General features: G+C 45.6%; 5 protein-coding genes and 1 pseudogene across 7 annotated transcripts in view; 1 reads left to right on the plus strand and 5 right to left on the minus strand.

Moving 5' to 3' along the window:
- Positions 1–2,427: 2,427 nt before the first annotated feature.
- Positions 2,428–8,636, plus strand: LOC129816635 (frizzled-5-like). Its single transcript, XM_055871363.1, has one exon. The coding sequence runs from the start codon at positions 4,928–4,930 to the stop codon at positions 6,677–6,679; it is 1,752 nt and encodes a 583-aa protein (XP_055727338.1). The 5' UTR covers positions 2,428–4,927; the 3' UTR covers positions 6,680–8,636.
- Positions 8,637–8,734: 98 nt separating this feature from the next.
- Positions 8,735–21,926, minus strand: LOC129816636 (cyclin-Y-like protein 1). The gene is made up of 10 exons (XM_055871364.1): positions 20,628–21,926; positions 17,195–17,275; positions 16,854–16,897; positions 14,971–15,071; positions 14,845–14,880; positions 14,638–14,689; positions 14,046–14,165; positions 11,469–11,635; positions 9,555–9,717; positions 8,735–9,389 (listed from the first exon to the last, which is right to left on the minus strand). The coding sequence occupies exons 1-10, from the start codon at positions 20,782–20,784 to the stop codon at positions 9,273–9,275; spliced, it is 1,038 nt and encodes a 345-aa protein (XP_055727339.1). The 5' UTR covers positions 20,785–21,926; the 3' UTR covers positions 8,735–9,272.
- A 5,821-nt stretch (positions 21,927–27,747) lies between these two features.
- LOC129816637 (cyclic AMP-responsive element-binding protein 1-like) lies at positions 27,748–52,025 on the minus strand. 3 transcript variants are annotated; one of them, XM_055871367.1, is made up of 8 exons: positions 51,896–52,025; positions 37,410–37,504; positions 33,939–34,085; positions 32,772–32,872; positions 32,535–32,683; positions 32,106–32,288; positions 31,728–31,884; positions 27,748–31,497 (listed from the first exon to the last, which is right to left on the minus strand). In XM_055871367.1, exons 2-8 carry the CDS (start codon positions 37,494–37,496, stop codon positions 31,353–31,355), a joined length of 969 nt encoding a protein of 322 aa, XP_055727342.1. In that variant the 5' UTR covers positions 37,497–37,504; positions 51,896–52,025; the 3' UTR covers positions 27,748–31,352. The 3 variants fall into 3 exon arrangements, with proteins under 3 accessions (XP_055727342.1, XP_055727341.1, XP_055727340.1); XM_055871366.1 differs by having other exon boundaries at positions 33,939–34,106; XM_055871365.1 differs by having other exon boundaries at positions 33,939–34,109.
- A 48,639-nt stretch (positions 52,026–100,664) lies between these two features.
- On the minus strand, positions 100,665–108,058 carry LOC129816174 (mucin-2-like; the record flags this gene model as incomplete). The annotated part of the gene is made up of 5 exons (XM_055870414.1): positions 108,031–108,058; positions 107,795–107,816; positions 106,631–106,993; positions 102,862–103,713; positions 100,665–102,357 (listed from the first exon to the last, which is right to left on the minus strand). Coding segments are annotated over exons 1-5 (2,958 nt in total), but the record flags the coding sequence as incomplete, so codon positions are not given.
- Positions 108,059–109,042: 984 nt separating this feature from the next.
- LOC129817028 (mucin-2-like) lies at positions 109,043–114,400 on the minus strand (annotated as a pseudogene).
- Positions 114,401–135,323: 20,923 nt separating this feature from the next.
- The window catches only part of LOC129816175 (Krueppel-like factor 7), a 32,335-nt gene continuing 23,479 nt past the window's right edge, over positions 135,324–144,179 (minus strand). The window contains exon 4 of the mRNA XM_055870415.1: positions 135,324–136,960. Within this exon, the coding sequence (XP_055726390.1) occupies positions 136,909–136,960 (52 nt within the window). The 3' untranslated portion in view covers positions 135,324–136,908. The remainder of the gene's footprint in view (positions 136,961–144,179) is intronic.

Genomic DNA, 144,179 nt, shown 5'->3' on the forward strand with positions numbered 1-144,179 from the left:
GCTTGACTTGACAGTAATGAAAGACACACAGTCAGTCAGACAGACAGACACCCTGAAAGACCTTTGGACTTCAGAAAGCCTCAACGCTCTTGGGGGGGGGGGGGGGGGGGGGGGGGCTTGGGGAGAGAGAGAGACTCCTTCACAAAGAATTCCAGAACATTCCTCAAGTCTACTTGTGTTTGTTTGACTGCACATAGTAAAGAAACCATAACTATTATCCTGAGCAATGTAATGTTGTAGGTGGGATATACTCTAGTACCCACACATCAACCACACTACACACCCATGCTATCTATCTACACCTATGGTATGTGGTGTACTTTGTATTTCAAAGCAATTAGGTAAATATTGTACAGTCAGTTTATATCAGAGTAGCAAACCATGGTTATAGTTGGAGTCTGTTTGAGTGATAGGACAAGGAGAGCAAATCTAGTTGTGGGTGAAAATATCAACCTTATCCTGTATGAATGTTGCCTGACCTTAAAGAGACAGGTCAAGAGAAACAGGCTAAGAGTGAAACCGTGGCTTCGTACCAAATGGCCCCCAACTTCCCTATATAGTGCACTACTTTTGACCACAACCCATAGAGCTCTGGTCAAAAGTAGTGTACTGAATAGGGTGCCATTTGGGACACAACCATGCTTTGTGGAAGAGCCCCTCCATGTGAACACAGGGCAGTGTTCTTGCGTGTTAGACCCATTGTCATGCATGTTTAGACTCAGTCCTGCTAGGTCAACACACAAAGCATGCCTGTTGTTTACCTTACCTATAGGCCTACAAACCTCCCTCCCTACCTACCAACCTCTCTCCCTACCTACCAACCTCTCTCACTACCAACCAACCTCCCACCCAACCTACCTACCTACCTACTTCCTTTCTTCCTTCTCTCCCTCCCTCCCTAACAACCTATTGCCCTCCCTACCTACCAATCACTCTCTCTCCCTTCCTACCAACCTCTCTCCCTACCTACCTTCCTCCCTACTTATCTACCGACCAACCTCCCTCCCTACCTACTTACCTACCTACCTCATTCCTTCCTTCTTTCTCTCCCTCCCTTCCTCCCTACCAACCTATCGCCCTACCTACCTACCTACCAACCTCCCTACCTACCTACCCACCTACCAACCTCCCTATCGACCTACCTACCGACCAACCTCTCTCCCTACCTTCCTCTCTCCCTACCTGCTTACCAACCTACCTACCTATCAACCTCTCTCTCTCCCTACCTACCAAGCTCCGTACCTACCAACCTCCTTCTCTCCCTACCTACCTACCTCCTTATCTACCTACCTACCGACCAACCTCTTTCCCTCCCTCCCTACCTACCTATTTCCCCACCTACCTCCCTACCTACCTACCCACCGACCACCTCTCTCCCTCCCTCCCTACCTACCTATTTCCCCACCTACCTACCTACCTACTTCCCTCCCCCCTACCTACCTACCTACCTACCTACCTACCTACCTACTTCCCTCCCCCTACCTATCTATCTATCTACCTACCTATCTCTCTACCTACCTGCCAACCAATCTCTCTACCTACCTGCCAACCAATCTCTCTACCTCCCAACCTCTCTCCCTCCCTCCCAACCTCTCTCCCTCCCTACCAACCTCTCTCCCTCCCTACCAACCTCTCTCCCTCCCTACCAACCTCTCTCCCTCCCTCCCAACCTCTCTCCCTCCCTCCCAACCTCTCTCCCTCCCTCCCAACCTCTCTCCCTCCCTCCCTACCAAACTCTCTCCTTCCCTACCAACCTCTCTCCCTCCCTCCCAACCTCTCTCCCTACCTCCCAACCTCTCTCCCTCCCTCCCAACCTCTCACTCCCAACCTCTCTCCCTCCCTCCCAACCTCTCACTCCCAACCTCTCTCCCTCCCTCCCAACCTCTCTCCCTCCCTACCAACCTCTCTCCCTCCCTACCAACCTCTCTCCCTCCCTACCAACCTCTCTCCCTCCCTACCAACCTCTCTCCCTCCATCCCAACCTCTCTCCCTACCTCCCAACCTCTCTCCCTCCCTACCAACCTCTCTCCCAATCTACCTGCCTACCTATGTTTTTCTGCAGGTGTGTGTTGATGATTCAGGCTGCAGGAATGGGTCCTTTGCACAGGAAGCTGCTGAGGGAAGAACAGCTCATAATAACGCCCGGAAACCATTTGTTTTGATGTATTTGATACCATAATCCATATTTGATGTAAGGGATTACAAAAAATGGTAACTGTAATCTGTTATGTTATCAGCAAAAATATTGTAATTGGATTACAGATACTTTTGAAAGACTAGATGATTACTTCGAGGATTAGTTTTAAATTCAGAAAGGATGTTTGTGATTTTTTTTTTTTACATTTCTGTTTTCTCAGTGACATTCAAATCAGCATTGAAAAAAGGCTTGGCTCAGTGTTCTGTCACTCATGGGGAAACTACGTCATTGTGAAGTGTACGGGGAGACCTCGAAAATTCTAACCCTTTGGCTGCTGTCATATGTTATGTAGTAAGCTGTTAGTAGCCCATGTGCCTAATGCTAATAATTTGGTCCCTTTTCCCCTCTTAATTAGCCCATAGCCTGTTTTAGAGAAATGTAGTCATTGAATATTGTAAGAGCTTTCATTGTCTGCATATATGCCCCCGTTATTTATCCTACGGGTCTGACTTGGTGTACAGGGAGAATACTGTAAGAACTGCCCATGTTCTGAATTCTGTCGCTGTACATTTCAAAAGTGCTGAACAAATAGTTATATTGACAACGTCCGTCCTAGCTCGCTCATTAATGTCTTAATCGGATTGCATCTTATCTGCTCATCGTTCTCTTATGCCATAGTTTGTACATCTCAATTGTCAGTAGAAACCACATTTGTTTAAACAAATCAGCCGTATCAGCTATGTTTTTTAAAAAGGCAGTAAATGAGGCTGAATCGCTGCCAGACAAGGTTCCTCTGATAGCCAGGTGTAGCAGTGGTAAGGTGTTGGGACTCTGCTGTTGGGAAAGCTTTATGTAGGCCATAAGTTTGTGGGCACCGTTTGTCACCGTTATAGTGCAATTAATGTATTGTTTTGTGTTGTATAGTGGCATTGCTGGCGTGCATCATTATTTTTGTTTGCCCCACCAAGATCTGCATGCTAAAATCACCACTGGGTCATGCTCAGGTAAAACAATTTGGCTAATTCTGATAGACTTTGTTTTTTAAAGGAAAGATATAATTTAATTGTATTATTATATGTAGTAGAAAGTGATGGGTTAGAAGAAGCCTACATAACCAACCCATAAAGTAAAATTTAACATCCATATATGGCCAGATATGTAAAACTTTAATATTGATTTATCCTGCAATAGATGTCTTTCAATTGGTAACATACATTTTGGTCTTCTTCTAATGCCTCTTAAGGGGAAAGTAGTCTAAAAGTAAACGAATATAATCAGATTACGTTACTGAGTTTGGCTAATCCAAAAGTTACATTACTGATTACAATTTAGGACAGTTAACTAGTAACTTTTTAACGGATTACATTTCGAAAGTAACACACCCAACCCTGGTAAACACATATGCAGTACAGGAACCCGTGAAAACACTTTCCAATATGATCCCCACCTTTCATTTGTCCCTACATTGACTCTATTTATTTATTTATTTTAGCCACGGTGCATTAACAGTATACAGTTTGAGGTGCAGGTGCGTTAATGTCTCCAAATGCCACCTGTCCCTCCACATCCGGTACATTTTGGTCATCCATATATTAACTGATTTGGTCAACGCTGTAACTCAAACTCAGGTCCTGATTAGTCCAAAAGGTACAAGGAGCACGGCGGAGTGCGGATAGGCGTGGTGAAGCTATCCAAACAGTCCTTGGTCAATAGAACTGAGTGCTCGAGGGCTGGCGCTGTGGATGAGGTGGGCGTTCTGCAGCAGGAGGGGTCTCTTCCTCTTGGGCAGCGGAGCGAGTTATTTTGGCAAGCACTTTGAGATGTGTAGCGAGACAGAGCGATACCTGCTTACAATCATTGGAGATAAGTTTGGAAAACAAGTGCTGAAGTTTTGAATGAGACGACTCTGGGGTTGTCCAAGTGATACATTTGGCTGGACAAAGGAAAGCGTAACGAGTTTCCCAAACTTTGGAAAGAGAGGAGCGTAAGTGGACGTTTATCCGAAACCTGTTTTCTACCCCGAGGTTCAGACCCCGAGAGCGGCTGCATGAAGAGTGGATTCTGTTTTAATTGGATTCAAATGTGGATTTTAAATGAAACGCACGGGACGTGTTAGGCACCATAGCGGAGAGAAACATTGAGATTATTTTTCTATCCGTTTTGCTTCCAAGTGCTTTTACTGTTCAGAGAGACGAGATGAGAGGGGTTCATCTTTTCAAGGCACGGGCGACTTCACCTGTCATGCGGAATACAAACTAGAGGAATATAACATTGTTTCTTGTTTACGCCTGTGGTTACAGCTACTACATTGATTGGCGCGTGGCCGAAATGCAAGGAAAGGGTGAATTAATTGTCAACTCAAGTAATTGCAAAGCTTGGTGAATGATTTACAGTTGAATGCAACCTATTTAGAGCCTCGGTCGGCTTGGTGTTCATAGTCCATCTTCCCGAAATCCTCACAAGATTTATTGGATAAAACAGTGGCACTTTATTTCGTGTTTTTTCGGATCTTGGCTGCTGTGTTTATAATCACCATGGTTCATTCGAAAGGTGCTCATGCTGTTGGAAGAGAATGCGCGTCCTGCAGTCTGGAATGAAACTTGTCTGTGATTTATAGAACAGAGGACTGTGGACATGCTGCTGGAGCAATACGCTCTCCTGAGATTTCATATGTCGGAGATGCAGTCATAAATGAAAGGAAAGCCTGAGCTTAGAAAATACTGAAGTCCAAAACGCAATTCCTGTCATTTTTCTACCTATATTTTTTTCACGGAAATATCCCACTTCCCCATGGCGACCACAGTCAAACCCCGGCTGTGTGGTGTCGTCCGCTGGCTGCTCGCGCTGCTCCTCTCCCAGCTGCCCCTGCTCGCGCACGCTGCCTCCAGGGACATAGTGTGCGAGCCCATCACGGTTCCCATGTGTAAGGGCATTGGGTACAACCTCACCTACATGCCCAACCAGTTCAACCACGACACCCAGGAGGAGGTGGGGCTGGAGGTCCATCAGTTCTGGCCCTTGGTCCGCATCCGCTGCTCCCCAGACCTGCTCTTCTTTCTGTGTTCCATGTACACCCCTATCTGTCTGCAGGACTACAAGAAGCCCCTGCCCCCCTGCCGCTCTGTGTGTGAGCGGGCCAAGCGAGGCTGCTCCCCCCTCATGATCCAGTATGGTTTTGAATGGCCAGAGAGGATGAGCTGTGAGCAGCTGCCTCAGCTGGGAGACGAGACTCTGTGTATGGACCAGAACAGTAGCGAAACCACCACCCTCTCCCCTCCCTTCCCCAAACCCACCCCCAAGGGCACCCGCCGCAGGCAGCCCGTCCCCAAGCCCCCTGCCCCCCAGGAGTGTGACCGGGACTGCCGCTGTCGGGACCCTCTGGTGCCCATCAAGAAAGACGCCCACCCCTTATACAACCGGGTCCACACTGGCCCTGTGGATAACTGTGCCCAGCCCTGCCACCACCCTTACTTCTCCCAGGACGAACGCACCTTCACCACCTTCTGGATCGGCCTGTGGTCCATCCTGTGCTTCGTCTCCACCCTGACCACTGTGGCCACCTTCCTCATCGACATGGAGCGCTTCCAGTACCCTGAGAGACCCATCATCTTCCTGGCTGCCTGCTATCTCTTTGTCTCCCTGGGCTACATTATACGACTAGTGGCGGGTCACGAGAGGGTGGCGTGCGCTGGGAGCGGAGACCAGCAGCACATCCTGTATGACACCACCGGCCCTGCCCTGTGTACCCTGGTCTTCCTGCTCATCTACTTCTTCAGCATGGCCAGCTCCATCTGGTGGGTGGTGCTCTCCCTCACCTGGTTCCTGGCTGCAGGCATGAAGTGGGGCAATGAGGCAATCGCTGGCTACTCCCAGTACTTCCACTTGGCTGCCTGGCTGATTCCCAGTGTCAAGTCCATCGCGGTCCTCGCTCTGAGCTCTGTGGACGGAGACCCGGTAGTGGGGATCTGCTACGTGGGGAACCAGAGTCTGGAGAGCCTGCGGGGGTTTGTGTTAGCTCCCCTGGTGGTCTACCTCTTCACCGGCTCCCTGTTCCTCCTAGCGGGCTTTGTGTCTCTGTTCCGCATTCGTAGCATCATCAAACAGGGAGGGACCAAGACTGATAAACTGGAGAAGCTAATGATCCGGATTGGGTTGTTTACGGTGCTTTACACCGTTCCTGCTACTATAGTAGTAGCCTGCCTGGTGTACGAACAGCACTACAGGCCTGGCTGGGACCGGGCTCTATCCTGCTCCTGTCAGGCTGAGAGACAGAGGCTGGGCCTGGGGCCTGACTACGCCGTCTTCATGTTGAAGTACTTCATGTGTCTGGTGGTGGGCATCACATCAGGGGTGTGGATCTGGTCTGGGAAGACCCTGGAGTCCTGGAGGAGGTTCACTGCTCGCTGCTGCCCCTGTTGGGTCTCCAAGCCCACCGTGCCCCCCTCCATGTACATCGAGGCCAGCACGGTCCTCATGGGACACCCCGGGGCAGCTCTGCCACCAGGGTCCTACCACAAACCTGCCCCGCCCTCACACGTGTGAATGGGATCCTAGAGGGTAGAGGAGCCCCTAATGCCATGTGTTCAGTGATAGCCCCGTCATATGTGAGAACGGGACTCACCTTGACGTTGGACAAGATGGTGAATGTGATAAAGCAGTTCTCTGGAAGCAAAAGGGTCAGAGGACAACCAGGAGATAACCAAGTCATTCCACAGGTTGTAAATACAACATCAACAAACCTGCCTCACTGACTCTTTTCATGGAACATAGAACAGGAACACATGTTTTTAACAGAAAAGAGGGATATTGTAGAAATCACAATGTGAATTTCTTTGAATGAAATGGGATGTTTGTATCATATGAGCTCTTTGGTACAACTGGTACTCATTGCTGCTTTGGCAAAGTACCACTACTTCAACAGACCCACAGGGGTATTCAACTTGAATACGTGAAGCCTGCTGGTTTTCTGTTCTATCTGATAATTAATTGCACCCACCTGGTGTACCAGGTCTAAATCAGTTCCTGATTAGAGGGGAACATTGAAAAAAATGCAGTGACACTGGCTTCGCGGACCAGAGATGAGTTTGAGGGCACTAGAACATTCTCTGGGGGGAAAAAGGGAGTTGTGTTTTCGTCAGACTGTGGATGGAAGTATAACCTGCACATCTGTACTCCTGTCCATCTGGACCATTAGATGACTCACTATTTATTACTGTATATATGATGCTCTATAAAAGACTATGGATTTTGCTTACCCAGAATGCCCCCGTTATCCAGGGTATTATTCAGTGTGGGCACTGGGTCCTTAATGGGTGAGAACAAAATTAAGAAAATATTTCATGTGTTTTGTTGCAATCCCAGTGATTTGAATCACTATTCAGTATGAATCTAGTGGATGTGTTTGTATGCTGCTCGAGTTCAATTAATCCAGTATATACCAATACACACAATCTTGCCCTATTCTGCGCGGTAAAATCCAGCTTGGTTGACTGACTGGTCTGTGAACACCCTAGCCGGTCTTTATAGTAGTGGGATGAAGATCTCTAGCCCAACTGTTGACCAGATTCTGGACTGGACCTTTGGTGAGGTCATCTGAAAATGGATGTGTAGCCCACTATTATATCAGTAAACAAGGGCCTCTTTTTCTCAACCAGTATTTTCTGTTAGAAATCATTGTCAAAAGTAGCCTCTATAAAACACAAATAGCAGTTGTAGGGAGTTTAATGCTTTGGAATAGTTTTGATATGGACCATGTTGTAAAGCGGTTTGGAGGGACTAGTCTGTTTGTCAAATCAGTCTCACAGGCCAGAAGGGATGGCCAAAGTGCACCTGGTCTCCCTCTGAGTACTATACCTGTCTGTGCATTACACCCCCTAGTGGTACACACTGGAACTGTTCGCACCAACCCAATGGTAAATGTACAGGTTTCGATCACCTGTAAACTACACTGAACCCTCGGACACGTCACCTACGGCTCTGTATACATTTTCAATGACCGCGTCAGTACTCACATTGAGTCAGACGTTTACAAAATGGTCAAAATATTTCAGTTCAATGGTATCCAGCAGGCATAGGCCTACACATCAAACTGTCTTCTCACAAGGGATATACTGGCTGTAGGAACTGGTGGACAGCTAGACTAGAACATGGTTAACTTTGGATGAACTAAAACCTTGTCCAGTTGCTGTTTTCTGCCTTTCTACTTTGTTGTGCTTCAGAGTTTTTCTAACTAGACTAGTGTGTAAATGTTCCAGTGTCTCTAATTTATTAGCCTTTTTCCTGACGTTCAGTGTGAGAGTGTTCTACCCCATCATTTGTAAGTCTGCTTTGGCGTCCTTCAGTAGTCTGGACTGCAGCTTTGTGTGTACTACATTCAATGTGGCAAATTCACTGCTGACATTTTACAAGAAAGATATTTTCTAGATATTTCTGAAGATGCAGCTCTCCCCTACTTTCAATTAGCTCTCACTGCTAGAGAATTAAACTGTGGACCAATCTGTTTCTGAGTATGCGTCATTTGATGTCTAAAGTAATATGTTTACAATGCACTCCCACACTTGTATGTTCTCATCTCCCCTCCAATGAAAGCCACAATGATTTGTTACATGATTAGTGTTTATTTAAAATACTCATCTCCAAATTATTTTCAATTTAAAAACAAGTACATTTCACAGCTAGTAGCCTACATAGTAAGCAAAAAAAAAAAAAAAAAAAACTATTTTTTTCTTCCCCCTTTCTATGTAGTGAAGAAGTTATTTTGCGCTTAGGGTCTTGGACGGGACAGACGGTGGCCTATGGTGCTGCCACGGCCAGTCTCAGAGGGGCTGGGTTTGAAAGAGGGTTTGAGGCAGGTATCCTGGGGTGTTTGTTGGGCTGTAGAGGTCAGATATTGTTGAGTTAATTTTGCATGGCTCAGTGCTCCAGGCGGGTGGACTTTTCACTTAAGGACCAATGGAAGTCTAAAATGAGCAAACTTCACCCACCCGGGGCACAGGGCCATGCGAAATTAACTCCACCATTGTGTCTGTCCAGTGAGAGCACAATGTTGGAGTGTGGCTGTCCTATGAGAGAGCAGTGTTGGGAGTGACAAATTTGTCGCTGACTAATGAGAGCACAACGCTGAAGTGTGGCTGGCCTATGAGAGCACAGCGTTGGAGCGGCGGATGCCCACCAGATTGTCAGCGCTGAAGGACCTCCTCATGGCCGCTCGGCTCAGGTCCTTGTACTTGTCTTCACACAGTCTGGAGATGGCCTGGACAACACAACACACAGGCTCATTGGCTTCATACCTAACACACTGGCTAACAACACTTCCCTTTTGACCATGTCTCACGCTCCGTCTCAGCTGCCATCTTTTCTGCTACTACACACATTCTCCCACTTCTACTGATACCTGTAAGCTCCTTCACTACCTTACCTCCAGTTTCTGTGCCCTCTCGTTGCTGAGTGGCTCGAGGGGAAAGAGGAGGTTGTTGTCCTCGGCCAGAGAGCGCAGGTCGAAGTAGTACTTAGCGTAAACACTGGCCGGGACGTTGATGTTGAACTGCAGCAGCTCCAGGAAGTGACGCTCCATCTCGTTCCTGACGGAAGGAGAGCGGATTAAACAGGGTTAATAGAGAGACTCCTAATTTAAAAAAAGTTGCTCTCAGGCACAGATCTAGGATCAACCTGACAATGAGTGGAGGAGAAATGCCAAATAGACCTTAGATCAACGATAGGGGTAACGTCAACCACGGGCCAGCCCTCATAGGGCAAGAGTCTAACCAATAGCAAAAACTTCACTTGTCTTTCCCTTACAGCAGCAAGGAGAAGGTTGCATGTCTGCAGGAGTGCTATTCAACTCATCTTATTAAAATGTTTATTATAAAAAATTAAATCTATTTTTTCAAGTAATTACCCAAAAGGACAAACAGGAATTAGATTCAACAAACTAGAGCAAGTGAGGGCTGGCCTATTCATTCTAATTACAATGAAGACCCATACGGCTCGCTTCATGTCTCTCCTTATCACCACGGAGACAGCATCCAGGATGCTTTGTGGGAGAGGAGACATGAGGGCCAGGGTGGCTGGAGGTTGTGTGTTGGAAGGCTGGTCTCCCAGGGCAACTAATGGAGTGTGTGAGGGCTACTGCCATTATGTAGGAGAGATGAGAGCCACTCCAAACTCCCCAGCTCACAAAGACATGACAGTAGACTGCAAATGGAAAGAAGAGCGGGAGGGACATGGGCTCACACACACAGGGTGGCAGGTAGCCCAGAGCATTGGGCCAGTAACCATAGTTAGAATTCCAGAGCTGACTAGATATAGATATATATTTTTTTATGTCGATCTGCCCTTGAGCAAGGCACTTAACCCCAATTTCTCCTAGGTTGCCGTTGATAATGGGTGACCCTGGCGTGACCCCACTGAGGGTGTCTGAGGAGGAGTTGGGATGTGCAAAAAAACATTTATATTTCATTACACTCATGTGTGAAACAGGACAAATATAAGCACCCCTTATTTGACACATGTACACACTCAAACAACTAACTTAACAGACAGTCAAACGCAGCCCACTCTAAAAGCAACTAGAATTTAAGCCAGTAGTTTAGTAAGGAGCAGCCTCCTGATGGCTTGGAGCAGCCTCCTGATGGCTTGGAGCAGCCTCCTGATGGCTTGGAGCAGCCTCCTGATGGCTTGGAGCAGCCTCCTGATGGCTTGGAGCAGCCTCCTGATGGCCTCCTGTATACAACCAGTACTCTGCCTCCCTCAATGTCCCTCTCTGGGCCTAGTCTTCACTTCTTTGGTGCCCAAAGCAGGGTCCTCATCTCACACAGCCCTGATGAGAGCTAGAGGACAGCTGTACCAGTTTATAGACTACAGCCCAATGAATGATTATCAGACCAGGGGGGAAGAAGGCTCCAGTCTACATCTGTTCACCTGAAACATGACCATGATTATTCACTACCCAATCAGCCTCCGCCTTCAAATCACTACCCAATCAGCCTCCGCCTTCAAATCACTACCCAATCAGCCTCCGCCTTCAAATCACTACCCAATCAGCCTCCGCCTTCAAATCACTACCCAATCAGCCTCCGCCTTCAAATCACTACCCAATCAGCCTCCGCCTTCAAATCACTACCCAATCAGCCTCCGCCTTCAAATCACTACCCAATCAGCCTCCGCCTTCAAATCACTACCCAATCAGCCTCCGCCTTCAAATCACTACCCAATCAGCCTCCGCCCTCAAAGTGAAAATAACATATCTAAAGCTGAACATTAAAGTACGGTTTAGGTTGGCACAATAGTGAGAAAGGTGTATCTTGAGTGTGTGTGCGTCCTGTCCACTCACATGTCCTCCACAGTGATGTCTTTGAGGATCTGGCAGTAGTCTACGTTCCACACGGCCTGGTCGTCCCACACCTTAGACGCCAGCAGGATGGCTCCCAGTACGATACGCTTCCAGTTGCACGGACAGATGTCTATCTCAGCGTAGGTCAGCAGACGCTCCAGATACACCTGGTGAAGGTTAGAGGTCTTAAACTGATCGTGTGCTGATAAACCGGAGGTGGTTATTTCCATTCAGAAATGTGCTCAACATAGAAAACCAGTAGGGAAAAGGGCATGTTATTGATATATAGACACACAAGTGAGAAATAGTACTTTGTTATGATTGGAGTACAGGAAATAAGAAATGCTTGATATATTAGGACCAATCATATTGTATTAATCAAATGCAGGTCTACTGTCTGTTTAAATTGAAACTAGGCTCTGTTCACTTGGGCTCTTGAGTAGCGAAGCGGTTTAAGGCACTGCATCTCAGTGCTAGAGGCATCACTACAAACCCTGGTTCGATTCCAGGCCGTATCACAATTGGCTGTGATTGGGAGTCCCATAGGGCGGCGCATAATTGTCCCAGCGTCGTCCGGGTTAGGGTAGGGTATGCCGTCATTGTAAATAAGAATTTGTTCTTAACCGACTTACCCAGTTAAATAAAAAAACATTTTTTAAATGTACTTGCTGTGCTTCGTCAATGGTTTCTGTTACTCTGCTGCCCCCCGGTGGTGCATTAGTGCAGATGTATTCTAGCGTATCATGTAGGTTAATACAACCCCACAATACCTAGTGAATAATACAGTTCATTATAATTTAGCAGACGCTTTCATCCAAAGTGACTTAGAAACGCGTGCGTACATTTTACGTATGGGTGGTCCCAGGAATCAAACCCATTACCCTGGCATTACAAGCACCACGCTCTACCAACTGAGCTACAATACATGTACAGTTGAAGTCGGAAGTTTACATGCACTTAGGTTGGAGTCGTTAAAACTATTTTTTTCAACCACTCCACAAATTTCTTGTTAAACTATAGGTTTTGGCAAATCTACTTTGTGCATAACACAAGCAATTTTTCCAACAATTGTTTACAGACAGATTCTTCCACATAATTCACTGTATCACAATTCCAGTGGGGTCAGAAGTTTACATTCTCTAAGTTGACTGTGCCTTTAAACAGCTTGAAAAATTATGTCATGGCTTTAGAAGCTTCTGATAGGCTAATTGACATCCTTTGAGTCAATTGGAGGTGTACCTGTGGATGTATTTCAAGGCCTACCTTCACACTCAGTGCCTCTTTGCTTGATATCTTGGGAAAATAAAAAGAAATCAGCCAAGACCTCAGAAAAAGAAGTGTAGACCTCCACAAGTCTGGTTCTTCCTTGGGAGCAATTTCCAAATGCCTGAACGTACCACGTTCATCTGTACAAACAATAGTATGCAAGTATAAACACCATGGGACCACGCAGCAGTCATGCCGCTCAGGAAGGAGACACGTTCTGTCTCCTAGAGATGAACGTACTTTGGTGCGAAAAGTGCAAATCAAGTGCAAATCAATCCCAGAACAGCAGCAAAAGATCTTGTGAAGATGCTGGAGGAAATAGGTACAAAAGTATCTATATCCACAGTAAAACAAGTCCTAAATCGACATAATCTGAAAGGCCGCTCAGCAAGGAAGAAGCCACTGCTCCAAAACCGCCATAAAAAAGCCAGACTATGGTTTGCAACTGTACATGGGGACAAAGATCGTACTTTTTGGAGAAATGTCCTCTGGTCTGATAAAACAAAAATATAACTGTTTGGCCATAATGACCATCGTTATGTTTGGAGGAAAAAGAGGGCCGAAGAACACCATCCCAACAGTGAAACATGGGGGTGGCATCATCATGTTGTGGGGTGCTTTGCTGCAGGAGTGACTGGTGCACTTCACAAAATAGATGGCATCATGAGGCAGGAAAATTATGTGGATATATTGAAGCAACATCTCAAGACATCAGTCAGGAAGTTAAAGCTTGGTCTCAAATGGGTCTTCCAAATGGACAACAACCCCAAGCATACTTCCAAAGTTGTGGCAAAATGGCTTAAGGACAACAAAGTCAAGGTATTGAAGTGGCCATCACAAAGCCCTGACCTCAATCCTATAGAAGATGTGTGGGCAAAACTGAAAAAGCGTGTGTGAGCAAGGAGGTCTACAAACCTGACTCAGTTACACCAGCTCTGTCAGTAGGAATGGGCCAAAATGCACCCAATTTATTGTGGGAAGCTTGTGGAAACCTACCTGAAACATTTGACCCAAGTTAAACAATTTAAAGACAAAGCTACCAAATACTAATTGAGTGTGTGTAAACTTCTGACCCACTGGGAATGTGATGAAAGAAATAAAAGGTAAAATAAATCCTTCTCTACTATTATTCTGACATTTCACATTCTTAAAATAAAGTGGTGATCCTAACTGACCTAAGACATGGAATTTTTACTAGGATTAAATGTCAGGAATTGTGAAAAACTGAGTTGAAATGCATTTGGCTAAGGTGTATGTAAACTTCCGACTTCAACTGTATGTGTTTTGATGGTTGCTGACTGCACTCCTCACCAAGGTGACGATGGCACACTCTGCAGTGAGCTGTGCAGCGCTGAACAGAGTTCTGACAAAGCGGTAGATGAGTTTGTGCTCAGGGTCCATGACAGAGTAGTTGTCAGGGACCTGCTCTCTCTGCAGGGAGAAGACAGTGTTAGACAACACATACCAGTCCAGAGACAACACAAAACACACATTCATGTCTTGAATAGCACATAAGACTATCCTCAACAAGATAAGTTAAATGTTAAGTAATTTCTCAATTTCCTAATGGTTTTATGTCAACTTTCCTACCAGAGCTGAACTAACTTCTTCATTCCCCCTGCAGTGGTGTGTGCTATGCTGAAGTTGGAGCTAAGAGCAGTGGTATGTGCTATGCTGGGCTATGGGGCATATCAAGTTGCAGCGTAAGGTCTAGAAGGGAGTGAAGAGGCTGGCTGATGCCAGATATTGATGTAGACAAGGGCTGAGAAAACAATACTGTCACATCTTCTGCAGACCTCTGTTTTGATGTAAACCTGTATTAGCAGGTCTTTGGAATACGTAACAGCTATTCACTTCCTGTAAACCCTGAGTGGATTATGGTCAAATTGAACCGACCACTCACCGATAAGGGGTGCATCTTCTCATCAAAAATGTCCAGTGACCTGTCTGAGTCCCTGAGAGACAGAGGAACAGAGAGAACGCCTCCACTATGAGCCAAATACTATCCAATACAGCCATTCTGCCAGGCCTCGAAGGCACCTTCTGATCCCCCATTAAAAGTAATACCTGTGCATACTCAAACTGAACAAGTCAAAACACTGCCACTCACCTGTTTTTAATGTGGTAGTATATTGCTAATGTAACACTGGAAAACAAGACAGACAGAAATCATTAGGCCAGAGTTCAACTAGAAAAGGTTTCCTGTGTGTGCATTATGAAGGTAGTGGGTACCCACCATTTAATTGTGCTTTTCAAGTTAGGCTGGCTGACCGTGCTGTCATCTATAAAGATGGTGGAACAGGAGCTGTACTTCTTAGAAAGAGGGCCAGGAGAGGTCTGCAAAATGAAATATGTGACATGGAAGTCAGACGCTGCTAATGTGGGCCCTGTTGAACCCAATCCTTCTGAGGTAATTGATGCTAACGTTAGCCTGTGGTGGCCTTAGCCAAATAATGACATCACCAATAAGTCACTCCCGGGTCAGGAACTATTTCCAAGGTAAAAGGTTTGGTTTGAAATGTGGCTAAACTGGGCAGTTGCTCTATAATACAGAGAGAATGAGATGAGGTGGAGTTGAGGGTGGACACTCGCTAAACATTCATACCAGGTCTCCTCTTTATCTGTGTCTGTCTTCTAGCTGACAGGACACCACAGCGGTTACAGTCTGTTCTATTGTGGTCAACTCAAGCACAGGCTACATGAACACACACAGAGTAGCAGGCAAGGGGAACACAGCCTGCCTTTTATTTGACCAGGTCAAACGGTCTTGGCACTTAGCTAGTTTCCACAGTGGGGCTATATTATTAGAGGTTGGTGTAAAAGCAGTCAGCCATAACCCCAGCTTAACTACTTACACTGGTGGGAATTGACCTATATGGAAAGGGCTAAATTGAAATGTTCTTACAGAAGAATTGTTGAAAGCATATGGGCTCCCGAGTGGCGCAGCTGTCTAAGGGTGCAAGAGGCGTCACTACAGTCCTTGGTTCGAATCCAGGCTGTATGACATCCAACCGTGATTGGGAGTCCCATAGGGCGGCGCACAATTGGCCCAGCGTCGTCCGGGTTTGGCCGGTGTAGGCCGTCATTGTAAATAAGAATTTGTTCTTAACAAACTTGCCTTGTTAAATAAAGGTTAATTAAAAAAAGAATAACTATGGCAGCAATTAAAAGGGAACAGTTTGGGGATTATGGGAAATTATTAGAGGAAAGGTGAGGACATTTCACCTGACAAGACTGGATCCAAAACATTACACCGTTGATTTGGTGTGCATTTTACATTTACTGTACTTTCCGGCACATTTGTTGATAACGAAATATAAAAATACTCTGGATACAATCAGCAACATAAGAGAAATTATTGCACATATTCTTCACAATACAACAAACATTGTCTCTTTCTGTTCAGGACAACCCAGGGTATAACGCCATGGCATCTTGTAACTATACATCAAACATAGTGATTGTGAACAGTCACACTGTATATCACATGGGTTTTATGATATGGAAATGTGAGGTGCACATTTGGACTCAAAGCAGTATTGATTATAATCTTCAACGTCTCATCTTTCAAAATACATCGAGTCCTCGTAATTTACAGCATTTCCGTCACTCAACAGCCAAAAATGTGCAAAAGTTGCCCAATTAGAGGGAAGGATTGGGGGCAACTTCCTGTCGTGTGATATTCTATTTCAGAACGGCTGTCAGAGAGCAGTGAAGCGGAGACTGAGCTCTGACGTCATGTATAGCATGTTACTGTACAGCCACTGAGGGACACTAAATTGGAACAATCTGTCCTTTTCAACCAGTATAAGGTCTACATCCTATAAGAGCTGACCGATGAGGTGTGATGGTCAGAGAGTGGCATTTGCATATGCATGAGCTTGGTGTTGTCCTCTAGAGCAGAGGTCCTTAAACCTTTTTCAGCTCCAAACCCAAATGACAAATTGACCATCCTCCCGTGACCCAAATTGTCCTCCAGTGACCCAAGTTACGAGGAACGTATGAGATTACAGATGTATCCTCACAACCCAACTCTCACATGCACGCCCACACAGTAGTCACACACAATTAATTAATGTTGGTTAACACAAAATTAAAACTTCGTATTGAAATACTTACATGACTAACATGGTTTATGTGATTGCTTTTCCTCTTGTCTCGCGCTGGAAGGAAAAAGAAAATAGGCCATTACAGACCCAGACAAAACAGTCATGTTGAAAATAATGAGGAACGGTACTGAGTCGCATTGTGCTTATGAGAAAGCCATATCAGAGTCACTTACAGTAGCCTAAGTACCATCTCTCTACATAGCTTGCTAGAGCAGAGACAGGGTGAGTTACCACCGTACCAAGTAGCTAAAGTGTGTATAACGAGAGTTTGAGACATGTGCCGTATTGGCTGACATGGCATCATGATAATTTCTCCTGTGTGATGTGTTGTGACCAGGGTACAGTACTTACATTCGCTGTCTGTCTGGGACTTGCAGAGGAAGATGGTGCTGGCTCGGGCATGGTCTGATGGGTTGGACTCCTGGGCCAGTTCTGGAACACAAAGACACTGCTGACCATTAGAAACAAAGTAGGCAACAAGGGTAATGACACAGACTAAGAAACAGAAGAACCTGACTTGGAAGGTTAGTGATCCAGAAAACCGCCTGTTTAGGGGGTAAACTACCTTAGTTCACCTGAGGTGAGTATGTTGACTTGAAGCCGGTGAGTGGAAAATGAGACCTGACACACAGAACAGTGACCTGTAGCTTACTGAACCTAAGCAATAACGCCTGAGAACCAGGGAATTATCGTGACAACTCCCGACAAGGGCTGTTCTGAGGCCCGAGGCGAAGTTATCACATGATAAGACCAGGGTTTGAAGGCAATAGGTTGACAACATATTTATGAAAATATGAATTAAAAACATTAACGAGTAAATTTGTTTTTACATTCTAAGGTTTGCTACCCAGGCTGGTCTTCTTAGTTATTTTCTCTTGTTGACCCAGTTGTTCGTTCTAATCTTTCTATTCATTCGACGTTGCTATGCTAAACATTCGACGTTGCTATGCTAAACAAGTCATTGACATGTAGCTAGCTGGCAGAGACTCAATGATGTTGAGACAAGAACTTCAACAATGAATGATTTAATAAATATCAATAGGCCTACATAAGCAACAACTATTATGGTTGGTGAGTCTGAGCTAACAAAGCTAGTTGGTGATGTTAACAGTGACGCTTCCGTTGATAGCGCCGTAGTGGGAAAACTAGCTACTGTCCTGGTGCTGCTTGGTGACAGCCAGTGCTTGCCTCTTTGCTGGCACGGGAGAGATCCCATTTGTAAAATGGTACATTGTTGCCCAGGTCAGAGGCAGACAGCTAGGTTTATAACCCACAACTGTTGCAAACCAAATAGTAGCATGGAAAAATGTGTAGACTCTCCCCACGAGGGAGATGAAGTTTATGAATTTCCTGCCTGGGCTACAGACAGTAGAATTATGACATTAACAAGAAATGGTACTTTGTCCCACAACTCCCGCATATCAACCAATCAGCACAACATGTTCTATGTCACTCAACCATTTGAACTATCCCTGTGCTGCAGTACCTGGAAGGACTGCATGCTATTACAGTACCTAGTGATGGGGAAATGGATACAGTGACAGTGCATTCGGAAACTATTCAGAGCCCTTGACTTTTTCCACATTGTTACATATCGGCAGCTAAGGATGGTGATAATATTGTATCGTGATATCCCTGGCAATTCCCAGCCCTACTTTTACCCACTTAGATGGATGAATGAGTGAGTGAGTGAATGAAACACGTGTGTACAGCAGCCAGGCTATGTAACAAAACACACTTGGACAGCAAGAGCGTTGCAGTCTAATGATGCAGATGAATCTGATGACCTCCTTTGTAACCACACCACATTACAGGCTCAACGGTCAGGTTTAGCTATTAGACATCCCCATCCTACCCTGATGTATTAACAGCTACCTCTGTCTGGGATTGGGTGCTCCTGGTCTGGAGCAGACGTGGCAGGCAGGGCCAGGGGGATGCGAGGCCAGACGGGTTGGCTTGGCAGCGTGTGCCCCCTGCCCACTCAGGCTCTGGGGATGGTGGTATGGGACTGGCAGGGCAGGGGCAACAAGGAGACCTTTGTCTGGGGTCTCTGTGGAAAACACAGTCCTCACTCTACACCCCTCCCACACTGGCCAGCACGCTGAGAAACAGGAAGTGGGAGCAGTCATGCCAACCCATCTGCAGACAGGCTACCGAACCAAACAGTGTTCCATACAGAGCATAGAGCAGCGACTAGCAGGTAGACTAGCCAACCTGTAGTCTTTTACAACACAAACCATGGTGCAACACAAAGTTCTTCAGCCTATCAGATCCACTAAGATGAGTCTGTCAGACACCATCATGTGATTACTCCAGCCTAGATAAGATGGAGCCTCAGCTCCCCTTCCCAGCCACACTCTCCTCCCTCCACCAACCTACATCAATCACTCCCTGGCCTTCCCTGGACTGGAGTCTTCCTGCCGGGGAAATACCTTGCGGCACTAAGGGTGGGCGAGGCCTGGTTGGCATGTTAAGGCGTCAGCATGCTTCAGTTCAGCTGGAGCTTAGCCCAACTCGCTTAGCCCAACTCGCTTAGCCCAACTGAACGAATGTGCTTGCATACTCCATTGAAAGACCTTTGCTTGAAAAACAAGAAGAAAAAAAATATTTAAAAAATAAAGAGGCAATAGTAATGTTTGTCCATTTTGAGACGCCGTAGCCAGTATACACTTCCTCAAAAGTCAGAATTAATCTGAAATAACTCAATAAATCCATCATTAATTGACATTTTTGCAGAGGAGCTCTTAGTCGTGCAATTTTACAAACAAACACATCACAAAATATACCCGACCAATCAAATTTGATTTGAAGAGGGCATGACAACACCTCTTCTCCCATCAGGAGGCTGAAAAAATGTCTCATGGTCCACAAATCCTTAAAAGGTTCTATAACTGCACCATTAAGAGCATCTTGACTGGCTTGGTATGGCAACTAATGATTGCCTAGTCACTTTTACACCTACCTATATGTACATATTACCTTCTACCCCTGCACATTGACTCGGTACTGGTACTCCTTGTATATAGTCTTGTTATTTTACTGTGTTACCATTTCCTTTTTTGATCATTTTGTCTTACTTTTTAACTCTGCTTTGCTGGGGAAGGGCTCGTAAGTAAGCATATCACGGTAAAGTCTACACCTGTTGTATTCGGCACGTGACATACAATTTGATTTGGCTGAGCTAGTTGGGCTGGTACTGTGGAATGCCCTTATCACTGAGATCAATGATGGTGGCAACACCAGTCTGAGCTCCGCTGCTCTCAGTCAATAGGGGTCTGAATGGATGAGTGCATAATGCCTGGTGTTGCAGCAGCAGGAAGTGTGTGTGGTTTTACCCCAGGGGTACAACACCATGCAGGGCCTAAAATCAACAGTAGTACAAAGATGTAAACAACCAGCAACATCATACCCTGCTGAGAGGGAGGGGCAGGACACCAGGGGAGGGGCAGGACACCAGGGGAGGGGCAGGACACCACTATAGATCAAATACCCCTCCTTCCCAATTGACAGCCTCATCTCACTTTACTTTTTTTGCATGTAATACAGTTGGCTACAGGCCTCAGAGGGAGATGTATGCGAAATAGTGTTAAAAAGACTAAATGGATGTTGTATATTTTACTACTGCATCTCTACTGCTGCAACTACCACAGCCAATGATAATGTAGATTTGGAGGAAACCAACCAAACACAGGACAGACACCTACCGGTTCTGTCTTTCTAGTAGCCAGTCACATCCTGTAAATATTTCCAATCCTAGCTATGCTGTAGGGCGTGTGACACCTACCGTCAGGGACCTCTCTGTCGCTGATGTGCTGCAGGTACGGGCCGGTGTCGTCACTCACGTCCGTAATTATTTGGTAGTCTTCGTGGCGGTCCACCGGTTGCCTTGGTAGCTTTGGGCTCCCCTCGGGCGACACGCAGCATGAAACCGTATTCCCCATTCCAAACCAGGGATAACCTCAACACTATTTAAGTAGTGCAAAGTTCCTTCAAATCAAGGATGGCAGATATGTAGCTTTACTGCTACATACAAATACATTACATAAGCCTATGATTCAGCTACAAGTCCTAGGATTTAAAAAAAACACGTCTTTAATTAAAACAAAGATGAGAGAAACACGTAAATGGTCAACCAAATTGCTGACCAGTAATGTCAATAAATTGCACCCCTGGCCATCTGAGTGTGTGTTCCGTCCGCACCATGAATCAGATTGCTGGCTGCACAGCAAAATAAAATCGATGTTTGTTCGAGTGGTCTATGCTCTATTATTTACAAGGTTGCTAACTAACGAAACTAATTATTTGTAACACCGAGGTCATCAAGCAGCTGTTTAAATCCTAGCATTACAAGCTGTTGCCCATTCATCCATTCGGCATTCCTTTGCTAGCAAAATCAGCTAGCTAGCAGCAATGGGACATTGTCTGTAAGGGCGATTAACTAGTTAGCTCGTCCCTTTAATAACTTTGCCAATATGCATCAACGCCTCCGGAGCTGCCGTTTAAACAATCATTTAAAAAATAAAAAAAACTACTCCACTCATATGCTACTAGCTAGTTCTTCCAAGCATGGATCCCCAATAGTTTCCGAACAGGGATTCCCAATTTTCCGAGATGGGACTGGCGTGAGAGATCTTTCTTGGATTCCCAATCCCAGGATCAGACGACAACTTTATCCGAGGCTTGAGGCCTACACTAACGTAGCTACCCGCTTGATAAAGAAACAAAGCCGGAGAGTTTCAAATCATTTAGTGATTGTAATCTGGTCAAGCCTTGTCGAAGTTAATTTTCGATCTCACAACTTGTGGACTAAAGACCCTACGTTATCCCCTCCTCTCCACCGGCCAGTTCTGCGGTCCGCTACCCGCCACCACCGCCATCAGCTCTGAACACACCGCTGACTGGGTTGCGTTCAGTACGTTTTTATGTTGTGGAACGTTCAATTGAACGGACCTGTGGTTATAGCAAAACAATTAATAAATAAATACAATTGCTTTTAAATCTTAATTTATGATTAGGTATAAGGTTAGCCGTGGGGTTAAGGTTAGAGTTCAGTTTAAAATCACATTATAAGAAGATAAATTGTCGAAATAGGAGGGGTTTCTGACTTTCTGGGAGTGGTAACTAGTGACGATCGTACTGCGCGACCAGTTGACGGGGAGGGTTGGGTTGGGGAACGCTGTCAGCATGGCCACTGCCCTTTTAATTCTCAAATTCGTCACTCATTGCTTCAAGCCACACCTCGCCACACCCACCAAACGTGAGCAAACGATCCTCAAAGTCTGTTCAAGAACGTACACGAACGTTTTGGGGAAACTATTCGTTAAGTACAAACCGTTCCGTAACGTAGCAAACGTTCAAGCGAACTGAACGCACATCTGGCACGCAGAGTTGACCCACCCACTTACAGAACCCTAAATTACTCAAAACAAAGGGGAATGTTTCGATGGCAATTGGTTGAAACACGTGTCAGTCTAAATTATTTCTGACTAATAACTACATTCAGTACATACATCTTCACCCCTATTGGTCTTTAAAAATCAAGAGTGTCCTTCTCTCATTGCTCTATGTACATGTCAATCATCCACTCATAGAAAGACAACCTCTTGGTTAATCGTACATTTTATTGTCCAAAAACCACGGACAGGACTGTACCTAAATTATACTTAAACCCAAAAAACAGAACAGCCAGAGGAATTCCACAAATAAAAAAGGAAGAGAAAGAAAAATAATAATAATACAAATCCACATTATATCAATTAAAATACAGACACGTAGGGAATAGATGTTTTAGACATTTTGTTCTGTATACGTTTCAATGACTCTAAATAGTTTTCTCAGATTAAAAAATTAAGAAAGGGGCCTTTTTCTTCATACATTTTGATTTGTGTATGAAACGTTTTATCAATAACATAAAGAGATTTATGACATACGCACATTCATTTGTGGAATCAGTGTAGTAAAATAATATGTCAAAGTTAGATATTTCAATGCTCGTATGCAGTTTGTTGCCAAGATATAGTTTTGCATCAGCCCGGAACACTTCATTATGTAAACAATGACAGAATAGTTTAATAGATTCAGTTTCTAGTTCACAAAAACTGCATTCAAGTATATATTTAGAAATAAATATATTACACAAATATAATCTATGGATAATCTGAAAGGAGATCTCCTTTACTTCATTGGTCACCATAAATGTGTGTGGAGTGAGCCATGCACGACGGTAGTTTACATCAAACGATGAAGCCCAACAAAATATCGCAGAGGGAATAGACTTCCTGTAGAAAATATTACTTAATAAACGTTTGTTGAATTTCTTATCTAGTAAACCTATGCCATTCACCTGGATATCGCTTACAATAGGAGATATTCCAAAGTACGCATTACTCTGAAGTAAAGATTTTATCCCACTAGGTATAGCTTTTATAACAGTGTCTTATATTCCTTGCTTGAAACCTCAAAGTTGTATCTTTCCATAAATTCTCTCCGCGTAAATAGATTCCCACTAATACTAACTAATTGGCTGACAAGCCCAATGTTTTTCGAGTACCAGTTACGGTAAAATAACATCTTGTTCCATGTAATATCAACCCATTAGTCCATATAAAACATTTATGAGGTGAAAAGTTGTGTTTATATAGCAAAGCCCAGGACATTAAAGCCTACTTGTGAAAAGCCAACAATTTCACAGGACGTTTACCCTCAATATAGGGACATTGTAGTAAAAAATGTAAGCCCTCCGAGCTTCTGAAAAACAAAATGAGGTATAATATTCCAGAAACTATGAAGATTTTTTAAGTACCCTTTAACCCAGTTGACCTTGGATATCTGATTGAAGAGAGCGAAGTCTAAGACATTTAGACCGCCATCACAAACCCTGTTGGTGATAACATCTCTTTTTATCTTATGTGGCTTGTTTTTCCATGTGAAGTTGTACAATAGCCTATATAAGGTACAGCAAGTGGATTTGGAAATGTCAATAGATGAAAAAAGATAAGATGCAGGAGATAGCCCCTCAGCTTTGGATAAAAGCACCCTTCCTTGAAGACTTAAATCCCTCCCTAAGGATGAGGATACATTTTTTTGTTGTTGACAGATTCAGTTACAGGGTTCAAATTAAGATCATTCACAACCTTGAGATTTTTGGTGATCTTTACACCGAGGTAGGTTACAGTATCTTTTTCAGAGATGTTACAATCTGATGGATTGACAGCTCCTTTCAGAACAAACATCTCATATTTGGACTGTGATTGTTTTCAATTCAAATTGATTTTTTTTTTTAAATTAAGCTTCTTAGCTTTTGCTAGGACTGTCTGGAAGTGGTCTGAGTGAGGAAAGGAAAACAGAACATTTGCTGTTATTGGCAGAGAGGTTTGGAACTCTCTTTTTTATTGGCGTGTTAACTCATTTGGTGGTGTCACCATGCAAGGCCAAAACTCAACTGAACATTCATTACAGGCTGAAATTACAGCCAGACTTGCTGGAGGTCATTTTGCAGGGCTCTGGCAGTGCTACTCCTTGCGCAAAGGCGGAGGTAGCGGTCCTGCTGCTGGGTTGTTGCCCTCCTACGGCCTCCTCCACGTCTCCTGATGTACTGGCCTGTCTCCTGGTAGCGCCTCCATGCTCTGGACACTACGCTGACAGACACAGCAAACCTTCTTGCCACAGCTCGCATTGATGTGCCATCCTGGATGAGCTGCACTACCTGAGCCACTTGTGTGGGTTGTAGACTCCGTCTCATGCAACCACTAGAGTGAGAGCACCGCCAGCATTCAAAAGTGACCAAAACATCAGCCAGGAAGCATAGGAACTGAGAAGTGGTCTGTGGTCACCACCTGCAGAATCACTCCTTTATTGAGGGTGTCTTGCTAATTGCCTATAATTTCCAATGCGAATAGTCTGGATAGCCATTTGACTAGATGTTCAGGAGTCTTGTGGCTTAGGGGTAGAAGCTGTTTAGAAGCCTCTTGGACCTAGACTTGGCGCTCTGGTACCGATTGCCGTGTGGTAGCAGGGAGAACAGTCTATTACTAGGGTAGCTGGAGTCTTTGACAATTTTTAGGGCCTTCCTCTGACACCGCCTAGTATAGAGGTCCTGGATGGCATGAAGCTTGGCCCCAGTGATGCACTGGGATGTTCGCACTACCATCTAATGCCCACTACCCTACTACCAACCCCCTTATCAAACAGCTCTTACTCTAAAAGGGCATTATCATAATTTTCACAATTTCACAATATTATTCCAACCTCATAGTGTGGACATTCTATATACAATACCACTCAAAAGTTTGGACACACCTACTCATTCAAGGGTTTTTTCTTTATTTTTACTAATTACGACATTGTATAATAATAGTGAAGACATAAAAACTATGAAATAACACATACGGAATCATGTAGTAACCAAAAAGTGTTAAACAAATAAATACATATTTTAGATTCTTCAAAGTAGCCAACCTTTGCCTTGATGACAGGTTTGCACACTCTTTGCATTCTCTTAACCAGCTTCACTTGGAATGGTTTTCCAACAGTCTTGAAGGAGTTCCAACATATGATGAGCAGTTGTTGGCTGCTTTTCCTTCACTCTGCAGTTTAACTCATCCCAAACCATCTCAATTGGGTTGAGGTTGGGTGATTGTGGAGGCCAGGTCATCTGATACAGCACTCCATCACTCCATCAGCCTGCAGGTGTGTTGGGTCATTGTCCTGTTGAAAAACAAATGACATTCCCGCTGCTCCCGAGTGGCACAGTGATCAAAGACACTGCATCTCAGTGCTTGAGGCGTCACTACAGACACCCTGGGTCGAGTCCAGGCTGTATCACCACTGGCTGTGATTGGGAGTCCCCTAGGGCGGTGCACAATTGGCCAAGCGTTGTCCGGGTTTGGCTGGTGTAGGCCGTCATTGTAAATAAGAATGTATTCTTAGCTATCTTGCCTAGTTAAATAAAGGTTCAATTAAAAAAAAATAAAAGTGCAAATGTATCACAGCAAAATGCTGTGGTAGCCATGCTGGTTAAGTGTGCCTTGAATTGTAAATAAATCACAGACTAGCAAAGCACCATCACACCTCCTCCTCCCTGCTTCACGGTAGGAACCACACATGCGGTTCCGTTCATCCGTTCATCCGATCATCCGTTCACCTCCTCTGCATCCCACAAAGACACGGCGGTTGGAACCAAAAATCAAAAATTTGGACTCATCAGACCAAAGGACAGATTTCCACCGGTCTAATGTCCATTGCTCGTGTTTCTTGGCCCAAGCAAGTCTCCTTTTCTTATTGGTGTCCTTTAGTAGTGGTTTCTTTGCAGCAATTCAACCATGATGGCCTGATTCACGCAGTCTCCTCTGAACAGTTGATGTTGAGATGCGTCTGTTACTTGAACTCTGTGAAGCGTTTATTTGGGCTGCAATTTCTGAGGCTGGTAACTCTAATGAATTATCCTCTGCAGCAGAGGTAACTCTGGGTCTTCCTTTCCTGTGGTGGTCCTCATGAGAGACAGTTTCATCATAGTGCTTGATGTTTTTTGTGACTGCACTTGAAGAAACTTTCAAAGTTCTTGATATTTTCCTCATTGACTGACCTTCATGTCTTAAAGTAATGATGGACTGTTGTTTCTCTTTGCTTATTTGAGCTGTTCTTGCCATGATATGGACTTGTTATTTTACCAAATAGGGCTATCTTCTGTACACCACCCCTACCTTGTCACAACAGAACTGATTGGCTCAAACGCATTAAGAAGGAAAGAAATTCCACAAATTAACTTTTAACAAGGCACACCTGTTAATTGAAATGCATTCCAGGTGACTACCTCATGAAGCTGGTTGAGAGAATGCCAAGAGTGTGCAAAGCTGTCATCAAGGCAAACGGTGGCTACCTTGAAGAATCTCAAATATAAAATCTGTTTTTATTTTCTTAACACTTTTTTGGTTACTATATGATTTCATATGTGTTATTTCATAGTTTTGATGTCTTCACTGTTATTCTACAATGTAGAAAATAGTCAAAATATAGAAAAACCCTTGAATGAGTAGGTGTGTCCAAACTTTTGACTAGTACTGTATATATAAAACACAAGAAAATCTAGTTTTTGACTGCACTGCGCCTTTAAACAAAGAGTGCCTGAAAATGTATTCCTTCTAGAAAGCACAGATCAAAAACACTGTAGAACTGGGTTGAAACAATTTTGGTTTAAAAATGTGCACATAGCTTTCAGCTGCAATGGTTTTCAAATACCACTGTACAAGAGGACAATACATTATGTAGCTATCATGAGAAACTCATGCAGAGTGAAAACCAGGCCTGTATGAGTTGGATTGAAGCTCCTAATTGTATTCTGTCGTGTTGGTTGAAGTCACCGGTGTGTAATATCATCTGGGATCATCAACCATATTGATCCTCTATACCATTGTCAACAGTCCTAAGAGCTTCCTCAGCAAGTCTGTATCTAGTCTATGATACATGTGATTAATGACTACAGGCCCTATAGCAAGTGCTCCACAACATCATGGCATTGTTCTGTCTGTCTGTCCAAAGAGCTCTCTCAGCTCCCTTTTAAACTTAGTGTTTCAATCAATGTTATCACTTCAACTGGCTGTTGGTGGATTGGATATCTATAGGACCTCCGAGGCCTCACTTGTACCATTGATTATGAGCTATGGTTTGGCATGAATTATAAGATAGCTTCATTTTAGACAAAAGAAAGAGCAGAACTCTTGTCAAAAATGTTCTCTTCAACCCAATCTTGATAAAGGTACTTTATGTTCTTAGTATAAAAAGGTATTGTCACACATCCAGGACAGCAGGAAGGTTTCTCATTGGGTGAAAACAGAAGTGCTCCTAGAAGGCTCTGTAGCTTATATGTTTTAAGGTTTGATCACTTTATAAAATGATGACAAATAAGACACTTTGAATGCAATTTATTGTGGCATAAATGTTTCCAAAAGAGCAGTACAATAAGTGTTACATAGCACTTTCAAATCTGTCTTGAGTGTGGCATGTTTAGCAAGGTAATGCTGTTCACAGTATATACAACTGACTGATACACAACTGCAACACAATAAAACCTCCCCTAACAGGATTACATTATGTACAATAAACAGTATTTAAAGATTACAACTTGTAAAATTAGCAATATACAAACAGGGCACAAAAGTTTAGAAATAGGTTATTGTTCAAAGTTTGGCTATGACAGGCTGTTCATGCAGGAAGTAAAGTCAGGTTTCTATGAACCTCAAAATGCTCCAGAAACCAAACCACTATAAGCTATAGATATTCTTCCACTAATTCAGCTACTTAAACTGAATTTAATACAAATAAACAAGCCTATAGGCAAATTGACCAATTGGCATCTTCACTGGTATTTTGTCAAGATGACAATTCATGTTCTTTTCAAGCAAATCTCACATGCTGTGTTGTTAGAGGCATTGACCTGGGCCCGGTTTACCAAAATGCACTAGGTTTCATTTAGCTGTAAGTGGCTAAGACATCAATTTGATGCCGCCTGTCACACCGCTCATCTGTACAGAGGGCCGAGAGCCCCAAATGGTTGGTTGTAAAAGCCTCGAGCGAATGTTGTAACAGGTTTACTACAATGTATTTTATCACAGAGGCCTGTGAAATTGATAATTTTTCAAAAGATGCTTTTGGTAAACTGGGTCCTACTCTTGTCAGATCTGCTCTTCTGTCATAAAATAGCTGAGGCTCAAAAAGCTGAGGCTCAAGGTGTGCTGTGTCAAATTGCATCTCCTCAGCATGAATGCATAATCTACCCTGAAACAGTTCTGCTAAGAGATCACCTATGCAATTTATCAGGTCAAATTGTCTGTGTGAAACAGAGTAGGACCAGGAAAGAGGGATTATCCATAAAAATCAATGGATGGAACAAAATTACAGTGCTGAAGAACAAAATTACAGTGCTGCCATTGTACAATCACAAGCACATTTCTTTCTGTGACCATTTCACCCCAACCCACTTTCCTATTTACAACATTCAGATAACATGATGAATACAGTACTTTTGAAACAGTCCTTTAATGTATAAAAAAAGAGCAACACTGTATTGACTTAATCTCAACATACAAACACAGTAAAAATACAAACCATTAAACTTCATCAGTCATATTTAAGGCTACCCCTTTATCCCCCAACAGCAAACTGGAAACTCAAGAAGCAATGCTTTGTTATGTTAGATGTGTGTGAGATGAATCTGCGTATTCACATTGAAGATAGTTTTTGAAATTCCAATGTGTTGATTTGTTTTTCATGGTTCACCCAATATTTAGATTCCTGATGCGTCCTCCTGAATACAAAAAGACTAACAAACTAGGATTTTGGTACTGATTATTTACACAAATCAAGTTTTGTATTGAGATATTACAGGTTCGGATTTGGCTGAACCATACTGTGTTCTGGTGTCTAAAATTAATTCTTATTCATAAAGCACAATGAATAAAAACTAAAACAAATCCATTTACTGTACTGTGACATTACACATGACATAAAACCTAACAAAAAGGAAAACAGCTTTCGGTGCATCGTGTTGCTGCCTTTTCTACGAGGACAAATATAACAAGTACAAAAAAGATACATTTCACAGGCCTCTGTGATAAAATAGATTTGTAGTAAACCTGTTACAACGTTCGCTCGAGGATTTTACAACCACTTGGGGCTCTCAGTCCTCTGTACAGATGAGTGGTGTGGCAGGAAGCATTAAATTGATTTCTTAGCCATTTACAGCCAAATGAAACCTAGAGCAATAATTGAAGTGATATATCTTGTGGGTCCCTAATAGGTTCAAACATGCTGTCCACTTGCCTGTCTAGAAAAGGCACTCTGTGCGGGGTCGGACTCTACCGGATGTATCCGGGTTTCAGGGGAAATGGAAAGAGAGCCTGTGATGACACTTCCGTTATTGGACGTTAACAAGCCGACACTCCATCTTAGCTCCTCCTCCACATTTACAGGATTGGTTCAACAGTGCAGAAGAGAACCTCTCCTGACAGTTTATTTTTCTCGCCAGGACCAGAAAGAGAGAAACGCCTGCTACGTTCGGTTAACAAAACCTAAAGATGAGCAGAGGAGTTAAAAAAGGCCTTTTAGCTGCCGACATTGTGATAAGCCTGGTAAGCTAAAGGAATATAGATGTACTGTATATGGTTTACATTTTATGTACTGCAGTGTATGATACAAATACGTAAATCTATATTGGTTTCATATTATGCATAAGATTTTTTTTCTCCCAAATCAATAGAAATATCATAGCAAAATCTACACATGCTGTAGGCTCCATGTACAGTAATAATATCAAAAGAAAAATAACTCATATGTAATACAATATGGTACTACTTTATCCAATCATAAACAGAATACAAAGTATCTCTGTCTGTGACGTTGGAAGATGGATCCCAAGTCCTATGTAAACCTAGTAACGTATTGTTAATGTAATCATATGTATGCATGTACAGTCATTCACTCACTGTAAATATGTGTATGTATCTATGCCGGAGATAACAAAATGATCTATTCCAGCAAGATTTACTTGGGTGAATTTCAGGCTGTGGAGTGTACTGACAATTGGTTCCTATCTGCAGATATTCATGTGTTTCCTTTAGTAGTTATATGGGATCCAAATTTCACCGTCACTCAGCAACAACCGACATCTTTAGAGTGTAACAAAAGTTTATAAAATCTCAGATATCAACAAGTAACAAAAGGAAGAAAACAGCCAAGACAGTTGAAATGGAAGATGAATCCAAGTTGATGGGTTATCTTGATCATGGAGGTTTAACTCAAAACAACATGATCTGATCTCATCTGATCTACTGTGCAAAGCAATCTCATATACATGTCCTAACTGACTCCAATACCAGGGTTCTAGAGGCTGTCTTGACTTCCTTGTTTTGACCTCCTCTTGAGCTTATTGGACAGTCAGACACAAACCCTCTTGTTTGATTGGCTAACCATTGTTAGTGATTACATAAGAGGCTTCGGGTTAATAAAAAAATGACTAACAATGTGGGAAGTCTGTGACTTGACTTCCCAGTAAACAAACCCCAAACAAGAAGCTTGAATAGTGTAAGAGTTAGTGTTTTGTCTCATCGCGTTATCTCTGGATCCACAACTGACACATGAATCCTCATCCTTTGTGTTCCACGATGTGATAATATTGAGACAAGTTGGGAGAGGAGAAGATAAAAGAAAAGGTGGATAACAAGTGAGCGGGAGAAGAAGGAGTGGAAGCAAGAGGATGTGAGAGAGAAGACATGGTGAAAATAGATTGGTGGATGGGAGATTGGGGGACGTATTGGCCGGGGTGGTTGTGTTTACCTACAAAACTACAATTCCCACAAAGCACTGTCCGTCACTGATCTCCCATCCATTAATCCATTTTCATTCTGTCTTCTCTCTCACATCCTCTTGCTTCAGATGTCAGGGGTCATGCCTGGGGGAAAACGCTTGGCAGAGTCTCTGTACAGGTCGGTGGGCAGTCTGATGGGGTAGTTTGGGGCTACTCAGATTTATGGCAGTACAGGTCTTTAAGCGCTTTCAGTTCCTCTATCAGGGTTTTGTTCTGGTTCTCGAGCACGGCCACGCGGTTCTCCAGACACTTGACATACTCCTTCTTCTTCCTGCGACACTCGCGGGCCGCCTCTCTGTGTGGCACAACAAGGACCAAGACACAGTCAGGGAAACCTCCGGCTATTGGCTCAGCTAGTATGGGATGGTACACAGCATCTCTCTAGGATCTTGGTTACACTTTACTTAATGCAGACATGTGTAACGCTTTACTTGTAGCATGTATGAGCACTTATAATGTTTGGCTAAATGGAGTTCACAGTGGACCATAACCAAAGAGAACCTCACTCTGACTGTATGTCCTCACCTGTTCTTCATGAGTCTGACCTCTCTCTTGCGGGTAACTTCTACCTCTGGGCCCCCCTGGCCAGACAGGGCAGGGGAGGAGGCCATGACCACCCCAGAGGCGATGGTGCTGTTGGGGACCGTGCGGATCTGGTAGGCCTGCACATCTCCAGACGCAGCTGGGGAACAATGGAATGATCCAGGAGGTCAAATATGGAACCATGTGTTTGAAATCTACTACATTGCAGTTGCAATGGATTACTGATATACAGATGACCTGGCACGCAGGATAACTACTCATTATCTAATTTAGATGAGCTCAAACTGATTCCATTCAAACACACCGATTGTCTGTTTGTGAGTTCAAAGAGGTAAGGCCAGTGTCTGCACTACCACTCACCTTGCACTACCACCTGGTTGCTGGGCACCAGGATCTGCTGGCCGTCCGAGGTCTGGGCGTACTGCAGGATGGTGGTGCCCTGCTGGGTGGCCGCAGCATTGGACATGGACAGGGTCTGCAGTCCCTGGACCGCGTCTGTTCCGTTATTGGCCAACTGGATCGCACCGCCTTGGGTGATGGCGACTGAGAGAGGAGAGGGAGGGAGAGATAGAAAGAAAGGGAGGAGGCGAGAGAGAATGAGAGAGGCAGAGGCAGAAAGGAAGATAGGCAGAGAGAGAGGGCGACAGAGAGAGATGAGAGATGAGAGTTTGTAAATAAGGTTGCAACATAAACAACTAAAGATCTTGCTTAAACTACCCTCTTACTGTAAATAACATCGTTGTCAGTGACATTGTAGAGTAAAAGAACGAAGGGTCAAAGGTGACATACTGTACTGGCCACTGCTGGTCTGGTAGATAGGGCATGACGTGGGCATGGTAACCGTTGTGATGGCGGGGGCTAGGTCCTCCTCCGACTTCTCTTCCTCAATCCTGGGAACCCCTGGGGTGTCACCTGATGACAAGTCATTCAGGATCTTCCTGTTAGGGTCAGAGGTCAGGACATTAGATAAAACACACACTAAAAGTCGTAACAGTACAGCATTATCACACAAACATCAAAGTGTACCTGTATGAGGGGCGTCGTGAGAGGATCTCTCTGCGTTTAAAAGAGTCAGTCACACTGTCCACTGACTCCTGGGAGTCTTCACTCTCTGCTATGTTGGAGATCTGAAACAGTTCGATCAGGTGTGTTAGTGCTGGGCTGTGTCGTGGCAGAATCAGATTTAGCTAAGTAACAGATAGATAAGATGTTATTGTCATCATATGCTTGTGAGATACATGTCATTAGAATCTTCTGAGCTAGGGATTGGTAACTTGGGGCCAGAGAGGGGAGAGATCAGGCTTGTCTTCATATGTCAATATATCTGTTAAACCATGTGGTGCTATGTAGAATATCAGAAGGGGAGGAGGACAGAGTGGAATGTTGGTTTCTTATGGGAACGTTGTTTGTAACTATTCCTAAACCATGGGATGGAGTTATTAATTGGGAAACCAGTTAGTTATCTCATACAATGTCTATACGCCAGTCACTCCCTACTTTTCTCATAGGGGGAAGGAGTTTGGCCGTGTTTGGAACCATGTCCCCTCTGAGGTTGCCCTTATCTTGACCTAGTATTTGACCTAAGGGGCTCACTGTCCGATTTTGAGTTTGTCCAGGTTTGAGAGTATCTAGAAATGACTATTGATATATGCCATTGGATGAGGTAATGTTTTGGTAGACAGGGAAGTATCAAGCATGAGATTTAAACCTTGTCTTGGGAGATCAAACTGAACGATGATTTATAGCTGATGCTGTCTAGCGATAGGATACTCCTCTTTCGGGTAAAGGATTCTTTGTAAGTTGAGAGGGGTGTATCTTGGCTATAAATGAAACTAAGAATTGTTTTGTAAGCACTCAGAGAATTCATTTATAGACACTGAATTGATCTGAGAGTCATTAAAGGGCTTTGGTGAAGCTTGTATATATATATTAAAGATGGAATATATAATTTAACTCTGACTTGTGTGTGGTTGGCTCTCTCTCTCTCTTTATTGAGTAATACAGGAAATTTCCACGACAGCTGTGAAATAATACTAGCTCCATCACAGTATATTCTTCTTGTGGCCTGTTGTGGTGGTCAGAGTTGTACCCAGGGTGCAAAGCTGGTGTATCTAAGCTAAAGTTGTAGTTATTTTTTTATCTTAATGAGACAAACCTCTACAAATAAAAGGTTAGATGAAAAGGTTTATTGACCTGAACAGTCTGGACCTGTGGTGACTGTATGACCGAGGGCTGAGCGGCCTGGATGACCCCGTGAACCTGGACCGTCTGACCGTTGGGCAGCTGCACCAGGGTCACCGTAGGACCACTGGACGTGGCGTGGCCCGCTGCCATGGAAACCTGCAAAGCATAAACATAATCCTGCTGTCCAGGGGGGACACACCTATGACTAGAACCCCCGAGTCTCTCCTAGTATGGAAAAACTTGGGGTTTTCTGGGCCATACTACGTACTTTTATAAAATACCTGTTTGCTACATTATTTTGTGTCTGTATGGGTACAGTTGAATTCGGAAGTTTAAATACACCTTAGCCAAATACATTTAAACTCAGTTTTTCACAATTCCTGACATTTAATCCTAGTAAAAAGTCCCTGTCTTAGGTCAGTTAGGATCACCACTTTATTTTAAGAATGTGAAATGTCAGAATAATAGTAGAGAGAATTATTTATTTCAGCTTTTATTTCTTTCATCACAGTCCCAGTGGGTCAGAAGTTTACATACACTCAATTAGTATTTGGTAGCATTGCCTTTAAATTGTTTAACTTGTGTCAAACGTTTCGGGTAGCCTTTCACAAGCTTCCCACAATAAGTTGGGTAAATTTTGGCCCATTCCTCCTGACAGAGCTGGTGTAACGGAGTCAGGTTTGTAGGCCTCCTTGCTCGCACACGCTTTTTCAGTTCTGCCCACACATTTTCTATAGGATTGAGGTCAGGGCTTTGTGATGGCCACTTCAATACCTTGACTTTGTTGTCCTTAAGCCATTTTGCCACAACTTTGGAAGTATGTTTGGCTTCATTGTCCATTTGGAAGACCCATTTGCGACCAAGCTTTAACTTCCTGACTGATGTCTTGAGATATTGCTTCAATATATCCACATAATTTCCCTGCCTCATGATGCCATCTATTTTGTGAAGTGCACCAGTCCCTCCTGCAGCAAAGCACCCTCGCAACATGATGCTGCCACCCCCATGTTTCACTGTTGGGATGGTGTTCTTCGGCTTGCAAGCCTCCTCCTTTTTTCTCCAAACATAACGATGGTCATTATGGCCAAACAGTTATATTTTTGTTTCATCAGACCAGAGGACATTTCTCCAAGAAGTACGATCTTTGTCCCCATGTGCGGTTGCAAACCGTAGTCTGGCTTTTTTATGGCGGTTTTGGAGCAGTGGCTTCTTCCTTGCTGAGCGGCCTTTCAGATTATGTTGATATAGGACTCGTTTTACTGTGGATATAGATACTTTTGTTCCGGTTTCCTCCAGCATCTTCACAAGGTCCTTTGCTTTTGCTCTGGGATTGATTTGCACTTTTCGCACCAAAGTATGTTCATCTCTAGGAGAAAGAACACGTCTCCTTCCTGAGCAGTATGACGGCTGCGTGGTCCCATGGTGTTTATAATTGCGTACTATTGTTTGTACAGATGAACGTGGTACTTTCAGGCATTTGGAAATTGTTCCCATTGATGAACCAGACTTGTGGAGGTCTACAATTTTCTTGCTGAGGTCTTGGCTGATTACTTTTGATTTTCCCATGATGTCAAGCAAAGAGACATTGAGTTTGAAGGTTGGCCTTGAAATACATCCACAGGTACCCCTCCAATTGACTCAAATTATGTCAATTAGCCTATCAGAAGCTTCTAAAGCCATGACATCGTTTTCTAGTATTTTCCAAGTTGTTTAAAGGCACAGTCAACTTAGTGCATGTAAACTTCTGACCCACTGGAATTGTGAAACAGTGAGTTATAAGTTAAATAATCTGTCTGTAAACAATTGTTGGAAAATTGACTTGTGTCATGCACAAAGTAGATGTCCTAACCGACTTGCGAAAACTATAGTTTGTTAACAAGAAATGTGTGGAGTGGTTGAAAAACGAGTTTTAATTACTCCAACCTAAGTGTATGTAAAATTCCGACTTCAACCGTACACATTTTTTGTGTGTATGAGAATGAAACGGTAGTGTGAGTGATGTAAGTATGTACAGTATATTCTGTGACATCCTACTGTCTCGGCCCGTGACATCCTACTGTCTCGGCCCGTGACATCCTACTGTCTCGGCCCGTGACATCCTACTGTCTCGGCCCGTGACATCCTACTGTCTCGGCCCGTGACATCCTACTGTCTCGGCCCGTGACATCCTACTGTCTCGGCCGGTGACATCCTACTGTCTCGACCCGTGACATCCTACTGTCTCGGCCCGTGACATCCTACTGTCTCGGCCAGTGACATCCTACTGTCTCGGCCAGTGACATCCTACTGTCTCGACCCGTGACATCCTACTGTCTCGGCCCGTGACATCCTACTGTCTCGGCCCGTGACATCCTACTGTCTCGGCCCGTGACATCCTACTGTCTCGGCCCGTGACATCCTACTGTCTCGGCCCGTGACATCCTACTGTCTCGGCCCGTGACATCCTACTGTCTCGGCCCGTGACATCCTACTGTCTCGGCCGGTGACATCCTACTGTCTCGGCCGGTGACATCCTACTGTCTCGGCCGGTGACATCCTACTGTCTCGGCCGGTGACATCCTACTGTCTCGGCCCGTGACATCCTACTGTCTCGGCCCGTGACATCCTACTGTCTCGGCCCGTGACATCCTACTGTCTCGGCCCGTGACATCCTACTGTCTCGGCCCGTGACATCCTACTGTCTCGGCCCGTGACATCCTACTGTCTCGGCCCGTGACATCCTACTGTCTCGCCTTGTGACATCCTACTGTCTCGACCCGTGACATCCTACTGTCTCGGCCCGTGACATCCTACTGTCTCGACCCGTGACATCCTACTGTCTCGACCCGTGACATCCTACTGTCTCGACCCGTGACATCCTACTGTCTCGACCTGGTCACCTGGCCATTTTACTGTCTCCTGCGTGTATTCCAGCCATTACAATGAGCCGTCCTCCTATAGCTCCTCCCACCAGCCTCCTCTGGTAGATGACCAGATTTCTAGTACTACAGGGTCATGCTGATTACCGTCTCTCTGTCAGTCATAGATCTCTGCTGTGTGTGTGCGGAGTGTCAGCATATACCCCATCAGTCAGTGAGTAAGTAGTAGTGTGTAGTAGCAGTATGTGGTAGATGTAGCAGTGTGTGGTAGAGAGACAGGGAGGCAGTGTAGGCTTTCCTGTGAGTGGTAGTAGTGATGAGGTACTGTACCAGTATATGGCAGGGTACTAACCTGTGAGTGGTAGTAGTGATGAGGTACTGTACCAGTATATGGCAGGGTACTAACCTGTGAGTGGTAGTAGTGATGAGGTACTGTACCAGTATATGGCAGGGTACTAACCTGTGAGTGGTAGTAGTGATGAGATACTGTACCAGTATATGGCAGGGTACTAACCTGTGAGTGGTAGTAGTGATGAGATACTGTACCAGTATATGGCAGGGTACTAACCTGTGAGTGGTAGTAGTGATGAGATACTGTACCAGTATATGGCAGGGTACTAACCTGTGAGTGGGCGATCTGTTGGCCGTCTGTCTCTGACACTGCTGTGTCTCCTCCCTGCTGAACATCTGCTGCCGACTCCATGGTCATCGACTTAGCTTTTGGGGAAAAGGGGAGCGGAGTATAAGAGGGTTACAGAAGTCTTTCTGATGCATGTCTTGTTATGAGCAACAAGGAGAAAATCACAGTAATGCTAATGATCCTTTCAGCTGGTTTTTATTGACAAAATGGTAGTAGCCTTACTGCTTAGTAGTATTTTCTACAAGTAAATATTGAAGACTTCAACACAATTGATAGTTAACTGGTATTATCATGTAATAGCACATTGTGAGAAATGCGTTTCATTAATTTTCCTGTAGAGTTCATTGGAAGGACATTAGAGGAAAGTTTCTCTAGAATCAACCAACTCTCTGTCTGTTAGCCAAGTGTTTGTGCATATCCATATAAAACTAGGACCACAGATGTCCAGCCAGTTTTAATGAATAAAGAAGCTAAAGGCTCAAGGCTATTCCTGAAATAGACGTGGATAATGAGTCTGTTTAAAACTGACAAAGTCACTTCTCACAGATGTGACTGAGCGGTCGAGTGAAGGTTAATATGGCACCGTCACAGACAGCCCTCAAGGCTATTCCTGAGCTTTATCATAGTCTTCGACACTGAGTATACTTAAGCAATAAGGCCTGGGGGGGTGTGGTAAATGGCCAATATACCATGGCTAAGGGCTGTTCTTAATCAAGACGCAATGCAGAGTGCCTGGATACAGCCCTTAGCCATGATATATTGGTCATATACCACAAACCCTGAGGTGCCTTATTGCTATTATAAATTGGCTACCAATGTAATTAGAGCAGAACAAATACATGTTGTCTCATACCCATGGTATATGATCTGACATGTTCAATGGCGGTCAGCAAATCAGCATTCAGGGCTCGACCCAAACAGTTTATAAAAAACATTGCTTTTCCCATGACACAGACTGACCAGGTAAATCTAGGTGAAAGCTATGATCCCTTATTGATGTCACTTGTTAAATCCACTTCAATCAGTGTAGATGAAGGAGAGGAGACATGTTAAATAAAAGAGGGTTACGTCTTGAGACAATTGAGGCATGGATTGTGCATGTGTGCCATTCAGATGGTGAATGGGCAAGATAAAGGATTTTGAAGTACCTTTGAACGGTATATGGTAGTATGTGCCAGGCGCACCGGTTTGTGTCAAGAACGGCAATGCTGCTGGGTTTTTCACGCTCAACTGTTGCCCGTGTGTATCAAGAACTGTCCACCACCCAAAGAACATCCAGGCAACTTGACACAACATGGGCCAGCATCCCTGTGGAACGCTTTCGACACCTTGTACATATTAGGAAGGTGTTTTGTACACTCAGTGTATATACTGTAAATATACAGTACATGTAAGTGAGGGAGTTAGGGCAACCCTTTTGACAATGTCATTTATTTTAGGAATGCCCTGAGACAACCACTGGAAAACTGACGGCATGATTATAAAGAAAAAACATTCCACTCTGGCTGAGGAATACCTTAGAGACCAACATTGTAGTGGAGTGAGGAAGTGACCAATTTCTGGGTTATAAACACATGAGCCCAACACACTGCAGGTCTTCAGAGATCCACCTACACCCGAGAGGGTCCGGATCAAGAATTCTAAATAATGTCACGGCTCTGATCTGATTGTCATGGGTCTCGGGTATGTGTAATTTCAAATGACTTGTCCGGAAGTACTAATATAGATCCAAACGTGACTGCTTCAGTAGAGAAAGATACATTTTTTTATAATTTATGCTACTGCTCTTTGCTTTTCATGAGAGTGGCGAGTGTAGCTTGTTATTGGCCAATCATAGGTCATCAAAGCGGCAATAGGCTACAGTCATAGAGCCTCGCTCCATGTTAAAGGAGAAGGACAGGTTTTAATGACCAAGAGCCAACAGGTAGGCTGCTACTTAATATTCTGAATGGAGTTGTTGTTGTTTGTAACTGTAGGATGAGAATGTGCATGCAGCCTCAGTTAGCCTAGCTATCTAGCTAGCTTATCTAGCTTCTCCCGGTTTGTTCCAGCCTCAGTTAGCCTAGCTATCTAGCTAGCTTATCTAGCTTCTCCCGGTTTGATGCAGCCTCAGTTAGCATAGCTATCTAGCTAGCTTATCTAGCTTCTCCCAGTTTGATGCAGCCTCAGTTAGCCTAGCTATCTAGCTAGCTTATCTAGCTTCTCCCGGTTTGATGCAGCCTCAGTTAGCCTAGCTATCTAGCTAGCTTATCTAGCTTTTCCCAGTTTGATGTAGCCTCAGTTAGCCTAGCTATCTAGCTAGCTTATCCAGCTTCTCCCGGTTTGATGCAGCCTCAGTTAGCCTAAAAAAATGACTTTTCTACTGCTTCCCTCCCTCCCTGTGCTCGGGTCCGTTCGGAACGTGTCTATATATACAAAAAAAGTATGCATATTGGGTCCGGGTGGGAAAGACACAGGTCCATTTCAAAACGGGTCCAACTTGTTGGACCTGTGAAGACCTCTACATCTCTCACAACACACACACACACACACACACACACACACACACACACACACACACACACACACACACACACACACACACACACACACACACACACACACACACACACACACACACACACACACACACACACACACACGTTCCCTGGAGAAGTCATTAATTTCATTGTGTAGGAATGTGTCACTTTCCTCCCTGCAGCTAGTGTGTGTCTGGGCAGCTGACATTTCCCTCCAGTCCTCTGGGGCACCTTGTTCAGCAGAAGGCCTGTAGATCCACCTAATGGCTGCATCTGAAATAACACCCAATCCCCATACATAGGGATCATAGGGCTCTGGTCAAACGTAGTGCACTATATAGGAGATAGTGTGCCATTATTTACGCATCCCAATTTCTTCCTTTTCTGGACTTTTAGGCTTCAAAATGTTCACCAATAGGCAAGCTGCTGCTAGACTCCACGAGGCTGACCGACTCAGAGACTTGGCAGGCATGCGCACCGCGAGAAACCCAATAAGCAACATGTCATGCATTGGCTTTGTCCCCTACAGGCCGTTTCTTCCCCTGCTTTCCAAAACCCTTTCCCCCCTTCTCTTCTGCGGTCTTGTTAACATGGCATGTCTCCAGACTAGTCAGAGAAATGATTCACCTAACAGGGATAGCTAGGACTGGACGGACACACACACACGACTGATGTGTTGTGACTTGTTGTGCTGCCAGTCTGGTATGCCACCCCAACAGAGCTAGTTCTGTCAGAGAATTCCATGTTGGAAATCCACCTACTGCCAGTGACCGTTGCCTGGCTGCTAGACATGGAAGTCTGGTTGTGGAGAGAGGGCCAGCAGCCACAAGCCCTCTTCAGTGGTAAAGAAAGGTCCTGGAAGAGGTGCCAGGTGCAGACACAGGAAGAGAAACAGCCAAATGCACTCACTCTGCCTTGCAATTCAAGTAGACCAGCTGAAAAGTAAAGAATTGCTATATTGTAAAAATTGCTATATTGCTAAATGTATGAAAACAAAAATGTGCTTTTTGGTCAGAATTTAAGGTTAGGCATTAGGGTTAGCAGTGTGGTTAAAGTTAGGTTTAAAATCAGATTTGAGGACTTTGTGGTTGTGCTAGCTAGTGACCACTGCTGAGCTGGCTCCAGAACAAGATTCATGACGAAAAATGCTAACCTGCTAGATATGTAGGCGCAAGTCGGACAATTTTTATCCCCATAATGCAACACAATTGAAAAGGGGACTTGACAAAAGTGATCCTCTCGAACGGGCCCATTCAGTAATGATGGGAAGTTCGGCTCTTTTTATTGACTTGGATCTTTTAGACTCTTTAAGTCAAAACAACTAATATTTCGACTCATTTGGTTCATTAATGCCCAGAACATGCTGGATCCCCAACCGGCGAACGATGAACTAAAAACTCAAAAGAATCATGATTCTACAAGCCTCTCGTTCACCATAGGGGGCATATTGGAGCTCTCATCTTTATTGGAGCTGTCATCTGTGACTGAGACGTATAAAACTGTACTTGAAACCAATGTCAACTGTGATTGCTAGGCATACGAATAAGGTTATTTTTTTTAGACATTTGAAACGAAGTCTAGGTGCGGCCGCCACCGGAATAGATTATGAACGGAATGCAATTGCTTGACTGCCCCGAGAGAGATTTGCCCAATAGGCTATCATTTGCGAACTGCAGCAGCCACCCAACGATTCATTCGAGTTTGAGTGTTGAGCAGAGGCAGGCTATGCATGTTTTGGTTCTACAAATCTGTGTCCATTGATAACATTCAATAATCAATTGACTGCATTCACTCTTGCACCGTGTGATCATTTATCAGCTCTAAACATGCATTTTCCCTTTCTATGCTACCTGCAGCATGATCTATTTCTCTGCGCGCACATGACAGACAGTTGGTGGTCAGAGCAGATGCTGAGCCCAATCATTTATATATACACACTAGATGACTATTTAGGGGTGCTGTGTTGAAGCCACAATGCCTCCATCTTGCAACTCCCCCACCATCGTGTTGAAGCCACCATGCCTCCATCTTGCAACTCCCCCACCATCATGTTGAAGCCACCATGCCTCCATCTTGCAACTCCCCCACCATCGTGTGAAGCCACCATGCCTCCATCTTGGCTCTCCCCCACCATCGTGTTGAAGCCACCATGCCTCCATCTTGGCTCTCCCACACCATTGTAAAAAATATTTGGGAAACTATAGAAATGTCTACATTCATTTTTGCCAGATGTATTCTATTATAGACACCTTAATGCATACTTCTAAAAACATTTAGATGACCAATGTTACTGTCTCCTCTACAACAACAACAAAAAAATACTTAAAGTGCATTTGGAAAGTATTCAGACCCCTTGACTTTTTCCACATTTGGTTATGTTACAGCCTCTTTCTAAAATTGATTAAATAGTCCCCCCCCCCCCCCCCACCTCATCAATCTACACACAATACCCCATAATGACAAAGCAAAAACAGTTTAAAAAAAAATAATTCTCTCAAATTTATAAAAAAATAAAACAACGGAAATATCACATTTACATAAGTATTCAGAACCTTTACTCAGTACTTTGTTGAAGCACTTTTGACAGTAATTACAGCCTTGAGTCTTCTTGGGTATGACGCTACAAGCTTGGCACCAGTGGTGTAAAGTAATTAAGTAAAAATACTTGAAAGTACTACTTATGTCATTTTTTGGGGTATCTGTACTTTACTATTGATATTTTTGACAACTTTTACTTCACTACATTCATAAAGAAAATAATGTACTTTTTACTCCATACATAGTCTCCCAGTCCCTGCCAGTGAAAAACATCCCCACAGCACCATGCTTCACAGTAAGGATGGTGCCAGGTTTCCTCCAATCTTGGTTTCATCAGACCAGAGAATGTTGTTTCTCATGGTCTGAGAGTCTTTAGGTGCCTTTTGGCAAACTCCAAGCGGCTGTCATATGCCTTTTACTGAGGAGTGGCTTCCGTCCGGACAATTCCATCAACCTCATGGCTTGGTTTTTGCTCTGACATGCACTGTGGCACCTTATATAGACAGGTTTTGCCTTTCCAAATCATTTGAATTTACCACAGGTGGACTCCAATCAAGTTGTAGAAACAAGGATGATCAATGAAAATAGGATGCACCTGAGCTAAATTTGAGTCGCATAGCAAAAGGTCTGAATACTTATGTAAATAAGGTATTTCTGTTTTTTGCAAACATTTCTAAAAACCTGTTTTCGCTTTGTCATTGTGAGGTATTGTATGTAGATTGATGAAGAAAAACATATTTAATACATTTTAGAATAAGGCTGTGACGTAACAAAATGTGGAAAAAGGGAAGGGGTCTGAATACTTTCCTAATGCACCGTAACTTTGTCCTTAAAACATTTAACTGAAATAGTGTAGAATTCCATGTATTCCAATAGACGGGTTGGTTGTTTAGCAACAAAACTGCCGTGTGGCAAAACAGACGTGGTCGGCTTAGATTGTTGACAACATGTAAACTATATTTTGCATCCAATGTTTGTTGAAAACATAAATAAACTTGCACAATGAGCACCTGCTGTGATTGTTATAGCAAATTGTAGCCATATTAGCATTGACATGAAATAAGCGTGCACATCGTTTTCCCGACATTGTCAGCTAATCCATCTAGGAGTGTGAATATGGCTGACCCGTGAAGAGGTAGCGGTAAAGATTTTTTATAACTAACCCAAGATAGACCAGAACCTGTCGTTTCCAATGGGAGGAAATTAATCATAGTGGGCAGGACAAGCAAGGAGGTGGGTGGGGCACAACACAAGCTAGTGAGATCCTATTGGTTGTAGCATTTCTTTGTATATTTCCGTTATAGCTGTGAAGTGCGTGTGCAATAACTCAATTCACCCTTCATTCCTTCTAAACGCAATTTTCGGAAACTTTGGCAAAGGGTAAAGTCTACAAAACGCACTCTTTTTGTTACACATTCTAGTTTTGGAAACTGTATGGAGATCAAATGTTTCATCAATAAGAAAATTAGCAGAATGTCAGCCAAAATCCATCTCGCTCCATCTTCTCCCACTGCTGGCCATATTTGGAAGTGAGTGGAAACGCCAGCTGTATGCTTCAAATGTTTTACTCTGGTGAAATATCTGGTTTATTGGTCAATCTGTGGTAGTGGCATCCCAATATGGCGACCGGAGTATGGGCGAGTGGGTATTTTGAAAGCGCCCTGCTATAGTTTAGACGCTTTTGATTGAGCTGTTTTTTACTGCGCAACTACCGTACATTGAGCTATTATACTGCAAAAGTTTGGACTTCTGTTTTGAAGCCAGAGGATGAGTCTTAGTCGTATATAACTGTTAGTTTTACACGAATAATGGTACATTTTCAGTTAGAAAACTGACGATTGTTAATTTTGGATTAAAAGTATTGATGATGGGTGTACTGTTGCTTAATGTGTTGTATGAGTGTGCTTACTGTGACAGTCACCCTGATATTGGCTACTAGGTAGACTTCCCATGCCTTGCCGGACAGTAGTGCTTGTTAAGTTGGAGAGAAGGGCACTGTCCCCCCGGTGTTGTCGCCATTAATTTTTGTATTTAACCAGGCAAGTCAGTTAAGAACAAATTCTTATTTACAACGACGGCCTCCCGGGGAACGGTGGGTTAACTGCCTTGTTCAGGGACAGAACGTAGGGCCGGGCGTTATAGCCAAAATATTATATCACGGTATTTTTTAAAAATTGGACGGTATGACGGTATTTTTAGTTTTTGAATAACACAAGTTCTACATTTGCTTTATGAGTAGTGAGTGGTCCTAGGGTGGCAACACATACATTCTAAGTGATTTCAGTGAGTCTTTCTCCATTCTGATTGTTTTATACTGTTCAATTCAACCAAAACAAATTTCAGCACTTTTATAATTTCTGCATTTCCTGCACTCAATTGCAGTGGTGGACAAAGTACCCAATTGTCATACCTGAGTAAAAGTAAAGATACCTTAATACTTCTTGTGAATAGGGGGGCGCTGTTTTCACTTTGGAAAAAATCGTGCCCAAATTAAACGGCCTCGTACTCTGTTCTAGATCATACAATATGCATATTATTATTACTATTGGATAGAAAACACTCGGAAGTTTCTAAAACTGTTTGAATTATATCTGTGAGTAAAACAGAACTCATTTGGCAGCAAACTTCCATACAGGAAGTGAAAAATCTGAAAACGAGGCTCTGTGTCAGGGCTTGCCTATTCAATTGGCTTTTATTTATCGATATGTATGCACTTCATACGCCTTCCACTAGATGTCAACAGGCAGTGGAAGGTTGAATGGGGTGTCTAGCTTGATCTGAGGCCGAATAAGAGCTTTTGGAGTGACAGGTCTGCCCTTTTGTCTGTTTTCGACGGCGCGTGAGGGAGCTCCACATTGTCTTCTGAAAAGCGTTCGGTATACACTACCAATTGCTCCGGCTCTCATTTTATTGGATACATATGAGAAGAACATCATAAAGTAGAATTTTCAACCGAGTTTGACCAGTTTATTCAAAGTTTATTGGGAATTTTTCGTTCCAAGTGCCAAGAGATGATGGGCATGTTCGCGCCACATGGCTAGCCAAAGTTTCTAATTCGACAGAAGAAATGGACATTCTAAAACCCAAAAATTTATTCTGGACCTAGGACTCCTTGCACAACATTCTGATGGAAGCTCAGCAAAAGTAAGACAACATTTATGATGTTATTTCGTATTTCTGTGTAATATGTTGACTCCAACACCGCGGAGAATAGGTGAGCGATGTCTCACAATAACGCATGCTGTATGTTGTAGTAAAGTTATTTTTAAAAATCTAACACAGCGGTTGCATTAAGAACCAGTGCATCTTTCATTTGCCATTCAACAAGTATTTTTGTGTAAAGTTTATGATGAGTTCTTTGGTCAGATTAGGTGAGTGTCCAAAATATCTCTGGACATTCTGGTGAATTGTTGCTACGTATTCACAATGTATAACCACGATTTGCAGCTCTAAATATGCACATTTTCGAACAAAACATAAATGTATTGTATAACATGATGTTATAAGACTGTCATCTGATGAAGTTGTTCAAGGTTAGTGATTCATTTTATCTCTATTTTGTCGGTTTTGTGAAAGCTATTTTGGCGGGGAGTAAATGCCGTTATGTGTTTGGCTATTGTAGTGAGCTAATATAATTCTATATTGTGTTTTCGCTGTAAAACACTTAAAAAATCGGAAATATTGGCTGGATTCACAAGATGTTTATCTTTCATTTACTGTACACCATGTATTTTTCATAAATGTTTTATGATGAGTATTTATGTATTTCACGTTGCTCTCTGTAATTATTCTGGCTGCTTTCGTGCTATTTGTGATGGTGGCTGCAATGTAAAACCAGGATTTGTAGCTATAAATATGCACATTTTCGAACAAAACATAAATGTATTGTATAACATGATGTTATAAGACTGTCATCTTATGAAGCTGTTCAAGGTTAGTGATTTATTTTATCTCTATTTGTGGGTTTTGTGAAAGCTACCTATGCGGTGGAAACATGGTGAAAATATGCCGTTGTGTGTTTGGCTATTGTGGTTAGCTAATATAAATACATCGTGTTTTCGCCGTAAAACATTTAAAAAATCGGAAATGATGGCTGGATTCACAAGATGTTTATCTTTCATTTGCTGTATTGGACTTGTGATTTCATGAAAATTATATTATATGATATCCCTGTCCCGTTAGGCTAGGCTATGCTAGTCAGCTTTTTTGATGAGGATGCTCCCGGATCCGGGATGGGTATCACTGAAAGGTTAATAGAAAATGACTCAAGTGAAAGTCATTCAGTAAAATACTACTTGAGTAAAAGTTCAAAGTATTTGGTTTTAAACATACTTAAGTATCAAAAGTAAAAGAATAAATAATTTCAAATTCCTTACATTAAGCAAACCAGATGGCCACAATTTTCTTGTTTTTATTTACAGGTACCCAGGGGCACACTCCAACACAATTTACAAACAAAGCATTTGTGTTTAGTGAGTCCTCCAGATCAGAGGCAGTAGATGACCAGGGATGTCCTCTTGACAATTGCGTGAATTTGACCATTTTCCTGTCCTGCTAAGCATTCAAAATGTAACGGAGTACTTTTAGGTGTCAGGGAAAATGTATGGAGTAAAAAGTACAGTATTTTCTTTAGGAATATAGTGAAGTAAAAGTTGTCAAAAATAGTAAAGTACAGACACAAAAAAAACGATTTAAGTAGTACTTGAAAGTATTTTTACTTAAGTACTTTACACCACTGCTCATTTGAGATCATTTCCACAATGCCACGTAGGGCTGCACGATATGGACAATTAATCTAGGACTTATTTTTAACCAAATGTTGCAACTGCGATTTGACTTGTGAATTAGAGCAAAACTGTTGGAATCATGGAAATAGAATGACTATTCTAATTCTATAGTTAGAATATAATAGTGGTCACTTTGAATACAGTGTTGTTTGAGATGACAACTAATTCAAATGCCAGGGAGGAGTTATTGTGACAGGAAAAGAACTAAAAGTGTTGATAAGTGTTTCCTAGGGGACCCTATAAGCTTTGGCGACATGTTTTCTCTTAGCTACTTCATGTAGCTAACATATTCTTGCTTTGCATATTCCTCTTTGATTTAGAAGATACTGTTGCACAAACAACATTCTGATTAGGTCTACACCATCACTGGTATTATCAGGCTGTACTAGCTACGTTTGCTCTTACTCAGTACATTTATTAGCTAGCTAGCTATTACCATTAGCGGCAAACAATTAGCGTCTCACAAGATTTAGGGCAACTTGCTAAGAAAAGACAAATTAGCTGTTTGCTGATGTAAGAAACACAAACTAATAGTGTCATTACAGAACGCTTGTGGATTTATATTAAGAAGCAAAGAGAAAACAGCATTGCTGTCATCAACACTGTTGCATGTGCTGCATTGACCATGCAGTAGTGATGGGTTGTTCGCGAACAAGTCGGTCTTGTAGGTGAACGTAGGGAGCCGGATCGCATATCAGAAGAGCCGAATCTATTTATAAAAATATTTAAAAAATTAAGATATGAATAATCAAAAGATTTAAATGAATAGAATTAACTAATTCAAAGAACGAAAAAATAAATAAAATAATATAGGCCTAAGTGCTCAAGCACACACATTCGTTCTGACTGCCTGCTCAGACTAACAGCCTCACCTGTCGTTCCAGTCAATCAGACACGCATTGTCAACCAATGAACCAGATGCGTGAGGGAGGGCCGAGCAAACTCACTCACAGTCACACACTTAGCAGCCGAGGAGAGACAGGAAGGACAGCTGTGAAAAAAACAGCTGGAAAATGAGTCGGAAGCACAGTAGCATTTGGATGCCTTTTAATAATGTAGACAATGTTAGAGCACAGTGTAGAATTTGCCAAAACATGGACCAGTTTATGCCAAAGTCTATGTCTGTAGCAAAACAAGGCCAAATTGATAATGCATTGGCTAAAATGATTGCCACTGATTTCCAGCCATTTTCGATCGTGGAAGACAGAGGTTTAAGAAGTTATAGCAATAGTCTAAATCCAATGTACACAATTCCAAGCAGGAAACCCCTATCCAAATCACTTATTCCACAACTGTACGAGAGCACACAGGCTTCAGTGCGAGAAAGAGTCCAAAAAGCTACGGCAGTTTGCCTTACCACTGACTGCTGGACATCAAGGGTAACCACTTCTTACATGTCAGTTACAGATTTTTCGATGTCTAGCTGTCTTCTAGACTGCTTTGAGTTCAGCGACAGACACACCTCAGAGAACTTGGCAGAGGAACTGTTGAGAGTGGCCAGAGAATGGCAAGTAGATGGAAAAGTGGTCTGTTGTGTTAGCAACAATGCAGCTAACATAACCAAAGCCATGAAAATGTTTTAATGGGCCCATCATCCACGTCTTGCCCACACAATCAACCTGATTGTAAGAGATGCTCTGAAGGTGATGAAGGCCACAGTGGACAAAGTGAAAGCAGCTGTGGAATACTTCCACAGGAGCACAGTAGGTGCTGAAAAACTAAAGTCTACACAACGCCAGATGGGGATGCCTGAGCTGAGGCCTAAACAAGACTACGAGGTGGAATTCAAAATTGTATAAGTTGAAGCGTTTTTTTGAGTCAAAGGATGCCATCATCTCTACCCTGGCCATTGTAAATGCACCTGTTGATGCTCTGACCCAAGAGGCATGGGAGGTGGTGGAGGAGGTGTGCAAAGTCCTGGAAACCTTTGAGCAGGTCACTGTGGAAATCAGTAAAGAGGTACAGTAAGCAGGTATTACTACATCATGATTTAATCCAGTATTATATATGTATATGAGCAGTAGATGAGAATGTAGTATCAGTAGACAAAAGATGAACCTGAATTAATAAGTTACTGTTCTCTCTTTTCAGCTATGTGACAGCCTCAAAAATGATACTCCAGTGTAAGGGCCTGCAGCAGAAGCACCAGCAGTAGTGCCACAAACGTCTGCTGTTTGACGAGAGAACAACTGGGGATGCAGCACAAAGGAATCCCTCAGCCATAATGGATGACATAATGGAGGTCCAATCCTATTTGAAGGAGTATCTCCTCCAAAGATCTGCAGATCCTCTGAGCTGGTGGAAGAACAAGGCATCCGTCTACCCACGGCGTACGAAAGTCATGACGGGGAGACTCTGCATAGTGGCCACATCTGTTCCCTCTGAGAGGGTCTTCTCGAAAACGGGACAAATATTTACTGAGAGAAGAAACCGCATCAGCCCCTCGAAAGTGAGGCAGCTTGCATTTCTGAATGCAAATCTCTCATAAAAGCAAAATATGGTCAGCATTGCTGTGTGCTGCTGGTTATAACATGGTAATAAAGAGAGAGAAAAGAGGGACCAGTTTAATGTTTTAAGTGTGATTTTGCACATTGTTATTTATTTTTCTTTGATATGGTGCTATATTCTATTATGCTGTTCAGATTGTATTCGTTTTGAATGGTTAGATTTATATGCACTTTGTTTATACACATTAAAAAGTTACACTTTAAATGCACATTTTTAATAGCATTCTTTTCTATAACCAATGCATTTTTAAATACATTCTGGTTAAGGTAGAGTATGATTTCATTTAATAATTTCATTAGAATTGTTTTAACACCAATCATAGTCAAACTATCCAAACTGTTTGACTTGAAAAAAATGTGTTTCGTGGTTGAGGAACATCAAATGTGCTCCTTGAGTGACAGGGGGCGTGGCTAGGTCTGTGTTGAAAGTGGCGCAAGAGAGAAAGAGCAGAGGGATGACTCAAGTTGCGAAGTAAACTATAAAAATGGACATTACACATGGCGTCTCACATTTAACAAAGCAAACATTCAAATACCGGTATAGAAGGTGAAGTAAATAGCCAAATCGGTCCCTGCATAAATACTGGTATATAATAAAATACGATATACTGCCCCTTCCTATCAGAACGAAACATTTTTACCTTGTGAGCTCGTGGATTCGATCCAGCAACCTTTCGGTTACTGGCCCAACAGTCTAACCACTAGGCTACCTGCCGCCTCATGACCGTCCCATTGATAGTAGACTATGTATCAACGTGACATCTACACGGTTATCAGTATTAGTTATTTCTTGTGTAGGCTGCTATCCTGCTTGAAATAAAATCACGTGAGAGAAAAACAATATGGCCAAGTTAGCTACCGGCAGCAACACAACCTTTCGACACATCCACACGCCAATACTCCGGCCGCCATATTGAACTGCAGCTACCCATGCTTGGACCGTTGGCTTCAAAGCCTCTCAATGGCCAACACATAGCATCAGCAATCCAGGGTTTATATACATCATTGACTGAGCCGGAGGAGCGCGTCATTGTGCTGTTCAATTCATTGCGGCCAGCAAGTCAATCGAACGAGTCACATCTCTCGGGCCGTTCATAAAGAACCGTCCACGAACTGCACACCACTACCACTCAGTAGATTAGAAAATAGGCTAAACTCAGTGACAAGGTAGAGAGCCACATGGAGTGGGGCCGCCGCCTCTGTGTGACATACAATACATACATACATAGGTTACCATTGGTTTTACATTTAGGTCAACTTTTGGGAGCAATATAATTCTGTATAATAAGTAAATATCCAAAATAGGCCTGCAAAAAAACTCGGTAGCCTGTGTTTGAGAAGGTTTCGACTAGGCTACACTTGCATAACATTGTTTTGGCAAACAAACCGACTAGAAACAAATAGACTAGCATGACGGGCCATATTATTGTAGGGACATATTGTAGCGCCCCAGGCATATGGACACATAAACCACATCCAAATCTGGGCACGTATCTAGGTTAATTTATTTTAGACAAGGCAAGCAACAACGCTCCTCCTCCAAAAATAATTGATTTAACTAGTGGACAAAAAGAAGAAGAAAATCGACAAATCTCATAATTTCATATTATGAAGCCGATACATAATCTTGCACTTTAAGAATTTAAATTCAAGAATAGCCAGATTTTTCGTAACAAACATTATATAGCAGTTGAGTTTAGTTTAACCCCTACATTTTGTAGGCTACATGCAATCTAGACAGCTACCTTTGCATTTCTATTCTACAGGCTAGGCTGCTGGGCAAGCCCAAATGCGCGCAAATTAGCCTTCAATCTTTATAGGGACAGACTATGATTTCATGACAGGGCGAATTTGCTTGTAAAATCGCATCACATAATATGCAGTCCAAACAAGCAACGTTCCACTCGATCCTGCTGGCGGGCTAGCCTACTCCCCATTCCCTGTCTTTTTCCAGGCTACTCGCCGCAGCAGCCTCCCCTCCCTCCATGTCTGCATGACTGCCTGTAACAAGCCCGCCGCCATGATCTCTTTGTCCCTCCGGGCCGAACCCGGACAGATTATATCTTATTTGGGACGCGCCTTGTCTCTCTTCCTCCCGGACACTAGTCTTCTCTTACCGATACAGACTCCCTCCGTCACTCCCGGGCCCTCGGAGCTCCACTTTTATTCAGGCCGACACGTAAGAGACCGCGTCAGGCTACACCTCCGTCGCGTCACCGAGAACAACAACAGAGAACGAGAGGGAGGAAAATCAAATCGTCAGCGGCACAATCGAGAACAACCGAATGATAGACGGAACAAGCCGAATGGCTGACGGAGTTAACCGAAGTGATCCCGAAAGTGAACGGAAAATAACGAACATTTAGGCTAGACACATTGCACGCAAACGCTGTCCAAATTGTAATCTTTCTGTTACAATCTAGCATATATATATATTTTTTTTTTTACATTTCGGGAGGTTACTCTGTAGCTACTAGTTGGCACCTGCAAAGTACAATTGTTAGGATGTGGCTACTTGTGGTGTGTCTTGATTTACGACTATACGTTTTTAATATTTTCTTAACCTGGTGTTTTATTTATTGGATATTATTAGCTATGTAGCCTGTATTTGACCTGTTTTTAAATGTATTATTGATCTTAACTAAATAAATAAAAAACAAGACTAATAATTGCTACCATTGACAGTGTAGGAACAGGGGTGTAGTGGTACCTGGAGCACAGGGCAACTAATGCTCCCTCAATTTTTTCAATTTGAGAATACATGGAGCTGGTTAAACTATTTCTGGAAAATTAATTAGGATACTTTCTAAATACATTTTGTTTAATTACCACTAACATTTCATGAAAAACAAAAGAAAGACAAACCAAATAAATATGTATAGCAGCCTAGAGATAAATAAATTAGGATTTCGTCCCCGTCTTTTCTCTGGCGGTGGCGAGAATAATGAAAGACTGTAGGCTACATGTGTGCTGGTTTAGTAAAGAACGATTAATTAGCATTTTACATTAGAGAACCAAATATAATAGCATAGCATAGTAGGCTTATAACGTTATTGTTACACCAAAAATACTTCCTGGGTAGGCTGTCAGGTGTTGTTGCTGTCATGTTTGACAGCCATTTGAGGGCCATGTATTCTGTCTTTACAATTGTTTGAGGTGTGGTTTTGGAGCTCCAGGAGGTTTATTGAAACCACATTGCCTCCATTAAAGGACAAGATCACTTCTTTTTAAACCAAATTGGTATTTTGGATGTAAATGGTATGTTATAGAAGTGTCCAGACACTTTTTGTGTGATGTCACTTGTTTTTGAGAAACGTATCCCACCAGCGATAGACTTCCTCATGTGCGTTCTGCAGTTGCAGGGGCACAGATAAAACATGAAAGAAGTTTCCAAAAACACCCAAATAAGTCCTTTTACAAACGAAAATGCTCTCAGTATAATGATGCAGGTTTTTAGATGTTGTACACGTGAGATTGTGTCATTCCAAACTTTATCCGCAACGTTATATATATTACAGAAGCATCACTCGAGTCCAACAAATTGGAATATAAAGTTGCAGATAAAGTTCAAGTCAACCCCACATGATTCCAACAATTAAATACATGAAATTATGAACTCAGTTGCGAAAATGATTAATCATTTAGCACTAACAACATGACAGACAGTTATTCTTTTAGAATAATGTACATATAGGTACACAAATAATGTTTGGTGTTACTGTTTTTTTCTTAATGTCACTTCAAATGTGTGAAATAACTGTCAAGACAGCAAGAGGGCGGTATAAAACCACTGTATTTGGGATTGCCTGGTTACTGACAACATATTTTCTGTCCAGGTGGGGGCAGAATATCACAGTGTACAGGATAAGGACCCATGGTTTCCAGTCTCAAGCTCCTGCTGCCTGTTCAAGAGGGAGATGTAGCTTCTGCCGTGGATCTGTGAGTTTATCAAGGCAATTCTTTTTATAATCCTCCAGATGCTTGTTTCTACGTGTTTTATCTGTTTAATACTGCTTTACGGATACAAGACATAAAAATCTGCTTTTTATTGTGACATGAAACACATTGTTTGGGGAATTGACCCTGCCTCGTTAATGACCAACAGTGAATTTGCAGCTGTTTGGCTAAAACCCCAAAGGAGAAAAAAATAAAATTTTGACCAAGAGGTGAAATGATCTTTTACAAGAGGGACTTAGTGGGGTTTAAATGCAGAAAAAAACATCACAATCGCGCTAACACAGTGATCACATACACACACACAAGAATCAATAGAAGCATTTGGTCTATTTCCATAAATACACTGTGCATCTGTGTTAGAATAATCAGCTTTTTATTACCCCATGGTTGACATTTTGACGGCTAATAAATACTAGATTTTGTTATATAGTGGATATGTCACAATAGTAGATATACTATATAGTAGATATGTCACAATAGTAGATATATTATATAGTAGATATTATATAGTAGATATGTCACAATAGTAGATATCATATATTAGATATGTCACAATAGTAGATTTATTATATAGTAGATGTGTCACAATAGTAGATACATTATATAGTAGATGTGTCACAATAGTAGATACATTATATAGCAGATATGTCACAATAGTAGATGTATTATATAGTAGATATGTCACAATAGTATATATATATATTATATAGTAGATATGTCACAATAGTAGATGTATTATATAGTAGATATGTCACAATAGTATATATATGTTATATAGTAGATATGTCACAATAGTAGATATATTATATAGTAGATATGTCACAATAGTATATATATATATATATATATATATATATATATATATATATATATATATTATATAGTAGATATGTCACAATAGTAAATGTATTATATAGTAGATATGTCACAATAGTAGATATATTATATAGTAGATGTTACATTTACATTTACATTTAAGTCATTTAGCACACGCTCTTATCCAGAGCGACTTACAAATTGGATGTGTCACAATAGAAAGAGATGCAGGGAGCCGCTTCTCTTTTTATCCTCCACCCTGAGTGAATGTGTGTCTAGTGCTCAGGGACTGTGAGTGTGTGTTTGTGTGTGTGTGTCTGTGTGTGTGTGTGTGTGTGTGTGTGTGTGTGTGTGTGTGTGTGTGTGCGTGTGCGTGTGCGTGTGTGTGTGTGTGTGTGAACCCGGCTGTGTGTGTTTGTGTGTGTGTAACTCTGTGAGTGTGTTTGTGTTCCCGGCTCTGTGAGTGTGTGTGTGAGTGTGTGTCTGTGAGTGTGTGTGTGCTCGCTCAGCTACTGCATGTGTGCGTGTACCCGGCTCTGTGATTGACCTTGAGAAAGCAGGCACAGTTGGAGGAGAGTGGGCCGCAGAGGCTCGCTTTCTTTCTCTCTGAGCCCCTGCTGTGTGTCTTCCCCTGGGTTAGTGCTCGCTCTCTCTCTGGCTCCCCGCCCCACGCTCCCCGCCACCGTATCCCTGGGCTAGCATGGAGCCATCCTGACGCGCTAGCTGAATTACTCTGCTCTCCTTTAGGAGCCCCTTTCATACTGCCAAGGTGCTCCACCAAAAAAGGATTAAAAAAGTGGGGGGAGGGGGGGGGGGGGGGGGTGCATCAAAGGCCTAACTATGCCGCAAGCTTTGAAAATGCATAAATAACCAAATGGTAATTCAAAGGAAAGAGACAGGTGGCTTGGTGTATGATACTGTTCATGGTGCGTTTCTGAATTTCTGATGTGAGCGTGTATTTACCCTGGTTACCAAAGGGGCTTGGTGTGGTATTATCTAATATTGGTGACTGTTTGTTCCTCACAGTCTGCACTGTATCTCAGACTTCCTTTGTTGTTCCCCCTCTAAAGCTTCCTCAAAACACTCATGAAAGAAATACAAGAACAGTTTGATATTGAATAGAACAACCCAATACTGTAGCTATGTGTGAAAGATCTCTTGTGTGGTGTTTGTTTTCTGAAGTGAACGACAACAACATATAGGCTATATTTTATACATGATTCTTTTTTTCTACCATCGGTTTGGAGTAGAACTGTAACAGTTTTTGTTTTATTTGATCATCTTAGATTACATACTGTAGGCCCTTATGTAACATCCAACAGCATTTATTTGCAGTTCATCCCCAGCTAAAAGGAACTCATGAGTTTCTGTGTTGAGGAGGCGTTATGGTCCATTGTTGTCACCTTTTTCTTCCTCTGGGGGGAAAATCTTTTTCAATGTGCAGTTAACTAGCTAGGCCTGAATGAGCAAGGGACAATCCAGCTAGCACATTTGGTTCCTTGGAAGTTGTGGGAATGTACATTTTGGTTTCCCATTGGTTCTGGGAACGAAGCCATACGTTTCCTGACGGGTAAAATGTAATGTTTTTTGAATGTTCTGAGAACGGAAGAGAACATTTAGCCTGTTCTGGGAATGTTCATTTTTAGGTTGCAGGGAGGTTCCTTAGAACTTCCACTGAATGTTTCAATAAGACTTTTAATGATCTTCTGTTCTCTATCCATGGAATTAGTCCATGCACGACAAAGATGGAGCTAGCATGCCATGTTTTTTAACTGACACAAAGCTGTTAATTTTAGTCTATTCAAACAGACCCCATTTCAAAGGAAACAAGCATTCATTAAGATCAGGTGTGGCCATTTAGTGGGCGTGGCCAACACACCTGAACACACTTAACAAGAGTGAGGCTAGAGAGAGTTTTGTTGATGCTGAGAACGGAATGTATGTTTTTAAATAACATTCTTAAAACGTTACTAATATTTTCTTGTCGTTTTAATGGAACGTTTTCTTATTGTAAAGAGAACATGACTTTAAATACAACCACGAGGAAACGTTATGCTGAAGTACTAAAATTCTCACAGAAGAACATTGTTTCTTAACGTTCTCTGAACTACAGTATTTGAGAACATTTCCAACGTCACACCAGTTGGAGAACATTACCAAAATGAAATATAACAACGTTCTGTTAAAGTAATGAAATAAAGTAAGAAAATAACCTTTTTTTGTCAAGTTCCTTAAATGTGCTGAGAATGTTCCAAAGCCAAGCAAGCTTTCACTAAGCTAAGGACCCTGGGACTAAACACCTCCCTCTGCAACTGGATCCTGGACTTCCTGACGGGCTGCCCCCAGGTGGTAAGGGTAGGCAACAACACATCTGCCACATTGATCCTCAACACAGGGTCCCCTCAGGGACGCGTGCTTAGTCCCCTCCTGTATTCCCTGTTCACCCACGGCTACGTGGTTGTAATTAATACTCAGGGAGAAAAAGGTATAGATTCACAGGCAGATGTTTATTTCGCCAGGAATTGTGGTCACAGGCAGGCAATGGTCATACACAGGTAGGCAAACAGGCAGGTGAGTCAAAACTAGGACTGAAGGCTCTAACTGGTTCTCTCAAACAAGCTAGGAAAAGGCTTAGTAGAGTCAAAACAAACAACACCTCACAAAGGCACAAACAGAATGAACTGAACTAAATCAGGAGCTGATGAGACCAGGTGAGTAACTAACTCAGGTGAAATCAATGAACAAAAATGAAAGACAGGGCTATGTTCAAGAACACAAAGAAACAGGGCTACGTTCAAGAACACAAAGAAACAGGGCTACGTTCAAGAACACAAAGAAACAGGGCTACGTTCAAGAACACAAAGAAACAGGGCTACGTTCAAGAACACAAAGAAACAGGGCTACATCCAAGAACACAAAGAAACAGGGCTACGTTCAAGAACAAACGAAACAGAACACAAGGTTGACTAAGAAAATTAATACAGAACCTTACTGTGGTCAAGCACGACTCCAACATCATCATTAAGTTTTCTGACAACACAACGGAAGTAGGCCTGATCACCGCAACAATGAGACAGCCTACAGCACAGGTGTCAAACTCATTCCACGTAGGGCCGAGTGTCTGCGGGTTTTCGCTCCACCCTTGTACTTGATTGATGAATTAACATCACTAATTAGTTAGGAACTCCCCACACCTGGTTGTCTAGGGCTTTATTGAAAGGAAAGACCAAAAACCTGCAGACACAAGGCCCTCCGTGGAATGAGTTTGACACCCCTGGCCTACAGTGAGGAGGTCAGTGACCTGGCAGTGTGGTGCCAGGACAACAACTTCTTCCTCAACGTCAGTAAGACAAAGGAGCTGACACAGTCGTAAAGAGGGCACGACAATGCCTATTCCCCATCAGGAGGCTGAAAAGATTTGGCATAGGTACCCATGACCTCAAAAAGTTCTACAGCTGCACCATCATGAGTATCCTGACCGGTTGCATCACCGCCTGGTATGGCAATTGCTCGGCATCTGACCGCAAGGCGCTACAGACAACAGCCCAGTACATCACTGGGGCCAAGCTTCCTGCCATCCAGGACCTCTACACCAGGCTGTGTATATGACTCCAGCCACCCTAGTCATAGACTTTTCTCTTTGCTTCCGCACGGCAAACGGTACCGGAGCGCCAAGTCTAGGTTCAAAAGGCTCCTTAACAGCTTCTACCCCCAAGCCATAAGACTGCTGAACTGTCTGGACTATTTGGCTACCTGGACAATTTGCATTGACCCTCCCTTTTTTTTTTAAACATTGCTGATACTCTCTGTTTATTATACATGCATAGTCACATTACCTCTACCTACATGTACATATTACCTCTACCTACATGTACATCTTACCTCTACCTACATGTACATATTACCTCAATTACCTCGACTAACCTGTGCCCCCGCACATTGACTCTGTACCAGTATCCCCTGTATATAGCCTCGCTATTGTTACTTTATTGTGTTACTTTTTTTAAACTTTAGTTTATTTCGTAAAGTATATTTTCATAACCTCTATTGTTCTTGAAACTGCATTGTTGGTTAAGGGCTTGTAAGTAAGCATTCTACATCAAGCTGTTATATTTGGCGCATGTGAATTTGATTTGATTCCCAGAAAGTTGCGGGAAGGTTATGTGCAAGATAACCATAGGACAACCAGGCCTGTGGTTCACTTGTGGAAGTGCATCAGTTCTCAGTTATAGCATTTCTTAATATTATTCAGTTCCTTTGGCTTTGATGCCTCATGATTGAGCATAGCTCTGTTCAAGTAGAGTGTGATTTTGCTGTGAACTGATAGGGGTGTCAGTCTCTCTCTCAATCTGAAATCAATTCAAAGGTCTTTATTGGCATGGGAAACACATGTTTACATTGCCAAAGCAATTGTAATGGATAATAAACTAAAGTTAAATAAACAATTAAAAAAATACAGTAAACATTACACACCAAAGGAATAGAGACATTTCTTTTTTTTCTTTTTCTTTATTATTTTATTTTTTTATCCCATTTTCTCCCCAATTTTCGTGGTATCGAGGGAGAGATGGAGGGAGGGAGGGAGTGAGGAACAAGCTAGTAATTACTATCTTGTCTCATCGCTACAACTCCCGTACGGGCTCGGGAGAGACGAAGGTCGAAAGCCATGCGTCCTCCGAAGCACAACCCAACCAAGCCGCACTGCTTCTTAATACAGCACGCCTCCAACCCGGAAGCCAGCCGCACCAATGTGTCGGAGGAAACACCGTGTACCTGGCCCCCCTTGGTTAGCGCACACTGCGCCCGGCCCGCCACAGGAGTCGCTGGAGCGCGATGAGACAAGGATATCCCTACCGGCCAAACCCTCCCTAACCCGGACGACGCTATGCCAATTGTGCGTCGCCCCACGGACCTCCCGGTCGCGGCCGGCTGCGACAGAGCCTGGGCGCGAACCCAGAGACTCTGGTGGGAATAGAGACATTTCAATTGTGATATTATGGCTATATATAGTGTAGCGATGTGCAAATAGTTAAAGTACAAAAGGGAAAATAAATAAACATCTCTCTCTCTCTCTCTGTCTGTCTGTCTTTCTCTTCTTCCTTCTATTCCTCTCTGTGTGTTTCAACAGTGGCGCTGCTGTTATTGATGCGTGGGCTCAAAGGATTCCAGACGGCCTGACTGTCATAGGATAGGCACTCCATTATTTCATGCAGTAATGTAACTAGAAGCAGTTTCTACTTTCACCAGTGCAGGATGAGTCTTCCTTGCTTTTGTTTTGAGAAAACCGTCTTTAACATGTAATATTCACACACTGCCCACCTGCCGTTGGACACTGTAAACGCTCAGAGCCCACAACGCATGCTGGGAAATATTCTCGTATTGCCCCTACACACCATAGTTCCCAACGAGGTGTCCTTTCCTCTTCTCTCCTCTCCTTTGCACTGTGTATGCAGACATAACACAGAAAGCACAGCAGGACTAGACACCAAGAGACACATATTTTCTCAGGATTCCTCTCTTTCCCTCTTCCACAGTGCAGTAGAGTAGAGGCAAGGCAAGCACACGAGGGAGGGAGGGAGACACCAGAGGCATTTTATTAAGCAGGCAATAAAAAGACGGAGACGAGGCATCTCTGACATCTAAGGCCTCTGTCCTCCAGAGTGACGCAGCCTCCTTCTCTTCTCTCGTCACTCTTTCTCCACCGAGGATAAGAGGGAGGAATATAACAAGAGCAATAACCATGCTCAGGAGGGAGAGAGGGCGAGGGAGAAATGGAGGGAGGGAGGGAGTGAGGAACAAGAGAAAGTGGTAGGAGGGGTGTCGTAAACAACGAAGCCAAAGCTCCCTCAGTCTGCCTGCCTGCCTGTCTGCCTGCCTGCCTGTCTGCCTGCCTGCCTGCCTGCCTGCCTGCCTGCCTGCCTGCCTGCCCGTCTGTCTGTCTGTCTGTCTGTCTGTCTGTCTGTCTGTCTGCCTGCCTGTCTGTCTGTCTGTCTGTCTGCCTGCCTGTCTGCCTGTCTGTCTGTCTGTCTGCCTGTCTGTCTGTCTGTCTGTCTGCCTGTCTGCCTGCCATTCGTTGGTTCTATTTTTACTGCGGTGCAAGAGGAAGAGAAGGAGGTGGCATGGAAATGCGGGCGAGTCATAATGCATGGCCCCTATGGAACCAGGTGCCCTCTCTCAGGGACCAAGGGCCTTATAATCAGATGCCTTCTCTTAGGGGCCACATCTACAGACAGACATGGCCCTTTAAAACAGATGTGCTCTCTCAGCAGACAAAAGCCCTATCTCTGGGGCCACAGACAGACAGACAGACAGACAGACAGACAGACAGACAGACAGACACTTCCAGGACCAATCTTAGGCCTTAGACATGTTTCTTTGTTCCCTGCTTTGTCTGTGTAATGACATCACTCTCTGTGCATCAGCACTGTTAGTGTGAGCAGACCAGCTAATGGCGCTGAAGGCCCTGGAAAAGCTAGAGCAAAACTATGTGGTCCTTAATTTAGCTTTGTTGTCCAATGTCCACGTCATGTCCATTTCATAGAGCCCACTTCAATGGTCATTGACTTGGAAATACACTATCTGTGGCTGAGTTGGCCCAGTGCATCCTCACTTCGATGGGCCTCATTCAGTAGCTTGTTGTCCATTAGGTCACTCAGTGTTAATGCTCAGTGAGATCCAAAGCCATTTAGATCATGGACAGTCAATCCCCACAATGTCTATTGATGCCAACACCATCTTTTGATTGTGTCTGTGCGGCCAGGGACAAATTGACCCAGAAATGAGTGTTTGTGGGCTTGTGAGGGACGTGCTGTGCAGTACAAGCCTGGCAATGGCAGACGGACAGGCAGGCAGACTGGCAGGCAGGCAGACAGATAGACAGAAAGGGGGTATTTTTAAAGCCAATAGAATAGATGCAGAGGGGAAAGTTGTGTGTGCTGTATGCTGTGTATGTGTGTGTGTGTGTGTGTGTGTGTCTGTCTCTGGATGTGTGTGTGTGTGTGTGTGTGTCTGTCTCTGGGTGTGTGTGTGTCTGTCTCTGTGTGTGTGTGGGTGTGTGTCTGTCTCTGGATGTGTGTGTGTGTGTGTGTGTCTGTCTCTGGATGTGTGTGTGTGTGTGTGTGTGTCTGTCTCTGGGTGTGTGTGTGTCTGTCTCTGTGTGTGTGTGTGTGTGTGTGGGTGTGTGTCTGTCTCTCTCTGTGTGTGTGTGTGTGTGTCTCTCTCTGTGTGTGTGTGTGTGTGTGTGTGTGTGTGTGTGTGTGTGTGTGTGTGTGTGTGTGTGTGTGTGTGTGTGTGTGTGTGTGTGTGTGTGTGTGTGTGAGCAGCCTTTAGCTTTGCTGATATGTCATTCGTGTCGTGCTCATGCATGGCCATGAGGGTGTTATCCCGGCAACACTCCCCTCTAACCTGTGACAATCTGTCACCATCCCCAGACCCAGCCATCACACACACACACACACACACACACACACACACACACACACACACACACACACACACACACACACACACACACACACACACACACACATACACACACACACACACACACACACACACACACACACACACACACACACACACACACACACACACACACACACACACACACACACACACACACACACACACACACACACACACACAGGGTTTACCTTCAGTATAAACATGTCCGTTATATAAAGACGTTAAATATACATAAGGGTACCATGGCAACATGAATAAAAGACAGGAGGACTGGTGAGATATCCCACAGAACCAGATTGTAAATAATATCTGTGACTTGGTACAGTATCCTCTTCCTCTCCGTCAGCAGTATGTACAACTAGAACACTAAGGTCCAAGCTAGATTGTTGAGGGTTTTAACCCTCTGAGCTGAAGCTAGCAGATGGGTGGATGAATGGATGTACGGTTGGGGGATGGATGGAAGGATGGACGGACGGTTGGGACGGGTGTGTGACCGCCAGGTAGCAGATGGACATGTGACCTATAGAAGCCCCCTCCCCCTTGTGATGAGCAGGTTTTAATTACAAACTCCTCTATCTAAGATTTTACCAATAATTTGAAATATTAAACTTCCTTCCTGCTCTGACCCCGGTAGAAGGGAATGCATTAGAGTCACAAAATGAAACACAGAGCCAACCAGGAAGTGACATTCAGTGCTGAAGGGGACAGTTGGCGTTTAAAAAGGAAACAAAAAATGTTGTTGTTCAATACAGCTGCTTTGTTTTAGTGGACAGTTAGACATTGTTACAGAAGGTGTACCTTGGTGACACAGGAAGTTATTGGACACTTCATGGCCTGACAAGAATTCGTAGACAAAAGGTACTGTACGTACGTTTTGACCAGAGCCCTAGCCCTATGGAGGGAGTAGAGTGACATTTGGGATACAGCCTGGGTCTCTCTCCTCACACTTCTCCATACATCCTGTGTTTCAGTCAGACCAGAAGTAGAGCTACAGCAGCAGACCAGTCTATTGCAGATAGGAGGATCTGGAGGAGATAAATGAGAGGAAGTCTCTAATGTGTTTCCACTGGGTGAAACTTGACATGTAGACACAGCCCAATGCGGATATACTGTCCTTAATCACACACACACACACACACACACACACACACACACACACACACACACACACACACACACACACACACACACACACACACACACACACACACACACACACACACACACACACACACACACACACACACACACACACACACACACACACACACACACACACACTGTTCGTAATCTGGCCAAGACAGCCTGCCACAGATCTGACAGCACATACAGATTCTTTCTGTTCCCTAAAAGACGATAGATAGGGGCTGTCCAGGCCAGCTAGCTACTTTGAGTTACAATGCCATTGTCTAGCTCTTCTCCTCTCTCTCTTTCGCTCTCTCTCTCGCTCACTCTCTCTCTCGCTCTCTCTCTCTTTTGCTCTCTCTTTTGCGCTCTCTCTCTTTTGCTCTTTCGCTCTCTCTCTCCCGCGCTCTCTCTCGCTCTCTCTCCCTCTCTCTCGTCGCCTTGGCGATTAAACACTGACTCTGTATCCCCTCATGGTGTGTTGAGCTGCACCACCAAAGCCACAGGCAAGGGAGATGCTTTGTGTTGTGTATGCTACTCTAGGTAGGTACACCACTAGTGGCATGGTGATATTCACGAGGCGTCACGTGACAGGCTGTGCATGGTTATAAACAGTGCTGATAAATGCTGTGTTAAGGTGACGGCGTTGGGAACTAACACTGTGCAAAAGATAGAGAGGTGGGGGACATGCCAGGTGATGCACTACAACACACTGCAGTGCTGGGAACTGAGGGAGATTTGGTGCCGACAGAGATGGACGCCTCGCTTCGCGTTCTTAGGAAACTCTGCAGTATTTTGTTTTTTTACGTATTATTTCTTACACTGCTATCTTGAAATCTTAAGTCTTATTACATAATGTTTTGTAGGTTAGCAGTAAAACCTTGGAATCAGCCCTTGCCTTAACAGGAAGCCAGTGTAGGGAGGCTAGCACTGGAGTATCACATTTTTTGGTTCTAGTCAGGATTCTAGCAGCCGTATTTAGCACTAACTGAAGTTTATTTAGTGCTTTATCCGGGCAGCCGGAAAGTAGAGCATTGCAGTAGTCTAACTTAGAACTAACAAAAGCATGGATTACTTTTTCTGAGTCATTTTTGGACAGAAAGTTTCTGATTTTTGCAATGTTACGTAGATGGAAAAAAGCTGTCCTTGAAACAGTCTTGATATGTTCGTGAAAAGAGAGGTCAGGGTCCAGAGTAACGCCGAGGTCCTTCACAGTTTTATTTGAGACGACTGTACAACCATCAAGATTAATTGTCAGATTCAACAGAAGATCTCTTTTTTTTCTTGGGACCTAGAACAAGCATCTCTGTTTTGTCCGAGTTTAAAAGTAGAAAGTTTGCAGCCATCCACTTCTTTATGTCTTGAAACACAGGCTTCTAGCGAGGGCAATTTTGGGGCTTCACCGTGTTTCATTGAAATGTACAGCTGTGTGTCATCCGCATAGCAGTAAAAGTTAACATTATGTTTTCGAATGACATCCCCAAGAGGTAAAACATATAGTGAAAACAATAGTGGTCCCAAAACAGAACCTTGAGGAACACCGAAATGTACAGTTGATTTGTCAGAGGACAATCAATTCACAGAGACAAACTGATATCTTTCCGACAGATAAGATCTAAACTCGGCCAGAACTTGTCCGTGTAGACCAATTTGGGTTTCCAATCTCTCCAAAAGAATGTGGTGATCGATGGTATCAAAAGCAGCACTAAGGTCTAGGAGCACGAGGACAGATGCAGAGCCTTGGTCTGACGCCATTAAAAAGTAATTTACCACCTTCACAAGTGCAGTCTCAGTGCTATGATGTGGTCTAAAACCAGACTGAAGCATTTCGTATACATTGTTTGTCTTCAGGAAGGCAGTGAGTTGCTGCGCAACAGCTTTTTCAATTTTTTTTGAGAGGAATGGAAGATTCGATATAGGCCGATAGTTTTTTATATTTTCTGGGTCAAGTTTTGGCTTTTTCAAGAGAGGCTTTATTACTTTGTTTGGTACACATCCGGTGGATAGAGAGCCGTTTATTATGTTCAACATAGGAGGGCCAAGCACAGGAAGCAGCTCTTTCAGTAGTTTAGTTGGAATGGTGTCCAGTATGCAGCTTGAAGGTTTAGAGGCATAATTGTCATAATTGTGTCAAGAGATATCGTACAAAAACACTTAAGTGTCTCTCTTGATCCTAGGTCCTGGCAGAGTTGTGCAGACTCAGGACAGCTGAGCTTTGGAGGAATACGCAGATTTAACTTCTCTAGGATAGGGGGCAGAGTTTTCACTTAGGGAAAAATAGCGTGCCCAATTTCAACTTCGTTCTACTCATCCCCAGAATATAAGATATGCATATTATTAGTAGATTTGGATAGAAAACACTCTGAAGTTTCTAAAACTGTTTGAATCATATCTGTAAGTATAACAGAACTTATGTAGCAGGCAAAACCCTGAGGACTAACCTTTTTTTTTTAAGTCACTGTCTGTTCAATAAGATTTTATGGGCAGGCCAGATTTCTAATCACTCTACTCTCAGTTCCTACTGCTTCCACTGGATGTCACTAGTCTTGGGAAATAGGTTGAGGTTAATCATTTGTGAAATGAAGAAGAAGGACACCAGGAAGTAGAGTAACGTCTTGTATACTGTTTGAGAGTTGCGCAATACTAGAAAAGTAGCGTTCGTTTGTTGATCTCCTGTATTGAAAACAGATTGACCCGTCTTCAATTTGATCGATTATTAACGTTTACAAATACCTTAAGTTGTATTACAAAAGTACTTTGAAATGTTTTGGCAAAGTTTAGAGGTAATTGTTTTGATATTTTGTCGTGACTTTGCGCAAATTGGAAGCTGATTTTTCTGGTACAACGGCGCTAAATAAATGGACAATCTGGATATATATGGACGGAATGAATCGAACAAAAGTACCATTTGTGATGTTTATGGGACATATTGGAGTGCCATCAAAAGAATCTCGTCAAAGGTAATGCATGTTTTATATTTTATATCTGCGTTTTGAGTAGCGCCGGCAGGGTTGAAATAGGCTACACTCTCTTGTTGACATTTTGCTATCATCAGATAATAGCATCTTATGCTTTCGCCGAAAAGCCTTTTTGAAATCTGACATGTTGGCTGGATTCACAACGAGTGTAGCTTTAATTTGATATCTTATATGTGTGATTTAATGAAAGTTTGATTTTATATAATTGTTTTGAATCTGGTGCTCTACATTCTCCCTGGCTATTGGCCAGGTGGGACGCAAGCGTCCCGCTATCCCAGAGAGGTTAAAGAGGAGTCCGTAATTTGCTTTCTAATGATCATGATCTTTTCCTCAAAGAAGTTTATGAATTTATTACTGCTGAAGTGAAAGCCATCGTCACTTGGGGAATGCTGCTTTTTAGTTAGCTTTGCGACAGTATCAAAAATAAATGTAGATTGTTCTTATTTTCCTCAATTAAGTTGGAAAAATAGGATGATTGAGTAGCAGTGAGGGCTCTTCGATACTGCACAGTACTGTCTTTCAAAGCTAGTCGGAAGACTTCCAGTTTGGTGTGGCGCCATTTCCGTTCCAATTTTCTGGAAGCTTGCTTCAGAGCTCGGGTATTTTCTGTATACCAGGGAGCTAAGCCCTCCCTTGCCCTCCTTTCAGAAAATCTGACCACGACTCCATTTTGTTTGATTCCACGCTTCAAGATTGCTTCGATCACGTGGACTGGGATATGTTCCGGATAGAATCGGACAACAACATTGATGTAAGGCCTCCCGGGTGGCGCAGTGGTCTAGGGCACTGCATCGCAGTGCTAACTGCGCCACCAGAGTCTCTGGGTTCACGCCCAGGCTCTGTCGCAGCCGGCCGCGACCGGGAGGTCCATGGGGCGACGCACAATTGGCATAGCGTCGTCCGGGGTAGGGAGGGTTTGGCCGGTAGGGATATCCTTGTCTCATCGCGCTCCAGCGACTTCTGTGGCGGGCCGGGCGCAGTGCGCGCCAACCAAGGGGGGCCAGGTACACGGTGTTTCCTCCGACACATTGGTGCGGCTGGCTTCCGGGTTGGAGGCGCGCTGTGTTAAGAAGCAGTACGGCTGGTTGGGTTGTGCTTCGGAGGACGCATGGCTTTCGACCTTCGTCTCTCCCGAGCCCGTACGGGAGTTGTAGCGATGAGACAGGGTAGTAATTACTAGCGATTGGATACCACGAAAATTGGGGGGAAAATGGGATAAAAAAAATAAAAATAAAATAAAATAAAAACATTGATGTATACGCTGATTTGGTGAGCGAGTTTATTAGCAACTGCATCGGCGATGTTGTACCCACGATGACTATTTAAACCTTCCCCAACCAGAAACCGTGGATTGATGGCAGCATTCGCGCAAAACTGAAAGTGCGAACCACTGCTTTTAATCATGGCAATGCAACCGGATACATGACCGAATACAAATAGTTCTAACTATTCCCTCTGCAAGGCAATCAAACAAGCTAAGCGTCAGTATAGAGACAACGTAGAGTCGCAATTCAACGGCTGAGACACGAGACGTATGTGGCAGGGTCTACAGTCAATCACAGATTACAAAACGAAAACCAGCTCAATCGCTGACACTGATGTCTTGCTCCCAGACAAACTAAACAACTTCTTTGCTTGCTTTGAGGACAATACAGTGCCACTGACTGGGCCACTGACAGTGCCACTGACAGTGCCACTGACAGGGCTCTCCTTCACCGCAGTCAACGTGAGTAAAACATTTAAGCGTGTTAACCCTCGCAAGGTTGCCGACCCAGACGACATCCCTAGCCGCATCCTCAGATCATGTGCAGACCAGCTGGCTGGTGTGTTTACGGACATATTCAATCAATCCCTATCCCAGTCTGCTGTTCCCACATGCTTCAAGAGGGCCACCATCGTTCCTGTTCCCAAGAAAGCTAAGGTAACTGAGCTAAACGACTATCGCCATAGCACTCACTTCCGTCATCATGAAGTGTTTTGAGAGACTAGTCAAGGATCATATCACCTCCACCCTACCTGACACCCTAGACCCACTCCAATTTGCTTACCGCACCAATAGGTCCACAGACGACGCAATCACAATCACACTGCACACTGCCCTAACCCATCTGTACAAGAGGAATACCTATGTAAGAATGCTGTTCATAGATTACAGCTCAACATTTAACACCATAGTACCCACCAAACTCGTCATTAAGCTCGAGACCCTGGGTCTCGACCCTACCCTGTGCAACTGGTTCCTGGATTTTCGGACGGGCCGCCCCCAGGTGGTGAGGGTAGGAAACAACATCTCCACCCCGCTGATCTTCAACACTGAGGCCCCACAAGGGTGCGTTCTCAGCCCTCTCCTGTACTCCCTGTTCACTCATGACTGCATGGCCATGCATGCCTCCAACTCAATCATCAAGTTTGCAGACAACACTACAGTGGTAGTCTTGATTATGTCATGACTGTCCTGATCAGGTCAGGTTACAGGAGACCACAACCCTCCAGCTTGTCTCTCAACCCCAACAGATGAGGAGAGATCTAAGGGTCTGAAGATGTGGGGTTTTTATGACCCCTCACACCCATGGTAATTCTGAGGCCACAGAAAACATTCCCTCTCACTATGGAGAACCAGCCTCAGAACTTTAAACATGCAATAAAGGGACTTTGGAATAATGGTTTCCGTCAACTACAATGGTGGTCATGACGATAGATGGAATATGAAAATGTATGTCATTTTTGTTTTGTTATTATAGGTTAATAGATGACGTTATTATGAAAACATTGTAACGTTAAGAGTTTTCTTCGTATATGCTTGATGTTTATACATTGTACATTGTGTGGAAAATGTCCAAATCAAAGAGAATGTTTCGGTAGAGATGAAATGTGAAGTTAGTTGTCTAAAATTGGATTTGAGTAAAATCTATACCTTGCACCTCAAACTTGGTACGCCCAGATAATTGCCCTGAATGCGGTAACGCCCACTTCTGACCCGAGGGTATAAAACCTGTGAGTGCAGAATTAACATACATGACTAAGTGACCCGAGCTGCAGCCAAAGGTCTAAAAGGTCAACGAACCCAAAACGCAACAAGTTGAAGACAAAGAAATCTTTTTCTACCCAAGCTACAGATGAGTAGCGGTGTCTAAGCGGGTGAATACAAGCCGAACCACCTAGCCTCCACTCCCCATCGAATCGTTGTATCTACACTCTTTCATCTTTACGCTGTGAGCTCTGAGGTACAGAGCTATTTGTCCTCCGAAGACCCCTTCCAGAGCGAGGACGAAGGAACAGGCCAGTAAAGCCAAAGGACACGGACATCGTGTCGTGAGGACACCTAGAGAGGTGCGCAGGAGAAGTGCGTCATTGAGCAGCTTGAACGGTCCACGCGGGAAAATCCACGGAGACCTTCCACAAGTAATTACATCATTATATTCTGACTCATTACAGAGGCAGTTTGGGGCGAGGCTAGAATGAGGGTAGGGTTAGAATGAGCATAGCTGACAATTTCACTCAAATGTATATTCCTCTTGTGTACTTTCTCTCTCTTTTAAATCCCCATTTTGGGTAACACGCGCCCTAGTGTGTTGGCCCGTTATACTAAGTTCTAATCAATAGCCTAGAATGTGTTTTTGTGTATGTGTATCTTTTATCATCAATTTAGCTTTTTAGTAAATAAACATTCAACTAAGATCGGTGTGGTGCGAATTCATTAGTGAGACCCGGGTCCGTGCAGAATCCCGGGCTATACGACGTTCAGAACGAGACTGTTAGAGGCAACTGGTTAATTAGCGGCTGTGGTAAAATCGATATTCTGATATTCTTTGAGTTAATTTGGGAAATAGAAACTCAATAAAAACTAGTTTTCCTATGGTGCCCCAGGTTAATGAGTTAATAATTGCTTGATTCAGTTAATCACGTAATTAGAAACTTGTAATCAGTCGATGAGCAACAGTCGCCACATTAACTAATACAACGTCACGACAATTACCAACAACGATGAGACGGCCTACAGGGAGGAGGTGAGGGCCCTTGGAGTGTGGTGTCAGGAAAATAACCTCACACTCAACGTCAACAAAACAAAGGAGCTGATCGTGGACTTCAGGAAACAGCAGAGGGAGCACCCCCCTATCCACATCAACGGGACAGCAGTGGAGAAGGTGGAACGTTTTAAGTTCCTAGGCATACACATCACACATCACAACCTCAGGAGGCTGAAGAAATTTGGCTTGTCACCAAAAACATTCACAAACTTTTAAAGATGCACAATCGAGAGCATCCTGTCGGGCTGTATCACCGCCTGGTACGGCAACTGCTTTGCCCACAACCGTAAGGCTCTCCAGAGCGTAGTAAGATCTGCACAACGCATCACCGAGGGCAACCTACCTGCCCTCCAGGACACCTACACCACCCGATGTCACAGGAAGGCCAAAAAGATCATCAAGGACAACAACCACCCGAGCCACTGCCTGTTCACCCCGCTATCATCCAGAAGGCGAGGGCAGTACAGGTGCATCAAAGCTGGGACCGAGAGACTGAAAAACAGCTTCTATCTCAAGGCCATCAGACTGTTAAACAGCCATCACTAACTTTGAGTGGCTGCTGCCAACATACTGACTCAAATCTCTAGCCACTTTAATAATTAATAATTGGATCTTATAAATGTATCACTAGTCACTTAAACAATGCCACTTTATATAATGTTTACATACCCTACATTACTCATCTCATATGTATATACTGTACTCTATACCATCTACTGCACCTATGCTGTTCGGCCATCGCTCATCCATATATTTATATGTACATATTCTTATTCATTCCTTTACTCTTGTGTGTATAAGGTAGTTGTTGTGAAATTGTTAGATTACTTGTTGGATATTACTGCACGGTCGGAACTAGAAGCACAAGCATTTCGCTACACTCGCATTAACATCAACATGCTAACCATGTGTATGTGACCAATAAAATTTGATTTGATTTGATCTTCCTGTCACACAATGCACTGAATGAGGAGGACACAGGGAGGGGGATAAAGCCTGAGCTGAACTCTGAAGGCTTTTACACACACACACACACACACACACACACACACACACACACACACACACACACACACACACACACACACACACACACACACACACACACACACACACACACACACACACACACACACACAAAATGAAGAATAATCACAACTGACAATCCGGCCCCCCTCCGCTGCCCTTCACCATCCAATCTGTCCTGAGTGTCTGACTTGAAAGAAAAGCAGGTGGGTTGTTTTGGTTGAGCCCCGTATGTGAGGAAGAGATGTGTCCTCTTCCTCTAATCAAGTGTGCCTGAGTGCACACGACAACAACATCCACTCTGCAGGCAGGCAGGCAGTGGCCCGTGTGGGCCATCTGTGGGACTGGGAGGCGAGTGGGAGGGGAGTGAAAGGGGGGACGGGGTGGCCCGTCCAAGGCCTGACGGGCCTGGTCCCCACCTGTCCCCCTGTCGTGGCCTGAGAAGTGACTGAGGAGAGAGAGAGAGAGAGAGGGATAAACAGAAAGAGGGAGATGGAGGGATAAACAGAGAGGTAAGGCTAGGAGGGATGAAGAGAGGCTTGGAGGAAGACTCCTGAGGCGGGTGTTGACTAGCAGATGTAGAAAGAACAGTGAGTGGAGGCTTCAGATAATAAAGAGCAGAATCATTTGGAGACATTGTATAATTATTTTGGGAGAGGTCAAAATGGAAAGTGCAGGGGTGTAAAGTACACGGACAAGAGGAAATGGTGTGTTTGTTATCAGACACAGAGGCACACAGGGAGGTTACCACACCGCATGGCACCGGGTGGCACCGCATGGCACGCATGACACCGCATGGCACCGCATGCCACCGCATGACACCGCATGGCACCGCATGGCACCGTATGGCAGACCTACGTTATACTACATGGGGCAGGCTTGACAACAGAGTAGGGGAGGGAAAGGGGGAGCAATCAGTAGGGGAGGGAGAGGATGGTGTTAGTTTTTGCTTAGCCTAGTGGAGCTGTGGCGTACGCCCCTCTCTGTCTTGGCAGTCAGGGATCAACCCAATGCAGGGCTGGGCCACTCTGCACCTCCTCCTCCCTCCTCTGTCTTCCCCTTCACCTCCTCCTCCCTCCTCTGTGTCTCCCCCTGCACCTCCTCCTCCCTCCTCTGTCTTCCCCTTCACCTCCTCCTCCCTCCTCTGTCTTCCCCTTCACCCCCTCCTCCCTCCTCTGTGTCTCCCCCTTCACCTCCTCCTCCCTCCTCTGTCTTCCCCTTCACCTCCTCCTCCCTCCTCTGTGTCTCCCCCTGCACCTCCTCCTCCCTCCTCTGCGTCTCCCCCTGCACCTCCTCCTCCCTCCTCTGCTCCTCCCTTTGCTCAGTCCAATTCAGATGTCATGTGTGAATTCTCCCCGGATCAAAGGGAAGTCACGTTAATTAGCAGATTTCACACTTCTTCCAGCAAACACCCCCGTCTCTCCTCTCCTTCTCTCCTCCTCCTCTCCTCCCTTCTTTCTATCTGCCTCAGACTCGATGAAGTGTCAGAGAGGCATTAGACATGTTAATCACTGGATCTGAATATGCAAAAGAAGAGCCAATCAGAGGGCTCAGCTAGGGGTTGAAGATGAAGGTCATGATGGGGCCTTCCCAATAGCGGTGATCTAGTAGTGACAGAGGTGATCCCCTGGTTTCATCCAGGTCCTTCAGTGAGGGTGTGGGGTCAGAGACATGGCGTTGATTAAGACAAATCCAGGTTTTGATAAAAGGGGACTATTGACTCTTTCCTCTTGGGGGTATGTGTGGGAGCAGTGTGCGTGTGCACGTGCGTGCGAGGTGTGTGTGCGTGTGTGTGTCTGTGATCCACACCTGGTCTACTCTCCTCCAGATGCTGGCTGGGCTGGGACCTTTGAAGTCACACCAATGCTGGACCCCAGCCCAAAACACTGAACTACTTGGATGAAATTTGAAGAGTTGTCACTCAGTCCGTCACTCTGGCTGAGAACACACAGGAGAGTCTTCAGTCTCCCATTGCTTGTAGACATCCCAGGGTCCCAGCGTTTGGCATTGGCCATAATCGCTTGGTATTAGTGACAAGGGTTGTCCGACGCTTACACAATCAGCATAAGGCAAGGGCAGAGGACACAGAGGACGGGAGTGAAGAGTGAGGTTTTGCATATTACTTACTGTCTGTCTGGCTGGCTGGGTGACAGGCACGGAACCAGACATTGTGGGGCGTGTTGTACACAGAGGAGGGACGGACTAGCACACAGTCTGCATGATAATGGAGAAACGTGTGGACTAGAGATGCAAGGAGAGGAGAGAAGGGTGGGGGAGGAAAGTAGAGGAGAGGAAACTGAGGAGATGAGAGGAGGGTGGGGGAGGAAAGTAGAGGAGAGGAAACTGAGGAGATGAGAGGAGGGTGGGGGAGGAAAGTAGAGGAGAGGAAACTGAGGAGATGAGAGGAGGGTGGGGGAGGAAAGTAGAGGAGAAGAGACTGAGGAGATGAGAGGAGGGTGGGGGAGCAAAGTAGAGGAGAAGAGACTGGGGAGATGAGAGGAGGGTGGGGGAGGAATGTAGAGGAGAGGAAACTGAGGAGATGAGAGGAGGGTGGGGGAGGAAAGTAGATGAGAAGAGACTGAGGAGATGAGAGGAGGGTGGGGGAGGAAAGTAGAGGAGAAGAGACTGAGGAGATGAGAGGAGGGTGGGGGAGGAAAGTAGAGGAGAAGAGACTGAGGAGATGAGAGGAGGGTGGGGGAGGAAAGTAGAGGAGAGGAGACTGAGGAGATGAGAGGAGGTGGGGGAGGAAAGTAGAGGAGAGGAAACTGAGGAGATGAGAGGAGGGTGGGGGAGGAAAGTAGAGGAGAGGAAACTGAGGAGAGGAGAGGAGGGTGGGGGAGGAAAGTAGAGGAGAGGAAAATGAGGAGAGGAGAGGAGGGTGGGGGAGAAAAGTAGAGGAGAAAAAACTGAGAGGTGGAGGGTGGGGGAGGAGAGGAATGTAGAGGAGACTGAGGAGAGGGGACTGAGGGGGGAGGAGACTGAGGAGATGAGAGGAGGGTGGGGGAGGAAAGTAGAGGAGAGGAAACTGAGGAGATGAGAGGAGGGTGGGGGAGGAAAGTAGAGGAGAGGAAACTGAGGAGATGAGAGGAGGGTGGGGGAGGAAAGTAGAGGAGAGGAAACTGAGGAGAGGAGAGGAGGGTGGGGGAGGAAAGTAGAGGAGAGGAAACTGAGAGGTGGAGGGTGGGGGAGGAGAGGAATGTAGAGGAGACTGAGGAGAGGAGACTGAGGGGGGAGGAGACTGAGGAGATGAGAGGAGGGTGGGGGAGGAAAGTAGAGGAGAGGAAACTGAGGAGATGAGAGGAGGGTGGGGGAGGAAAGTAGAGGAGAAGAGACTGAGGAGATGAGAGGAGGGTGGGGGAGGAAAGTAGAGGAGAAGAGACTGAGGAGATGAGAGGAGGGTGGGGGAGGAAAGTAGAGGAGAAGAGACTGAGGAGATGAGAGGAGTGGGGGAGGAAAGTAGAGGAGAGGAAACTGAGGAGATGAGAGGAGGGTGGGGAGGAAAGTAGAGGAGAAGAGACTGAGGAGATGAGAGGAGGGTGGGGGAGGAAAGTAGAGGAGAAGAGACTGAGGAGATGAGAGGAGGGTGGGGGAGGAAAGTAGAGGAGAGGAAACTGAGGAGATGAGAGGAGGGTGGGGGAGGAAAGTAGAGGAGAGGAAATTGAGGAGAGGAGAGGAGGGTGGGGGAGGAAAGTAGAGGAGAGGAAACTGAGGAGAGGAGAGGAGGGTGGGGGAGAAAAGTAGAGGAAAGGAAACTGAGAGGTGGAGGGTGGGGGAGGAGAGGAATGTAGAGGAGACTGAGGAGAGGAGACTGAGGGGGGAGGAGACTGAGGAGATGAGAGGAGGGTGGGGGAGGAAAGTAGAGGAGAGGAAACTGAGGAGATGAGAGGAGGGTTGGGGAGGAAAGTAGAGGAGAGGAATCTGAGGAGATGAGAGGAGGGTGGGGAGGAAAGTAGAGGAGAGGAAACTGAGGAGAGGAGAGGAGGGTGGGGGAGGAAAGTAGAGGAGAGGAAACTGAGAGGTGGAGGGTGGGGGAGGAGAGGAATGTAGAGGAGACTGAGGAGAGGAGACTGAGGGGGGAGGAGACTGAGGAGATGAGAGGAGGGTGGGGGAGGAAAGTAGAGGAGAGGAAACTGAGGAGATGAGAGGAGGGTGGGGGAGGAAAGTAGAGGAGAAGAGACTGAGAGGTGGAGGGTGGGGGAGGAGAGGAATGTAGAGGAGACTGAGGAGAGGAGAGGAGGGAGGAGACTGAGGAGATGAGAGGAGGGTGGGGGAGGAAAGTAGAGGAGAGGAAACTGAGGAGATGAGAGGAGGGTGGGGGAGGAAAGTAGAGGAGAAGAGACTGAGGAGATGAGAGGAGGGTGGGGGAGGAAAGTAGAGGAGAAAAGACTGAGGAGATGAGAGGAGGGTGGGGGACGAAAGTAGAGGAGAAGAGACTGAGGAGATGAGAGGAGGGTGGGGGAGGAAAGTAGAGGAGAGGAAACTGAGGAGATGAGAGGAGGGTGGGGGAGGAAAGTAGAGGAGAGGAAACTGAGGAGATGAGAGGAGGGTGGGGGAGGAAAGTAGAGGAGAGGAAACTGAGGAGATGAGAGGAGGGTGGGGGAGGAAAGTAGAGGAGAGGAAACTGAGGAGAGGAGAGGAGGGTGGGGGAGGAAAGTAGAGGAGATGAAACTGAGGAGAGGAGAGGAGGGTGGGGGAGGAAAGTAGAGGAGAGGAAACTGAGAGGTGGAGGGTGGGGAAGGAGAGGAATGTAGAGGAGACTGAGGAGAGGAGACTGAGGGGGGAGGAGACTGAGAAGAGGAGAGGTGGGTGAGGAGAGGAGAAGTAGGTGGGTATACCTCCTGTATATAGCCTACACATTGACTCTGTACCGGTACCTCCTGTATATAGCCTCCACATTGACTCTGTACCGGTACCCCCTGTATATAGCCTCCACATTGACTCTGACCCGGTACCTCCTGTATATAGCCTCCACATTGACTCTGACCCGGTACCTCCTGTATATAGCCTCCACATTGACTCTGTACCGGTAACTCCTGTATATACCCTCCACATTGACTCTGACCCAGTACCAGCTGTATATAGCCTCCACATTGACTCTGTACTGGTACCCCCTGTATATAACCTCCACATTGACTCTATACCGGTACCTCCTGTATTTAGCCTCCACATTGACTCTGTACCGGTACCTCCTTTATATAGCCTCCACAATGACTCTGTACCGGTACCTCCTGTATATAGCCTCCACATTGACTCTGTACTGGTACCTCCTGTATATAGCCTCCACATTGACTCTGTACCGGTACCTCTTGTATATAGCCTCCACATTGACTCTGTACCGGTACCACCTGTATATAGCCTCCACATTGACTCTGTACCGGTACCTCCTGTATATAGCCTCCACATTGACTCTGTACCGGTACCTCCTGTATATAGCCTCCACATTGACTCTGTACTGGTACCTCCTGTATATAGCCTCCACATTGACTCTGTACCGGTACCCCCTGTATATAGCCTCCACATTGACTCTGTACCGGTACCTCCTGTATATAGCCTCCACATTGACTCTGTACTGGTACCTCCTGTATATAGCCTCCACATTGACTCTGTACCGGTACCTCCTGTATATAGCCTCCACATTGACTCTGTACCGGTACCTCCTGTATATAGCCTCCACATTGACTCTGTACCGGTACCTCCTGTATATAGCCTCCACATTGACTCTGTGCCGGTACCTCCTGTATACAGCCTCCACATTGACTCTGTACCGGTACCTCCTGTATATAGCCTCCACATTGACTCTGTACCGGTACCTCCTGTATATAGCCTCCACATTGACTCTGTGCCGGTACCTCCTGTACACAGCCTCCACATTGACTCTGTACCGGTACCTCCTGTATACAGCCTTTCTACTGTTATTTTGTTGTTGCTCCTTAATTATTTGTTATTTTTCTTCTTTCTTTTTATTTATAATTTTATTCATTTATTTTTTACTTCAGATTATTTTAGTAAATACTTTCTTAACACTTATTTTTCTTATAACTGCATTGTTGGTTAAGATAAGCAATTCACTGTAAACTCTACCTCTACCGGCACGTGTGACAAATACAATTTGATTTGAGGATATAATGTGTTTTGACCAATTCATGTAGGATAGGCTTGCATACTTGGAGATGAACATATCTAGATACACTATATATACAAAAGCATGTGGACACCCATTCAAATTAGTGGATTTCAGTCACACCCGTTGCTGACAGGTTTATAAAATCGAGCACACAGCCATGCAATCTCCATAGACAAACATTGGCAGTAGAATGGCCTTACCGAAGAGTTTAGTGACTTTCAACGTGGTACCATCATGCCACCATTCCAACGAGTCAGTTTGTCAAATTTCTGCCCTGGTAGAGCTGCCCCGGTCAACCGGAAGTGCTACCATTGTGAAACATTTAGGAGCACGCCTCAGCCATGAAGAGGTAGGCCACACAAGCTCATAGCACGGGACCGCCGAGTGCTGAAGCACTAAGTGAGTAAAAATCGTCTGTCCTCGGTTGCAACACTCACTAACGAGTTCTAAACTGCCTCTGGAAGCAACGTCAGCACAATAACTGTTCGTCGGGTGCTTCATGAAATATGAAATGGGTTTCTATGGCCAAGCAACCACACACAAGCCTAAGATCACCATGCACAATTCCAATAATCGGCTGGAGTGGTGTAAAGCTCACCGCCATTGGACTCTGGAGCAGTGGAAACGCGTTCTCTGGAGTGATGAATCATGCCTCACCATCTGGCAGTCCGACGGACGAATCTGGGTTTGGCGGATGCCAAGAGAACACTACCTGCTCTAATGCATAGTGCCAATTGTAAAGTTTGGTGGAGGAGGAATAATTGTCTGTGGCTGTTTTTCATGGTTCGGTGAATCGAAATCTTAACGCTACAACATACAATGACATTCTAGACAATTCTGTGCATCCAACTTTGTGACAACAGGCTGGGGAAGGCCCTTTCCTGTTTCAGCATGACAATGCCTCCGTGCACAGAGCGAGGTCAATAACGAAATGGTTTGGCGAGATCGGTGTGGAAAAACTTGACTGGCCTGCACAGAGTCCTGACCTCAACACCATCAAACACCTTTGGGATGAATAGCCGACTGCAAGCCAGACCTAAAAGCCTTCCCAGAAGAGTGGAGACTGTTATAGCAGCTAAGGGGGGAACAACTCCATATTAATGCTTGTGATTTTGGAATGAGATGTTCGATGAGCAGGTGTCCAGATACTTTTGTCCATGTCGTGTATATCTACTCATCATTGTCATTTATTTTCACAGGATGTTGTCATCCAACGGCCTGGAGCCTCTCCCTCCCTCCCTCCCTCCCTCCCTCCCTCCCTCCCTCCCTCCCTCCCTCCCTAACTCCAAAGCTCCCACCCTACCTTTCTCCAACCCTCCCTCCCTCCAAAGCTCCCTCCCTCCAACCCTCCCTCCAACCCTAGAACCGTCCCTCCCTCCAAAGCTCCCTCCCTCCAACCCTACAACCCTCCAACCCTCCCTCCAACCCTACAACCCTCCAACCCTCCCTCTCTACAACCCTCCCTCCCTCCCTCCAACCCTCCCTTACTCCCTCCAACGCTTCCTCCCTGCCTCCAACCCCCCTCCCTCCCTCTCTCCCTCCAGCCCTCCCTCCCTCCCTCCAACCATCCCTCCCTCTCTCCAATCCCCCTCCCTCCCTCTCTCCCACCAGCCCTCCCTCCCTCCAACCTTCCAACACTCCCTCCCTCCAGCCCTCCCTCCAACCCTCCCTCCCCCCACCAATCCTTCCTCCCTGCCTCCAACTCCTCCTCCCTCCAACCCTTCCTCCCTTCCAATCCTCCCTCCAACCTTCCAACCCTCCCTCCAACCCTCCCTCCAACCCTCCCCCCAACCCTCTCTCCAACCCTCCAACACTCCCTCCAACCCGCCAACCCTCTCTCCCACCCTACCTCTCTCCAACCCTCCCTCCCTCCAAAGCTCCCTCCCTCCAACCCTCCCTCCAACCCTCCAACCCTCCCTCCAACCCTCCCTCTCTACAACCCTCCCTCCCTCTGACCCTCCCTTCCTCCCTCCAACGCTTCCTCCCTGCCTCCAACCCCCCCTCCCTCCCTCTCTCCCTCCAGCCCTCCAGCCCTCCCTCCAACCCTCCCTCCCTACCTCTTTCCAACCCCCCCTCCCTCCCTCTCTCCCTCCAACCCTCCCTCCCTCCAACGCTTCCTCCCTGCCTCCAACCCCCCCTCCCTCCAACCTTCCAACACTCCCTCCCTCCAGCCCTCCCTCCCTCCTCCCCCCACCAATCCTTCCTCCCTGCCTCCAACTCCTCCTCCCTCCAACCCTTCCTCCCTTCCAATCCTCCCTCCAACCTTCCAACCCTCCCTCCCCTCCAACCCTCCCTCCAACCCTCCCCCCAACCCTCTCTCCAACCATCCAACACTCCCTCCAACCCGCCAACCCTCCCTACAACCCTCCCTCCCCTACAACCCTCCCTCCCTCCCTCCAGCCCTCCCTACCTACCTCTCTCCAACCCTCCCTCCAACCCTCCCCCCAACCCTCTCTCCAACCATCCAACACTCCCTCCAACCCGCCAACCCTCCCTACAACCCTCCCTCCCCTACAACCCTCCCTCCCTCCCTCCAGCCCTCCCTACCTACCTCTCTCCAACCCTCCCTCCAACCCTCCCTCCCATCAACCCAACAACCCAACAACCCTCCAACCCTCCCTCCCTCCAACCCTCCCTCCCTTCCTCGCTCCCTCCATCCCTCCCTCCCTTCCAACCCTCCCTCCAACCTTACAACCCTCCAACCCTCCCTCCCTCCAACCCTTCCTCCCTTCCTCTCTCCCTCCAACCGTCCCTCCCTTTTAACTCCCTTCCCTCAATCCAGTGTGGAATCTGAGGTCAGGGGTCACATGCTTGTCCCCAGGGTTCAGCCTAGAGGACTATGGAAAGGGAAGGTTAATGTCCCCTCATAAACACATTCCATTCCATTGATTCCATATCCGGCCACGCTGTCATTGTGGTCTCAAACATTCATTTGGAACATAGATCATTTCTAATCATAGTCTATTTCTATGATTTGGACCTCCTTGGGGTTAAATCTGAACCAATATTCATGTAGATTGGTGATGGATGCAGTAAAGTCTGTCAAAACCGTAAATGACGAATTAAAGGGTGAAACATGTCATGACTGACTTACACAGTATGTTTGTAGAAATCCTTCAGCCAATGAAGTCAAATACATGCTTCTTTCTCATTGGTTCCTGACATATCCTGCCTGTAACTGACTCACGTTGTGTCTGAAATGACAATAAATCAATGGTAACATTGGTCAGCAGCAGGCTAGCAGCACAGAGGGCAGTGTACAACTTCATACCTGCCCTCCAGCAACCAATCACCAATCCATGCCTTCCACAGAGAGAAGAAGAAGATGAAGAAGATGAAAAATCCATTTCCAAAATGGAGAGAGAGAAAGGAACAGAGAGAATGAGTAAAATTGAGAAAGAGTTCCATAGGGAACATATTGATACCCCCTGGAACCTCTAACTCCTCCTGGACCTGGATTACCCACCATCCCCCAGGATGGAAGGTTGGCGGTGGGCACGGATCATGACTGCAGCTTCATTAGTGCTCCAGCTCCATACTGCTGTGTGGAGCCAGAGAGAGGAGAGTCAGGCAGGGGAGAGCCACGGAGGGGAGGGGAGGAGAGAGAGACTGCTATCTGCCTAGCTGCCATGGATGGAGCCCCAGGTGTATCAGCCTGCCTGACAATTATGGAGACAATTAGGCCAGGTCACATCTCCAGGCAACTGAAAAATGATCATCAGTCAGCCAACCACTAATTGGATCATTGTCTCTAAAGAAAAGAGAAAAAGAGGAGAGGCAGGGAAGTAGCAAAGAGCATGCCCCGCCCACCTGAGGATCTGTCTTTTTCAGCCATCTACTTCCTGTGTTTGAGGGGTGCAAAATCCACTTCTCACTTAAATCTCGCTCGCTCGATTGGTTTCATTTTACTGCTGCGACTCTTTCATACACTTGCTTGTGCCTGTTGTTTTTTCCTGATTACATTATGACCACGGAAATGTTTGTAATGACCCGGGTAACGGCTGTAATGGGCTGGATGGAATACATTGTCTTTCCGTTGCATCTATAAGAACACTAAAGCTGAGTGCGGGTATGGTAGAGCAAGTGTTTGGTGGTTGCATCCCTCTTCCACCCCTTTATGTTAATATATGCAAATACACCCATTGTACTTATGCAAATGAGGCACATATCATTTTCTTTATTTTAACACAAAATGTTTAAAAATAACTGATACAATAATCAAATGTATGAGTGCGTTCTAAGAAAAAAAGAGAAATTTGACAAATTGAATACCTGAATTCACACCATTCATTATTTGTCCGTGCCAATAAAATTTTTATATGCTGTTATTCAGTCAATACTTGATGGATTATAAAGAATCAAAAAGTTTGCAGTATCTTCAAACATCGTCCAATTGTTACATTCATTAGAATTGTTTTTACAACCTTTTTTTTAAACAATTTTGAAGTTGCTAAGGGGAGATCAATCAATCAAATGCATTTGTTAAGCCCTTTTTACGTCAGCTGATGTCACAAAGTGCTGTACAGAAACCCAGCCTAAAAGCCCAAAGAGGATAAAAGCCCAAAGAGGAAGGAATGCAGATGTAGAAGCACGGTGGCTAGGAAAAACTTCCTAGAAAGACAGGAACCTAGGAAGAAACCTAGAGAGGAACCAGGCTCCGAGGGGTGGCCAGTCCTCTTCTGGCTGTGCCGGTTTGAGATGATAAGAGTACATGGTCATTTAAGGCCAGATTGTTCTTCAAGATGTTCAAACGTTCATAGATGTCCAGCAGGGTCAAATAATAATCACAGTGGTTGTAGAGGGTGCAACAGGTCAGTACCTCAGGAGTAAATGTCAGTTGGCTTTTCGTAGCCGAGCATTCAGAGGTCGATACAGCAGGTGCGGTAGAGAGAGAGATTCAAAAACAGCAGGTCCAGGACAAGGTAGCACGTCCAGTGAACAGGTCAGGGTTCCATAGCCGCAGGCAGAGCAGTTGAAACTGGAGCAGCAGAACGACCAGGTGGACTGGGGACAGCAAGGAGTCATCAGGCCAGGTAGTCCTGAGGCATGATCCTAGGGCTCAGGTCCTCCGGGAGGGAAGGGAGAGAGAGAGAGAGAGAATTAGAGGGAGCATACTTAAATTCACACAGGCCACCGGATAAGACAGAATTACACCAGATATAACAGACTGACCCTAGCTCCCCGGCACATAGACTATTGCAGCATAGATACTGGAGACTGAGACAGGAGTAGGTCGGGGGACACTGTGGCCCCATCCGATGATACCCCCGGACAGGGCCAAACACTTTGCCAAAGCACAGCCCTCACCCACCCACACCACTAGAGGGAAATCAACAGACCACCAGCTTACTACCCTGAGACAAGGCTGAGTATAGCACATGAAGATCTCCTCCACCGTACAAGCCTGAGGGGATGCAAAACCGGACAGGGAGATCACGGCTGTGACTCAACCCACTCAAGTGACGCACCCCTCCCAGGGATGGCATGGAAGAGCACCAGTAAGCCAGTGACTCAGACCCAGTAATAGTGTCAGAGGCAGAGAATCCCAGTGGAGAAAGGGGAACCGGCCAGACAGAGACAGCATGGGCAATTCGTCGCTCCAGTGCCTTGCCGTTCACCTTCGCACCACTGGGCCAGACTACACTCAATCATAGGATCTACTGAAGAGATGAGTCTTCAGTAAAGACTTAAATGTCGGGACCGAGTCTGCGTCTCTCACATGGATAGGCAGACCATTCTATAAAAATAGAACTCTATTGGAGAAAGCCCTGCCTCCAGCTGTTTGCTTAGAAATTCTAGGGACAATAAGGAGGCCTGCGTCTTGTGACCGTAGCGTACATGTAGGTATGTACGGCAGGACCAAATCGGAAAGATAGGTAGGAGCAAGCCGATGTAATGTTTTGTAGGTTAGCAGTAAAACCTTGAAATCAGCCGTAGCCCTAACAGGAGAACTAGCATCTCTGTTTTGTCCGAGTTTAAAAGTAGAAAAGATAACTGTGGGAGATTAATGTTAGGCCAAAAACTAATCTCAGAAAGCTGTTCAGTGGCTCAGTGCTCAGTCACAGCTTGAGTTTTTATTTATTTAATAAAGGGTGGGACCTGTTTGATTAGTGTTTGGATGATAATGGGCCTGCGTCCAAAATATCACCCTATTCCCTATATAGTGTATTTCTCTTGACCAGGGAAATGCAGTGCATTAGATAGGGAATAGGGTGTGATTTCTGACACAGACTGGGTGTCCTGAAACGGTGCTATGGATCCTGGTGTGACCCTGGTTTGATACTGGGTGTTGCTCTGTTTTCCTGGCTTACTCAGTGTGAAATAACACATAGTCTAACAATGGCATTATGGAAAGATTCTGTTTGCTCTGGACTCTCCCTCTCTTGTACTCTCCTCTGCTATCCTCCATCACCCCCAGCGTGGGAAAGTTCCTCAATGGGTGAGAGATTTTTCTCTGTTTTTAGATTCTGCTCGTAGGCTGATGTCACAAAATTGTCCTGCTTGGCTTGTGTGGTGAATGGAAGAGGATGAGTCATTCCGGAACCCACTGGACTCTCCAGAGAAAGCACCTGGGGAATAACTGTGTGTGTGTGTTTCACAGAGAGATAGCGAGAGATCGAGAGAGAGAGAGAGACTCTGCATGCAGAATTCTGCAAAAATATCCTCTGTGTACAATGTGAAACACCAAATAATGCATGTAGAGCAGAATCAGGCAGATACTCGCTAATTATCAAAATTCAGAAAAGAGCGGTTAAATTCTACAACTACCTAAAAGGAAGCAATTCCCAAACCTTCCATAACAAAGCCATCACCTACAGAGAGATGAACCTGGAGAAGAGTCCCCTAAGCAAGATGGTGCTGGAGCTCTGTTCACAAACACAAACAGACCCCACAGAGCCCCAGGACAGCAGCACAATTAGACCCAACCAAATCATGAGAAAACAAAAAGATAATTACTTGACACATTCGAAAGAATTCACAAAAAAACAGAGCAAACTAGAACGCTATTTGGCACCTAACAGAGAGTACACAGTGGCAGAATACCTGACCTCTGTGACTCACCCAAACTTAAGGAAAGCTTTGACTATGTACAGACTCAGTGAGCATAGCCTTGCTATTGAGAAAGGCCGCCGTAGGCACACCTGGCTCTCAAGAGAAGACAGGCTGCCCACAAGAGAAGAGAAGACACTGCCCACAAAATGAGGTGGAAACTGAGCTGCACTTCCTAACCTCCTGCCAAATGTATGACCATATTAGAGACACATATTTCCCTCAGATTACACCGACCCACAAATATTTCAAAAAACAAACCCTATTTTGATTAAATCTACTGGGTGAAATGCCAGTGTGCCATCACAGCAGCACGATTTGTGACCTGTTGCCAAAAGAAAAGGTCAACTAGTGAAGAACAAACACCATTGTAAATATAACCCATATTTATGTTTATTTGTTTTCCCTTTTGTAGTTTACCTATTTGTACACCATTACAACACTGTATATTGACATAATATGACATTTGTAATGTCTTTGTCACGAATATCACCAAAGGTGGCTCCCCTTCCTATTCGGGTGGCGCTCGGCGGTCGTCGTCGCCGGTCTACTAGCTGCCACCGATCCCTTTTTCCTTTTCGTTTGTTTTTGTCTAATTGGTTTCACCTGTTCCTTGTTGGGTTTTTGGGGTGGGTACTATTTAAGTTCCTTTAACCCACTTGTGTTTGTGCGGGCTTGTTGTTATTGTACGTAGGAGGTGTATTGTTGATTTTGGGTTTTCGCTGTCCGGTTTATGTAACAGTGGTGTTTGGGTTGTGTTTGCGCCTGTGTTTTGGCTTAACCCATTTTTGTACCTGTTCCTGTTTACTGTGGACATTAAAGCGTTTTTTCCCGTGAAACTTCTGCTTTCTGCGCCTGACTCCACACACATCATTCTCCTAACATTACAGTCTTAATTATTTTGGAACTTTTGTGAGTGTAATATTTACTGTTCATTTTTATTGTTAATTTCACTTTTGTTTATTATCTACTTCACTTGTTTTGGCAATGTTAACATATGTTTTGCATGCCAATAAAGCCCCTTGAATGGAATTGAATTGAGAGAGAGAGACAGAGAGAATCAGAGAACCCAGAGAGAGGTAGAGAGGGACTGTGTGTACATGCATGTGTGTGTCTGTGTCTGAGTGAGTGAGTGAATGAGAGAGAGAGAGAGCGAGGGCCAGAGAGGTAACATGTATGCACGTGTGTCTCTTTCTCTCTCTCTCTCTCTGTGTGTGTGTGTGTGTGTGTGTGTGTGTGTGTGTGTGTGTGTGTGTGTGTGTGTGTGTGTGTGTGTGTGTGTGTGTACATGCACGTGTGTGTCTGTGTCTGAGTGAGCGAGCGAGTGAATGAGAGAGAGAGAGAGCGAGGGCCAGAGAGATAACATGTATGCACGTGTGTCTCTTTCTCTCTGTGTGTGTGTGTGTGTGTGTGTGTGTCTGTGTGCGTGAGTGAGTGCCTAGTGCCCACGCACACATCCATGCGTATGTATGTGTGTTGGTGAAGGGAGAATGTCACTGACCAGGGAGAGGAATCCAGGCGCCAACTGTTATGGTAGATCTCTCTCTCTCTCTCTCTCTCTCTCTCTCTCTCTCTCTCTCTCTCTCTCTCTCAATCTCTATCTCTATCTCTATCTCTATCTCTCTCTCTCTCTCTATCTCTCTATCTCTCTGTATCTCTGTATCTCTGTATCTCTCTGTCTCTGTGTATATATATTACCGGTAAAATGTTTGGACACACCTACTCATTCAAGGGTTTTTCTTTATTTTTCACTATTTTCTACATTGTAAAATAATAGTGAAGACATCACAACTATGAAATAACACATATGGAATCATGTAGTAACCAAAACAGTGTTAAACAAATTGAAATATATTTTAAAAGAATGTGTAATTTAGCCTATTAAACACAAAAACACATTTTCAAGTGAGAATTAGTCAAGTCTAATGCTGAAAAAGAAAGGAAATTCACCCATATTTTATTTGAGCAAAAAAAGTTGTGCGTAGTTCCAGTTCTACATCACTACATGGTTATAGTAAGCATCTATAACCGTGTACACTGAGAGTCAGGAAGTACGTTCAAGGAGGGAATACATTTAATAAACAAACAAACACAACAAGAAAAACGAACAGCACAGATGCTCGTAACGCTGGTGACAGGTGTGTGCCATAACGAGCAGCCTGGTGACCTAGAGGCCAGAGAGGGAGCACACAGGACAGTAATGATCTACTGTAAATGCTATCTACATAGATTTGAAATTAGTTCATCTACCACCAAGCTACTGCAAAATGTAGTTAAATTACTAGTTGAAATACATGTACTTCACTACTCCCCAACCCTGGAAAGTGTGTGTGTTTCACACCCCTCCCTAAAAAATCAAAATGTTGTTTGTCACATGCTTCGTAAACAAAAGGTGTAGACTAACAGTGAAAATGCTGACTTACTTGTCCTTTTTCAACCATGCAGATTTCAAGATGAAAATAAAACAAATATATAGAAATAGTGACAGGAATAAATACACAGTGAATAATGAACAACAATAACGAGGAAAAGTAACATGGCAACATACAGGAAGTACAAGTACCGAGTCGATGTGCAGGAGTACGAGGTAGTTGAGGTAGCTATGTACATATACTGTAGGTAGGGGTAAAGTGACTAGACAACAGGATAGATAATAGACAGTAGCAGCAGTATACTGTAGGTAGGGGTAAAGTGACTAGACAACAGGATAGATAATAGACAGTAGCAGCAGTATACTGTAGGTAGGGGTAAAGTGACTAGACAACAGGATAGATAATAGACAGTAGCAGCAGTATACTGTAGGTAGGGGTAAAGTGACTACACAACAGGATAGATAATAGACAGTAGCAGCAGTATACTGTAGGTAGGGGTAAAGTGACTACACAACAGGATAGATAATAGACAGTAGCAGCAGTATACTGTAGGTAGGGGTAAAGTGACTACACAACAGGATAGATACCAGACAGTAGCAGCAGTATACTGTAGGTAGGGGTAAAGTGACTACACAACAGGATAGATAATAGACACTAGCAGCAGTATACTGTAGGTAGGGGTAAAGTGACTAGACAACAGGATAGATAATAGACACTAGCAGCAGTATACTGTAGGTAGGGGTAAAGTGACTAGGCAACAGGATAGATAATAGACAGTAGCAGCAGTATACTGTAGGTAGGGGTAAAGTGACTAGACAACAGGATAGATAATAGACAGTAGCAGCAGTATACTGTAGGTAGGGGTAAAGTGACAAGACAACAGGATAGATAATAGACAGTAGCAGCAGTATACTGTAGGTAGGGGTAAAGTGACTAGACAACAGGATAGATAATAGACAGTAGCAGCAGTATACTGTAGGTAGGGGTAAAGTGACTAGACAACAGGATAGATAATAGACAGTAGCAGCAGTATACTGTAGGTAGGGGTAAAGTGACAAGACAACAGGATAGATAATAGACAGTAGCAGCAGTATACTGTAGGTAGGGGTAAAGTGACTAGACAACAGGATAGATACAAGACAGTAGCAGCAGTACTGTATACTGTAGGTAGGGGTAAAGTGACTAGACATTTACATTACATTTTAGTCATTTAGCAGATGCTCTTATCCAGAGCGTCTTACAGTAGAGTCTATACATTTTATTACATACTGAGACAAGGATATCCCTACCGGCCAAACCCTCCCTAACCCGGACGACGCTATGCCAATTGTGCGTCGCCCCACGGATCTCCCGGTTGCGGCCGGCTGCGACAGAGCCTGGGCGCGAACCCAGAGACTCTGGTGGCGCAGCTAGCACTGCGATGCAGTGCCCTAGACAACAGGATGGGTAATAGACAGTAGCAGCAGTATACTGTAGGTAGGGGTAAAGTGACTAGGCAACAGGATAGATAATAGACAGTAGCAGCAGTATACTGTAGGTAGGGGTAAAGTGACTAGGCAACAGGATAGATAATAGACACTAGCAGCAGTATACTGTACGTAGGGGTAAAGTGACTAGACAACAGGATAGATAATAGACAGTAGCAGCAGTATACTGTAGGTAGGGGTAAAGTGACTAGGCAACAGGATAGATAATAGACAGTAGCAGCAGTATACTGTAGGTAGGGGTAAGGTGACTAGGCAACAGGATAGATAATAGACAGTCACAGCAGTGGGTAGCCATTTTATTAGCTATTTAGCAGTCTTGTTTAGCAGTCTTATGGCTTCGGGGTAGAAGCTGTTCAGGGCCCTGTTGGTTCTAGACTTGGTGCACTGGTACCGCTTGCCGTGCAGTAGCATAGAGAACAGTCTATTGCTTGGGTGGCTGGAGTCTTTTAAACATGTTTGGGCCTTCCCTATGAGGTCAATGACCATGTCGACAGCACTGTAAGCATTCCTAAAAACCCTGACAACCTCTAAACACGGGGAAAAAATAACTCCCATGAGTGAGCCACATCAGAAACAAAGCTGTTCTGTCATCTGTGTGAATTCACAGTGCAGGGGAGAGAATAATGTTTGCAGGGTTTTAGTTTAGATAGACTTGCCCTTTGAAGGTGTTTACAAAATAGTCATATTTTTTACATTATTCTATTTGTCCAGACTTGTTGTTTTGGTCTCATATTCAGTCACTACTATAGCATCACTCCAAATGGAGAGAGAAAAGGAGACTGTCATTGCCTTGACATGGACAGAGTTTTATGAATGCAAGTCTGCTCTTTTTCTTATTACATTGGATTATTAGCCTTTAAAAAACATATGTTTTGCTTGTACTCTATCACTCATTCTTGTAAATAATCCTGAACTGCTAAGCTATAACTCACACTGGGCTCGGAAAATAATTGTTCAGGTTGAAACAAACAATGTGTGGATCTCGTAAGTCTACTCTCTTGTTTCGATTAGCTATTGTCAGAGACATTCAGATCAGGCTGTGTGTAGAAGTCCTTCCCCGTGCTGCACACCTGTTTCGAGGAGACCCCAATCAAGACCTTGAACAATGCGCTCTTGAGCCAGAGGCATTGAGTCAAAGGAAAGACGTTCATCACCACGTCTGTGTGCAGTCATCCCCACGTCTGTGTGCAGTCATCCCCACGTCATCACTGCGTCTGTGTGCAGTCATCACCACGTCTGTGTGTAATCATCCCCACGTCTGTGTGCAGTCATCCCCACGTCATCACCGCGTCTGTGTGCAGTCATTCCCACGTCTGTGTGTAATCATCCCCACGTCTGTGTGCAGTCATCCCCACGTCATCACCACGTCTGTGTGCAGTCATTCCCACGTCTGTGTGTAATCATCCCCACGTCTGTGTGCAGTCATCCCCACGTCATCACCGCGTCTGTGTGCAGTCATCACCACGTCTGTGTGCAGTCATCACCACGTCATCACCGCGTCTGTGTGCAGTCATCACCACGTCTGTGTGCAGTCATCACCACGTCATCACCGCGTCTGTGTGCAGTCATCACCACGTCTGTGTGCAGTCATCACCACGTCTGTGTGCAGTCATCACCACGTCTGTGTGGAGTCATCACCACGTCATCACTGCGTCTGTGTGCAGTCATCACCACGTCTGTGTGCAGTCATTCCCACGTCTGTGTGTAATCATCCCCACGTCTGTGTGCAGTCATCCCCACGTCATCACCGTGTCTGTGTGCAGTCATCACCACGTCTGTGTGCAGTCATCACCACGTCTGTGTGGAGTCATCACCACGTCATCACCGCGTCTGTGTGCAGTCATCACCACGTCATCACCACGTCTGTGTGGAGTCATCACCACATCACCACGTCTGTGTGGAGTCATCACCACATCACCACGTCTGTGTGGAGTCATCACCTCATCACCACGTCTGTGTACAGACATCACCACATCACCACGTCTGTGTGCAGTCATCACCTCATCACCACGTCTGTGTACAGACATCACCACATCACCACGTCTGTGTGCAGTCATCACCTCATCACCACGTCTGTGTACAGACATCACCTCATCACCACGTCTGTGTACAGACATCACCACATCACCACGTCTGTGTGCAGTCATCACCTCATCACCACGTCTGTGTGGAGTCATCACCACATCACCATGTCTGTGTGGAGTCTTCACCACATCACCACGTCTGTGTGGAGTCATCACCACATCACCATGTCTGTGTGGAGTCTTCACCACATCACCACGTCTGTGTGCAGTCATCCCCACGTCATCACCGCGTCTGTGTGCAGTCATCACCACGTCTGTGTGCAGTCATCACCACGTCTGTGTGGAGTCATCACCACATCACCACGTCTGTGTGCAGTCATCACCACGTCTGTGTGCAGTCATCACCACGTCTGTGTGGAGTCATCACCACATCACCACGTCTGTGTGCAGTCATCACCACGTCTGTGTGCAGTCATCACCACGTCTGTGTGCAGTCATCACCACGTCTGTGTGCAGTCTTCACCACGTCTGTGTGCAGTCTTCACCACGTCTGTGTGCAGTCTTCACCACGTCTGTGTGCAGTCTTCACCACGTCTGTGTGCAGTCATCACCACGTCTGTGTGGAGTCATCACCACATCACCATGTCTGTGTGCAGTCATCACCACGTCTGTGTGCAGTCATCACCACATCACCATGTCTGTGTGGAGTCATCACCACATCACCACGTCTGTGTGGAGTCATCACCACGTCTGTGTGGAGTCATCACCACATCTGTATGTTCCCTGTTATCGGCTCAGGGTCTGATAAGAGAGAGAGGAAAAACCCAGGATGAAAGCCAGACAGCCATAGGGGAGCAAGGTTTTCCTGTTTCCAGCTACTTGGCCTACAAGCTTTATGGAACACAAAGGTATTGTTCTCAGACACTTAAGGAAGCTGCATTTGTGATTTTGTGAGGCCATCTTTCCTTGGCTGAAGCGGGGCCCTGGGTAGAGGTAGAGTACCTGAGCAGTTCTATTGGTGTTCTATGTTTTATGATTAGGAGCTTGTGCTAGGGAATAGAGGTAGAGAGAGAGCTCTCAGCCTTGTGAAATGATTTGCATGGGACGGGGGGCACACACAAGACGTCCTTTCAAGCTCGTTGCATCAAAGGAATGTGGAACATTTGAAACTTGCCTTTGAGTAAAGTTGATAGACCCAGAACCACTCTCTGTTTGAATATTTTAGGGACCAATGAAAACAATTGCAATTCAACTTAAAAGTAATGTGGTGCAAGAACACAGATTAAAACTCCCTCAAAATAAAACATGTGTTTAACCTTTTCCTCTAGTGAGCTAAATCAGAGTCACACAGAGTGTTTCTTGGTAGTCTTAAACAAATCTACTTTGAAACACAAGTATACACCTCACACACATGGTTATAGCTATGTAAGAATGCTGTTCACTGAATATAGCTCAGCATTCAACACCATAGCACCCTCCAAGCTCATCATCAAGCTGGAGGCCCTGGGTCTCAACCCCACCCTGTGCAATTGGGTCCTGGACTTTCTGACGGGCCGACCCCCCAGGTGATGAAGGTAAGAAACAACATTTCCGCTTTGCTGACACTCAACACTGGGACCCCATAAGGGTGCGTTCTCAGCCCCCTCCTGTACTCCCTGTTCACCCAACTCAATCATCATATTTTCAGACGACACAACAGTAGTGGGCTTGATTACCAACAACGACGAGACAGCCTACAGGGAAGAGGTGAGGGCACCCGGAGTGTGGTGTCAAGAAAACAACCTCTCACTCAACGTCAACAAAACAAAGGAGATGATCGTGGACTTCAGGAAACAGCAGAGGGAGCATCACTCTATCCACATCGAAGGGACAGCAGTGGAGAAGGTGGAAGGTTTTAAGTTTCTCGGCGTACACATCACAGACAAATTGAAATGGTCCACCCACACAGACAGCGTGGTGAAGAAGGTGCAACAGCGCCTCTTCAACCCCAGGAGGCTGAAGAAATTTGGCTTGTCACCCACAACCCTGACAAACTTTTACAGATGCACAATCGAGAGCATCCTGTCGGGCTGTATCATAGCCTGGCACGGCAACGGCAACTCCAGAGGGTAGTGTGGTCTGCACAACGCATCACCGGGGGCAAACTACATGCCCTGCATGACACCTACACCACCTGATGTCACAGAAAGGCCAAAAAGATCATCAAGGACAACAACCACCCGAGCCACTGCCTGTTCACCCCACTACAATCCAGAAGACAAGGTCAGTACAGGTGCATCAAAGCTGGGACCGAGAGACTGAAAAACAGCTTCTATCTCAAGGCCATCAGACTGTTAAATAGCAATCTCTAACTCAGAGAGGCTGCTGCCTACATTCAGACCAAATCTCACCCACCCCTTTAGATTTGTGTGTATAAGGTAGTTGTTGGGGAATTGTTAGATACTTGTTAGATATTACTGCACTGTCGGAACTAGAAGCACAAGCATTTCGCTAAACTCGCATTAACATCTGCTAACCATGTGTATGTGACCAATAACATGTGATTTGATTTGATTATGGGCTTAAAAAGAAGACACCTGTACCATGTCAGGTATACACTTGAAATGTATTACATTTTGAGTTTGCATCCCAATATTACACTTTGTACATACATCACAGATGACTAAGATATAACAAAACTATTTGACATAGAAACACTGGATTTTTATCAATAAAAAAAAGTATATATACAGTACCAGTCAAAAGTTTGGACACACCTACTCATTCAAGGGTTTTTCTTTATTTTTACTATTTTCTACATTGTAGAATAATAGTGAAACATCAAAAATATGAAATAACACATATGGAATCATGTAGTAACCAAAAAAGGGTTAAACAAATCACAATATATATTATATTTGAGATTCTTCAAATAGCCACCCTTTGCCTTGATGACAGCTTTGCACACACTTGGCATTCTCTCAATCAGCTTCATGAGGTAGTCACCTGAAATGCATTTCTATTAACAGGTGTGCCTTCTTAAAAGTTCATTTGTGGAATTTATTTCCACCTTAATGCGTTTGAGCCAATCAGTTCTGTTGTGACAATGTAGGGGTGTTGTGTATACAAAAGATATACCTATTTGGTAAAAGACCAAGTCCATATTATGGCAAGAAAAGCTCAAATAAGCAAAGAGAAACGACAGTCTATCATTACTTTAAGACATGAAGGTCAGTCAATACGGAAAATGTCAAAAACTTTGAAAGTTTCTTCAAGTGCAGTCGCAAAAACCATGAAGCGCTATGATGAAACTGGCTCTCATGAGGACCACCACAGGAAAGGAATAGACTTGGTTGGGCCAAGAAACACGAGCAATGGACATTAGACCGGTGGAAATCTGTCCTTTGGTCTGCAGTCCAAATTTGAGACTTTTCATTCCAACCGTCGTGTCTTTGTGAGACACAGTGTGGGTGAACGCTGATCTCTGCATTTGCATTTCCCACCATAAAGCATGAAGGAGGGGGTGTTATGTTGTGGGGGTGCTTTGCTGGTGACACTGTCTGTGATTTATTTACACCCTGACTACACCTCTCACGTAGCGTGTGTGAGCGTTGCAAAATAAATGTCGAAAATCTATATTATTCAATTATTGCACCCATACTGCTCGCGCGCGTCAACGAGCGTCTGCGTTACCAAGGGCTAAAATAGAAGTCCGTTCTATTTGTGACGCAGATCGCGCTGCAAGTTCTGCCTCTCCCATCTCGTCATTGGTTTATAGAAGCAGGTATCCACGTGCCATCTCTTCATTGGTTATACCCACGTGGGTGATTGAAAGATGAACTGTGTTGTCGGTCGTTGTGGTAATACTATGAAAGTTTAGATGCCAATCACCAAATAAGTTCAAAGAAGAAAAAGCCTGGAAGGAGGAGAGATGACTAGAAATGATTCGGTTGACTGTTTTATGTGTGGATTAATTACCGGAGTAGAGGACCTTGTGCATTCCAGGTATAGTAATAATTCAATGTTTATATCCCATGACAAATTAGCTAGCAACAGCAAGCTAGCTAAATAGGACAACTTAGATAGCAAGTGCAAGCTAGCTAGCTAAATTGCCATAAATGTTTAATGCTTTTCGACCTGTCCCCAAATTAATGTCAATAGTTCAGAGTTTGTTTTGATATTTTAACCTGCGTCGTCACCGCGTTTGTGTGGGGGGACAAAATAAATGTATGCACGATGGCGCACACGCGCAGCCGGTTTGGCTTCCGTGTTAGAATTCAAGGCACACTTAACCAGCATGGCTACCACAGCATTCTGCAGCAATATGCCATCCCATCTGGTTTGGGCTTAGTGGGATTATCATTTGTTTTTCAACAGGACAGTGACCCAACACACCTCCAGGCTGTGTAAGGCCTATTTGACCAAGAAGGAGAGTGATGGAGTGCTGCATCAGATGACCTGGCCTCCACAATCCCCTGACCCCAACCCAATTTAGATGGTTTGGGATGAGTTGGACCTTTTAGTGAAGGAAAAGCAGCCAACAAGTGTTCAGCATATGTGGGAACTCCTTCAAGACTGTTGGAAAAGTGCTTCTACTCCTGCATTGCTTGCTGTTTGGGGTTTTAGGCTGGGTTTCCATACAGCACTTTGATATATCAGCTGATGTAAGAAGGGCTATATAAATACATTTGATTTGATTTGATTAAAAGCATTCCAGGTGAAGCTGGTTGAGAGAATTCCAAGAGTGTGCAAGCTGACATCAAGGCAAGGAGTGGCTATTTGAGGAATCTAAAATCTAAAATATATTTAGATTTGTTCAACACTGTTTTGGTTACTACATAATTCCAGATGTGTTATTTCATAGTTTTGATGTCTTCACTATTATTCTACAATGTAGAAAACAAAAACAAAAATAAGAAAAACTCTAGAATGAGTAGGTGTTATAAAACCCTTGACCAGTAGTGTAAATAAATTATGAAATTCTGAAAAATATGAATAACATTCCACCCATGAGGCCAAATGGGAAGCTTTGTACATTGACAGCAGGAAAGGGCTACATTCAGGTCAAATACGTTTACACAAACACTTTTGATTCTGTATGGAATTGCAGATTAAAAGTAGGTGAAGAGGAAGAGGGCACCTGATGTTATCCAGGAGGAAACACAGGAGGGGAGGATGGAGGGGGGAGGACAGAGAGGGGGGGAGGACAGAGAGAGAGTGGGGAGGACAGAGAGAGAGTGGGGAGGACAGAGAGAGACAGGGAGGACAGAGAGAGAGGGGGAGGACAAAGAGAGTGAGAGAGGGGGAGATAGGAGAAAGGGGGAAGACAGAGAGAGTGAGAGAGCGGGAGATAGGAGAAAGGGGGAAGACAGAGAGAGTGAGAGAGCGGGAGATAGGAGAAAGGGGGAAGACAGAGAGAGTGAGAGAGCGGGCGAAAGAGAGAGAAAAAGACAGTCAGGGATAGGAAGGAAGGCTGATTCCAGTAAACAGTGAGTCTGAATTGATGTTCAGTGAGATGGAAGAGAAAAGAAACAAGATAAGCCCCTTGGTTCCTCCTCACATCTATGTATGTTTGCAATGAATTATTGAAGGCCTAAAGTACAGCCAGCTGCCTGATAACAGCAGCCAAAGCACATGAATGTGGACCAGCCACAAAGAGATAACCATGTGAGCACCACTACTGCCTATTTGAATCTCATTGATAGTGCTATAGTGCTCGTCAGCAATATCCCAAAGTGGCTATATCATAGATTGTGTTGATGATAATGCAATGTACATGATTAGATCTTAATCCGAAGAAGATGTTGTTTTGGAATGAGATGCTTGAGGGCTTCTCTGTTTGCTAAGAGGATTGTGATAACAATACGTGTGGGTTGTGAGTAGCTTGTACTGTGTACTGTGAGAGAAAATGGAGTGGGTTGAACTGCCTTTCACCCTGAATATTCTTTAACTTTCAATATTGATATATTCGCTTCGTGGAGCCTTTGGTCATATCTTATCACTGACTTTTAATAAAATATATTTACTTATTGTTGTTTGATGGGGTATCATTAAACCACAAAAGAGTATGAGGTTGAACATAACCAAGACTAGCCTGACGACACTAAATTACTCTGCTGCTCTGTCGTTCACAACATACTTTAAAACCTTTTCTCAATAGGGGGTGCTGTTTGCACTTTGTAAAAATGTCGTTCCCAAATTAAACTGCCTCGTACTCAATTCTTGCTCTTACAATATGCATATTATTATTACTATTGGATAGAAAACACTCTCTAGTTTCTAAAACCGTTTGAATTATATCTGTGAGTAAAACAGAACTCGAGTTGGAGCAATCTTCCTGTCAGCAAATGAGAAATCTGAAATATGCCAGGCTGTTCTGAGGTCGGTTTATTAATTTGCATGTCTTCTATTGGTTGAGATGCACTGCATACGCCTTCCCCTGGATGTCAGCAAATAGTGAGAATTGGAATGGAGTTGCTAGGCAGATCTGAGGCCATATAAATGGGTATGCCATGACGCAAGACAGACCTCAGGATGGCATTCTAGAAAGCTCCCGTTATAGCCCTTAGATATATCCGGCACTGATTTTATTCGATATAGGTGTTAAAGACATCATAATGTTGTTATTTTAAACCGAGTTATATCAGTTTATATCAGTATATTGCGATTTTCGGATATTTATTTGTGCTTCGTTCTAGTGAGTTAGGGACGTCTGGGCCACATGGCTAATGTTTACTGCTAATTCCAAAGTTGAAGGCGACAATCTACAACCGAGCAACGATTCTTTTGGACAAAGGACAACTTGCCCAAGATTTTGATGGGAGCTCATCAAAAAGTAAGAACTATTTATGATGTTAATTCGTTGTTCTGTTGAAAAATGTAAAACTAATATTCCGCCATTAATTTCGGTGCGGTCTCGCTTTAACGCACGTTGTATGTCGTAGTAACGTTAATTTTAAAAATCTAACACAGCGGTTGCATTAAGAACTAATGTATCTTTCATTTGCTGTCCAACCTGTATTTTTTAGTCAAGTTTATGATTAGTTACTGATTAGATTAGGTGCCTCTCCCAAGATTTCTCCCGACTTATTGTTGGCAGCTTGGCTACTATTCTCATTGTATAACTACGATTTGTGCCGCTAAATCGGCACATTTTCGAACAAACTCTATATGTATTGTGTAATATGATGTTATTGGACTGTCATCTGAAGAAGTTTGAGAAGGTTAGTGAAAAAATGAATATCTTTTGCTGGTTTATTCGTTATCGCTATTGTTGGCTTGAATCAATGCTGTTGTGTGGTTGGCTATTGTAGTAAGCTAATATAATGCTATATTGTGTTTTCGCTGTAAAACACTTAAAAATCTGAAATATTGGCTGGATTCACAAGATCTTTGTATTTTATTTGCTGTACGCTGTGTATTTTTCATAAATGTTTCATGATGAGTATTTAGGTAATTCACGTTGGTCTCTGTAGTTATTCTAGTTGCTTTGGTGAGAGTTGTGATGGTGGCTGCAATGGTAAACTATGATTTATATCTGAAATATGCACATTTCTCTAACAAAACATATGCTATACAATAAATATGTTATCAGACTGTCATCTGATGAAGTTGTTTCTTGGTTAGTGACTATTTATATCTTTATTTGGTCGAAATTGTGATAGCTACCTATGCAGGAAAAAAATGGTGGAAAAAAAAGTTGTGTCTTTTGCTATCGTGGTAAGCTAATAGATTTACATATTGTGTCTTCCCTGTAAAACATGTTAAAAATCAGAAATGATGGCTGGATTCACAAGATGTGTATCTTTCATCTGGTGTCTTGGACTTGTGATTTAATGATATTTAGATGCTAGTATTTACTTGTGACGCTATGCTAGGCTATGCTAGTCAGCTTTTTTACTGATGGGGGTGCTCCTGGATCCGGGATTGTGACCAAGTAGAAGTTAATCCGAGACTGCCATCACTGCAGTCGTCTGTGGCGACGATGGGTGTTGTACAAAACAAAGTCATCAGCAATTGGATCGTCTCTAACCAATCAGAGTATCAAAGCCAATGATTAATGTCATAAATCCGCTTTACCCGCGTGATATGGCTCTGGTCCAACCCATCGGTTTCTGGACCAATCAGACGGCCCCTGAATGTGTTTGATTTGGTGAAGGGTCGAGAGGTACTCAGATCCAGACCTTTTGCGGAGAAGAAACTAACGTCCGTGGATGTGGCATAGCGTTTGGCTGGAGCAAGGATTCTTGGTAACTAGGCAACAACCAAGACAGTGGCATTGACAAAATGTTGCAACCATTCCGGCTAGTGCTCTGTCTTCTACTTTACACTGCAGAGGGCAGGGGCAGAGTGGAGCTATAGTCCATCCCTAGCTTGGTGTGGGAAGCCGGTACATACTTCATACTTCCCAGCCAGTGTCCAGTGATCCTCCACAGCCCACATCCCAAAGCCAGGTCGTTTCCACTCCAGCAGGGTAGGAAATGAAAGATTTAGCTCAGCTGGTGTGGTAAAAAGGTTCCTCGAGGGAAAAAGCAGGAAGCATATGTGGGAGAGAGGGCAGGATGTGTGCATTTCCTAACCTCCTGCCAAATGTATGACCATATTAGAGACACATATTTCCCTCAGATTACACAGATCCACAAAGAATTCGAAAACAAACCCAATTTTGATAAACTCCCATATCTACTGGGTGAAATACCACATCACAGCAGCAAGATTTGTGACCACGATAAAAGGCCAACCAGTGAAGAACAAACACCATTGTAATTACAACCCATATTTATGTTTATTTTTTTATTTTTTTTAATTCCCCTTTTGTACTTTAACTATTTGCACATAATATGACATTTGAAACATCTTTATTCTTTTGACACCTTTGTGAGTGTAATGTTTAATGTACATTTTTATTTATTTCACTTTTGTTTATATACTTCACTTGCTTTGGCAATGTTAACATATGTTTCCCATGCCAATAAAGCCTTTAAATTGAATTTAATTGGAAGGGAGGGAGGTAGAGGTCGGGAGGGAGGGAGGGAGGGGGGGAGAGGGGGGGTGGTAGGGAGGGAGAGAGAGAGAGAGAGATATCGTTAGAGAGGGGGAATAGAGAGAAATGATAGGTAGAGAGAGTAGAAACACAGATATGGGTAGAGATAGCCAGGCAGAGTGTGCATGAGTGTGTGTATTTGACCATTTGACCCTTTGAGTACCTGTAGGAGATAAGGTACAGGGAGCATTGTGTCCATCCATGTAGATAACCACTGTGCTGTAATTGCCTCATTTATCTCTTTGTGTTAGATCGGATTTACACAGGGAACTTTTCTCCTATACTCTCCGGCTTAGCGTGACCTTTCACTGTCCCTTGGTCCTCTGGAGTTCTGACCTCTGACCCCTGGTTAAGCAGGCCAGTCTTTAGAGCGAACAGACCTCTATATCCTCCAGACAGAGTGTAATACCCTTTCCACACTATCTAGCCCCACCAAGCCATACCATGTTGTGTGTTTCTACACTACTCTTTCCAGCACACATTTTACACTACAATGTCCAGCTTTTCCAGCACTAATTTGACACTACAATGTCCAGCATTTCCAGCATTAATTTGACACTACAATGTCCAGCATTTCCAGCACAAATTTTACACTACAATGTCCAGCATTTCCAGCATTAATTTTACACTACAATGTCCAGCATTAATTTTACACAAACCGTGCTTTATAATATACTGTATATGCCATATATGCCAAAACAGGATGAGCTGGCCCAATAGCATATCTGCTACAGAGCAGTATATAAGCAGAGGAGAGGAATCACAGCCTTACCCGACGATACAGCCACTGTGGATTGTAAGCATCCCTTTGTAAATAGCTGTGCGTGAGTGCTTTCTTCATTGGGTTTGTGTGTTTGTGTGTTCAACATTTTGTATGTGTGTATGCAGCATGACTGTACATACGGTATGTGTTTATAGGTTTGCGTGAGCTGTTCTATGCATGTATGAGAGTGTGGTTGTGGATGTGGTTTAGGATGTGGTTGAGGATGTGGTTTAGGATGTGGTTGAGGATGTGGTTGAGGATGTGGATGTGGTTGTGTTTGAGGATGTGGTTGTGGATGTGGTTGTGGTTGTGGATGTGGTTGTGGTTGTAGTTGAGGATGTGGTTGTGGTTGTGGTTGTGGTTGTGGTTGTGTTTGAGGATGTGGTTGTAGATGTGGTTGTGGTTGAGGATGTGGTTGTGGATGTGGTTGTGGTTGTGGTTGTGTTTGAGGATGTGGATGTAGTTGTGGTTATGTTTGTGGATGTGTTTGAGGATGTGGTTGTGGCTGTGGATGTGGTTGTGGTTGAGGATGTGGTTCTGTTTGTGGTTGTGGTTGAGGATGTGGTTGTGGTTGTGGATGTGGTTGTGGATGTGGTTGTGGTTGTGGATGTGGACGTAGTTGAGGATGTGGTTGAGGATGTGGATGTGGTTGTGTTTGAGGATGTGGTTGTGGATGTGGATGTGGTTGTGGTTGTGGATGTGGTTGTGGTTGTGGATGTGGACGTAGTTGAGGATGTGGTTGAGGATGTGGATGTGGTTGTGTTTGAGGATGTGGTTGTGGATGTGGATGTGGTTGTGGTTGTGGATGTGGTTGTGGTTGTAGTTGAGGATGTGGTTGAGGATGTGGATGTGGTTGTGGTTGTGTTTGAGGATGTGGTTGTGGTTGTGTTTGAGGATGTGGTTGTGGATGTGGATGTGGATGTGGTTGTGGTTGTGTTTGAGGATGTGGTTGTGGTTGTGGATGTGGTTGTGGTTGTGTTTGAGGATGTGGTTGTGGATGTGGTTGTGGTTGTGGTTGTGTTTGAGGATGTGGTTGTGGTTGTGGATGTGGTTGTGGTTGTGTTTGAGGATGTGGTTGTGGTTGTGAATGTGTTTGAGGATGTGGTTGTGGTTGTGGATGTGGATGTGTTTGAGGATGTGTTTGTGGATGTGGTTGTGGATGTGTTTGAGGATGTGGATGTGGTTGTGGTTGTGTTTGAGGATGTGGTTGTGGATGTGGTTGTGGATGTGTTTGAGGATGTGGTTGTGGTTGTGGATGTGGTTGTGGTTGTGTTTGTGGATGTGGTTGTGGTTGTGGTTGTGTTTGAGGATGTGGTTGTGGTTGTGGATGTGGTTGTGGTTGTGTTTGAGGATGTGGTTGTGGTTGTGAATGTGTTTGAGGATGTGGTTGTGGTTGTGGTTGTGTTTGAGGATGTGGTTGTGGTTGTGGATGTGTTTGAGGATGTGGATGTGGTTTTGGTTGTGTTTGAGGATGTGGTTGTGGTTGAGGATGTGGTTGTGGATGTGGTTGTGGATGTGGTTGTGGTTGTGGTTGAGGATGTGGTTGAGGATGTGGTTGTGGATGTGGTTGTGGATGTGGTTGAGGATGTGGTTGAGGATGTGGTTGAGGATGTGGTTGTGGATGTGTTTGTGGATGTGGTTGAGGATGTGGTTGTGGTTGTGGTTGTGTTTGAGGATGTGGTTGTGGATGTGGTTGTGGTTGTGGATGTGGTTGTGGTTGTGGTTGAGGATGTGGTTGTGGTTGAGGATGTGGTTGTGGATGTGGTTGTGGATGTGGTTGTGGTTGTGGTTGAGGATGTGGTTGAGGATGTGGTTGTGGATGTGGTTGTGGATGTGGTTGAGGATGTGGTTGAGGATGTGGTTGAGGATGTGGTTGTGGATGTGTTTGTGGATGTGGTTGTGGATGTGGTTGAGGATGTGGTTGTGGTTGTAGATGTGGTTGAGGATGTGGTTGAGGATGTGGTTGTGGATGTGGTTGAGGATGTGGTTGTGGATGTGGTTGTGGATGTGGTTGAGGATGTGGTTGAGGATGTGGTTGAGGATGTGGTTGTGGATGTGGTTGTGGATGTGGTTGAGGATGTGGTTGTGGTTGAGGATGTGGTTGAGGATGTGGTTGAGGATGTGGTTGTGGATGTGGTTGTGGATGTGGTTGTGGTTGTGGTTGAGGATGTGGTTGTGGATGTGGTTGTGGATGTGGTTGTGGATGTGGTTGGAGATGTGGTTGAGGATGTGGTTGAGGATGTGGTTGAGGATGTGGTTGAGGATGTGGATGTGGATGTGGTTGTGGATGTGGTTGTAGATGTGGTTGAGGATGTGGTTGAGGAAGTGGTTGTGGATGTGGATGTGGACGTAGTTGAGGATGTGGTTGAGGATGTGGATGTGGTTGTGTTTGAGGATGTGGTTGTGGATGTGGATGTGGTTGTGGTTGTGTTTGAGGATGTGGTTGTGGATGTGGTTGTGGTTGTGGATGTGGTTGTGGTTGTAGTTGAGGATGTGGTTGAGGATGTGGATGTGGTTGTGGTTGTGTTTGAGGATGTGGTTGTGGATGTGGTTGTGGTTGTGGTTGAGGATGTGGTTGTGGTTGTGGATGTGGTTGAGATTGAGGATGTGGTTGAGGATGTGGTTGTGGTTGTGTTTGAGGATGTGGTTTTGGATGTGGTTGTGGTTGTGTTTGAGGATGTGGTTGTGGATGTGTTTGAGGATGTGGTTGTGGATGCGGTTGTGGTTGTGTTTGAGGATGTGGTTGTGGTTGTGGATGTGTTTGAGGATGTGGTTGTGGTTGTGGATGTGGTTGTGGTTGTGTTTGAGGATGTGGTTGTGGATGTGGTTGTGGATGTGTTTGAGGATGTGGTTGTGGTTGTGGTTGTGGTTGAGGATGTGGTTGTGGTTGTGGATGTGGTTGTGGTTGTGTTTGAGGATGTGGTTGTGGATGTGGATGTGGTTGTGGTTGTGGTTGTGTTTGAGGATGTGGTTGTGGTTGTGTTTGAGGATGTGGTTGTGGTTGTGGATGTGGTTGTGGTTGTGTTTGAGGATGTGGTTGTGGATGTGGTTGTGGTTGTGGATGTGGTTGTGGTTGTGGTTGAGGATGTGGTTGTGGTTGAGGATGTGGTTGTGGATGTGGTTGTGGATGTGGTTGTGGTTGTGGTTGAGGATGTGGTTGAGGATGTGGTTGTGGATGTGGTTGTGGATGTGGTTGTGGTTGTGGTTGAGGATGTGGTTGTGGATGTGGTTGTGGATGTGGTTGTGGATGTGGTTGAGGATGTGGTTGTGGATGTGGTTGAGGATGTGGTTGTGGATGTGGTTGTGGATGTGGTTGAGGATGTGGTTGAGGATGTGGTTGAGGATGTGTTTGTGGATGTGGTTGTGGATGTGGTTGAGGATGTGGTTGTGGTTGTAGATGTGGTTGAGGATGTGGTTGTGGATGTGGTTGATGATGTGGTTGTGGATGTGGTTGTGGATGTGGTTGTGGTTGAGGATGTGGTTGTGGATGTGGTTGTGGATGTGGTTGAGGATGTGGTTGTGGTTGTGGTTGAGGATGTGGTTGAGGATGTGGTTGAGGATGTGGTTGTGGATGTGGTTGTGGGTGTGGTTGTGGTTGTGGTTGAGGATGTGGTTGTGGATGTGGTTGTGGATGTGGTTGGAGATGTGGTTGAGGATGTGGTTGTGGATGTGGTTGAGGATGTGGTTGAGGATGTGGATGTGGATGTGGTTGTGGATGTGGTTTTATATGTGGTTGAGGATGTGGTTGAGGATGTGGTTGTGGATGTGGTTGAGGATGTGGTTGAGGATGTGGTTGTGGTTGAGGATGTGGTTGAGGATGTGATTGAGGATGTGGATGTGGATGTGGTTGTGGTTGTGGACGTAGTTGTGGATGTGGTTGAGGATGTGGTTGTGGATGTGGTTGAGGATGTGGTTGAGGATGTGGTTGGTGATGTGGTTGAGGATGTGGTTGTGGTTGAGGATGTGGTTGTAGTTGTGGTTGAGGATGTGGTTGAGGATGTGGTTGTGGATGTGGTTGATGATGTGGTTGTGGATGTGGTTGAGGATGTGGTTGTGGTTGAGGATGTGGTTGTAGATGTGGTTGAGGATGTGGTTGAGGATGTGGTTGTGGATGTGGTTGATCATGTGGTTGTGGATATGGTTGAGGATGTGGATGTGGATGTGGTTGTGGATGTGGTTGTAGATGTGGCTGAGGATGTGGTTGAGGATGTCGTTGTGGATGTGGTTGAGGATGTGGTTGAGGATGTGGTTGAGGATGTGGTTGTGGTTGAGGATGTGGTTGAGGATGTGGTTGAGGATGTGAATGTGGATGTGGTTGTGGTTGTGGACGTAGTTGTGGATGTGGTTGAGGATGTGGTTGTGGATGTGGTTGAGGATGTGGTTGAGGATGTGGTTGATGATGTGGTTGAGGATGTGGTTGTGGTTGAGGATGTGGTTGTGGATGTGGTTGAGGATGTGGTTGAGGATGTGGTTGAGGATGTGGTTGTGGTTGAGGATGTGGTTGTAGTTGTGGTTGAGGATGTGGTTGAGGACGTGGTTGAGGATGTGGTTGAGGATGTGGTTGAGGATGTGGTTGTGGTTGTGGTTTGTGGACGTAGTTGAGGATGTGGTTGTGGTTGAGGATGTGGTTGAGGATGTGGTTGAGGATGTGGTTGAGGATGTGGTTGAGGATGTGGTTGTGGTTGTGGATGTGGTTGTGGATGTGTTTGAGGATGTGGTTGTGGTTGATGATGTGGTTGAGGATGTGGTTGAGGATGTGGTTGAGGATGTGGTTGAGGATGTGGTTGTGGTTGTGGGTGTGGTTGAGGATGTGGTCGAGGATGTGGTTGAGGATGTGGTTGTGGTTGTGGTTGTGGTTGAGGATGTGGTTGTGGACGTAGTTGTGGTTGTGGTTGTGGATGAGGATGTGGTTGAGGATGTGGTTGAGGATGTGGTTGTGGATGTGGTTGTGGATGTGGTTGTGGATGTGGTTGAGGTTGTGGACGTAGTTGTGGTTGAGGTTGTGGACGTAGTTGTGGTTGAGGTTGTGGTTGAGGATGTGGTTGTGGATGTGGTTGTGGATGTGGTTGTGGTTGAGGATGTGGTTGGGGTTGAGGATGTGGTTGAGGTTGTGGTTGAGGATGTGGTTGTGGATGTGGTTGTGGTTGAGGATGTGGTTGAGGATGTGGATGTGGTTGAGGATGTGGTTTAGGACGTAGTTGTGGTTGAGGATGTGGTTGAGGATGTGGTTTAGGACGCATTTGTGGTTGTGGTTGAGGATGTGGTTGAGGATGTGGTTATGGGTGTGGTTGAGGACGTAGTTGTGGATGTGGTTGTGGTTGAGGATGTGGTTGTGGTTGTGGTTGTGGACGTAGTTGAGGATGTGGTTGAGGATGTGGTTGTGGTTGTGGTTGTGGTTGAGGATGTGGTTGTGGACGTAGTTGAGGATGTGGTTGTGGTTGTGGTTGTGGTTGTCGTTGTGGTTGAGGATGTGGTTGTGGATGTGGTTGTGGATGTGGTTGTGGTTGAGGATGTGGTTGAGGATGTGGTTGAGGATGTGCTTGAGGATGTGCTTGAGGATGTGCTTGAGGACGTAGTTGTGGTTGTGGTTGAGGATGTGGTTGAGGATGTGGTTGAGGACGTAGTTGTGGTTGTGGTTGAGGATGTGGTTGAGGATGTGGTTATGGGTGTGGTTGAGGACGTAGTTGTGGATGTGGTTGTGGACGTAGTTGAGGATGTGGTTGAGGATGTGGTTGTGGTTGTGGTTGAGGATGTGGTTGAGGATGTGGTTGGGGTTGTGGTTGTGGACGTAGTTGAGGATGTGGTTGTGGTTGTGGTTGAGGATGTGGTTGTGGTTGTGGATGTGGTTGAGATTGAGGATGTGGTTGAGGATGTGGTTGTGGACGTAGTTGAGGATGTGGTTGTGGCTGTGGTTGTGGTTGAGGATGTGGTTGAGGATGTGGTTAAGGATGTGGTTGTGGTTGTGGTTGTGGTTGTGGTTGAGGATGTGGTTGAGGATGTGGTTGAGGATGTGGTTGAGGATGTGGTTGTGGTTGTGGATGTGTTTGAGGATGTGGTTGAGGATGTGGTTGTGGTTGTGGTTGAGGATGTGGTTGTGGACGTAGTTGTGGTTGTGGTTGTGGATGCGGATGTGGTTTAGGATGTGGTTGAGCATGTGGTTGTGGATGTGGTTGAGGATGTGGTTGAGGATGTGGTTGTGGTTGAGGATGTGGTTGAGGTTGTGGTTGTGGTTGTGGTTGTGGATGTGGTTGAGGATGTGGTTGAGGATGTGGTTGAGGATGTGGTTGAGGATGTGCTTGAGGATGTGCTTGAGGACGTAGTTGTGGTTGTGGTTGAGGATTAGGTTGAGGATGTGGTTGAGGACGTAGTTGTGGTTGTGGTTGAGGATGTGGTTGAGGATGTGGTTATGGGTGTGGTTGAGGACGTAGTTGTGGATGTGGTTGTGGAAGTAGTTGAGGACGTGGTTGAGGATGTGGTTGTGGTTGTGGTTGAGGATGTGGTTGAGGATGTGGTTGGGGTTGTGGTTGTGGACGTAGTTGAGGATGTGGTTGTGGTTGTGGTTGAGGATAAGGTTGTGGTTGTGGATGTGGTTGAGATTGAGGATGTGGTTGAGGATGTGGTTGTGGTTGTGTTTGAGGATGTGGTTGTGGATGTGGATGTGGATGTGGTTGTGGTTGTGTTTGAGGATGTGGTTGTGGTTGTGGATGTGGTTGTGGTTGTGTTTGAGGATGTGGTTGTGGTTGTGGTTGTGGTTGAGGATGTGGTTGTGGACGTAGTTGTGGTTGTGGTTGTGGATGAGGATGTGGTTGAGGATGTGGTTGAGGATGTGGTTGTGGATGTGGTTGTGGATGTGGTTGTGGATGTGGTTGAGGTTGTGGACGTAGTTGTGGTTGAGGTTGTGGACGTAGTTGTGGTTGAGGTTGTGGTTGAGGATGTGGTTGTGGATGTGGTTGTGGATGTGGTTGTGGTTGAGGATGTGGTTGGGGTTGAGGATGTGGTTGAGGTTGTGGTTGAGGATGTGGTTGTGGATGTGGTTGTGGTTGAGGATGTGGTTGAGGATGTGGATGTGGTTGAGGATGTGGTTTAGGACGTAGTTGTGGTTGAGGATGTGGTTGAGGATGTGGTTTAGGACGCATTTGTGGTTGTGGTTGAGGATGTGGTTGAGGATGTGGTTATGGGTGTGGTTGAGGACGTAGTTGTGGATGTGGTTGTGGTTGAGGATGTGGTTGTGGTTGTGGTTGTGGACGTAGTTGAGGATGTGGTTGAGGATGTGGTTGTGGTTGTGGTTGTGGTTGAGGATGTGGTTGTGGACGTAGTTGAGGATGTGGTTGTGGTTGTGGTTGTGGTTGTCGTTGTGGTTGAGGATGTGGTTGTGGATGTGGTTGTGGATGTGGTTGTGGTTGAGGATGTGGTTGAGGATGTGTTTGAGGATGTGCTTGAGGATGTGCTTGAGGATGTGCTTGAGGACGTAGTTGTGGTTGTGGTTGAGGATGTGGTTGAGGATGTGGTTGAGGACGTAGTTGTGGTTGTGGTTGAGGATGTGGTTGAGGATGTGGTTATGGGTGTGGTTGAGGACGTAGTTGTGGATGTGGTTGTGGACGTAGTTGAGGATGTGGTTGAGGATGTGGTTGTGGTTGTGGTTGAGGATGTGGTTGAGGATGTGGTTGGGGTTGTGGTTGTGGACGTAGTTGAGGATGTGGTTGTGGTTGTGGTTGAGGATGTGGTTGTGGTTGTGGATGTGGTTGAGATTGAGGATGTGGTTGAGGATGTGGTTGTGGACGTAGTTGAGGATGCGGTTGTGGCTGTGGTTGTGGTTGAGGATGTGGTTGAGGATGTGGTTAAGGATGTGGTTGTGGTTGTGGTTGTGGTTGAGGATGTGGTTGAGGATGTGGTTGAGGATGTGGTTTAGGATGTGGTTGTGGTTGTGGATGTGTTTGAGGATGTGGTTGAGGATGTGGTTGTGGTTGTGGTTGAGGATGTGGTTGTGGACGTAGTTGTGGTTGTGGTTGTGGATGCGGATGTGGTTTAGGATGTGGTTGAGCATGTGGTTGTGGATGTGGTTGAGGATGTGGTTGAGGATGTGGTTGTGGTTGAGGATGTGGTTGAGGTTGTGGTTGTGGTTGTGGTTGTGGATGTGGTTGAGGATGTGGTTGAGGATGTGGTTGAGGATGTGGTTGAGGATGTGCTTGAGGATGTGCTTGAGGACGTAGTTGTGGTTGTGGTTGAGGATGTGGTTGTGGATGTGGTTGAGGATGTGGTTGAGGATGTGGTTGAGGATGTGGTTGTGGTTGAGGATGTGGTTGTAGTTGTGGTTGAGGATGTGGTTGAGGACGTGGTTGAGGATGTGGTTGAGGATGTGGTTGAGGATGTGGTTGTGGTTGTGGTTTGTGGACGTAGTTGAGGATGTGGTTGTGGTTGAGGATGTGGTTGAGGATGTGGTTGAGGATGTGGTTGAGGATGTGGTTGAGGATGTGGTTGTGGTTGTGGATGTGGTTGTGGATGTGTTTGAGGATGTGGTTGTGGTTGAGGATGTGGTTGAGGATGTGGTTGAGGATGTGGTTGAGGATGTGGTTGAGGATGTGGTTGTGGTTGTGGGTGTGGTTGAGGATGTGGTTGAGGATGTGGTTGAGGATGTGGTTGTGGTTGTGGTTGTGGTTGAGGATGTGGTTGTGGACGTAGTTGTGGTTGTGGTTGTGGATGAGGATGTGGTTGAGGATGTGGTTGAGGATGTGGTTGTGGATGTGGTTGTGGATGTGGTTGTGGATGTGGTTGAGGTTGTGGACGTAGTTGTGGTTGAGGTTGTGGACGTAGTTGTGGTTGAGGTTGTGGTTGAGGATGTGGTTGTGGATGTGGTTGTGGATGTGGTTGTGGTTGAGGATGTGGTTGGGGTTGAGGATGTGGTTGAGGTTGTGGTTGAGGATGTGGTTGTGGATGTGGTTGTGGTTGAGGATGTGGTTGAGGATGTGGATGTGGTTGAGGATGTGGTTTAGGACGTAGTTGTGGTTGAGGATGTGGTTGAGGATGTGGTTTAGGACGCATTTGTGGTTGTGGTTGAGGATGTGGTTGAGGATGTGGTTATGGGTGTGGTTGAGGACGTAGTTGTGGATGTGGTTGTGGTTGAGGATGTGGTTGTGGTTGTGGTTGTGGACGTAGTTGAGGATGTGGTTGAGGATGTGGTTGTGGTTGTGGTTGTGGTTGAGGATGTGGTTGTGGACGTAGTTGAGGATGTGGTTGTGGTTGTGGTTGTGGTTGTCGTTGTGGTTGAGGATGTGGTTGTGGATGTGGTTGTGGATGTGGTTGTGGTTGAGGATGTGGTTGAGGATGTGGTTGAGGATGTGCTTGAGGATGTGCTTGAGGATGTGCTTGAGGACGTAGTTGTGGTTGTGGTTGAGGATGTGGTTGAGGATGTGGTTGAGGACGTAGTTGTGGTTGTGGTTGAGGATGTGGTTGAGGATGTGGTTATGGGTGTGGTTGAGGACGTAGTTGTGGATGTGGTTGTGGACGTAGTTGAGGATGTGGTTGAGGATGTGGTTGTGGTTGTGGTTGAGGATGTGGTTGAGGATGTGGTTGGGGTTGTGGTTGTGGACGTAGTTGAGGATGTGGTTGTGGTTGTGGTTGAGGATGTGGTTGTGGTTGTGGATGTGGTTGAGATTGAGGATGTGGTTGAGGATGTGGTTGTGGACGTAGTTGAGGATGTGGTTGTGGCTGTGGTTGTGGTTGAGGATGTGGTTGAGGATGTGGTTAAGGATGTGGTTGTGGTTGTGGTTGTGGTTGTGGTTGAGGATGTGGTTGAGGATGTGGTTGAGGATGTGGTTGAGGATGTGGTTGTGGTTGTGGATGTGTTTGAGGATGTGGTTGAGGATGTGGTTGTGGTTGTGGTTGAGGATGTGGTTGTGGACGTAGTTGTGGTTGTGGTTGTGGATGCGGATGTGGTTTAGGATGTGGTTGAGCATGTGGTTGTGGATGTGGTTGAGGATGTGGTTGAGGATGTGGTTGTGGTTGAGGATGTGGTTGAGGTTGTGGTTGTGGTTGTGGTTGTGGATGTGGTTGAGGATGTGGTTGAGGATGTGGTTGAGGATGTGGTTGAGGATGTGCTTGAGGATGTGCTTGAGGACGTAGTTGTGGTTGTGGTTGAGGATGTGGTTGAGGATGTGGTTGAGGACGTAGTTGTGGTTGTGGTTGAGGATGTGGTTGAGGATGTGGTTATGGGTGTGGTTGAGGACGTAGTTGTGGATGTGGTTGTGGAAGTAGTTGAGGACGTGGTTGAGGATGTGGTTGTGGTTGTGGTTGAGGATGTGGTTGAGGATGTGGTTGGGGTTGTGGTTGTGGACGTAGTTGAGGATGTGGTTGTGGTTGTGGTTGAGGATAAGGTTGTGGTTGTGGATGTGGTTGAGATTGAGGATGTGGTTGAGGATGTGGTTGTGGTTGTGTTTGAGGATGTGGTTGTGGATGTGGATGTGGATGTGGTTGTGGTTGTGTTTGAGGATGTGGTTGTGGTTGTGGATGTGGTTGTGGTTGTGTTTGAGGATGTGGTTGTGGTTGTGGTTGTGGTTGAGGATGTGGTTGTGGACGTAGTTGTGGTTGTGGTTGTGGATGAGGATGTGGTTGAGGATGTGGTTGAGGATGTGGTTGTGGATGTGGTTGTGGATGTGGTTGTGGATGTGGTTGAGGTTGTGGACGTAGTTGTGGTTGAGGTTGTGGACGTAGTTGTGGTTGAGGTTGTGGTTGAGGATGTGGTTGTGGATGTGGTTGTGGATGTGGTTGTGGTTGAGGATGTGGTTGGGGTTGAGGATGTGGTTGAGGTTGTGGTTGAGGATGTGGTTGTGGATGTGGTTGTGGTTGAGGATGTGGTTGAGGATGTGGATGTGGTTGAGGATGTGGTTTAGGACGTAGTTGTGGTTGAGGATGTGGTTGAGGATGTGGTTTAGGACGCATTTGTGGTTGTGGTTGAGGATGTGGTTGAGGATGTGGTTATGGGTGTGGTTGAGGACGTAGTTGTGGATGTGGTTGTGGTTGAGGATGTGGTTGTGGTTGTGGTTGTGGACGTAGTTGAGGATGTGGTTGAGGATGTGGTTGTGGTTGTGGTTGTGGTTGAGGATGTGGTTGTGGACGTAGTTGAGGATGTGGTTGTGGTTGTGGTTGTGGTTGTCGTTGTGGTTGAGGATGTGGTTGTGGATGTGGTTGTGGATGTGGTTGTGGTTGAGGATGTGGTTGAGGATGTGTTTGAGGATGTGCTTGAGGATGTGCTTGAGGATGTGCTTGAGGACGTAGTTGTGGTTGTGGTTGAGGATGTGGTTGAGGATGTGGTTGAGGACGTAGTTGTGGTTGTGGTTGAGGATGTGGTTGAGGATGTGGTTATGGGTGTGGTTGAGGACGTAGTTGTGGATGTGGTTGTGGACGTAGTTGAGGATGTGGTTGAGGATGTGGTTGTGGTTGTGGTTGAGGATGTGGTTGAGGATGTGGTTGGGGTTGTGGTTGTGGACGTAGTTGAGGATGTGGTTGTGGTTGTGGTTGAGGATGTGGTTGTGGTTGTGGATGTGGTTGAGATTGAGGATGTGGTTGAGGATGTGGTTGTGGACGTAGTTGAGGATGTGGTTGTGGCTGTGGTTGTGGTTGAGGATGTGGTTGAGGATGTGGTTAAGGATGTGGTTGTGGTTGTGGTTGTGGTTGAGGATGTGGTTGAGGATGTGGTTGAGGATGTGGTTGAGGATGTGGTTGTGGTTGTGGATGTGTTTGAGGATGTGGTTGAGGATGTGGTTGTGGTTGTGGTTGAGGATGTGGTTGTGGACGTAGTTGTGGTTGTGGTTGTGGATGCGGATGTGGTTTAGGATGTGGTTGAGCATGTGGTTGTGGATGTGGTTGAGGATGTGGTTGAGGATGTGGTTGTGGTTGAGGATGTGGTTGAGGTTGTGGTTGTGGTTGTGGTTGTGGATGTGGTTGAGGATGTGGTTGAGGATGTGGTTGAGGATGTGGTTGAGGATGTGCTTGAGGATGTGCTTGAGGACGTAGTTGTGGTTGTGGTTGAGGATGTGGTTGAGGATGTGGTTGAGGACGTAGTTGTGGTTGTGGTTGAGGATGTGGTTGAGGATGTGGTTATGGGTGTGGTTGAGGACGTAGTTGTGGATGTGGTTGTGGAAGTAGTTGAGGATGTGGTTGAGGATGTGGTTGTGGTTGTGGTTGAGGATGTGGTTGAGGATGTGGTTGGGGTTGTGGTTGTGGACGTAGTTGAGGATGTGGTTGTGGTTGTGGTTGAGGATAAGGTTGTGGTTGTGGATGTGGTTGAGATTGAGGATGTGGTTGAGGATGTGGTTGTGGTTGTGTTTGAGGATGTGGTTGTGGATGTGGATGTGGATGTGGTTGTGGTTGTGTTTGAGGATGTGGTTGAGGTTGTGGATGTGGTTGTGGTTGTGTTTGAGGATGTGGTTGTGGTTGTGGATGTGGTTGTGGTTGTGTTTGAGGATGTGGTTGTGGATGTGGTTGTGGTTGTGTTTGAGGATGTGGTTGTGGATGTGGTTGTGGTTGTGTTTGAGGATGTGGTTGTGAATGTGGATGTGTTTGAGGATGTGGTTGTGGTTGTGGATGTGGTTGTGGTTGTGTTTGAGGATGTGGATGTGGTTTTGGTTGTGTTTGAGGATGTGGTTGTGGTTGTGGATGTGGTTGTGGTTGTGTTTGAGGATGTGGTTGTGGATGTGGATGTGGTTGTGGTTGTGTTTTAGGATGTGGTTGTGGTTGTGGATGTGGTTGTGGTTGTGTTTGAGGATGTGGTTGTGGATGTGGTTGTGGTTGTGGATGTGGTTGTGGTTGTGGTTGAGGATGTGGTTGTGGTTGAGGATGTGGTTGTGGATGTGGTTGTGGATGTGGTTGTGGTTGTGGTTGAGGATGTGGTTGAGGATGTTGTTGTGGATGTGGTTGTGGATGTGGTTGTGGATGTGGTTGTGGTTGAGGATGTGGTTGAGGATGTGGATGTGGTTGAGGATGTGGTTGAGGATGTGGTTGTGGTTGAGGATGTGGTTGAGGTTGTGGTTGAGGATGTGGTTGTGGATGTGGTTGTGGTTGAGGATGTGGTTGAGGATGTGGATGTGGTTGAGGATGTGGTTTAGGACGTAGTTGTGGTTGAGGATGTGGTTGAGGATGTGGTTTAGTACGCAGTTGTGGTTGTGGTTGAGGATGTGGTTGAGGATGTGGTTATGGGTGTGGTTGAGGACGTAGTTGTGGATGTGGTTGTGGTTGAGGATGTGGTTGTGGTTGTGGTTGTGGACGTAGTTGAGGATGTGGTTGAGGATGTGGTTTTGGTTGTGGTTGTGGTTGAGGATGTGGTTGTGGACGTAGTTGAGGATGTGGTTGTGGTTGTGGTTGTGGTTGAGGATGTGGTTGAGGATGTGGTTAAGGATGTGGTTGTGGTTGTGGTTGTGGTTGTGGTTGTGGTTGAGGATGTCGTTGAGGATGTGGTTGAGGATGTGGTTGAGGATGTGGTTGTGGTTGTGGATGCGTTTGAGGATGTGGTTGAGGATGTGGTTGTGGTTGTGGTTGAGGATGTGGTTGTGGACGTAGTTGTGGTTGTGGTTGTGGATGCGGATGTGGTTTAGGATGTGGTTGAGCATGTGGTTGTGGTTGAGGATGTGGTTGAGATTGTGGTTGTGGTTGTGGTTGTGGATGTGGTTGTGGTTGAGGATGTGGTTGAGGATGTGGTTGAGGATGTGCTTGAGGATGTGCTTGAGGATGTGCTTGAGGACGTAGTTGTGGTTGTGGTTGAGGATGTGGATGAGGATGTGGTTGAGGACGTAGTTGTGGTTGTGGTTGAGGATGTGGTTGAGGATGTGGTTATGGGTGTGGTTGAGGACGTAGTTGTGGATGTGGTTGTGGACGTAGTTGAGGATGTGGTTGAGGATTTGGTTGTGGTTGTGGTTGAGGATGTGGTTGAGGATGTGGTTGTGGTTGAGGATGTGGTTGTGGTTGTGGATGTGTTTGAGGATGTGGTTGTGGTTGTGGATGTGGTTGTGGTTGTGTTTGAGGATGTGGTTGTGGATGTGGTTGTGGATGTGTTTGAGGATGTTGTTGTGGTTGTGGATGTGGTTGTGGTTGTGTTTGAGGATGTGGTTGTGGTTGTGGATGTGTTTGAGGATGTGGATGTGGTTTTGGTTGTGTTTGAGGATGTGGTTGTGGTTGTGGATGTGGTTGTGGTTGTGTTTGAGGATGTGGTTGTGGATGTGGATGTGGTTGTGGTTGTGTTTGAGGATGTGGTTGTGGTTGTGGATGTGGTTGTGGTTGTGTTTGAGGATGTGGTTGTGGATGTGGTTGTGGTTGTGGATGTGGTTGTGGTTGTGGTTGAGGATGTGGTTGTGGTTGAGGATGTGGTTGTGGATGTGGTTGTGGATGTGGTTGTGGTTGTGGTTGAGGATGTGGTTGAGGATGTGGTTGTGGATGTGGTTGTGGATGTGGTTGTGGTTGAGGATGTGGTTGTGGATGTGGTTGTGGATGTGGATGTGGTTGAGGATGTGGTTGTGGATGTGGTTGAGGATGTGGTTGTGGATTTGGTTGTGGATGTGGTTGAGGATGTGGTTGAGGATGTGGTTGAGGATGTGTTTGTGGATGTGGTTGTGGATGTGGTTGAGGATGTGGTTGTGGTTGTAGATGTGGTTGAGGATGTGGTTGAGGATGTGGTTGTGGATGTGGTTGATGATGTGGTTGTGGATGTGGTTGTGGATGTGGTTGTGGTTGAGGATGTGGTTGTGGATGTGGTTGTGGATGTGGTTGAGGATGTGGTTGTGGTTGTGGCTGAGGATGTGGTTGAGGATGTGGTTGTGGATGTGGTTGTGGGTGTGGTTGTGGTTGTGGTTGAGGATGTGGTTGTGGATGTGGTTGTGGATGTGGTTGGAGATGTGGTTGAGGATGTGGTTGAGGATGTGGTTGAGGATTTTTGTTGAGGATGTGGATGTGGATGTGGTTGTGGATGTGGTTGTATATGTGGTTGAGGATGTGGTTGAGGATGTGGTTGTGGATGTGGTTGAGGATGTGGTTGAGGATGTGGTTGAGGATGTGGTTGTGGTTGAGGATGTGGTTGAGGATGTGGTTGAGGATGTGGATGTGGATGTGGTTGTGGTTGTGGACGTAGTTGTTGATGTGGTTGAGGATGTGGTTGTGGATGTGTTTGAGGATGTGGTTGAGGATGTGGTTGGTGATGTGGTTGAGGATGTGGTTGTGGTTGAGGATGTGGTTGTGGATGTGGTTGAGGATGTGGTTGAGGATGTGGTTGTGGATGTGGTTGATGATGTGGTTGTGGATGTGGTTGAGGATGTGGATGTGGATGTGGATGTGGTTGTAAATGTGGTTGAGGATGTGGTTGAGGATGTGGTTGTGGATGTGGTTGAGGATGTGGTTGAGGATGTGGTTGAGGATGTGGTTGTGGTTGAGGATGTGGTTGAGGATGTGGTTGAGGATGTGAATGTGGATGTGGTTGTGGTTGTGGACGTAGTTGTGGATGTGGTTGAGGATGTGGTTGTGGATGTGGTTGAGGATGTGGTTGAGGATGTGGTTGATGATGTGGTTGAGGATGTGGTTGTGGTTGAGGATGTGGTTGTGGATGTGGTTGAGGATGTGGTTGAGGATGTGGTTGAGGATGTGGTTGTGGTTGAGGATGTGGTTGTAGTTGTGGTTGAGGATGTGGTTGAGGACGTGGTTGAGGATGTGGTTGAGGATGTGGTTGAGGATGTGGTTGTGGTTTGTGGACGTAGTTGATGATGTGGTTGTGGTTGAGGATGTGGTTGAGGATGTGGTTGAGGATGTGGTTGAGGATGTGGTTGAGGATGTGGTTGTGGTTGTGGATGTGGTTGTGGATGTGTTTGAGGATGTGGTTGTGGTTGAGGATGTGGTTGAGGATGTGGTTGAGGATGTGGTTGAGGATGTGGTTGAGGATGTGGTTGTGGTTGTGGATGTGGTTGAGGATGTGGTTGAGGATGTGGTTGTGGTTGTGGTTGTGGTTGAGGATGTGGTTGTGGACGTAGTTGTGGTTGTGGATGAGGATGTGGTTGAGGATGTGGTTGAGGATGTGGTTGTGGATGTGGTTGTGGATGTGGTTGTGGATGTGGTTGAGGTTGTGGACGTAGTTGTGGTTGAGGTTGTGGACGTAGTTGTGGTTGAGGTTGTGGTTGAGGATGTGGTTGTGGATGTGGTTGTGGATGTGGTTATGGTTGAGGATGTGGTTGAGGATGTGGATGTGGTTGAGGATGTGGTTGAGGATGTGGTTGTGGTTGAGGATGTGGTTGAGGTTGTGGTTGAGGATGTGGTTGTGGTTGTGGTTGTGGATGTGGTTGAGGTTGTGGACGTAGTTGTGGTTGAGGTTGTGGATGTAGTTGTGGTTGCGGTTGTGGTTGAGGATGTGGTTGTGGATGTGGTTGTGGTTGAGGATGTGGTTGAGGATGTGGATGTGGTTGAGGATGTGGTTTAGGACGTAGTTGTGGTTGAGGATGTGGTTGAGGATGTGGTTTAGGACGCAGTTGTGGTTGTGGTTGAGGATGTGGTTGAGGATGTGGTTATGGGTGTGGTTGAGGACGTAGTTGTGGATGTGGTTGTGGTTGAGGATGTGGTTGTGGTTGTGGTTGTGGACGTAGTTGAGGATGTGGTTGAGGATGTGGTTGTGGTTGTGGTTGTGGTTGAGGATGTGGTGGTGGACGTTGTTGAGGATGTGGTTGTGGTTGTGGATGTGGTTGAGGATGTGGTTGAGGATGTGGTTAAGGATGTGGTTGTGGTTGTGGTTGTGGTTGTGGTTGAGGATGTGGTTAAGGATGTGGTTGAGGATGTGGTTGTGGTTGTGGATGTGTTTGAGGATGTGGTTGAGGATGTGGTTGTGGTTGTGGTTGAGGATGTGGTTGTGGACGTAGTTGTGGTTGTGGTTGTGGATGCGGATGTGGTTTAGGATGTGGTTGAGCATGTGGTTGTGGATGTGGTTGAGGATGTGGTTGAGGATGTGGTTGTGGTTGAGGATGTGGTTGAGGTTGTGGTTGTGGTTGTGGTTGTGGATGTGGTTGTGGTAGAGGATGTGGTTGAGGATGTGGTTGAGGATGTGCTTGAGGATGTGCTTGAGGATGTGCTTGAGGACGTAGTTGTGGTTGTGGTTGAGGATGTGGTTGAGGATGTGGTTGAGGACGTAGTTGTGGTTGTGGTTGAGGATGTGGTTGAGGATGTGGTTATGGGTGTGGTTGAGGACGTAGTTGTGGATGTGGTTGTGGACGTAGTTGAGGATGTGGTTGAGGATGTGGTTGTGGTTGTGGTTGAGGATGTGGTTGAGGATGTGGTTGGGGTTGTGGTTGTGGACGTAGTTGAGGATGTGGTTGTGGTTGTGGTTGTGGTTGTGGTTGAGGATGTGGTTGTGGTTGTGGTTGTGGACGTAGTTGAGGATGTGGTTGTGGTTGTGGTTGTGGTTGTGGTTGTGGTTGAGGATGTGGTGGTGGATGTGGTTGTGGTTGTGGTTGTGGACGTAGTTGAGGATGTGGTTGTGGTTGTGGTTGTGGTTGTGGTTGAGGATGTGGTTGAGGATGTGGTTGTGGTTGTGGTTGTGGATGTGGTTGTGGTTGAGGATGTGGTTGTGGTTGTGGTTGTGGACGTAGTTGTGGTTGTGGTTGTGGACATAGTTGAGGATGTGGTTGAGGATGTGGTTGTGGGTGTGGTTGTGGTTGTGGTTGAGGATGTGGTTGTGGTTGTGGTTGTGGTTTATAGACGTAGTTGAGGATGTGGTTGTGGTTGTGGTTGTGGTTGTGGTTGTGGTTGTGGACGTAGTTGAGGATGTGGTTGTGGTTGTGGTTGTGGTTGTGGTTGTGGACGTAGTTGTGGATGTGGATGTGGATGAGGATGTCGCTGTGGTTGAGGATGTGGTTGTGGTTGAGGATGTGGTAGAGGATGTGGTTGAGGACGTGGTTGAGAATGTGATTGAACTTCACCAGCCAGCAGTACTATATCATTTTAGTCAATAAGATCTTTTATTTTATTTTTTGCAACGTAAGCTTAACTTTCTGAACATTCGAGACGTGTAGTCCACTTGTCATTCTAATCTCCTTTGCATTAGCGTAGCCTCTTCTGTAGCCTGTCAACTATGTGTCTGTCTATCCCTGTTCTCTCCTCTCTGCACAGACCTTACAAACGCTTCACACCGCGTGGCTGCGGCCACCCTAACCTGGTGGTCCCAGCCCGCACGACCCACGTGGAGTTCCAGGTCTCCGGTAGCCTCTGGAACTGCCGATCTGCGGCCAACAAGGCAGAGCTCATCTCAGCCTATGCGTCCCTCCAGTCCCTCGACTTCTTGGCACTGACGGAAACATGGCTCACCACAGATAACACTGCTACTCCTACTGCTCTCTCTTCGTCTGCCCACGTGTTCTCGCACACCCCGAGAGCTTCTGGTCAGCGGGGTGGTGGCACCGGGATCCTCATCTCTCCCAAGTGGTCATTCTCTCTTTCTCCCCTTACCCATCTGTCTATCGCCTCCTTTGAATTCCATGCTGTCACAGTTACCAGCCCTTTCAAGCTTAACATCCTTATCATTTATCGCCCTCCAGGTTCCCTCGGAGAGTTCATCAATGAGCTTGATGCCTTGATAAGCTCCTTTCCTGAGGACGGCTCACCTCTCACAGTTCTGGGTGACTTTAACCTCCCCACGTCTACCTTTGACTCATTCCTCTCTGCCTCCTTCTTTCCACTCCTCTCCTCTTTTGACCTCACCCTCTCACCTTCCCCCCCTACTCACAAGGCAGGCAATACGCTTGACCTCATCTTTACTAGATGCTGTTCTTCCACTAACCTCATTGCAACTCCCCTCCAAGTCTCCGACCACTACCTTGTATCCTTTTCCCTCTCGCTCTCATCCAACACTTCCCACACTGCCCCTACTCGGATGGTATCGCGCCGTCCCAACCTTCGCTCTCTCTCCCCCGCTACTCTCTCCTCTTCCATCCTATCATCTCTTCCCTCTGCCCAAACCTTCTCCAACCTATCTCCTGATTCTGCCTCCTCAACCCTCCTCTCCTCCCTTTCTGCATCCTTTGACTCTCTATGTCCCCTATCCTCCAGGCCGGCTCGGTCCTCCCCTCCCGCTCCGTGGCTCAACGACTCATTGCGAGCTCACAGAACAGGGCTCCGGGCAGCCGAGCGGAAATGGAGGAAAACTCGCCTCCCTGCGGACCTGGCATCCTTTCACTCCCTCCTCTCTACATTTTCCTCTTCTGTCTCTGCTGCTAAAGCCACTTTCTACCACTCTAAATTCCAAGCATCTGCCTCTAACCCTAGGAAGCTCTTTGCCACCTTCTCCTCCCTCCTGAATCCTCCCCCCCCCCCCCCCCCTCCTCCCTCTCTGCAGACGACTTCGTCAACCATTTCGAAAAGAAGGTCGACGACATCCGATCCTCGTTTGCTAAGTCAAACGACACCGCTGGTTCTGCTCACACTGCCCTACCCTGTGCTCTGACCTCTTTCTCCCCTCTCTCTCCAGATGAAATCTCGCGTCTTGTAACGGCCGGCCGCCCAACAACCTGCCCGCTTGACCCTATCCCCTCCTCTCTTCTCCAGACCATTTCCGGAGACCTTCTCCCTTACCTCACCTCGCTCATCAACTCATCCTTGACCGCTGGCTACGTCCCTTCCGTCTTCAAGAGAGCGAGAGTTGCACCCCTTCTGAAAAAACCTACACTCGATCCCTCCGATGTCAACAACTACAGACCAGTATCCCTTCTTTCTTTTCTCTCCAAAACTCTTGAACGTGCCGTCCTTGGCCAGCTCTCCTGCTATCTCTCTCAGAATGACCTTCTTGATCCAAATCAGTCAGGTTTCAAGACTAGTCACTCAACTGAGACTGCTCTTCTCTGTATCACGGAGGCGCTCCGCACTGCTAAAGCTAACTCTCTCTCCTCTGCTCTCATCCTTCTAGACCTATCGGCTGCCTTCGATACTGTGAACCATCAGATCCTCCTCGCCTCCCTCTCCGAGTTGGGCATCTCCGAGTTGGGCCCACGCTTGGATTGCGTCCTACCTAACAGGTCGCTCCTACCAGGTGGCGTGGCGAGAATCTGTCTCCTCACCACGCGCGCTCACCACTGGTGTCCCCCAGGGCTCTGTTCTAGGCCCTCTCCTATTCTCGCTATACACCAAGTCACTTGGCTCTGTCATAACCTCACATGGTCTCTCCTATCATTGCTATGCAGACGACACACAATTAATCTTCTCCTTTCCCCCTTCTGATGACCAGGTGGCGAATCGCATCTCTGCATGTCTGGCAGACATATCAGTGTGGATGACGGATCACCACCTCAAGCTGAACCTCGGCAAGACGGAGCTGCTCTTCCTCCCGGGGAAGGACTGCCCGTTCCATGATCTCGCCATCACGGTTGACAACTCCATTGTGTCCTCCTCCCAGAGCGCTAAGAACCTTGGCGTGATCCTGGACAACACCCTGTCGTTCTCAACTAACATCAAGGCGGTGGCCCGTTCCTGTAGGTTCATGCTCTACAACATCCGCAGAGTACGACCCTGCCTCACACAGGAAGCGGCGCAGGTCCTAATCCAGGCACTTGTCATCTCCCGTCTGGATTACTGCAACTCGCTGTTGGCTGGGCTCCCTGCCTGTTCCATTAAACCCCTACAACTCATCCAGAACGCCGCAGCCCGTCTGGTGTTCAACCTTCCCAAGTTCTCTCACGTCACCCCTCTCCTCCGCTCTCTCCACTGGCTTCCAGTTGAAGCTCGCATCCGCTACAAGACCATGGTGCTTGCCTACGGAGCTGTGAGGGGAACGGCACCTCAGTACCTTCAGGCTCTGATCAGGCCCTACACCCAAACGAGGGCACTGCGTTCATCCACCTCTGGCCTGCTCGCCTCCCTACCACTGAGGAAGTACAGTTCCCGCTCAGCCCAGTCAAAACTGTTCGCTGCTCTGGCACCCCAATGGTGGAACAAACTCCCTCACGACGCCAGGACAGCGGAGTCAATCACCACCTTCCGGAGACACCTGAAACCCCACCTCTTCAAGGAATACCTAGGATAGGATAAAGCAATCCTTCTGCCCCCCCCTAAAAAGATTTAGATGCACTATTGTAAAGTGGCTGTTCCACTGGATGTCATAAGGTGAATGCACCAATTTGTAAGTCGCTCTGGATAAGAGCGTCTGCTAAATGACTTAAATGTAAATGTAAATGTTGAGGATGTGGTTGAGGTTGTGGTTGAGGATGTGGTTGAGGTTGTGGTTGAGGATGTGGTTGTGGATGTGGTTGAGGATGTGGTTGAGGATGTGGTTGAGGATGTGGTTGAGGATGTGGTTGAGGATATGGTTGAGGACGTGGTTGAGGATGTGGTTGTGGTTGAGGATGTGGTTGAGGACGTGGTTGAGGATGTGGTTGAGGACGTGGCTGAGGATGTGGTTGTGGTTGTGGTTGACGATGTGGTTGTGGACGTAGTTGAGGATATGGTTGTGGTTGTGGTTGTTGTTGTGGTTGTGGTTGAGGATGTGGTTGAGGATGTGGTTGTGGTTGTGGTTGTGGTTGTGGATTTGGTTGAGGATGTGGTTGAGGATGTGGTTGAGGATGTGGTTGAGGATGTGGTTGTGGTTTTGGATGTGTTTGAGGATGTGGTTGAGGATGTGGTTGTGGTTGTGGTTGAGGATGTGGTTGTGGACGTAGTTGTGGTTGTGATTGTGGATGAGGATGTGGTTGAGGATGTGGTTGAGGATGTGGTTGTGGATGTGGTTGAGGATGTGGTTGTGGTTGAGGATGTGGTTGAGGTTGTGGTTGTGGATGTGGTTGTGGATGTGGTTGTGGTTGAGGATGTGGTTGAGGATGTGTTTGAGAGTGTGGTTGAGGACGTAGTTGTGGTTGTGGTTGAGGATGTGGTTGAGGATGTGGTTATGGGTGTGGTTGAGGACGTAGTTGTGGTTGTGGTTTAGGATGTGGTTGAGGATGTGGTTGAGGACGTAGTTGTGGTTGTGGTTGAGGATGTGGTTGAGGATGTGGTTATGGGTGTGGTTGAGGACGTAGTTGTGGATGTGGTTGTGGTTGTGGTTGTGGTTGTGGTTGAGGATGTGGTTGAGGATGTGGTTGTGGTTGTGGTTGTGGTTGAGGATGTGGTTGAGGTTGTGGTTGAGGATGTGGTTGAGGTTGTGGTTGAGGATGTGGTTGTGGATGTGGTTATGGTTGAGGATGTGGTTGAGGATGTGGCTGAGGATGTGGTTGAGGACGTGATTGAGGATGTGGTTGTGGTTGAGGATGTGGTTGAGGACGTGGTTGAGGATGTGGTTGAGGACGTGGCTGAGGATGTGGTTTTGGTTGTGGTTGACGATGTGGTTGTGGACGTAGTTGAGGATGTGGTTGTGGTTGTGGTTGTGGTTGTGGTTGTGGTTGAGGATGTGGTTGAGGATGTGGTTGAGGATGTGGTTGTGGTTGTGGTTGTGGTTGTGGTTGAGGATGTGGTTGAGGATGTGGTTGAGGATGTGGTTGAGGATGTGGTTGTGATTGTGGATGTGTTTGAGGATGTGGTTGAGGATGTGGTTGAGGTTGTGGTTGAGGATGTGGTTGTGGACGTAGTTGTGGTTGTGGTTGTGGATGAGGATGTGGTTGAGGATGTGGTTGAGGATGTGGTTGAGGATGTGGTTGAGGATGTGGTTGTGGTTGAGGATGTGGTTGAGGTTGTGGTTGTGGTTGTGGATGTGGTTGTGGTTGAGGATGTGGTTGAGGATGTGGTTGAGGATGTGGTTGAGGATGTGGTTGAGGACGTAGTTGTGGTTGTGGTTGAGGATGTGGTTGAGGATGTGGTTATGGGTGTGGTTGAGGACGTAGTTGTGGTTGTGGTTGAGGATGTGGTTGAGGATGTGGTTGAGGACGTAGTTGTGGTTGTGGTTGAGGATGTGGTTGAGGATGTGGTTATGGGTGTGGTTGAGGACGTAGTTGTGGATGTGGTTGTGGTTGTGGTTGTGGTTGAGGATGTGGATGTGGTTGAGGATGTGGTTGTGGTTGTGGTTGTGGTTGAGGATGTGGTTGTGGTTGTGGTTGTGGATGTAGTTGAGGATGTGGTTGTGGTTGTGGTTGAGGATGTGGTTGAGGATGTGGTTGTGGTTGTGGTTGTGGTTGTGGATGTGGTTGAGGATGTGGTTGAGGATGTGGTTGTGAATGTGGTTGAGGATGTGGTTGAGGATGTGGTTGTGGTTGAGGATGTGGTTGAGGTTGTGGTTGTGGTTGTGGTTGTGGATGTGGTTGTGGTTGAGGATGTGGTTGAGGATGTGGTTGAGGATGTGGTTGAGGATGTGGTTGAGGACGTAGTTGTGGTTGTGGTTGAGGATGTGGTTGAGGATGTGGTTATGGGTGTGGTTGAGGACGTAGTTGTGGTTGTGGTTGAGGATGTGGTTGAGGATGTGGTTGAGGACGTAGTTGTGGTTGTGGTTGAGGATGTGGTTGAGGATGTGGTTGTGGTTGTGGTTGAGGATGTGGTTGTGGTTGTGGTTGTGGATGCAGTTGAGGATGTGGTTGTGGTTGTGGTTGTGGTTGTGGTTGTGGTTGTGGTTGTGGTTGAGGATGTGGTTGAGGATGTGGTTGTGGTTGTGGTTGTGGACATAGTTGAGGATGTGGTTGAGGATGTGGTTGTGGTTGTGGTTGTGGTTGTGGATTTGGTTGTGGTTGAGGATGTGGTTGTGGTTGTGGTTGTGGTTGAGGATGTGGTTGAGGATGTGGATGTGGTTGTGGTTGTGGTTGTGGACGTAGTTGTGGTTGTGGTTGTGGTTGTGGTTGTGGACGTAGTTGAGGATGTGGTTGAGGATGTGTTTGAGGATGTGGTTGTGGTTGTGGTTGAGGATGTGGTTGAGGATGTGGTTGTGGTTGTGGTTGTGGATGTGGTTGTGGACGTAGTTGAGGATGTGGTTGTGGTTGTGGTTGTGGTTGTGGTTGTGGACGTAGTTGAGGATGTGGTTGTGGTTGTGGTTGTGGTTGAGGATGTGGTTGAGGATGTGGTTGTGGTTGTGGTTGTGGACGTAGTTGAGGATGTGGTTGAGGATGTGGTTGTGGTTGTGGTTGTGGTTGAGGATGTGGTTGAGGATGTGGTTGTGGTTGTGGTTGTGGTTGTGGATGTGGTTGTGGTTGAGGATGTGGTTTTGGTTGTGGTTGTGGTTGAGGATGTGGTTGAGGATGTGGTTGTGGTTGTGGTTGTGGACGTAGTTGTGGTTGTGGTTGTGGTTGTGGACGTAGTTGAGGATGTGGTTGAGGATGTGGTTGAGGACGTGGTTGTGGTTGTGGTTGTGGATGAGGATGTGGTTGAGGATGTGGTTGTGGACGTAGTTGTGGTTGTGGTTGTGGATGAGGATGTGGTTGAGGATGTGGTTGAGGATGTGGTTGTGGTTCTGGTTGTGGATGTGGTTGTGGACGTAGTTGAGGATGTGGTTGTGGTTGTGGTTGTGGTTGTGGACGTAGTTGAGGATGTGGTTGTGGTTGTGGTTGTGGTTGTGTTTGTGGACGTAGTTGTGGTTGTGGTTGAGGATGTGGTTGAGGATGTGGTTGAGGACGTGGTTGAGGTTGTGGTTGAGGATGTGGTTGTGGTTGAGGACGTGGTTGAGGATGTGGTTGAGGATGTGATTGTGGTTGAGGATGTGGTTGAGGTTGTGGTTGAGGATGTGGTTGTGGATGTGGTTGTGGTTGAGGATGTGGTTGAGGATGTGGTTGAGGATGCGGTTGAGGATGTGGTTGAGGACTTGGTTGAGGATGTGGTTGTGGTTGAGGATGTGGTTGAGGACGTGGTTGAGGATGTGGTTGAGGACGTGGCTGAGGATGTGGTTGTGGTTGTGGTTGTGGACGTAGTTGTGGATGTGGATGTGGATGCATAGCTGTGTAAACTACCAGATGGCTAAATGTTTACGAGGCAGTGTTATCCTGGCAGTAGTGGGATCAGGACCTTACATCCTGCTAAGAATTCTTAGCAGGACCTTTGGAAGTCACAGTGGAAGGAATGGGGGGCTGTGTGTGTGTGTGTGTGTGTGTGTGTGTGTGTGTGTGTGTGTGTGTGTGTGTGTGTGTGTGTGTGTGTGTGTGTGTGTGTGTGTGTGTGTGTGTGTGTGTGTGTGTGTGTGTGTGTGTGTGTGTGTGTGTGCATGCAACTGAGTGTGAGGAATCCATGGCTTGAATCAGAGATTGTATGTTGTCATTCTGAAACATCAATATTTTGAGTGAGAAATGTGCACCCTTATCTACTAAAATGTTCCTGGACTTTTTGTTGGAACTTAGACTCGTTTTGGTTGATTTGCTGTCCTGTCACCTCTATAATTGTCACGCCCTGACCATAGAGAGCCCTTGGTTCTCTATGGTGTAGTAGGTCTTGGCGTGACTAGGGGGTGATCTAGTATATCTATTTCTATGTTGGTGCTAATGTGGTTCCCAATTAGAGGCAGTTGTTTATCGTTGCCTCTGATTGGGGATCATATTTAGGTAGCTATTTCCCCACCTGTGTTTTATGGGATATTGATTGTTTGTTATTGTGTTTGGGCACTACGTCCTCACGGTCTTTGTAAGTTTTGTTATTTTGTTTTGTTAGTTTCACTTAAATAAATATGTGGAACTATACTCACGCTGCGCCTTGGTCCGCTCATTTCCAAGACTGTGACAAGAATGTGAAAGGGACCGGTGCAGGAGCACGTCCCACAACAGTACAGTACAGCTCAAAAACATTGTATGCCAACTGTATTTAAAAAACATTCCAATCTGGTTTTCGTACCCACCACAGCACAGAGACAGACTTAGTTAAAGTGGTACATTATTTTAGAGCCAACACAACAAACAGCTCTCTGTCCTTGTACTCTTAGATTTAAGTGCTGCAGTTGACACTGTTGACCATGATTTCACAGTAAGGTCTACACCTGTTGTATTCGGCGCATGTGGAAAATACAACTTTAAATTTGATTTGATTTGATGTCCTTCTGGACAGACTGGAGAGGTGGGTTGGCTTCCACGGTCCAGTTCTAAATTAGTTAAGAACATATTGAACCGGTCAAGATTTTTTTGTCAGCCTTGGTGAACATAACACAGAGAAAATACATATCACATATTCCTTTTACTACCTCTATTTCCTTTACTACCTCTATTCCTTTTTATACCTCTATTCCCTTTACTACTATTCCCTTTACTACTTCTGTTCCCTTTACTACCTCTATTCCCTTTACTACTTCTATTCCCTTTACTACCTCTATTCCCTTTACTACTTCTATTCCCTTTACTACCTCTATTCCCTTTACTACCTCTATTCCCTTTACTACCTCTATTCCCTTTACTACTTCTATTCCCTTTACTACCTCTATTCCCTTTACTACTTCTATTCCCTTTACTACTTCTATTCCCTTTACTACCTCTATTCCCTTTACTACCTCTATTCCCTTTACTACTTCTATTCCATTTACTACCTCTATTCCCTTTACTACCTCTAATCCCTTTACTACTTCTATTCCCTTTACTACTTCTATTCCCTTTACTACTTCTATTCCCTTTACTACCTCTATTCCATTTACTACTTCTATTCCCTTTACTACGTCTATTCCCTTTACTGCCTCTATTCCCTCTACTACCTCTATTCCCTTTACTACTTCTATTCCATTTACTACCTCTATTCCCTTTAATACCTCTATTCCCGTTACTACCTCTATTCCCTTTACTACCTCTATTCTGCTTTACTACCTCTATTCCCTTTACTACCTCTATTCAGCTTTACTACCGCTATTCCCTTTATTACCTCTATTCCCTTTACTACCTCTATTCCATTTACTACCTCTATTCCCTTTACTACTTATATTCCCTTTACTACTTCTATTCCCTTTACTACCTCTATTCCCTTTACTACTTCTATTCCATTTACTACCTCTATTCCCTTTACTACCTCTATTCCCTTTACTACTTCTATTCCCTTTACTACCTCTATTCCGCTTTTACTACCTCTATTCCCTTTACTACTTTTATTCCTTTTACTACCTCTATTCCCTTTATTACCTCTATTCTACCTCTATTCCCCCTTTACTACCTTTATTCCCTTTTACTTCCTCTATTCCCCCTTTCCCAGAGATGGAAGGTGGAATTTGTGCAGACCTCATCTATTCTGTGGTATCTCATGGGGAATTCTCAGACTCCCAGCTTCCCTGTTTTTTGTTTTATTTTGTGGATGTTGTCCTGTGGGAGGAGGGCCTGGACATGTTAACACCTCCAGCAGCAAATGCAGATAGCTCTAGAAGCTGTGTACACACTCATGCACACACCCACGTGCGCACGCACGCACGCACACACACACACACACACACACACACACACACACACACACACACACACACACACACACACACACACACACACACACACACACACACACACACACACACACACACACACACACACACACACACACACACACACAGCGTCAGTGTAACACAGAAAGGCCTGAGAGTTATGAATTATCTCCTTCTACCATCTTGCTTAATTAAATTACCTGCTTTTTTAATCAGCCATTCGCTGCAGGGTTTAGGCATATTAAAACAATAACCGCATCTGTGTTGTAATTTCACTTTAATCAACACAGTAATTGTATTAATTATTGCGCTGTAAAAACGGCAAACACATTTCAGTAACAAATTTAGCAGTGGTCCTCATCCCACTGCCACCCAGTCTATTGTTGTGTACAATATAGCCAGACAGGCCAGTTTACAGGCCTGCCTAGTGGACACTACAGGCCTGTAACTGGACAATGAGGTATTGCGGGTCAGGGGTTACAGGAGAGAGTAGCTGGCATGGATCTCCAGAGGGATATCTGGGAATATTCAGCCAGCTACTTCATCACATTTCTGTTTATTCCTGGTGGGAGAGATGATGAGTCAGTAGCTATGTGGTTTCAGTATTACAGTCACAACACAGCAGCTGTGTTTAGCAGCGCTAAATAAGATTAGGTCCTGTGTATTCCCTTCGCTTTTCTCTCCCTGGAGCTAGACAAGCTTGGATTAGTATGCTTGGAAATGTCACACCCGATAAGTGTTAACAATTCATTGTTTTGGTTTAGACTAAGCACCATGCCAAGCAGCTCTTAGCTCTCCTAAATGTAGATTTAAAGTTCAATACTTGCAGGATGTCTTCATATGCACATATTTCCCCTCCAATAGGCGAAGGGAAGAGGCATCGGAAAATTATATATTTTTAATGGCTGGCTGTAAAATAATGTCAAGTAGGCCGTAAGCGTAAGCATCATCCGACAGACCATGTGGTCACGGCACTAAACAGGAAGACAGCGACATAGCTAGAATGTCGGAGATGTGAAGATGGGGCCTAGGGTGCGACTCAAATGGCCCCCTATTCCCTATTAAGTGCACTACTTTTTACTAGGGCCCATAGACCCATTTGGGATGCAGGAGCTATTGTTGAAACCGCTGGCTTGATGACAGTGTCCATTTCAATTAGGGACATGAGCAATGACTTAGAAACCTGACAGCAAAATCTCCTCTCTCACCAAAGGACATTTATAGAACGTATACACTGCATAAGGTCCCCTTTCTTCTACATAATTGATCCCTAATTAGCCATTAGTTATTCCATTACCCCTTTTAATCTGTAAATCATGAGCGCGGGATGGGCTGGCTCTGTAAATGGCGGCTCAGGCTCAGTCATTGACGAGTTAGACACTGCCCTAATTAAGGAATATGCTACTCACACACTGAACCCCTGAGAGACACTTCACATGGTGGTGGGACATAGATATTCCTGAGAATCCCTCATTCGTAATAGTAAAGCCTGGGATTACCACCAAAGTGGGGGAAATGGTACAGTTCAATCTCGTTGCGCCTGCGCACTTCTGCTCCCTGTAATCGCTGAGCCTTATTTCTCAGTCCGCCATTACCCAGTCAGAATAATGGAATTGGTTTGAGCGCCGGTGCAGGGATCCATTGTTAGGCTGTGTTACTCATGGAGTCAGAGGGCTTTATAATGAGACTCTACTCTCAGAGAACAGCTTGGACAAAGAGTAGGAGTTATACCGTATGGAAAGGAGCAGTGAGCTGTTTCTACACTACAGTATGTGTCTTGTCGATTGTTCATTGTTGTCGGTTACAAGCGTCTGCAGAAGAAACACAAGACGCCAGACAGAGCCAGATTCTACCATTTATTACACATAGGACATTCTTAAATAAAAATGCTCCACTGAACAGCTCTTGCATAGATATCTTACAATACCAATTTAAAAAAGAATTATGAAACAGACCAGTAACAAAAATAAATTTTTCTTCTTCCTTAATAAAGAACATTACCATACTAACATCATATAATACAAATAATAATATTTTAAACACTTTGTACAGAAAAAAATGTAAACCAGGAAATAAAGAACCCAAGAGAAAACCAAAAAGTAATTGACCATGACAGCAAGCGGAAGGAAAGTGGAGGGGTGAGGAGGGAGTGAGGGAGGGGTGGTTGGAGAGGTGGAGGAATGGCAGGAGGGAGGATGGATGGAGGGAGAGAGACAGAGAGAGAGAAGGAGGGGTGAGGAGGGAGAGAGGGAGGGGTGAGGAGGGAGTGAGGGAGAGGTGGAGGACTGGAGGCTGAGGAGTCTGGAAGGAAGCAGAGGTGATGGTGTTGTTGGTATTATGGAGGGAGGGAGGGAGGGAGGGAGGGAGAAAGAAGGAGGGGTGCCGAGGGAGAGAGGGAGGGGTGTGGAGGGAGTGAGGAAGAGGTGGAGGAGTGGAGGCTGAGGAGTCTGGCAGGATGGAGAGGTGATGGTGTTGTTGGCCTTATGGAGGGAGGGAGGGAGGGAGAGAGAAAGGAGGGGTGAGGAGGGAGAGAGAGAGGGAGGGGTGGGGAGGGAGAGGTAGGGGTGAGGAGGGAGTGAGGGAGAGGTGGAGGAGTGGAGGCTGAGGAGTCTGGCAGGAAGGAGAGGTGATGGTGTTGTTGGCATTATGGAGGGAGGGAGGAGTCTGGTAGGAAGGAGAGGTGATGGTGTTGTTGGCATTATGGAGGGAGGGAGGATCCTGGTAGGAAGGAGAGGTGATGGTGTTGATGGCATTATGGAGAGATGGAGGAGGGATAGAGGGAGTGGTGGAGGAGTCTGGTAGGAAGGAGAGGGGATGGTGTTGATGGCATTATGGAGAGATGGAGGAGGGATGAGGGAGTGGTGGAGGAGTCTGGTAGGAAGGAGAGGGGATGGTGTTGTTGGCATTATGGAGTGATGGAGGAGGGATGGAGGGAGTGGTGGAGGAGTCTGGTAGGAAGGAGAGGGGATGGTGTTGTTGGCATTATGGAGTGATGGAGGAGGGATGGAGGGAGTGGTGGAGGAGTCTGGTAGGAAGGAGAGGGGATGGTGTTGTTGGCATTATGGAGTGATGGAGGAGGGATGGAGGGAGTGGTGGAGGAGTCTGGTAGGAAGGAGAGGGGATGGTGTTGTTGGCATTATGGAGTGATGGAGGAGGGATGGAGGGAGTGGTGGAGGAGTCTGGTAGGAAGGAGAGGGGATGGTGTTGTTGGCATTATGGAGTGATGGAGGAGGGATGGAGGGAGTGGTGGAGGAGTCTGGTAGGAAGGAGAGGGGATGGTGTTGATGGCATTATGGAGTGATGGAGGAGGGATGAAGGGAGTGGTGGAGGAGTCTGGTAGGAAGGAGAGGGGATGGTGTTGATGGCATTATGGAGTGATGGAGGAGGGATGAAGGGAGTGGTGGAGGAGTCTGGTAGGAAGGAGAGGGGATGGTGTTGATGGCATTATGGAGTGATGGAGGAGGGATGAAGGGAGTGGTGGAGGAGTCTGGTAGGAAGGAGAGGTGATGGTGTTGTTGGCATTATGGAGGGAGGGAGGGATGGATGCAGAGCAGAGGTGGAGGAGTCTGGTAGGAAGGAGAGGTGATGGTGTTGTTGGCATTATGGAGTGAGGGAGGGAGGGATGGATGGATGGAGAAGTGCAGGAGTCTGGTAGGAAGGAGAGGTGATTGTGTTGTTGGCATTATGGGGCCCCTGCAGAAGGAATGAATGACAGAGAGGTGACAATAGGAAAGGCGTTCCACTGTCAGACTGACCAGGCGTAGAGGCTGGACTGGGACTAGACTACCACGTGGAGGCTCAGATGTACTGTTGACGGTCTGAGAAAAGCCTTGGGGTTTATCTCTGCTCTCAGACTGATGTGTGTTGTTGGCTGGGTAGGTGGTACCATAGAAATAGAATGACTTGACTGGAATAGGGATGTCCGTTCTAGTAATTGCATTTCTATTGCTGGCCCTTTGACTGAGTTGCACATCCTGGTGCTGTCTCTCTAACCACGACTCTCCACTTGACAGAGGGTGAAGAGAACTCTAGATTCTAGAATTGGGAATAGAATAGAACTCTAGATTCTAGAATTGGGAATAGAATAGAACTCTAGATTCTAGAATTGGGAATACAATAGAACTCTAGATTCTAGAATTGGGAATACAATAGAACTCTAGATTCTAGAATTGGGAATACAATAGAACTCTAGAGTACTCTGCACTAGATACTAGCAAGTCTGAGGGGACAAAACATCTCAGGGGGACAAAGTCCCACAGGGTCTATTCCTCTATGTACTGTTCAGAGTATGATGCCTGGGCCCCAGAGTTGGATGGAGTAGGATTGGGGGACGAAAGGAAAGTGGGGATGAGGTGGAGGGATACAGAAAGACACAGGGGGGAGATTTGTCAATCCCTTATATACTGACACATTAAATATGGACAAACACAGCAGATACAGACTCACTCCCTGATGCAGGTGCACCCACAAGAACCATGAGTTCAGGAAGAAAGTAGTCACCTGTTGAAAGTAGGACGTCTCCTTCCCTTAAAAGGCAGTAAAGTAGACAGTAATGAACATGCCCAGTTGCTATTGCCGAGTTGATGACAGTGGAGCGTCCATAATATAGTAGTTACCCATCAGTTTGAATGGCTAATATCTAAAAAGAAACCATCTAATTGGTCTTCCCCAATTGGTTCTTGTGGTTAAGTGTATCAGGAAGTGTCACAATATGTTAAGTGGATATTTGACATTTGAGTGTTCCAACAGACTAAACTAGCAGTAAGTAAATAGGTACCCTATGGCGTGTGCACAGTAAGTCAATGTAGTGAAATGGTATGCTTGGGAATCTAGAAGAACAGGAACATTAAAAGATTGTGTGAGCTGTATGTATGTGTTTAAATGCTGAAGCACTGTTGCCTAGAAGTGAACAAAACCCCCCTTAAGTTCACCTATATAGGTTGTTGTTGTTGTTACCCGTTGTGAAGTCACTGAGTGGGAGAACTATTACTAGATGTATCTACAAAGCTGCCAGAAGCCTCACCAAAGCGACAACCCTACCTCATGGGGACCGAACGTGTGAGGCTTCAAGTTTGGAGAACGCTTAAGGTAGGTAGGTGTATGACGCCATCGTTCTCGGGATGGTTTTCCAAACGTTTAACCTAACATAGACTTGATGTTCCACCTCAGACATGACAGTTTGAAATATTAGACTCCACTGTACTATTTTGCACTGTACTAAGAAGCTATGGGAAACTAAGTCTACATTAGAATTGGTAGGGTGCTAGTTAAGTCACCCTTGAATTGGGCACCCTAAAGAGACTACACGACCATATTTTACAACCATGAACAGACAATGAGTTCGGCCACTGAACATCAGACAAGATTGCAATGCGGGAAGAAGTTGGGTTAGGGTTGGTGAGGGGAGACAATAATGGTGGAATTGTAGTGGACAGTAAAACTATTTAATTCTCTCTCTCTCTCTCTATTTTCATTCACAGCAATTTACTAAAATCTTTGGGTGGAAGCGTATAGGTGTGTATTCAGCGTTCCTGCAGTTGATTGTGCATGGATCACTGCTGTGGGGTTGTAGAGAGTGAGAGTGAGAGTGAGAGTGAGAGACAGATAGAGAGGGAGAGAGAGAAAGATGGATAGAGGGCTATTAGAATGACACTTGTAGAGAGCAGGTGCAGGGCGGTGGAGGGGGATCTGTTGTAAATGGCTATAAGGACCTGTAGGATTCATCAAAATCTAATTTCAAATCGCTAATCCATGAGACAAAAAGCAGGACTAATTTCATTATCATTTGGTTAATCCCGGGGGTAAACCATTTTTATCTCTGTCAAAAAAATATCTCTTCAATTTCAATAACTTTCTGGCTTTACGATAAGCTGCTGCTAATGTACTCTTGTTTTCTCTGTGGCAGATTGCCCACTGGGTTCGTAACAGTGCTGTGGACCGTTGAAATGAAACCATTTTGGCTCATGGTCCCTTATGTTTTTTCCCCCTAGACCTCTGTTTCCCTGTGACCAAATGCCTTTCTCATTAGTGGAGTGCGATTGGAGAGACTACAGGAGCCTCCACAGAGCAGCCTGCAGCGCTAATGCTAATCAGAGCTGTGGGATACTAGCGCCCAAGAAACTACATAGGAGCATCTCCATGGCAGCAAGCAGTGTTTTAACAGGCGAGGGAAAGGGCAAGAGGGCTAGCTAGCTACTTCTGGTGGGAATGCCACAGGACAGAAAGAGAATAGGACTTTTCATTTGAAGTGGGGTTTGAGATCTGTCAGTGTGTACGCAAGGGGACTAAAGTTGGGCTAATTTGGATATATTTAAACTGTGTGCTGCTATCTTTTTAGCATGTAGGCCTGTTATGGGCTAAATGACCATGACTGCTGTATCCATTTCCTGTTTACTCTACCCAGGCTTTGCTGCAGTGGGAGCTGTAGAAAAGTCTCCAACCAGAAGTGTCTGCTAGAACATAAGAGTGTTTTAAGAGTTTTCATTTGCTTGAACCTATTGGAGGGGCCATTGAAGTGCATGACGTATGGTTTGAGTTTTACTAATTGTTTTTTCCATCGTTCTGCTCTGTGATCCCAAATTAACGTGATTTGAGTGTTTTGAAGAGAAAATAAAACGTCAGAAACAAAAACAAAACAAAAGCAATATTGTCAGACATTGCTAGATAGATTGAAAGCTCTGTTAAAGTGAATGGATCAACCAACACACAGTACAATCCCAGTCTCCCACACTGTTAGTTTGGCCACCAGTCTACTAGTAGTATTTTTTCTCACAACGCAAATTAAATTCACAATGTTTCCAACGGATGTGCCGTGCTATAGCTCGCATTGGGACACACACAGACATACCATCGCGAATCCTGCACAAATTGCCACAAACAAACCCTACATGATTGTACATAGAAGGGGGGTCGTTCAAAACCCGCCCTCCTGCATTTCTTACATTTTGGCATGACCTTGCATCATCCACCATGGCAACAAAAATAATAATTGTAGCGTTAAAACAACAACAAAACAACAAGGAAGAAGTTCCAACTAAAAAGTGGAATCAAAACACAAAGATCATTTCAATCTCTTGTTTTACATCGTCTTGTTGTCGAGAGACTTGTCTTGTTTTACATCGTCTTGTTGTCGAGAGACTTGTCTTGTTTTACATCGTCTTGTTGTCGAGAGACTTGTCTTGTTTTACATCGTCTTGTTGTCGAGAGACTTGTCTTGTTTTACATCGTCTTGTTGTCGAGAGACTTGTTTTGTGTTTGTAGAGAAAGCTGCCGCGGTGGTGCTAAGAGGCCTAGTATGAAGACGGTCGGCTTCCCAGATGCCGCTGTGTTCTGTGCCAGACCCTGCCCGTGGCTCGAGGGCAGTTCCGCGCTGGAGGTTTTTGGTATCGATTGTTCTGAGCTCCACCGGCCCCCCTGAGGGCAGTTCTGGAACCATCTAGGAGAGTCTGGCAAGGTTGAAACATACACATTACTATAGAGAGAGTAATGGCATCTATTTTTATACAGCGGCCATTACAACGGATGTGAGGAGGCCAGGGTTTATGTGAGAGGGGAAGTTGGTGGGTACAGTAATAGTGACAGTGGTATTGGTATTAATGCCCTGACTGCAAGGCTATGTAAGACTTCATAGACCTGGGGCAGAGGAATCTGGTCCCATGCTGTTGAAGCTGATTGTTAACATACAGAGACTGAGATTGTTTGAACATGAGAATGAGCTCGTTTTCTCACTTCAAAGCCGTTACCTCCAGCGGAATCAGATCTTCATCTACAAAACAACAATCGCTAAAAATCCTACTGTGAAGAATTTGGAGCAGAACAAATGATTCCGGGAAGCGATCCGAGTGTGAGAAGCTGCCATGCAGTGTTTTGCTTTCCAACTCTGTTCATTAACTCAATCATATACTTTCCTTATCTCAAAGTGGAGCCATGAGCAAAGAAACTGTTCTGTGTGTTGGTGTGTGTCTACGTGCCTGTACGGTGTGAGAGAGACGGAATCGTTTTTTTTGTGTAGTATTTTTTTGAGTATTTTTATGCAGTCTTTTTTATTTGTATAATTTTTTCTTTTTTTTTTGTTGTACTGTTTGAAAAAAAGCACAGATAACATTGAAAAAGTCAGTGCAGACAATGGATACGAAACAGGCAAGTCCCTCTGGGATGATGAGGCCATGTTGTCCTTTCTAATACCCAGATTCATGTCCAGTAGCCTATCAGGTCCCTAGTCTCCCAAATAGGGGATGCACTCACAGCAGACCAGCCTCCCAGGCTCCTCCATACTGGAGGAGATAGGGGTTTCCATGGTGGAGTTCCACAAACAAAGCAAACATTTTCCAGTGTCTGTTCTGGTCCTGGCTTGGTGATGAAGCCTCGAAGGTCCAGCCAAGGTTTGTTTTCAGCTGGATCACATCGGAGAAAAACACAGAGTGGAAAACAGACGGCCTTTCCTTTCATATCAGGCCAACAATACAAATCCTTTTACTTTCAGCGTTCATGTGATTTCTTTTTTGTTTTTCCATCTTCTTAGCTATCAGTGCTAGATAGCGGCTACTGAGTTTAGCCTGTGCATACGGGTCGGAGGAAGTTCATTCGTTGTTCCTCCCTTGAATGTGCACATTGTTCCTCGTTTGTACATAAACTGTTTTAGTTTTTTTCCTTCAGTGAATTTTTAAGACATTTCAGCTGAGAGAAAACAGACCTTTATTCTTAATAATAATAATTAATTGTCTTTAAAAAACAAAGGCAAGAAAGTGTCGCTGCGCATTTGTTAGATGGTGCCTGTGAGGTGGCAGGAGTGAAGGTGAGAGAGAAGAGCAGAGCGCCTCCTACAGGAGAGCCTGAGAAGTCCGCATCAGGGTCACAGAGCTCACTCTCTGGTGTCAGACCCTCCTTCCACAGACAGGGGGCGACACTGACGGATTGGCCACTAGTTCCATTGGTCTCTCTCTTCTCGCTGTTCTGGCATTGTTGTTATTTCACACGGCTTGGTGAGGGTAGAGACACCCCTAAAACATTGTGATAGGATTGGGAAACAGCACACCAGTATAAAATGGGCAATAGTTGCTGTTGGTTTGGGATGCCCATCGTTGCTTCTGCAAGTCACTGACGATTGGCGTGTCAAAGTTTAGCAGTTTATTCTGGGTGAACCATCTCCTTTCCCAAGTCGCTCTATAGTTTAAATGTATATAAAATAAACAGTAGAGTGTAAATGGGTCGTAACTGGATCAGCGTATTGGTTTGGCAGTGTCTGAGTTACCAGGCTTGGATCAGACCAAGGCATGGCTAATCAGAGGATGCAATAAAAGAGAGTTGTAGACTGTTGAGTAGAGATATGTGAATCACGGAAGTGTGAATTAAAAAACAACAACAAGCTCCTCCTCCTCCTTCTCTTTCCCTCCATCCCTCCATCTGTCCTCGCCGACCATGGGTCCATCCCGGGTCGTGGCTTACATCCGTCCAGCGTGTCATCCCCCATGCTATGCTTCTAGTGTCAGGTCTCAGGTGGCAGGGGCAGCCTCGGGATGGTGAGAGCTGGAGCTGGTGTTCGTCTTCCCTCCTGCCTACTTCTTCTTCTCTCCTATCTCCCTTCTCTCGCTCTTCTTCCTCGCTCTCCTCCTCCCTCTCTCTTAGATGTGCCTCTTCATGTGCAGCGCCAAGTGATCTGACCTGGAGAAACACCTGGAGAGAAGTGAAAGAAAGAGAGAAGAGGTTGTTAGTGGGGGAAGTCAAACTCTATGTTACTCAATAACTGTAGGAAGACATGGTTACGCATTCAGGGAGGTAATCGAGAGGCTGAAAGTTTAATTTCTGCATGACTGATCTGTGCCTTTAGTAAGATGGATACTCAGATTCTAACCTGTACATCCAGATGTTAGCTGGATAACTGTTGAGGTTTAAATGGACATTCAGATAATCGGGGTAGAAATCAGTGACATTTTACGACAGGCACTGTTCTCCTGCTGCTGGTACATTTACATTGGACATGTTAGTCATTTAGCAGACGCTCTTATCCAGAGCGACTTACAGTAGTGAGTGAATACATGTTCATACTTTTTCCTAAACCGGTCCCCCGTGGGAATCGAATCCATAACTCTGGCGTGGCAAACGCCACGCTCTACCAACTGAGCCGCACAAAATGACAAACACTGACAAAGATGCAAATGAAACAGAAAGAAATGTGTTTAATAATCAGTGTTCAGGGAGTCTAAATCAGCAGCTGGTGCGGGTGAGAAAACAAAGAGCTGTGTAACACGTGTACAGATGGGAGTGAAGACTTTCAAGGACAAAAAACATTTGCCTCTTAATAATAAATTACATCTTGCTTAATTTTTATCACCTAAGTGTTAGTCAAAATGAGGACATGCCAATTCAGCAACAGGATTGCTCGTTCTCTTCTGTTTGTTAAAGAGCATGTGTGATAATTCTCCACGACGCAGCCACAAATCAAGGTCCCCGGTTCTGCGATTTATACCACAGCTAGAGGTGAAATACTATCGCAGAAACCCCTTATTACTTAGAGTCATGACATGTGAACAGGCGTGGGGGGGGGGGGGCAACGGCCCATAGGCCTGTTTCGGTACTAATCGATTAAGCTCACTGGATACTGCTACTGGAGGGGGTGATAAATAACAGCAAACAGGGAGAATATATGCCACATGTACTTTACTTTTACAGGGCTGTAAGGGTGGATTATCCTATTACAGTCATGCAAAGCAATAAAATGAATCACAACTGAAATGAATAAAGCAAGCTAGAAAACAAAATGTGGGAGAGAGAAATGAGGAATTAAAAATTCAATTTGCCGACGGCTGTATCCATTATTAATTTGTCCAAAGACAGCTCTGCAATTTAAATCCAGAAGAGGTTTCTCTATCCAGACAGCTAGGATGGGCTATTTCTCCAGCTAGCCGTGGTGTGTACGGTGGTGGGAGAACGCTGAACAGTTATAAAAGAGAATGCAGTCTCTCTCTCGCAGTCGCTCTCTCTCTCGCAGTCTCTCTCTCTCGCAGTCTCTCTCTCTCGCAGTCTCTCTCTCTCGCATTCTCTCTCTCTCGCAGTCGCTCTCTCTCGCAGTCTCTCTCTCTCGCAGTCTCTCTCTCTCTCGCAGTCTCTCTCTCTCTCGCAGTCTCTCTCTCTCGCAGTCTCTCTCTCTCGCAGTCTCTCTCTCTCGCAGTCTCTCTCTCTCTCGCAGTCTCTCTCTCTCTCGCAGTCTCTCTCTCTCGCAGTCTCTCTCTCTCTCGCAGTCGCTCTCTCTCGCAGTCTCTCTCTCTCTCGCTCACAGTCTCTCTCTCTCGCAGTCTCTCTCTCTCTCAGTCTCTCTCTCTCTCGCAGTCGCTCTCTCTCGCAGTCTCTCTCTCTCGCAGTCTCTCTCTCGCATTCTCTCTCTCTCGCAGTCGCTCTCTCTCGCAGTCTCTCTCTCTCGCAGTCTCTCTCTCTCTCGCTCACAGTCTCTCTCTCTCGCAGTCTCTCTCTCTCTCAGTCTCTCTCTCTCTCGCAGTCTCTCTCTCTCGCAGTCTCTCTCTCTCTCGCAGTCTCTCTCTCTCGCAGTCTCTCTCTCTCGCAGTCTCTCTCTCTCGCAGTCGCTCTCTCTCGCAGTCGCTCTCTCTCGCAGTCTCTCTCTCTCGCAGTCTCTCTCTCTCGCAGTCGCTCTCTCTCGCAGTCTCTCTCTCTCGCAGTCTCTCTCTCTCTCGCTCACAGTCTCTCTCTCTCGCAGTCTCTCTCTCTCTCAGTCTCTCTCTCTCTCGCAGTCTCTCTCTCTCGCAGTCTCTCTCTCTCTCGCAGTCTCTCTCTCTCGCAGTCTCTCTCTCTCGCAGTCTCTCTCTCTCGCAGTCGCTCTCTCGCAGTCGCTCTCTCTCGCAGTCTCTCTCTCTCGCAGTCTCTCTCTCTCGCAGTCTCTCTCTCTCGCAGTCTCTCTCTCGCAGTCTCTCTCTCTCTCGCAGTCTCTCTCTCTCGCAGTCGCTCTCTCTCGCAGTCTCTCTCTCTCGCAGTCTCTCTCTCTCGCAGTCTCTCTCTCTCGCAGTCTCTCTCTCGCAGTCTCTCTCTCTCTCGCAGTCTCTCTCTCTCGCAGTCTCTCTCTCTCGCAGTCTCTCTCTCTCGCAGTCGCTCTCTCGCAGTCGCTCTCTCTCGCAGTCTCTCTCTCTCGCAGTCTCTCTCTCTCGCAGTCTCTCTCTCTCGCAGTCGCTCTCTCTCGCAGTCTCTCTCTCTCGCAGTCTCTCTCTCTCGCAGTCGCTCTCTCGCAGTCGCTCTCTCTCGCAGTCTCTCTCTCTCGCAGTCTCTCTCTCTCGCAGTCTCTCTCTCTCGCAGTCTCTCTCTCGCAGTCTCTCTCTCTCGCAGTCTCTCTCTCTCTCGCAGTCTCTCTCTTTCTCGCAGTCTCTCTCTCTCTCGCAGTCTCTCTCTCTCGCAGTCTCTCTCTCTCTCGCAGTCTCTCTCTCTCTCGCAGTCTCTCTCTCGCAGTCTCTCTCTCTCGCAGTCTCTCTCTCTCGCAGTCTCTCTCTCTTGCAGTCTCTCTCTCTCGCAGTCTCTCTCTCTCGCAGTCTCTCTCTCTCTCGCAGTCTCTCTCTCTCGCAGTCTCTCTCTCTCGCAGTCTCTCTCTCTCGCAGTCTCTCTCTCTTGCAGTCTCTCTCTCTCGCAGTCTCTCTCTCTCTCGCAGTCTCTCTCTCTCTCGCAGTCTCTCTTTCTCTCGCAGTCTCTCTCTCTCGCAGTCTCTCTCTCTCGCAGTCTCTCTCTCTCTCGCAGTCTCTCTCTCGCAGTCTCTCTCTCTCGCAGTCTCTCTCTCTGGCAGTCTCTCTCTCTCGCAGTCTCTCTCTCTCTCAGAGCTGGTTGCTATTCAAGACTTCAAGACTTTTCTCTTTCATTTAATGTATTCTCTTTCTCTCCCTTTCTCTCTCTCTCCTTCCGTCACACCTTCCCTTTGAACTGACCATGTTGTACTTGTCTGGTGTGACTGCTAGAGGGCCAGTGGGGGCTGAGTAAGGTCCGCTGGCTGGACAGATGGCCCTCCAAGTCACTGTCAGGGGCTGCCACACCAGCTGGGACCCCTCTACCTCGCCCTGCAGGGGGTCCCAGCTTGATTAGGCAGAATTAATGACGTTCCTGTGTGTGTATCGGAAAGGATGACAGAGGGGCTCAGAGCTCTACACACTGGCTGTATGTACTGTTCAACATTCTCCCATTCTGATGGTAATGTGAGTTCCTCCTGGCCCAGCCAGCTAGGCGTTCCCTAAGGTGCCTGAACAGGCTGCCTCGCAGAGGGGAGATCAACGCGCCTGTTTGATGGTCGCCGCGTCACTCACAAGACGCTTCAAAGGCCTAGCAGAAGACAGGGTTGAGTTAACCTATGTGCCAGTCTGCATCCCAAATGGCACCCTATTCCCTTTATAGTGCACTACTTTTGACCAGGGCTCTGGTCAAAAGTAGTGCACTATCTAGGGGATAGGATGCCATTTGGGATGCAAGGGCCAGTCTACTGTTTGTTTAGCTAGGAGCTTCAGCTAAGACAGCTGACTGACAGACGAGAGGGACAGATGCTTAATGCATTACCATCCATATTTATCTATTCCGTGTATCATTACCATTCATTTAGGAGTGGCCACAATCTGTTTCAGAGGACAACATCAACAAGGAAATCATTTGAATGTGCTTTTAAGATGAGAGCTTCATCAATCACAAAGGCTTCACAGTCATTATGGGATATTGTGTGTAGATTGACGAGGGGAAATTACAATTTAATCCATTTTAGAATAAGGCTGTACCGTAAAAAAAAGATGGAAAAAGTCAAGTGGTCTGAATACTTTCCTGTATAGTGCATTTATTCAGGGCCCATAGGGCTCTGGTCAAAAGTAGTGCACTAAATAGAGAATAGGGTCACATTGTGCCATGGTCAAAAGTAGTGCACTATTTTGGGAATAGGGTGCCATTTGGGATGCTACCCCTGTCATCTTATTCACACTCAGTGTTTTGGCAGCCATTTTACAGCCGTTTCCCAGTGTGAGTGAAATACTACGAAGACATAATCAGCAGATGAGTTATAGGTAGTGATCCAGCCAGCTCCACTCTGGGTGTTTTTTATCACACACCTACTGCAATGCTGTTCCTCACATTTCATTCCTTCCTTCCTTTAATTTATCTTCTATTCGTCTCTGTGACAGAAAGATGTGCATGGGAGTATTTGCGAGTGTGTATATAGCAGGGATTATCAACTAGATTCAGCCACAGGACTATTTTTATATTTTTTTATATAATTACAAATGTTTTTTTAACCAGGTAAGTTGAACACATTCTCATTTACAGCAACAATCTGGGGAATAGTTACAGGGGGATGAATGAGCCAATTTGAATCTGGGGATGATTAGGTGGCCATAATGGTATGAGGGCCGGATTGGGAATTTATCCAGGACACCGGTGTTAACACCCCTACTCTTACAATAAGTGCCATGGGATCTTTATTGACCACAGAGAGTCAGAATACCTGTTTAATGTCCCATCCGAAAGACAGCACTCTACACAGGGTAATGTCCCCAATCACTGCCCTGGGGCATTGGGATTATTTTTAAAATGTTATTTTTTAGACCAGAGGAAAGAGTGCCTCCTACTGGCCCTCCAACATCACTTCCAGCAGCATCTGGTCTCCCATCCAGGACCAACCAGGACCGACCCTGCTTGGCTTTAGAGGCAAGCCAGCAGTGGGATGCTGACAGCTTCCTACTAATATCACCTGACAATTTATCAATCACAGCCCCATGCTAATGTACCCTCTCTGTCAGACACACCCACACCCACACACCCACACAAGCCCAAACAGATATAGAATATTTGACAAAATAAACAATCATTTCAAACCTTGCTAACATTTGTATACGATCACATACTGTATACAGTATCTCTCTATGCGTGGGAACAGATTTCCAAAATTCTAATTTGATTTGCTGGTGTTTTAACTGTCTTTGATGTCCAAATTTGGGGGGCCAAATAAAATCACTTGCGGGCCAAATAAAATCACTTGCGGGCCAAATAAAATCACTTGCGGGCCAAATTAGTCCGGCTGGCCGTCAGTTGGGTAACCCTGGTATATAGTATGTGTGTGTGTCAGCAGAACATGTAGTGATCAGGAGGGTGTTAGGTTCAAACCTAAACTAGAGGGACTGGGAGGGTCCAATTAGAGTCCCCTGGGAGGCACGTTAGAGAGAGAAAGAGAGAGAGTCTGAGTGTCTGAACTAGTTGGCTGGCTGGTTTAGCTCACATCCAAGTCCTGGAGGCTGTGTGTGTATCTAAAGCTGGCCTGGCATCTGGACTTGTCAATTCCCGTAACTGTAGCAGGCCTGCTACAAATAGCCCCATTGTTAGCCAACAGCCAACATATATGCTGGTAATGAATGTGTGAACATGGATTTGATCATGCACTCCCCCGAGTTGGGGGCTTGAGTGGGGCTATGGTGTATTATATACAGTGGCTAAGGCTGGTCTAGGATAATGTGTGTGTGTGTGGAGGGAGGGAGATGGTGGATTTTGGAAAGCGGTCCCCTTCTGGAGGGGGACAGAGAGGGAGCTGGGTAATTGTGGTTCCACCTGGAGCGATCATCTTGCGCCTTGGCCCCAGTGTGTAAGTGTTGCCTGTGTGTAAAGACAGGGTCTGCCTCCTAAATGTTACCCTCTCCTGCTATTCCTTATTGGCTCTGGTTAAAAGTAGTGCACTATTGTTAGGGAATAGGGTGCCTTTTGGGACACGTACAGGTTGACTGCTTCCTGCTATTATCACCTGACAGCTTATCAATCACAGACCCACACTAATGCAAAAGTGCCCTCTCTGTCACACACACACACACACACACACACACACACACACACACACACACACACACACACACACACACACACACACACACACACACACACACACACACACACACACACACACACACACACACACACACACGTCTATCTTCATAGACAAAGGGCTTCCTTTGTGTATCCAGCAGAACAGAGGGGTCTGATGAGTGTCACTGTGTCTGTTGTTCGAAAATGGATGATCTTCTGTGTATCATGTGTGAACGGGTGTGTATGTTTGAGTGTGTGAATGGTGTGTATGTATGAGTGTGTGAACGGGTGTGTGTATGAGTGTGTGAACGGGTGTGTGTATGAGTGTGTGAACGGGTGTGTGAATGAGTATGTGAACGGGTGTGTGAATGAGTATGTGAACGGGTGTGTGAACGGGTGTATGAATGAGTGTATGAACGGGTGTGTGAATGGGTGTGTGTATAAGTGTGCGAACAGTGTGTGTATGAGTGTGCGAACAGAGTGTGTATGAGTGTGTGAGCAGGTGTGTGAACGGTGTGTGTGTATGAGTGTGTGTATGAGTGTGTGATCGGGTGTGTGTGTGTGAGTGTGTGAACGGGTGTGTGAACGGGTGTGTGTATGAGTGTGTGAACGGGTGTATGAATTAGTGTGTGAACGGGTGTATGTATGAGTGTGTGAACGGGTGTGTGTTTGAGTGTGTGAACGGGTGTGTGAATGGGTGTGTGTATGAGTGTGTGAATGGTCTGTGTATGAACGGGTGTGTGTGTGAGTGTGTGAACGGGTGTGTGAACGGGTGTGTGTATGAGTGTGTGAACGGTGTGTATGAACGGGTGTGTGTATGAGTTTGTGTATGAGTGTGTGAGGAGAGAGTGTCTGCTTGCCCAATCTGGTTCGTGTTTGGTCGCTCTCTCTTTCTCCTTAGTTCCTTGTTTATTCTGTTACATAACCATCTCACTTTTTTTCACTTGTGCTTTTACTGATAGTGTCAGCATTCAGCCCTGCCAGTGCCATCAGCAGGGGAAGCAGGGACGAGCAGCGTGTGAGAACGGCCTATTCCCAGGGTAACATAGGACTGGCCTGTGACTGAGTTATTCAGCAGACTGGA

The sequence above is a fragment of the Salvelinus fontinalis genome, chromosome 19 (assembly GCF_029448725.1).
Source record: "Salvelinus fontinalis isolate EN_2023a chromosome 19, ASM2944872v1, whole genome shotgun sequence".
Classification (NCBI taxonomy): Eukaryota; Metazoa; Chordata; class Actinopteri; order Salmoniformes; family Salmonidae; genus Salvelinus; species Salvelinus fontinalis.

Coding starts and splice junctions, on each gene's coding strand:
- LOC129816635 (XM_055871363.1), top strand. CDS start 4,928: ATGGCGACCACAGTCAAACCCCGGCTGTGTGGTGTCGTCCGCTGGCTG.
- LOC129816637 (XM_055871365.1), bottom strand. CDS start 37,496: ATGACCATGGAGTCGGCAGCAGATGTTCAGCAGGGAGGAGACACAGCA. Junction 32,873..33,938: donor CACAGGTCCAGACTGTTCAG/GTCAATAAACCT, acceptor GAACTGTTTCAG/ATCTCCAACATAGCAGAGAG. Junction 31,498..31,727: donor GTCAGACTCATGAAGAACAG/GTGAGGACATAC, acceptor TGTGCCACACAG/AGAGGCGGCCCGCGAGTGTC.
- LOC129816636 (XM_055871364.1), bottom strand. CDS start 20,784: ATGGGGAATACGGTTTCATGCTGCGTGTCGCCCGAGGGGAGCCCAAAG. Junction 14,690..14,844: donor TACTACCACATTAAAAACAG/GTGAGTGGCAGT, acceptor TCTGTCTCTCAG/GGACTCAGACAGGTCACTGG. Junction 9,390..9,554: donor AGAGGGCACAGAAACTGGAG/GTAAGGTAGTGA, acceptor TGTGTTGTCCAG/GCCATCTCCAGACTGTGTGA.